We start from the raw sequence: 121896 nt of genomic DNA, 5'->3' as shown, positions 1-121896 counted from the left end.
TCATTTTCATTTCCATCAAATGATGTGGCATCCTTTAATTTCTAACACATTACCCAGTCCATATCAGTATAGATATCCAACATGATACTATCCAACATGATACTTTTCCCCATTGAGATCTTGAGATCTTATGTGTTTTCAAAGTGTTCCTTTAATTTTTTGAGCTATATATATATATATATATATATATAAATAAAATAAATAAATGATAATGTTGACACGCATTATGCAGGTATAGTCTATCCTTAAAAGATCTGGATCACTGATTATTGATTATTGAAAGCGTGTAGGCAGGTGCAGTTAGCCTTCCCACCTGTAAGTAACTCTCTGCCATTATCACATGTGAAGGGAAGTCTCATAAGGAAACTGAGCCCTTAGAGATTCCATACAGTGCCTCGACAAGAGAAGTCATCTGGTTGGACACTTTGAATAAGGAAGCCTATGTTACTTTGGCATGCTTCTGGCGAGTGAATGGTTGGGACAGGTTACTTTGTTATTGCTAAAGTGAGGCACACACTAGTAGAAAATCTACCGAAAATTCCCGTCCGAGGTAAAAAAGTAAGATTTTCGGCTAGTGTGTACACAACTTTCAGCAGCCAATGCCGACATTTTCAACGAAAAAAAAAACGGAGGGACAAACACCAAAAATTTTTATCGTCCGTCCCCAGACGACCAATTTTTGTGTAATGTGTATGCAGTACGTCCGTGAAAAATCGTATACGAAAGACCATCTGAAGTTGCTGACAACGCGGAAGTCTAGGAACAAATGTCCCAAAAAAAAAAAAAATCGTACAAGAAATTTCGTGAACATGTATGCACTGTCAACTAAAAACGGTTATGAACGCTGAGCAAGAGAGAGAAAAATCGGAGGATATTTTGTCCGATTTCCGTCAAGTGTGTACGGGCCTTAAGCCTCCAGGGATGGGAACAGAGCTGTGGAGCCAGTGAGAGGTGATACTTCCTCCTAGAATCATCTTCTTAAGGAATTCTACCCCCACTAGTTGAAGATTCCCTCTGTTAACACAGTTGGTAAATGCAATACTATACAATCCTGCACCATTCTGCAAATACGGAATATATCCATTCATCTGTGCTAAAGATTGTCTACCTGTTTGTGCTGTGCTATGATAGGGGCATATATATAAAGGAATTGTGTTTTTCCCAAGTGTGTGGCTGATTACTGTACTCCAAACTTCAGGTACCCAGTTTAGGCCTGTCCTACAAGCAATCTTCCCGCTGATGTGCCTGGCAACTGACATTATCCTTCCTAACAAAATATGAACATACTCAATGAGGCATGTGTGCTGTTTTTTTGTTAGAGGTGCATGACCATTTAGATCACCCCAGTGTATACATGAGCAGCCAGGATGTAGGGATGTAGAAGTATAACGGTCCCCACTAATGCTTGAACTTTACTGAGAATAAAGTCTAATCTGTCTGCCAGAAGTGCTGTGGCATTAACCACTTTACCACCGGAGGATTTTGCTGTCTTACGTCTGGGCCACTTTTTGCGATTCGGCACTGTGCGACTTTAACTGACAATTGCGCGGTCATGCAACGCCGTACCCAAACTAAATTTACGTCCTTTTTTCCCACAAACAGAGCTTTCTTTTGGTGGTATTTGATCACCTGTGCGATTTTTTCTTTTAGCGCTATAAACAAAAAAAGAGCATAAATTTTGAAAAAATAACAATATTTTCACATTTTTTTATATGAAATTCCCCCCCAAAAAAATGTAAAAATCAAAATTTTTTTAAAATTTTTGGCCAATTTGTTTTCTGCTACCTATGTTTGGTAAAAAAAATCACAATAAGCGTATTTTGATTGGTTTGCGCAAAAGTTATTGCGTTTACTAACTAAGGGAAAGATTTCTGTCATTTTTGGTGTTTTTTGGTGAGTAATGGCGGCGATCTGCGATTTTTTTTGCGGGACTGCGACATTGCAGCGGACAGATCAGACCCCTGACTGACATTTTTTACACTATTGGGGGTACCAGTGACATTTCTACAGTAATCAGTGCTATACATATGCACTGTTACTGTAAAAATGACAATGGCAGGGAAGGGGTTAATTTTATTGGAGAGGGAGGGGTTAATGTATGCCTGAACCCTGCAATCTGACCCTGCCTGTCACTTAGGAGATCTGCCCGCTCTGTTTACACAAGCGGGCGGATCTCCAGACTTGATTCCCCGGCGATCGGGGAAGAGCAGCGACGATCGCCGCTGCTCCTCCCCTGGCCCGACTCCCGCTGTGACTGAATACAGCGGGAGCGAGCGAGAAAGGGGAGTGTCTGGTGACGTAGGTCTACGTCGCTAGACGATAACGAACCACTTTGCCGCAGTAGAGCTCTAGTGAGCAGTGGCAAAGTGGTTAAATACTGCTTAATATTATTGTTGACTAATTGGTAATCTGGTCCAGAGCAATTTTGTGCAGATGAAAAAAAAAGGTGAAAACTGTATTTTATTTAAAATGAAAAAAAAAAAACGTGTTTATGTATACACAGAGATTAGAAAAGAAAATGCCATCCGGTTAGGATTTACATCTATTTTAAAGAGTGAAAACAGTGATGATGCAGGGTGTAATAACCCATTGACTCATAGTACTGGCATGCAACTGGAATTACACAAAAGCCAAAAGCTATCAGCATTTGTTCCAGGAAAGTGGTTTTAAAATGGATGTTGGTTATCAATTGTTCAGCGAGAACACTTTTCACACACATTTCTATTAAGCTTTTATATTAGCATTCAAGGCTTAACAAAAAGGCAGAAATTCCTGTTGCTGTTGTGGGGATCAAATTAAGAAGAAATGTTCTAGTCCCTCTCCCTCTCTGTATATGTATTTATACACAGACACAGTTTATGCACAGATACGATTATTATGTCTTGTCCTGTAGATATTTAGATTTAACTTCCTTTGCCATTTTTTTGGTGACTCCCTCCTTACATGTGGGTTGTCTACGAGCAGCGAGGAAAAATTCCTTTATTGCACGAGGAGGCGTGACTTATGAAATGTTACTTTCGGAACATTGCTGAAAGAGGATAGTATCAGTACTAAAGCAAAAATACACACAATGAGAGAAAAAGGAAGTATAGGGAAGGGGACAGAAAAAGTTAGGTGAAATGAAACTGCATGCTGGCAGGTCATGTGAAAAGTAATCTGTGCTCAAAAACTTAAAGGAATACTTTTTATTTAGTTTCCAGTATTATAGCTGTATTTTAGTCTTTGACTTGTAGCTGAGACGGAAACTTCCTCTTTGAGCACAGAGGCTGCTGCTGCCTGTTGGTTACAAAGGCAGGAGTCCCCATGAGTTGGTGTACAGAGAACGCAGCCTTGTTACCATGTATACTGGTGGTCTGGTCCTCTGCAGCGTTCATCGCCTCTTATATTTTCGCTGTACTAGAGGGACATGTGGTGCCTTTTGTACCTTACATAAGGTAAGTCCTTCCTGTGGTGGGTGGGAGAAGTCATACTGGGGTGTGTGGGTGAAATGTGTAAGCATCGCTTATTCATATCTGTACTTACAGTGATTATTGTGTACCTATTTCATTTTTCATCAGTGTTGTGTGACTTGTATGAAGATTGTTATCTCTTTCTGTGTGAAAGCGTAAATCACTTTTTGTTGACGGTTTTGTAGTTGCATCACAAGCAGGATTTGCCAACACAGTTTCCTTTATTGTTCTGTATTTACGTTGACATTTTAGATATGACCATTGATGTAAATCATTAGATAGTAAATGAACCTGTAGGATGTCCTGAATGAAAACCATGTGAAATATTTTTTAAAAAGTAAAAAACTGGCTAGATACAAGGGCTTCTATTCTGAGTAATCACATCCTTTGATACTCAAATTAGGGCTCATGCACGAAGCTGTAAATAAAATTGTGTTTTCATCAGCACTGCTTTTATTTATTTTTTTACAGATCTGAACACAGTTCTAGTTTTTGTCTGTGGGTCCATATATACAGTGCGTAAAGATCAATAAAACTGCGCCGTGTTCAAATTCGTAACATCCAAATAAAAACATCTGCAGTCAGTAAGGCCCCGTTCACACTGGGGCGATGCTACTTCCCGGGGCGATCTCTTAGGTCGCGGCGCGCTGCTCGCACCACGACCTCGGAGCGGCCGGCACGGACTTCATAACATTGAAGTCTATGCAGGTCGCTCTGGGTCGCCCCAAAGAAGCTCCGGACCCTTTTTCTAAGTCGGAGCGACTTGTGTCGCTCCTATTAGAATGGGTCCATAGCTTCTCTATGGAAGGCGACCTGTCAGGCGACCAGGTCGCCTGACAGGTCGCCCCAGTGTGAACGGGGGCTAATTTACTCCACTATACTGTATGTGTGTAAACACGTATGCTCATCATTTAAATCTTAGCTTGCAAAAAAAGGAAGGCAAATACTTACAAATTAATTTTCGTCTGTACATATGTAAACGCAGGCACTTTATGGACCATACTTGCATTTTTTACGCAGATACAGTATTTCTACCCTTCTATCATAATAGGTCATTTTTTTATGGTCCTATGCATGAAGCTTTAGAGAAGCATGAATTATCTCTATACAACAAGCAGAAAAAATTGGGTAATGGTTCTAATTTTACATCATGCTGGATCTCTGACATATGCAGTATCAGATTGTTTGTAGCCAAAGCATAATAAGGCTGCATGCACACAGGCAAATTAAAATACTCCCATCTACGCTGCATCTTTCTACCAGGAGACCATTTTGGCCTAAAGACAGTCCAAGATGCAAGAGACAGAGTATTCCCTGGGGGTCAGCGGTCTGTTCTTGCACCAGGTATAATAAGCCTTCCATATGCAATTCAAAATCTTGCAGGAATTGAATTTTCTTGCACAAAGCAGGAATAAAAAGTCACAAATACCCCTATCCTTCAGGACCCTGGTTTCAACAGCCATGCTGTTAAAGCTGACTAGGAAGCAGGATGGAACAGTGTTAGGCCAAAAATAGAAGTCTGTTTGTAAGACGCCAAAACTTGTCCGCCAGAGGTCTGACTATGTCTTTGTACCATGTCCTTCTGGACCAATTTGGTGCAATGAGAATTACTGGAACCCTATCCTCCTCTATTTTGCTCAGTAGTCAAGGGAGGATCTTCATCATAGGGGAGGCATAAGTCAGTCTGAATTGAGAACAAGGAACCTCCAGGGCATCTACTATTCTATTTGTAACCAGAACCAGGGAATCACTGGCTCTGGCTACAAATCTCTTCAGTTTGTTGGTGAACCTGCAGGCCAAATGTGGTGTCCCCCACTGCTGACAAAGATTTCAGAAGCTCTCAGGGTCACCATTTCTCAAGGTCTATGCATTGGTGACATATGAAGTCTGTCTGTCAAGTGTCCTCCTGAGGGACGTAGATGGTTAAAATGTGAATTTCTGCCTAGAAAAGTATCAGACTTGTTTCTTTTAAGGTAGCTGGATTTCTGGTGCCCCCTGTTGGTTTATGTAGGCCACTTCTGTGGCAAAACCAACTCTACCCTGACAGAATAGGAATAGGAGTTCCATGATGCAAGGGAGCGCTTTGTCTGGCTGGATCGAAGCATTTGACAACTCAGCGATTCGATTTGCTTGTTTCATGTTGTAAGAAAGTTGGAATGAAAAGGTCTGCAGTGAAACTGGATAACGATCACTGCCTCAATGGGTTCTACAGTAAGGCCTAGAACCTTCATGCAGAAGCTAACTGAGGGGTGCCTTATGGATCTGAGGGTCTGCGAAGGGGACCTTAAGGAAGGAAGGAAAATTCTGGCTTGAGCCATGTCTATGATTACTAAAAATGATATAAACCAAGGCTTATATAAAATATTAAAATCATAAGGTGCAAATATTCATTTATAATATACTATCAGAAAAATATGTTAGTGCAAACCGAACCTCCAAACATATAGTTAATCGGATGAAAATATCTGTGAAAGACTGCACAAAAGTAAAATGTAAAGTCTGTATTATTAAGTCCAACAATGTATCCACCTCCATGTTCTATATTCTTTGGATAGTTAGAAGGCTTACCAGATTAGTAGTCACTTCTTATACATACAGTAAGTGAATCATATAATGCTTTTTATCATGGATTAATGTATATGTGGGAGGACATCCAGGGTCTCTACTTTCCACCAGGACTTTTACATAGGGCATAGATGGGACAGTGTAACGTACTCCAATTCCTTTCCCTGAGCATGTACTGAATATTCTATTAAATTTTAGCCCATCGGTACATAATTCATGGAAGTGTTTTAAATACTTAGCCAGAGGGCTTTTCTCCTTTTCTCCATATGTGCTCCTCAATCCTGACTCACAGTTTGCTTTTTGTCTTGACCATATATATTTTGCAACATGAACACATAAACTCCATAAGATGTGGCATAATTTATTAGATACAATACAATATTAGATAAAGATCTTACCTTTAGTACCTTTTAAGATGTGGTATAATTTATTAGATACAATACAATATTAGATAAAGATCTTACCTTTAGTACCTTTAGTACAATTACCTTTAGTCAAAATGTATAATAAAAAAATGGCCCAAAAGGCATAAAAACATTATCTAGAATACTTTTCATTACAAATAGTGCATTTAAGGGACCATACAACACCAAAACTACATCAATATAAAATAAGTGCCAAAGTCTATGCATTTTGTGGGAAATATGTGCTTCCTCAGGACTCTTCTAGTCTGAAATGTATACTGTAATCCTTATAGTTTCTCTCAAAAAATCACTGTGATGAATACATGAAAACCCAAAAACAAAATCTAAATGACAAATTACACACAGTAGTATTTTAATAAACCATATAGCATAGCAACACGGGAAAAAAACGAACTATTATTATTAAATAAATCATACCTTGCTAGTCCACCTCATAGATATCAAGCCAGAGCAGCGAAAAAGAAAAGGGCCAGTAAAAGACAAGCCCACCCTGCCCGTGGGGGGCCACAACACACAAAGGGCTGTCAAGCCAAAGGTAAGTTTATTCAGAAGTGTTGTTGTCTGAAAACCGCTGTAAAAAACACTGTTTATTGACTACTGTTTTTACAGTGATGTTCATTGCAACCAGGGCTTGATCAGAACTTGGCACTAAGAACACTTAAAGGGCATGTTTCAGCCTTGTCCATCCTGTTCAAAGGCCTCTGGCTTCATATTCCTTTGTAAAAAAAAACCTTTATTCAATGTGTTTCCCATTGCAGCCCCCTTTGCAGTACCCTTGTTCTACCCTAGGACCTTAATTTGGCTCTTTTTGCCTTGCATATACCAGCATTTGAACACTTTAGAGATAGAGGTTCTTGTCAGCAAAGTAGTCTTTATGGTACCTATCACGTCTGTCTACTATGTTCCTGAACTGGTGGCCCTTTCCTGTAAAGACCCTTTCCTCATACTTCACAACAATAAGGATGTCTTACACCCATGACCATCCTTTCTTTCAAAAGGTGGGCTAAGCATTCCACCACAATGAGAACATTGTACTGCCATCCTTGTGTCCTGCTCCTAAGCATCCAAAGGAATTGTCTCTACATTGATTGGATGTAGTCAGAGCCATTGGAGTATACCTCAAAGCTACAGCTTCCATCAGACAAATGGTCTCCCTGTTTATTTTCTCCATAGAACCTCATAAGGGGCACCCTGCCCACAATCCATCATTTCATGGTAAATGAAGAACTTGATTGCAAGAGCTTACAATCTTAAGCAAAAACTCTTCTGCACTGCATTTCACCAGATCAGTGGGAGTCTCCTGGGCATTTCCGCACCAAGCCTCCGTAATCCAACTGTGTAAGGCCACCACCTAGTCTTCTATTCATACTTTCTAAAAGTTTTACCATGTGGATATCCAGTCGTCTGCGGATGAAGAGTTTGATCACAAGGCTCTCGCTGTGGCACTTTTAATTAGGGTCTTTTGAACAATGTTTTTGGGCTGGTTGGCACAGTTCTGTTTGCCTAGTTTTAGTCCACCCTTCATATTAATTGCTTTGGGGATGTCCCATGGTATTTAGTTTGTTATGTTGCCTGTGTCAAGTACTGTACCATAAAGATAAAATAACTTTTGACTTAGCTGTAAATTCTATATCTTAGAGTACAGTGGAGGACAAAGATCATCTCCTTCTTTTCCTTGGTTTACTCAACATACTTGCTACAATGCATTGGACTGAGGGTAGGGTTCATGGAGTGAGGGTAGGGCTATTGAGGGAGCTCCCCAGGGTGATGTGTCCTCAAAAGCTTGCCAGTTTCCAATCACCTTAAGGTACGAGCCTATAACTTATGGTGTATAAATATGTTGCCTGTGCCCTGTACTGTATTCCAAGATATGGAATTTACAAAATTCCTTTTTTTGACAAACCATTAAAGGATTACTTGAAAAAAATTCCTTTCACACTGTGGGTGCTGCCTGTCTGCTGCCCATCTCTTTCCACAATTTATCAGAATCCCTACATGCTTTGCAGCTTCTCCTCTGCTGTTTAAATTTAATTTCTAAGGACTATATATCCCATGGTACCTTGCTGCCTGCAAGCAGTGATTCCTGTACTGACTCTGCCTCCTGAAACTCCTCCACTCAGTAGTTCAGAAGTCAAGCCCTGTGAATTCTGTGACAGAGCTACAAGGCATAGTGAATATGTGTGTAAGGATCTTCACAAAGTAAGTTACAAACTTCAAGATCATTCAGACTAATAAGAGTAGGCTGGAAATAAGTGAAATACACTATGAAAATGAATATGTGATTTTACATTTTGATCATAGATAGGGTAGAAATCTAGACCTGCACCATATCTAGTGTCACTCAGTCAGAGTAAAGTCTCCTTGCTGCTTTTGTATTTGGTCCTATGGAAAACCCAGTACCCCTGGCAATCTGAACTCTGACATTGCATCTCCATGTCACCCAGCACCCCTAAAACTGCACCCACCTACACACCTGAATCTGAACCTCCCTGCCTCCCAGCACCTCTGACACTGAGCTTCCCAGCAACCCTGACTCTGAACTTCCCTTCCTCTCAGCACCCCTGACACCGAAACTCAACACCCCAGACACTGGATCTTTCTGGCAGCTAGCAAGTGTGTCACTGCATATTTACCACTGCTCTGTTCCTGCTCCCCTTTATCACCTTTGCCATGGTACACAGAAGAAGAAGAAGAGGGGCAGAGTTTTGCATTTCTGTCTCTCTGCCCACTTCCTCCTCCTTCTGGTCACATCACCTATGCCCCAGTGCAGCCCTTAGTGGCCAGTCATTCCTTCATTCCCTGGAGGTATTGTGCACATTGTGTGTGATTCCAGTGAAGAAGGAGGGGGTGCTCACTTGTTGTTGAGGAGAAGGGAAGCCAAACACTGAGATGCCCACAACTACCATTACTATGAAACTTTTCCCCTGCATAAGCTATTTTCTAGAAGTCCAACATCCAAATTTATTCTTGTATTTTATATAAACTCAAAAGAAAAATAAATAAATTCCACTATTTATCATTTTCTCCTAAACTACTGAACCTATATTATTATTTTAAACATCCCGTCTCTGTATTAGGAGAAATATTAAAACTCCACATTTGAATTCTGAATTCTTGTTTTACCATAAGTATAGGATAGTAGGAATAGTATTTATTATTATTATACAGTATTTATATAGCGCCGACAGTTTACGCAGCACTTTACAACTTGAGGGTAGACACTGACAGTACAAATACAATACACTTTAATACAGTAGGAATCAGAGGACCCTGCTCATTAGAGCTTTCACACGAGCGATCCGATCAGATCCGCCTGTCAGTTTTTAGGCGGATCTGATCGGATCCCCCATGCATCCCTATGGGGCAGCGGATGTCATCGGTAACATGTCCGCTGACACCTGCTGCCATCCGCATCCGATCCTGTCCGTGAAATCCGGACGAATGGAAACCCTATTTTCCATCCATCCAGGGGATCGGATCGGATGAGAGTGGACAGGCGGTCTGCTCCCATCCGATTCCCCCATAGAGATGCATGGGGCTCTGACATCTCCCTCTCCGCACACAGAGCAGAGAGGGAGATGTCACCTGCCTGCTCAGCGGGGATCTGTGTTTACGGAGGCGGACCGTGTGAAAGAGCCCTAAGGGTGTATTGAGCTACGGTAGATGGCTCAATATGTTCAAGTGGCTAGTGAAGTGTTTTTTTGCTGCATGCTCTGAGAGGTATGGTGCCTGCAATCTCTGGCAAGCACTGTCACTGTGGCATCCATATCTGCCAATGGTTTTCCTACGTGGGCCCCCTGGAAGAGTAAAATCAAGCTGAGCCAGTATTAAAGACCTGAATGAGGAGCGCTTGGTGCAGAGAGCCATTACTTCTCTCTCAGGTCTGTCAGTGTATTCTGACTGAATAAATGAATAAATATGTTTTTTATAAAGCTGATCTGTTTAGATTTTTTTATCCAGCAAAAGGGCTAATAGCACTTGTCTTGTACATAACTCCATTTGCTAGTTCATACTTTTTTTCCTTTTACAAATGTAACTTGGGGGACCATTAGCTCAGTGGCAGATGCGTTTTTCAGTGATTCGCTGTAGTCAGGACTGTGGTTTAAGGGCATGGCAGCCCATTTTTATTAAAACAGTAAGGAAAGTCCATAACATAGTTTCCCACGCAGGGGTTCTTCTCCAGTAAATATATATCAACTGAAAATGCCAGCCCACCCGGCTCTCTCGCTGTAGCACTATGTCTGCTGTTGGTGCTGGTCACACAGACCACAGATTCCTTTAGTGTGGACGACTCCACACTAATGCACACGGCTCCACACTGATGTATACTGCTCTTCTGGCCCCAGGCTGTTTACTGTCTCCTACAGACACTCAGGCTTTGGCTGCCACATGCAGCCTCTCCGACTACTGGAGACCACCTGTCTCCCTTGGGTGGAGCAGTCTCTAACTGGGAGCCCTGATGTCTTCCTAAACCTTCATTATAAGGGCTGTGTGCACCTGAGCACACACCCTGCTGGTCATCCCCAAAACATGGACACAGAGTTGGAGATTCCGTCCCTCCGAAGACACTATGAAATCTCCAAACTACAGAGCCCCTTTCAAGACTACCAAAACCTGGTGAAAGCTGCAACAGCAGTTTTATCCACTGCACATCTACACTCTGTAGTCCTGCACAGAGCCAATGTTCACACTCTGTGTCCTTTAAATCAGTGGTCCTCAACTCCGGTCCTAAGGGCCCACTAACAGGCCAGGTTTGCAAAATAACTAAATATTATCACAGGTGATCTCATTTGCTGCTCAGTGATTGCAGTATTCTAGTCTGCATCTCCCCAAGGTAATACTTAAAATCTGGCCTGTTAGTGGGCCCCGAGGACCGGAGTTGAGGACCACTGCTTTAACCACTTAAGCCCCGGAGGATTTGGCTGCTAAAGGACCAGGGTTTTTTTTGCGATTTTTTACTGCGTGACTTTAACGGACAATTGCGCGGTCGTGCGACGCTGTACCTAAACGAATTTGACGTCCTTTTTTTCCCACAAACAGAGCTTTCTTTTGGTGGTAATTGATCACCTGTGCGATTTTTTGATCACGCGCTATAAACAAAAAAAGAGCGTAAATTTTGCAAAAATAACAATATTTTTCACATTTTTTTATATGAAATTCCCCAAAAAAAATGTAAAAATCAAAATTTTTTAACATTTTTCGGCCAATTTGTTTTATGCTACCTATGTTTGGTAAAAAAAAAATTGCAAAAAGCGTATTTTGATTGGTTTGCGCAAAAGTTATCACGTTTACTAACAAAGGGAAAGATTTTTGTCATTTTTGGTGTTTTTTTTTTTAACGCGTAATGGCGGCGATCTGCGATTTTTTTTTTCGGTACTGCGACATTGCAGCGGACAGATCGGACCCTTGACTGACATTTTTTACACTTTTGGGGGTACCAGTGACATTACTGCAGTAATCAGTGCTATACATATGCACTGTTACTGCAAAAATGACACTGGCAGGGAAGGGGTTAACTTTATTGGACAGGGAGGGGTTAAGTGTGTCCTAGGGGCGTGATTCTAACTGTGCAGGGACATTCCTATTGGTGTAAAAGCAAAGATCAACCGTTCTACATAGTAGAACGGACAGATCTTCACTTTTACACAGGGAGAACTGACAGGCAGCTTGTTTACACAAGCCGCTCTGTCTTTCTCCCTTCACAGGAGCGATCGCAGTGTGACTGGCGGACATCGAGTCCGCCGGTCACACGCACTGACTTGTCTGTGAACGAGCCGCGGCGGGCGCGCGCCTCGGCGGGCGCGCACCCGCCCGCAATAGGCTCGCAAGTCAGTGACAGGCGAGTGACGTACCGATACGTCACTCTGCCTGGCCGGGGCTGACCGCCGCAGTATATAGTCGTGCGGCGGTCGGCAACCGGTTAAATGACCCTTTTCACCATGACGGGGTCTCCACCTGTCACACAGAATTCCTATAAGCCAATGTAATCTGTAAAATGGGATTGTCTACATTTGGACTTCACCTTTTATTTGGAACTTATACAGTACCTTGGCAGTTACATTCAGTTAAGAGTTTTATGTACAGTAAATCTTTACTAAAGCCACACACTGATAGATTTTTTTAGGTTAGCCTGCAGCTAACAGCTTGGATGGGCGAAGCCCCCTTGCCGGCTTCTGACAGCCACTATTCAGCCAACAGTTTTGTGGGTGGGTGTAAGCTATCAGGGCTGCCCACTAAGTGAATTTTGGGAACCAGATGAAATTAGAACACTGTATAGCCAGCTTTGGGGTCTTTACCAATTCTGACTGCTAATTTTGCAAGTTTGGCACCCTCCTAGTTAGGTGCTAGGCTGTCAGGTAAATTTAAACAAAAGAAGCAGCACTACAAATTATAATTGCATATAATTATCGAAACCGGCAAATGTGCAAATAATAAATCGGAAAATTGCAAAGGTGTTGCTTATAAATAATAATTTATCAAATAATAAAGTGCAAAAAGAAAGCAGGGGGACACAAAAACATCAAAAGGTGGAAAAAAGTGCATACTGTATATAAATACATATATCAGAAATTCATCAATCATTTAATAAATACATATAGGTTATAGATGAAAGGAGTCCCATCACAAGACAACCGCAGTGTAAGACCCTCCAGGAAATAACATCTATGGAAAGTAGGGGAAAAAAAATCCCACCACTGGATAGAAGAAGTTACCAGAGCCTCTTACCAGAAAAGTTGGGCCAAACGTTATAATGGCCAAAAGCAAATGAAATGTGAATCTCAAGCTCCACTCGGCTTCCACTGAGAAGAGATGATCGCCACTCAGCAGTCAATGATATTAGAAGCCCGGAAAACAAAAGCGTAGACTAACATTGTGAAGTCCATTTAAAAAAGATGTCTTTAATAACCTCCCTATTGGTATTCCCGAGTGTGGCTCATGGTTAATATAGTGTACCAAAAGTGGTAACCCCGAGCCACACTCGGGATTACACCAGAATGAAACTCACCTTCCCCTGCGATCCCCCACCATCCTCCTCAGCTGTCCTCCAGGCATCCTCACTCTGTCTCCCCGCTGTGTGCTCGGCCGATGCCGGCACTTGTCTTCCGGTTCCCTTCCCTGCAAGCTCTGCGACCCAGGGGGGGTGGAACCGGCGGCAAATTCAAAAAGTAAATAAAATGAATGATATGATACACAGTTGTTATCCTAACGGATTACACTGTATCAAGTCATTTACCTCAGAATTTCACCTGCTGACTTTTCCAGTGCCCTGCCTGTGCTTTTCCAGTTCTTTGTGCCTGGAAAATTGAGAACGACCATGGGGTCCAAAAAGCATTCTTTTTATGCAAAAGCACTTTTAGGTGAACTGGAAAACAGCGACAGTGAAACTGAGTTACTTGAAGAGCGAAAAGCGACGACGACAGCGACAATTCTGCGACTGAGCTTAGCGATCTGCGGACTTGGTGCTCTATTGACTGTGGTACAGATTAGGCAGCGCCCACAACATTCCCATTTACAGGAGCACCTGGTATAAAAGTTGATGTTGACCATGACAACCCTTTGGTACACCTCCAATTTTTTTTTGACCGATGAGGTTATTGAAAAAATTGTTACCGAGGGCCAACCGGTACAAAGACCAACAATGTGCTACGCATCGGAGGTTTGCAAGATGCAGAAAGTATTGAACATTCCAAAGGAAGCAAATAAAGGATGATCATTGTTAGGATTTACATACCCTTTAGTGATATTAAAAAACATACCTTAAAAATTGGCTAACTGCAAGATAACACCAGAGGGCTGTTGGGTGAATTGTCAGCTAAGCACACTTTAACAGTTCACCCATCTCTAATAATTAACAGCAGCTTACCTAGATGCAAACTTTCAGTCATTCTATTAACTATTAACTAGGAATCATAAATCGGAAGTGGTTTCTGTGTATATAGTATCAACATTACAGTTGTGCTCAAAAGTTTGCATACCCATGGAGAATTGGTAAAATACAGTATGTACCATTTTTAAAGAAGGCATGAGTAAGTAGGAAAAACATATTTCTTTTATATCACTGTTGTGCTGGAAAGTCCAAGAGAGTCCTGTGCGCAGCTTTTGTGCAGAAGAATGCAAATTATCTGCCAGTATTTTCTGATATCATACTGCATTCATCTTGCCATCAATTTTCACAGGATTTCCCGTGTCTTTAGTGCTTACACACTCCCAAAACATCAGTGAGCCACCACCATGCTTCACAGTGGGGATAGTGTTCTTGTCGCTATAAGCCTTGTTGATCCCTATCCACACATAGCGCTTATAGTTGTGACCATAAAGCTCTATTTTGGTCTTCTCACTCCAGATTACAGTGTGCCACAAGTTGTGAGGCATGTCAAGGTGTTGTCGGGCATATTGTAATCTGGCTTTTTTGTGGCATTGATGCAGTAAAGGCTTCTTTCTGGTAACTTGACCATGTGGCTTATTTTTGTTTAACCACTTGCCGCCGCCCGCCGGACACCCCCCGTCACCGGCAGGGGGGAAACAGCCAATGGGCGTGGCTGTTTCCCACGTGATCGGCTGTGTTCCAATGACACAGCCGATCACAATGGAGGCGCCCGGGAGATGACCGCGCATGCGCGATCGGGAGCGCGCAGCGCGGTCATGTCGGTGGCACTGTGTTCCGTAGGAACACAGCTGTCACCGGCTGTAGTAAACAGTCACTGACAGTGACTGTTTACTAAGTGATCGGCTGTGAATCCATTCACAGCCGATCACAAAATGTAAACAAAGAGCAGTAACTCACTGTTACTGGCTCTGCTCCCCTCATACAGTTTCCAGTATGAGGGGAGTAGAGCTAGAAACAGTGAGTTACTGCTCTGTACACCTGTAAAAAAGTAAAAATCACAAAAATAAAATGTCCCCACACAGTCCTTAGCCCCCCCCCCCCATGTCACCTGTCACCCAACAGTCACCTCATCAGTGCCCAGAAATTGACACCCATAAGGCTACGTTCACATGTGAGCGCAGCGATCGCGGGCAGAATCACAGCGATTCTGCCCGCAATCCGGAAATCATTGCAAATTGCGGGACGCCTGTGCGTTGCCCGTGATTTGCAATAGCACCCCAAACGCTGTGCGATGTTGCTGCGATTTCTGCCTGCCGAATCGCGGTAACATCGCGCACAAACATTGCATGATGCCCAAAAAAGGTACAAGAGCTTCTTTGGGGCGTCATGCGTTGTTTGCGTGATGTTACCGCGATTCAGCAGGTGGAAATCCCAGCAACATCGCACAGCGTTTGGGGTGCTATTGCAAATCACAGGCGCCCCGCGATTTGCAATGATTTCTGGATCACGGGCAGAATCGCAGTGATTCTGCCTGCGATCGCTACGCTCACATGTGAACGTAGCCTAAAGTTCACCGGTCACCAGAGACTGCCATCAGTACCGCCGTGCACCATCGCCCGTCACCTGTCACCCATCAGTGACCATCGCCCGTCACCTGTCACCCATCAGTGACCATCGCCCTTCACCTGTCACCCCATCAATCATCGTCACCTGTCACCCCATCAGTCATCGTCATCTGTCACCCTATCAGTCATCGTCACTTGACACCCCATCAGTGATCGTCACTTGTCACCCCGTCAGTGATCGTCACTTGTCACCCCATCAATCATCGTCACATGTCACCCCGTCAGTGATTGTCATCTGTCACCCCATCAATCATCGTCCCTTGTCACCTCATCAATCATCATCACCTGTCACCTCATCAATCATCGTCACCTGTCACCCCATCAGTCATCGTTACCTGTCACCCCATCAGTCATTGTCACCTGTCACCCCATCAGTCATCGTCACCTGTCACCCCATCAGTCATCGTCACCTGTTTGCCATATACAGTACATGCAATCACTTACTGACCGCCTAACGACTATATGCGTCGGCCATTAAAAGCTAAATACTGGGGTTATGGCAGCAGATAGCCCCCATAACCCCGGTATTTTTTGAAACGGCGGGCGGTCGGCTTTCAGATAAGGGTGGTCCCAGTGGCGGATTCGCCGTAGAATTACCCTTACGGTGCAGGGGAAGAGGTGCCCCCCCCCTCCTGTCGCGTTTTCCCAGCTTACCGGACCCGCCGGCAGCGGGGAAAACTATCCGGTCCCGGATCCTCAGAGACAGGAAGTCGAGTGAGGGCAAGATGGCCCTCACTTGACTCTATGGTCTTGGAGGACCGGAGCTACGTCAAAAGACGTTGCCTAGCAACCGGTTTAAAGGGCCGCTTTTTTTTTTCTTTTTTTTTTTTCCCTCTTTCAACTATTTTTTTTTTTTTTTCTTTTTTAGTGTAGTTGTGAGGTGTGAGGTCTTTTTGACCCCAGATCTCACAATAAAGAGGACCTGTCATGCCTATTTCTATTACAAGGGATGTTTACATTCCTTGTAATGGGAATAAAAATGATCAAAACATTTTTTTTTTTAAACTGTGTAAAAATAAAAAAATTATAAATAAAATATATAGGAAAAAAAAAAAAAAAATGAAAGCGCCTTGTCCCCGTTAGCTCGCGCGCAGAAGCAAACGCATACGCAAGTCCCGCCCACATATGTAAACGGTGTTCAAACCATACATGTGAGATATCTCTGCGATCGTTAGAGCGAGAGCAATAATTTGAGCCCTAGACCTCCTCTGTAACTCTAAGCTAGTAACCTGCAGAAATTTTTAAAATGTTGCCTATGGGGATTTTTAAGTACCAATGTTTGGCGCCATTCTGTGAGCATGCGCAATTTTGAAGCATGACATGTTGGGTATCTAATTACTCGGCGTAACATTATCTTTCACATTATGGAAAAAAATTGGGCTAAATTTACTGTTTTCTTATTTTTTAGTTCAAAAAAGTGAATTTTTTTCAAAAAAATCGCATTTGGAAGACTGCTGCGCAAATATGGTGTGATAAAAAATATTGCAACGATCTCCATTTTATTCTCTAGGGTCTCTGCTAAAAAAAAATATATAATGTTTGGGGGTTCCAAGTAGTTTTCTAGCAAAAAAAAAATGATTTTAGCTTGTAAACACCAAGTGTCAAAAATAGGCCCAGTCTTAAAGTGGATAAATGGACAACTTTGTGTAAAGCGCTACTTGGATGTTAGGCATATGTATGTGGCCAGGCTGTGAAAAAGTGTTACACATGTGGTATCGCCATACTCAGGAGGAATAGCAGAATGTATTTTGGGGTGCAATTTTTGCTATGTACATGCTATGTGTTAGAAATATTGCATAAATGGACAGCTTTGTGTAAAAAAAAATGTGTTTTCATTTTCTTTCCACATTTTCCAAAAACTTGTGGAAAAAAATGACATATTCAAAAGACTCATTATGCCTCAAAAATTATAGGTTGGGCTGTTTGCTTTCCAAAATGGGGTCATTTTATGGGGGTTTCCATTGTCCTGGTGCTCCAGGGCCTTCAAAAGTGCGATAGGTTGTCAGGAAATTATATGTGTAATTTATGCTCCTAGAATGCCGGAAGCTGCTACTTGGATGTTAGGCCTCTGTATGTGGCCAGGCTGTGAAAAAGTCTCACACATGTGGTATCGCCATACTCAGGAGGAGTAGTAGAATGTGTTTTGGGGTGTAGTTGCAAGTATACATGTGCTGTGTGAGAGAAATAACCTGTTAATACGGCAATTTGTAAAAAAAAAAAAAAAATAATAAATCTTCATTTTGCAAAGCATTGTGGGAAAAAATTACAACTTCAAAAAACTCACCATGCCCCTTATTAAATACATTGGAATGTCTACTTTCCAAAAAGGGGTCATTTGGGGGGTATTTGTACTTTCCTGACTTTTTAGTGTCTCAAGAAATGAGATAGGCCTTCGGTACATCAGGTGTGATCAAGTGTGATCAATTTTCAATGATTCGCACCATAGCTTGTGGACTCTGTAACTTTCACAAAGACAAAATAATATACACTTATTTGGGTTATTTTTACCAAAGATAAGTAGCAGTATAAATTTTGGCCAAAATTTGTGAAGAAAAATGACTAATTTTCAAAATTTTATGACAGAAACAAAGAAAAATGCGTTTTTTCACAATATTTTCAGTCTTTTTTTATTTATAGCACAAAAAATAAAAAACCCAGTATTGATCAAATACCATCAAAAGAAAGCTCTATTTGTGTGAAAAAAAGGACACAATTTTTGTATGGGTACAGTGTTGCATGACTGAGTAATTCTCAGTCAAAGTGTGAGAGCGCTGAAAGCTGAAAATCGGTCTGGGCAGGAAGGGGGTGAAAGTGCACTGTAGGCAAGTGGTTAAGACTCGTCTTATTGTGCTCATTGAAACAACCACACTATCTTTTCACAGAGCAGTCTGCATTTCTCCTGAGGTTACTTGTTATTTGTATCCTGAACAATTTATCTGGTAGTTGTGGTTGCAATCCTTCTTGGTCTACCTGATCTTGGCTTGATATCAAGAGATCCCCAAAATTTACACTTCATAATAAGTGATTGAACAGTACTGACTGGCATATTCAAGGTTTTGGATATCTTTTTATATCTTTTTTCAACTTTATAAAGTTTTATCACATTGTTGCATCCACGTTAGAACTAACATTGACTATTTATACACAGACACTAATTGCAATTTAAAAAGCCACATATGTGGGAAATTAACCTTTAATTGCCATTGAACCTGTGTGTGTCACCTTGTGTGTCTGTAACAAGGCCAAATATTCCAGGGTATGTAAACTTTTGATCAAGGCCATTTGGGTGATTTTCTGCTATCATTATGATTTAAAAAAGAGCCAAACAACTATGTAAAAGTAAATGGCTCCATATGATCATGAAAGACAATTTTTCAGTCATATTTTCCATATCGTATAAAGTAACACACAGTGCAGCGCAATAAAATAAATCTAAATAACTTTCCGTAAAATATACTGTAAATCACATGGACCCTTTTTAAACCCCATAAACAGTAAAACCCAAAAGTCCCTTGATAAACAGGTGCAGTTCCAAGTAACAAGTGAGGAAAGAAGGTGTGAGAAAAATCCACTTCAAGTGATGCTCCCTTCACCCACATTAAATAAAATGCGCTCACCTCACTCCAAGACCCCTGTATTAGCAGTAGGTCATATGCGATTTTGTTCCACCAAAGGGAAACATGTGAGGCGTGGAAGTAGAAGAAACTCTCCAACACTCAACTCGCTCTCAACCTCTGTGTACAGGACTCCCCTGTGTGCTCGGACCAACAATGCCTCCCGTCCTCCCAGCAAGGTGTTGGAAATGGTTTTCCACTCAATCAGTATGCCCCCCCCCCCCCCCCGGACTCGGCAGTATTTCTTTCAGTGTTCCGCTCAGTTTCCAGTCCCGCTGCTCCTCCCCTTTATCAAGGGACTTTTGGGCTTTACTGTATATGGTGTTTGAAACAGTCCATGTGATTTACAGAATAATTTACTGAAAGTTATGTATATTTATTTTATTGTGCTGCATTCTGTGTTATTTTATATAGTTTGTTTGGTTTAGTGATATACCCTTTTTAGTGTTCAGCTTGCAATGCGATTCGTTCTAGTGTAAAATTGTTTGCGCCGTTTGCCATTTTTGTTGTAAATATTTTCTATATCAATGCCCAAATTGTCACGATTTCTGCCAGAGTATGCAAACCTTTGAGCACAACTGTATGTTGTTTAAAAGAAAAACCTAGCAAATGCTAGTTTTCTGGCTGTCATGCTTTCCCTCTGGTTTCAAAACCTAGAGTCACTAACTCAGAACAAATATACAAGTAAGGACTTGCATTTAAGTACTGGATCTGCAAAATCAATGAGGCCAGAGGATAAGCATAACTGCCAGGCACCTAGCATTTTTTAAAGGTAGGTTAATCATGGCAGCCTCATGGAGTTTACTTTAAAGTGAGTCCCCAATTTTGGTTAAAAAAAAAAGCATCCCTCCCCTCTGTGTTTACCTTTTTTGATTTGCTTCTATTCTGGATTTTTTAAAAATACCGTTTTCCTAAGGCGTATGTGAGCTGTATTGGTAAAAATTAGGCATGTTCAATTTTCTGCGCATTTTCATGCGCTTTGATGCGCATTAGGGTAATGAAAACATGTGTAAAATACACTACAGTGCCCACCAAAAAACACAGAAAAAAGCACAGATGTGAACCCAGGCCCAACGATCACTCATCTGCCCAGAGAAGACAGAAAACATCTCATGTGAGAAGCCTTGGAATTACGTAAATTAGTTTCCAATGCTGTAATAAGCATATTTTAATGCTACTATTCAGCGGGCAGAAATGTTCATTTTAATAAGCAAATCATCTCTGAAAAAATGGTAAATAAATGTCTTGTTATATACCAATGTACAAATAGTGATTATATGCTATTGTCTTTTTTTTTCTTTACACTTTGAGCCCCCTTTCACACTAGCACGACATAGCTGTAGAAAGGCATAAGGCATATGCATGTTTGATGTGCGTTGGGCCTTCCATTCATTTCAGGAGTCCTTCCTAAATGTCACAATTGTGACAAAGAAGACCTCTTTGAGCTTCAAGCTTTGAATGTTTTTCTGCAATTGTTGCGTGTTCTTGCACAGACAACAAAGCACATTTTACTTGGCACTTCAGGGGTGCTGTAATGGCACCACAAGTGTGACATGTTTTTCTTTTTTGCATGTTGTGAAAATACATGGAAAATTTGCGTAATTGTGCACGTGTTCACAAGTTGCATGAATGTGAGTGCGGACTAGGGTCTGTCAAGCCATTTTTCTGGATCTACATGTGTACATGAAACAGTGCATGCCAGTAGTTCAAATATAGAGAGAAAAACACTGTTGCACCGAACTAGATACAATGTAAACACTTTGCCAGGATCTGATCAGCAGCTGTATTGTGCACACATTGGGTAAACGCATTTCCTATATGACTGAATAAATTGTACCTCAAGGGAGTTGCAAAGATGATTGCAAATAGGATGACTAGACTCTCATAGTGGTTTTCCTTAAAACTTAGGTTGTCAGATGAATCTGTGATGTGTGACAAGTCCAGTGGTCAAGGAGAAGCAGAAAACCTGGATCTCCTGTTGGCTGCTCAGGACGCTGCTACCTCATGGCTATCGAGTCAGCAGAGTGCCCAAAAAGCTGTCCATGCGATTGTGTCCAAGTTGTCTGTCAGTGATCAACTGTTTTTCAAAGATGTACAGTCCCTTTCCTCAAGATTCATCTTGATCGCTAAAAACCTGACATGCATGCACCCTGCGTACCTCCATGATTTATTTGTTTTTTGTATTATCATGGCGGCGTTGTCAGGTTAGCCTGAAGTTGGACTTGTCAGGATCAACTGTTTTCAGCAATCTCAGGACATCACTATAAGTGACACTATACTCTTCTATAACCTAATTTATAGATGTATACAGAGGAGAGCATTGTAACAGGAAGTGAGATACAGGATATAGGATATTCATGGTCATGTGATGCATCAGGTCCTGGGGCTTCTATATCTTTTACTGCAGAGGAGGAGGGTGTCCATGTCTGCTGGGTGACAAGCACTTCCTATTGGTTATCCAGCAGTGGTGTATAGAGAGAAATAGCCACACTCCAACTTGAAGGTGAAAAATATAAAATCTGTTTTATTTGTATCCAAAAGATAAAATCAATTCACAGTGTATCCATAATATAGTCAGAGACAAGAGATGAACGCATAGTAGTTGACGCGTTTCACGGATAAACGTCCGCTTAGTCGTAACCATGCACATACATGAAGAGATATTGCTTAAATAGTGGCTAACACTTCCTGAGTCATGGTCATGTGATGCATCAGGTCCTGGGGCTTCTATATCTTTTACTGCAGAGGAGGAGGGTGTCCATGTCACTGCTGGGTGACAAGCACTTCCTATTGGTTATCCAGCAGTGGGGTCCTCTCAGGCTCAGGTTTAGTGCGATGACCTTATAAAAAGTTGACCATTTGGATCACCAGTCATCCCTTCTGGAGTTGGTGGCTGTAAGGGATATAGACAGCGGAGATAGTGGAATCCCTTTTTTAGTCTGTCTTGTGCTGCAAAAGAGGACATCAGTAAAAAGACTGAAATTAGCATACACTGCAATAAAGATATTGCTTATAACATTTCTTATACAAGTGTAGTCTCCAACCCTAATCACAGTTCCTTGAGAAAAAATATTTCTAAATTTGAGCAATTTGTACAGTACAGATCTAAATGATAACCAGACTTGTATAAAGTACTCGAAATTTCTACTTGAGTAAAAGTACAAGTGCTCGATCAAAAAATTACTTGAGTAGAAGTGGAAGTGCTCGCAGAAAAAGTTACTTAAGTAGAAGTACTAAAGTATTCAACATTTTTTTTACTTAAGTATTGCAAGTAGTTTTTTCAAAAAATTTGCTACTTAAGTACTAAAAGTAAAAAGTACCAGTAGTTTTGAAAAAAAAATTCTACTCAAGTACTGAAAGTAGAAGTACAAGTACTGTGTTATGTAGTTATTAAAGAAATAAGTCAAAAGTTTGAACATCATATTGTTTTTATTATTTCAAATGATTTATTCAAATGATTAACCTATGTTTGTTAGTAGTTTCTTGATGCACTTTAAGCGCTGTAGCACCATTTATTTGTTTGTTTCATATTTTCTTTTTATTGGAAAGATTTGGTATAGCAGCTTTTATTATACACAGCCTTTATTTTCCTATGCGCTGATTTACAAATTACATTATACACATTTTTTTGAGCTTTATGCAACCTGCCATCTACTGTTCTGGCAGTCGTAATTTTTTTAAAAGTAACGAGTAACTATGCAGCACAAAAAAAAAATACTTGAGTAGAAGTATCGAAATCATCGAAAAAATGTAGTGAAGTAAAAGTAGAAGTAGGAGAAAAAAATTCTACTCTAGGAAAGTACAGATACCGCATTTCGGTACTTAAGTACAGTACTTAAGTAGTTCTACTTCGTTACTATACATCTCTGATGATAACTCACTTACAGCCAGTGCATTACCACAGTGAAGAACCAAAAGATGAGGCAATATGTTGAAATTCAAGATCATGTTGAAAGAACTCCATGGAGGCAAACAATCAAAAGACAGTAAGAAAAAACAATATTACACAATACACAGAGTAAGGAAGTAATCACATGAATTAGGATAGGTCAGCAAACGTTGAAGAAAAAAAATGTGATAAGCTCAGTACTAGGCCGCACTAGTGGCGTGAACCGAGAAGAGGAGGATCCGGACTGCTCTGTGTAAAACCACTGCACAGAGCAGGTAAGTATAACATGTTTTTTATTTATTTATTTTTTTAATAAAACATTTTCCTTAACAATCACTTGTCTGGATAGCCAAATTATCTTTTTTTTTTTTTCAAGTGAGTGTATAGGTGAAACAAATCTTTTTATGACTGGAGCCATTGGATTTATTGAATGTAAAACTCCAGTCTGAACTGCTTGTGAATGCTTTTACCTTCCAAAGGATTTGAAATTTTTATCTTGTGATTTACATGCCTCTGCCATACTAAGTAGCCAGGATGTTGACAGCAAGTGAAACAGACAGTTGTAACACTATTCAAGAAACAGAACTGTGATTCTGATAACTTTGCTGTTTAGCAGACATGTGAGTTAATCACAAGAGTGGCTGACAAGAACTAACAATGCTTTAGAATAGGAAATGGTTAATAAAGAAGTTTCACTTCTATTTATGTTGTCTGTTCCCCAGAGAATGAAGTACATGTAGTACTTTGCCCCATCTCCCTATGTGCTGTCTAAAACTAGCTGTGAAGTCCTACTGTGCACCCCTCCTCCCTTCATGGCCATCCAACAAACAGCTAGCAAGGAGACATGTGCTTTGTCTGAAACATTTTAGCTAAGAACTCTCTCCTCCTGCATTGCTCGCGAGTCTCTTGTCTCAGGCGAGCCTTTTTCATTTTCTTCCTTTCATTTAGGGCTTAGTCACAATGTGGTTTTCATGTGGTTGTGAAGTGTTTCTGACTCCTGCCAGCAGGGCCGGGAAAAGGAATGGGCAGGAGGGAAAGCTGCCCTGGGTATTATGATATCATGTGAGGTTCTTAGAAGCATAGAGAAGCCGATAAATAGTTGTGGATAACAAATCAGACCTACCAGGTTCGTCATCTCACTGAAGTTTCCTTTGGCTTTATTTACACACTGGAATCTATAATTAGCTAAAATGGGAGTCTATTCTCTAGAAGTATAACCAATGATGAGGTAGAAATGATGCAGCTTTTTGAGAGAATATGTCCGCAAAGACTGCATAGCAGGGTGGTAGGTCTGCAAGGGTTAAATTGATGATGAGGTAGGTGCAGTAAAACATTTACAGAGGCAATCATGGGACCAGGTGTTTATCTTGCCTTTAAACCAGTCAGTATGAGGATTGTGTTACTGAAAGCAATGCTATCCCTAAATAAGAGAGTATGCAGGTGAAGTAGTGACATACAAAATCATTTGCAGTGCATCAATGGTCAAGGTCAGGTGGGCTGGGGCGCAGGGTAACTTTTCCTAAGGAGAGTGGTAAGTTGTACACAGAACAAGAGGAAAATGGGTTCGTCAGGGAGCTCAGAGAAATCTAAAAGGGGGCCATGCCCCCTGCTCCCTCGTTATAGGGTTGGACTGACAGCAGCGAAGCCAATGGCTCCCACTCCTTTAGCAAGGCCTGTGAGAGCAGGAAGAGCAGCTACAGATGGGCACAGCTCTGGATCGAGTGAAGACTATAGGTAAGTATAAGAGGGTAAGGGGGCAATCTTACTGCCTAAACATTTTGAGCATTTATTGCATTTCCTGCATTAAGGTAAAAATGTTTAGGCTTTAGAATCACTTCAATACTGTCACTGGCACCAGCTATGGGACTTTGCCGAATTCTACTTCCTCTTCCATGTGTACCTAATACAGTTTAAATACATAAATTGCATTCACATACTTTTGTGGTATAAGTATAAACCAAGGGTCTCCAAACTTTCTAAACAAAGGGCTAGTTTACAGTCCTTACATAGTTACATAGCAAGTCCATCTAGCTCAACCAATAAAAAAATCAAAAAAGAAAACACAACCATGCAATCCCATATACACAATCCTATACCAGGAGTGGATCCAGAGGAAGGTGAAAAACCCCAGCAAAGCATGATTCAATTTGCTACAGCATTGGAAAAAATTCCATCCTGATCCCCCGGGAAGTAATCAGATATTCTCTTGATCAACTTTACCTATAAAATATTAGTACCCAGTTATATTCTGTACACCTAGGAAAGACTCCAGGTCTTTTTTAAAGCAATCTGCTGATCTGGCCAGAACCACCTCTGGAGGGAGTCTATTCCACATTTTCACAGCTCTTACAGTAAAAAAAAAAACCTTTCCGTATTTGGAGACTAAATCTATTTTCCTCTAGATGTAAAGAGTGCCCCTTTGTCCTCTGTGATAACCTTAAAGTGAATAACTCAACACCAAGTTCACTATATGGATCCCTTATATATTTATACATGTTGATCATGTCCCCCTCAATCTCCTCTTCTCATAAGAGAATATATTAAGTTCCTTTAATCTTTCCTCCTAGCTGAGCTGCCTCTTATCAGTTTGGTTGCCCTTCTCTGCACTTTCTCCAGTTCCCCAATATCCTTTTTGAGAACTGGTGCCTGAAACTGAACTGCATATTCAATAGGAGGTCTTACTAATGATTTGTACAGGGGGAAAATAAATCACTCATGCCTCTTTTAATACAAGAAAGGACTTTGCTTGCTTTGGTAACCGCAGCTTGGCATTGCATGCTATTATTAAGCTTATTATCTACCAGAACACCCGGATCCTTCTCCACTATGAATTCCCCCAGTTGTACTCCCCCTAGTATGTATGATGCATGCATATTATTAGCCACCAAAGTGCATAACTTTACATATCAACATTAAAGCTCTTTTTCCACATAGTTGCCCAATGAAACAGTGCATTGAGGTCGGCATGTAAGTTGGAGCTTGGTGTTATCTGCAAAGACTGAAATAGTACTTTTTATCCCAGACCCTATATCATTTATAAAGATATTAAAAAGTAAGCAACACTGAACCTTGGGGTACACCACTGACAATTCAGAGTGAGAATCATTAACCACTACTCTCTGAATTCTATCTTTTAGCCACTTTTCTATCCATTTACAAACTGATCTTTCCAAGCCTGTAGACTTTACCTTAAACATTAGCCATGTGTGGGGAACTGTGTCAAATGCTTCTGCAAAATCCAAGTATACTACATCCACCCCCCTGTCCAAGGTTTTACTTACCTCCTCATAAATAGAAATCAGGTTTGTTTGACAACTTCTTTCTTTCTCAAATCCATGCTGTCTGTTGCTTAACATATCTTTTTCCAGCAAGAACTCATCTATGTGGTCTTTTATTAAACTCTGCAGTATCTTCCTGACTATATAAGTTAAACTAACAGGTCTGTAATTACTTGGCAAAGACTTTGATCCTTTTTTAAATATAGGCACCACATTTGCCCTACGCCAATCCAGCGGTACTATTCCAGTCCTTAATGAGTCCCTAAAAATTAGAAACAGTCCTTCAGACTTTGGGGGGGGGGGGGGGGGACTGTGACCATTCGGAGTAAATATAGTCTTGGGGACAGTGGGAGTAAACAATTACCCCCCTGGTATCAGTGAGAAGAATAAATCCCCATCATTGGTGTCAGTGGGCGTAATCTGCCCATCATTGATATCAGTGGAAGTATATGCCCCATCATTATTATCAGTGGGAGGAATAGTGCCAAATTGTTGGTGTCAGTGGGAGGAATAGTGCCCATGATTGATATCAGTAAGAGAAATTGTGCCCCATCATTGGTATCAGTGGGAGGAATAGTGCCCCATCGTTGGTGTCAGTGGGAGAAATAGTGCTCCACTGTTAATGTCAGTAGCGGGAATTTTGCCCACCAACAATGGGTGTCATTGGGAGGAAAAGTGCTCCAAGGGCCAGGTAAAGACAAACAAAGGGCAGCATTCGGCCCCCGGGCCACAGTTTGGAGACCATTGGTATAAAGTTTTGTTACTGTTGGAGCTTAGTAGGTTTTGGAAGAATTGACTGGGCACTGGTCTTAGTAAGGTTGAGAAGCACTAATCTAGGACTACCTACAACATTACGATTACTTTCATAAAATGCTTGCTGTTTCCACTGCCTTTCAAAGTTAGAAAACTGTTTAATTTGGTCAGTTGGTCTACAAGTACAATGCAACCTCCAGGTAGTGAAAGCACAATGAAAATACCAGGGACAAAAAAAAAAAAAAATAATAGTGGTTGGTGACAACTTAAAATCAGATACAGTACCAGATAGGGCAAGCCTAAGCTCAGCACAAGATAAACAGAGCAGCCAAAGATAGAATGAGCCTGATCAATGAAAGAAAGAAGATTTTAAGATGCACGGGGAAGTGCATGCCAGAATCTCGAAACATTTTAATATGCAAACACACCGAGTGCATGTGCTTGCACCCACGCACTCACTTGACCCTTATGCAAAGTACCAAGACCACTTGCTATGCACAAAGAAGCTTAAATAAATTGATGAATCTATACAAGGAGGGAAGGTGGCATCAAAGACGCAATACATTTGTGACAGATTTTAAACTTGAACTCACTAGGACAGCATTTTTCTTCTCAGCTCTTGTTCCCTCCTCCTCCCCAAGTACCAGGGAGGAGAAAAAGGCTATCTATTAATAAGTAGTTGCACAAGACAGACATGCGATTGAATTGTGTAGAAATCTTGGCGGGAATGGATTTGTGCTTCCTTGGCCTTTCATTGCAAGCATTGCACTTGTTTTGTATGTAAAGCTTATGTACAATTTTCAATAAAAGTACTTTTTGGAAGGACTTTTACATTTTTGAAGGTTTTCTCATGCTAAAAAAATGCTACTGCAGATCTCATGTATGAAGTGCGTACTGCTGAGATCCACAAAACTGATTTCAAAGAATAGGGAAATAGTTCTGTGGCTAAGTTCAAAGAAGATAACAATGTGGTTTTGCTGCCATCAAGATATAACCTTTGTTTACTATAATCTGCTTTTAATGCATATTAACCATTCAGTAGGAATGCCTGTTGATGAGCATGAAAGAATACAGAATATAGATTATTATGGTCAAATTGAGTAAGATGCTAGTAATCATCTTGCTTGAATTTTTTGACCAACTGCTGCTATTTTCCCCCGAGATTAAGGCAGCATAGCTCCTAACCTTCTGAGATGAGAAAGAGGTATATTCCTAATTAAGACTAAACAACCCAAGGCAGGTTAAAAGCTCTGAGCTTACCTACCAAGCCAATTCAATATACAGTATGTATCCTACTGAGATATTACCATAATTTGAGAAGAAAAAACATTATGGTGAATTAGTCCTTAGTTTAAAAAGGATCTTTTAACTTTCTTTCTAATACCTGGCTACTATATAATGTCTATGTGTCCCTTTATTGCTAGAGAACACAATATACAAACTTGAAGTACTAGGCTAAACGTTTGGCTTGTTTAGCCTTACTGCAATGCTGCAAAGAGGACATTTTAAAGGGTAATACAGTATACGCATTATAATTTTTCCCTACATGCCGTATATATTTTTCCCTCCTGCTATATAGGATCACAGGTCTCTATGATCATTTCACAAGCCCAATCCCCATACAGTTAGTAAACAACTAACTGTATGGGGGTTTACCCCTTCCCTGCCAATGTCATTATTACAGTAACAGTGCATATTTTTAGCACTGATTACTGTAGTAATGTCAATGGTCCCCCCAAAAGTGTCAAAAATGTCAGTTAGGGGTCCGATCTGTCTGCCGCAATGTCGCAGTCCCGCTAAAAAAAACAGATCTCCGCTATTACTAGTAAAAAAAATAAATAAATAAATATGACATTAATCTTTCCCCTAGTTTGTAGATGCAATAACTTTTGTGCAAACCATTAAAAATACGCGTATTGCGATTTTTTTATACCAAAAATATGTAGCAGAATACAAATTGGCCTAAAATGATGAAAATTTTTGATTTTTAAATTTGTTTTTTGGGAATGTTATTTAGCAGAATGTGAAAAATATTGTTTTTTTTTTCAGAAATTTCGCTATTTTTTTGTTTATTGCGCAAAAAATAAAAATCGCACAGGTGATCAAATACAACCAAAAGAAAGCTCTATTTGTGGGGAAAAAAGGACATCAATTTTATTTAGGTACATCGTCGCACGACCATGCAATCGTCCGTTAAATAAAGCAGTGCCGAATCGTAAGTAATGGCCTGGTCATTAAGGAGGCAAATTCTTCAGTTCTAGAAGTGGTTAAAGTGGTTCTAAAGGGTATTACCTTCAGGCATTGCCTGAAGGTAAAAACCCTTCTCTGTGCAGCGAGCCCCCCCCCAATACTTACCAGACACCAATGTTCCTCCAGTGGTGTGCACGAGAGCCTCGGCTCTCCATTGACTCTTTTTCCTTATTGGCTGAGACAGCAAAAGGCGCCATTGGCTCCTGCTGCTGTCAATCACAGCAAGCGAGCCAATAAGGAGAGAGAGGGCAGGGCTAAGTCATGACTCAGTGTGTAAATTGACACGCAGAGCCACAGCTCAAGAACAAGCCTGCTTGAATGCACCCACCGCAATCTGGAAGGGAGGGGCCAAGCTGGAAGGAGGGAGGGGCCAAGAGCGCCGGCAAGGCACCCAAATGAAGGAGGATTGGGGTTGCTCTGTGCAAAACCACTGCACAGGGCAGGCAAGTATAACATATAAAATATACTATAATAATGTAAGCAGATGTTTAATAGGTTATGCTATGTGAATGAGAACATGTAACAATTATAAAGTAGTCATTATCCCAGTTTGGCAGTAAAAATAGAAACAAACTTTAAAGTTAGATGTTGTGCTATGGAATAGTACGTTTGTTCTGGACAGACTCAGCAATAGCTTAGAGGTATAAAACAGTAAGACTCCAATAAAAAAGTGAAACTAAATCAGAGAGTTTCATACAAGAGGCTTTCTTGCTAAAATAGGTCACAGCAGGTATCTTTTGGTGTCCGCTTTTAGGCAGGTCTTTTTTTTTACTAAACGTTGATAAAAAAAATAAATATATAAATAAAAAAAAGAGTGCAGGTTTCCTTTACGCTAAAAAGGACAGGATATTGTTAGGTTTAGGTTAGACAGCAAAATCAAATATTACCCTTAAAGTGTTAGTTCTCTGCTGTACTTACCTCCTGTGGGTGATGCTCTGTTATTGCCCATGCAGCCAGTTTAGCGGTATGGGGATTTAAAATTCCTGCTCTTCTCCCCCTTCATTCTCTAGGATTTCTGGGATGGATCAGAGAACTTCTGATTGGTCAACACTGGCAACGAGCTTGGGAAGATGAGATTTTAGGAGCAATATGAAAAAGTAATTGCTGTTTCAGGCAGATAGAGAGACATGTCATAATAATTTGTACTTTTGATTTATCAATATTAAGTATGAGGAAGTGAAAGGAGAAATAACAGATAAAGAGTTGTGAACCCAAGACATTAGGGAAGTGAGATCAGAAGCTGGGTTATGGGTCTGCACAGGAAGGATATGAAAGTATCTCAGTACATATAAAGAATGCAAAGCATCTGACCTACTAAGAGTAACACTAATAGAAGGAGTATTAATCTAAAATAATAAATTAGATTTTACAATAAGAAAACTGAAAATACATATTTTTCCCTTAATCTGCTGTACTATGCTGGATGGTATCTAGTTTGGGAGGCACAAATTAGCTTGGTTTTATGAAGCTAAGATGTCATTTAAAATGCAGCCAAAAGTTTAGATTGTGCAATATGTGACTTTTTCCGAATGTGATTTGAGTTACCCAGAATCTTCTAAAGGTGTATGATCTTTTCAGCTGCCTTCTACTACTAAGCTTTTCATATAGGGCAGGGGTAGGGAATCTATGGCCCGGGGGACGTATGCGGCCCTCAAAGTCATTTGGTCCGGCCCCCTGTGCAGCTGAGTCTGTCAGAACGGAGCCGATGCTTCCTGTATAGTTCCGGCTCCGTTCTGACAGTCTGAGTGAGTCAAAGGCGGAGTGATAGCAAATGCACTCCGCCTGTGACCAATACAGGAAACATTGCCTCTTCCTCCAGTGCAGAGCCGCTGCTAGCCAGCATTTTCTGCCAGCAGCACACACAGCAGTACCAGCCAGAGCCAGCAGTACCAGCCAGAGCCAGCAGTACTCACAGCAGTACCAGCCAGAACCAGCAGTACCCACAGCAGTACCAGCCAGAACCAGCCAGATCCAGCAGTACTCACAGCAGTACTCACAGCAGTACCAGCCAGAGCCAGCAGTACCAGCCAGAGCCAGCAGTACCAGCCAGAGCAAGCAGTACCTACAGCAGTACCAGCCAGAACCAGCAGTACCCACAGCGGTACCATCCAGTGCCAGCAGTTCTCACAACAGTACCAGCCAGAACCAGCAGTACTCACAGCAGTACCAGTTAGAGCCAGCAGTACCCACAGCAGAGCCAGCAGTACCCACCACAGCAGTACCAACTAGAGCCAGCAGTACCCACAGCAGTACCAGCCAGAGTCAGCAGTACCCACAGCAGTACCAGCCAGCAGTATCAGCCTGAGCCAGCAGTACCCACAGCAATACCAGCCAGCAGTACCCACAGCAGTACCAGCCAGCAGTACCAGCCTGAGCCAGCAGTACTAGCCAGTAGTACCAGCCTTAGCCAGCAGTACCAGCCAGCAGTACCCACAGCACAGTACCAGCCAGCAGTACCAACCTGAGCCAGCAGTACCCACAGCATTACCAGCCAGCAGTACCTACAGCACAGTACCAGCCTGAGTCAGCAGTACCAGCCTGAGCCAGCAGTACCCACAGCAGTATCAGCCAGCAGTACTCACAGCACAGTACAATCCAGGAGTACCAGCCTGAGCCAGCAGTACCTACAGAAGTACCAGCCAGCTGTACCCACCAGCAGTACCAGCCAGCTGTACCCACCAGCAGTACCAGCCAGCTATACCCACCAGCTGTACCCACCAGCAGTTCTTTTCAAAACTTACCACCGCAAAGAGTCGACTGTGCTCCAGACTGACCGACGCAAACCTAGAAAACCAGTTGCGAGTAGCAACATCATCAATACCAGCTAACATCACACACCTCACCAAAGAGAATCAGGTGCACCCATCACATTAGGGGTGAGTTAAATGTTTGACCAAATATAACAGGCACATTTTTAAGTTGATAATTTTGTACGGCCCCTGAATGATTTTATAAATACCCAAATGGCCCTTGGCAGAAAAAAGGTTCCCCACTCCTGATATAGGGAAATCTTTAACTACATTGATAAAGCCACTCCTGTGTGTGTTTATGTATAGGTATATATATTATATATATATAGCACTGCCACCTTGGCAGCTGCTGAGTGTGGATTCCCCTGGGTTACCCATAGCAACAGTCTGTGAAACTTATCACTTTAAGACTTGGTTCAGACAATGAACAGTCCAGGGGATTTGGTTTTTTGTGTTTTATTTTAGAACTTGGATTGAAGAAGGGATGAGTGGGATACTCCAACTTTGAACTGTGCACAATATAGAGGACAACTAGCTGCAGTGTATGCGCAAGGCCGCTGCTTCACCTTTGCCACAGAAGTGAAGATAGCTGAATATGCTCCTATTAAAGTTACTCTTCAGGGTCTCAACTTGGCACAGCCTTTCTCACTTACCTTGTGTGCTAGCCCCTGTCCACTGACTCTCCTCTGGAGCAGTCCCCTTCCTGGGCAGACCCCTGGCAAGCTTCCCATTACTCACGGACACTGTTTTTCTCTGGGACACTCTGCCTTCAGCTCCACTGGTCAGCATCCACCGGACTTCCTGGATCAGTACCACACTCCTGGTCCACTAGGCCGACTGCCTGTGACCACTTTCCACACTGACAGGAGGAGAGACAGCCGTCACCCTCCTCCTGGGACCTGGCTTCCCGCCCAAAGACCCCTGCCTCATGTGCTCTCGGCTTTTATATCCTATCCCATGATGCACCTCTCCGGGTGCCAACCCACTGGGATGGTTACAAAAGCCTGTGTATCATTGAACAGGTTTCCTCCACTGTCCAACATGCCTCCCTATTGGATACAGTGGGGACACTCCCTCAGACCAGATAAATACACACTATGCACAATGTGCAGGCTTAACTACTGATCAGGCTCCCCTAATAAGCAGATGGAGCAAATCTATAATTTACCTAGCACCTACTCAGGAGGGTGCTACATATAAATATATATATATATATATACACAGTACAGACCAAACGTTTGGACCCACCTTCTCATTCAAAGAGTTTTCTTTATTTTCATGACTATGAAAATTGTAGAGTCACACTTCAAGAGGTAGTCACCTGAAATGGTTTTCACTTCACAGGTGTGCCCTGTCAGGTTTAATAAGTGTGATTTCTTGCCTTATAAATGGGGTTGGGACCATCAGTTGTGTTGTGCAGAAGTCAGGTGGATACACAGCTGATAGTCCTACTGAATAGACTGTTAGAATCAGGGCTGTCTTTAACACAGGGTCTAGTCATTTTTGTGGGGCCCAAAGCAGCTGCCCCTTGAGCCCCCAAATAGTTGATAAGTGGATTCAAGAGGGCCCAAGAAAATTTTTGCCCAGGGTCCAATCAAGAATAAAGACGGCCCTGGTAAGAATTTGTATTATAGCAAGAAAAAAGCAGCTAAGTACAGGAAAACGAGTGGCAGAAGAGACTTGTTTGGGCTAAAGAACACAAGGAATGGACATTAGACCAGTGGAAATCTGTGCTTTGGTCTGATGAGTCCAAATTTGAGATCTTTGGTTCCAACCACTGTGTCTTTGTATGACGCAGAAAAGATGAACAGATGGACTCTACATGCCTGGTTCCCACCGTGAAGCATGGGGGAGAAGGTGTGATGGTGTGGGGGTGCTTTGCTGGTGACACTGTTGGGGATTTATTCAAAATTGAAGGCATACTGAACCAGCATGGCTACCACAGCATCTTGCAGCGGCATGCTATTCCATCCGGTTTGAGTTTAGTTGGACCATCATTTATTTTTCAACAGGACAATGACCCCAAACACACCTCCAGGCTGTGTAAGGGCTATTTGACCAAGAAGGAGAGTGATGGGGTGCTGAGCCAGATAACCTGGCCTCCACAGTCACCGGACCTGAACCCAATCGAGATGGTTTGGGGTGAGCTGGACCGCAGAGTGAAGGCAAAAGGGCCAACAAGTGCTAAGCATCTCTGGGAACTCCTTCAAGACTGTTGGAAGACCATTTCAGGTAACTACCTCTTGAAGCTCATCAAGAGAATGCCAAGAGTAAGCAAAGCAGTAATCAAAGCAAAAGGTGGCTACTTTGAAGAACCTAGAATATGACATATTTTCAGTTGTTTCACACTTTTTTGTCATGTATATAATTCCAAATGTGTTAATTCATAGTTTTTACTGCCTTCAGTGTGAATTTACAATTTTCATAGTCATGAAAATAAAGAAAACTCTTTGAATGAGAAGGTGGGTCCAAACTTTTGGTCTGTACTGTATATATATATATATATATATATATATATATATACTGTATATAAAATCTATCTATCTATCTATCTAGAGAGTGGGATACACACACACACACAATTTGTTTCTTATATTATTATGTTCAGGACGTATATCAGAAAGAAGAGTACAATTTTCATCCATGTTGTGATCTATGCTACGATAAGGCTTTCATTGATAAGAGAGACCATTATTTTTAAGAGTTAAACATTGCTGAACACCTGGCATTCAACATTAAACCAACACTGTGGACTTTGGTAACTCTGTAAGATTCTGTGGGAAGGGGAAGAGGCGGAAGGCAGTGCCATGGTGGGTTCGCAAGTGGGCAACAGAGAGTAAATCATTATAATACATTGGAAACAAACGGGCAATTACAGCAATAAATAGGCAAAATACAAGGAAAATAACAGGAGCCCAGTAGTCTAATCTGACAGTACTACTGGTGTGAGCCCACAGGCGAGCAGGTGACACGGGTTCCCCCAGGGTGTGAAAGCTAAGGGCCAGTCGATGTTCTGCTAGGAACCCCCTCACCAGAGCTGCGTGCTGACCACCAGATCTCAGCCCACAGGTTCACCCTGCTCACGGGGAGAGTACTCAAGAACACAGTGCAGGCACGGACGGATGGATGGATGAATGAATGGATGGAGCAAAAGGAGAGCCGGATAACGAGCCAAGGTCAAGCGGGAAGCAGACAAATGTAATCAGGAGAACTAGCCGAGTCGGGACATAAAAGATCAGTCCACAAGAAGTCAGATTAGGAATGATTGCACGGAAGGGGCTCAAGAACAAGTGTTGCTCAAGCAACCAGAACTGGTCTGAGTGGGATTTAAATAGGGAAACACATGGAAGACTGGACATGAAGTAGCAGGAAGGAAGGAAGGTATATAAACCATCAGGTGAAGCGGGTGACACCCATAGCTGCTAAGTCAGTGCAGCAAGAGCAGAGCACAAGCTTGTGGTACCACAGGTGCCTGCAGACCTACAGCAGCAAAAGGTAAAAAACGTATGTAAAAACAATAAGACACAGATCAGCTCCGCAGCAGATCTGTGACATCTAAGCCAAGTGCTTTCCACCCCAAGATCCATTTGCTCTGACCTATCTGCAGAAAATTCAAATCCTATGGCCACAAAATCCCCCCCAAAAAACAGATGCTCTGTGTAATGAGAACTATTTGATTGCCTCCATGTGCAGTTACTGATATACGTTGGAAAGGGTTTTTTACATTAGACTTCACTGTCACATGAATATCTGGAAACCCTGAAGAGTCTGTGAAAACCATTTAATCAATTTTATTTATATTTCTTGTTAAACACTAATTCTAATCACTTTTAATTTTGAGGGTAGGCTAGGGACAGAAACTTCAACTACCAATTATAATATTTTTTTTCTAAATGTATTTCCGATTCTTCTGTTGTCTAGTGATACAGGCACATGTATTCCAGAGAGTGGACTTTTTGGATTTATGATTAGTGTGACGGCTATGTTAGGTAAGTCTTAAACACTTTTCTGATTATAAAATAAATAAAGTTTCCAATTGCACGTGTTCCTTATACTGATCTGCTTTCTTTAGTTTTTGCCATTGCTGTGATTTTGGCTATTTTTTTTATTTCTAGTATATTTTTTGCCTGTCAGTTTTGTGCTGGTTTGTGTTTTGCTGCAGCTTTCTCACATGGTACCCTGTTGTTTCCTTGTTGCATAACACAAGTCATTTTGCCTGTTTGCCTCTGCCATGCTTCTCTGCTTTCTGTTTGTCTTTCCATATTTGCCCTCTATAGTTTTTCATTAGCATTCAGCTGTTCAAACTTCTGCTGCCTCTCGCTATTCTAAACCCCTGAATGCCTTGATTTTTGCTTTTTCCTTCTCTTGTACTTGTACCTTGTTTCACTTCTGATTTTTTTTTTGGTGCCCTCACTTAAAGTGGTTAAAAAGGCTAAGGGTTTTTGTTTTTTTTTTTACCTTATTGCATTCTCAGCATTAAATTAAAAAGCTTCTATTGTTATTACCCCCCCCCCCATACTTACCTGAGCCTGATCTCGATCCAGCGATGTGTCTGAGAACAGCAGCGCTGCTCTCTGTCCTCACTGGATATTGGCTCCTGCTGCTGTCAATCAAATCCAGTGACGAGGGAGTGGGACTGAGCCACACGTGCGCCACCATAAGAAGTGGCTTCCTATGGTGGCACATGGAGAAGAGAAGGAGCCCACATCATCGGCAAGGGACCGCAGAAGAGGAGGATTGGGGCCACTCTGTGCAAAACCACTGCATAGAGTAGGTAAAAATTGTTAACTTTGCAATCACTTTAAGCAGACCTTCACCCAGGAAAAACAATGCATTTGCATCTGGCTCAATCATTCTATTGCTCCCACAATTATATTAAAAAAAAAAAGTGCTTCTAACTCCTAGGTGAGAATGAGGTTGCACTGCCTTAATCAAGGTATGGTGCATGTGCGCTGTGGGGATTTGGGAACAGGCACGTGTTAGGACAAAGAAAAGTAAAGGCTTCAGATCCAAGCATGTCCACATACTGTATATGAGCAACCCTCTGCTGTTGGGTCCCAAAGGCCAGGCAGAGCTTTTGGCACATCCTGCCACACACATATTTTAAAGTTGGCAGTGCTGAGAGAGGGGGCAGGACCAACTGTAAGGCGAACTGGAGTTCCTTTTTAACTAGATGTAGTCCATCACACTGTTAGAATGCAACTGCATTCTAGAAGCTGTGCCTAAAAAAGACAGGCAGAGGGCAAAGGACTAGTCACCAGTATTGCCTGTTTTCTCCCTACAGCTGATTTTCCCCATGACTGATTACTGCCTTGTTCTGCCCTGTGTCTCTGCATGGAGACCACCATCTTGCTGTAGGCTGGGCTTTTGCTTTCTCATGCCATATCCTCCAGCAAGGTAAACAGCACAGTTGTGACATCACCAAATGTCCCTCCATATCCCATGAGATTAGCAATTTGAGGCAGAAGTGCCTTAGATCTCACACAGCTGATATACAGCTGTAAGGATGTGGGCACAGGAATGCCTAGGTACCCTCACCTAGCAGGTAGTGCACTGTTACTTTTCAGAAGAAATTCAAGACAAAGGTGTATCTTTTTTAGAACACTACTTCGGTGCAATAACATTTTAAATGTTTTCTATAAGATAGCAAATCTTCACTTTTCGAGCTCAGGTCCAATTTAAGTCCTAGGAACATCTAAATAGACTAAATGCATCCAGGAAACCAATGAAGGCAATACTACAAGGCCACAAAAGCACTGTGTTCAGGTGCCAGTACCTTCACTATTGCCATCTAGTCTAGCATATCTGCAAGACATGTCCATGTCTGAGATCTGAGCTATTTGAGTTGAACAATGTCTATCTTGTGATGCCATATTTTAGATCTCGTATTATTTACTTATGTGCTTTAATTTTCCTAGCCTTAGGATTTTTCAGATCTCTCTGAAATTGATAGGCAGCCCTCTGCTGGCCATTACTACATACAGTATACTCTAACGTCGTGACTACTGGAGCTAATAAAAATAGTCATTAAAAACAAATGAATGAAAATGTATTATAAAGACATACTAATAAATAGCTGACAGATACTAATTAGATGAATTTAGAGCACATATGAACTCCTCATTATTTATCGTCATTTTTTACTAGCCTTCAAAGAGCTCCACAAAAGTATCATTTTTCCACCAGTGTACAGTAAAGTCAGTGGACTATAAGCACAAACTTTTTTTTCTAATAAATTAGCTAAAGCACTGAAGCCTGCTAGACCCCTTACACTCTCTGCTGAGGATCACCCCAGCAAAGGATCATCTGTATGCAGCTTCTTCATCTTTTAATCCTTGCTTATGCTCCAGTTTAAGTTGGCACAATGACTGCTGCACCAGGTTTCCTGTTTCAGGATGGCTCCTTTCTCTTCCAGCAAGTGAAGGAAGACAGGATGTTGGCAGGAGTGCATGGGGTCCCAAGAACAGGATACAGGCTGGAGAACACAAAAATCACAGGAGTCACAGGCACACAATGTATAGTCCAGGATTAACTAGGATCACACAGCTGGATGCAAGCTAGAGTACATCAGGAGAACAAGGCTGGAAGCAGTCTGGGATACACTGGGAACACAAAGCTGGAAGCAGGCTGGGATACACTTGGAACTCAAGGCTGGAATTAGCTGGAATCCAACTGATGACACTGGGGGAATTTCGGGATCACTGGAGGCACACTGGATACAGGCTGGATGGGCACTGTGAACACTAGAGGTTAAAAAGACACTAGGAGGCACTAGGAAACACTTGACAAGTCATTAGGGGTCTAGCTGCTAGCGTTTGGACGTGTTGCTTGAACACGGAGCATCCAATATACTAGCTCTTTAAGCACCCTCTCTGTGACTGGCTGCTGGTCCAGTGGAAGCAGGAAGCCAGAATTTTCACATAGCAGTAAAGATACAAGGCTGAAGCATGGAACAGGTGAACATGACAGCTATTCTCTCATGGGTACTAGATGTTTCTTAAAACATGGACAATTTTCCTTGATCATATATTTTGCATGTTTTGAAAACTTTGGTAAAAATTATTTTATTTTGTATTGGATTTTGGATTGTTATTGTGTTTCCTTTCATCAGGTGCAGCAACAATGTATGTACGATATAAGATTGTCAAGGTACAAAATTCTAGATCGGCATTTCTGTGTAAATATTTCAACATATTGTCTTTGCTAATTGGAATAATTGGCTGCATTGGAATGGGCATTGTGGCTTCTTTTCAGGTAAGTTTCATAGAAATTATATACAGAAAATCAAGTTTTGACTACTTTACGAATATTTAACAAGATACTTGTGTAATATATTTCTCTTACATAGTTTATGTCATCTATGCTAACTAAAACCTTGGGGAAAAGACATTTGAAGATGTAATTGTTACCAGTCAGTAAAACAAAGATGTACAGCATGGTATATTATTTGAAGTTAAAGTTTGTAGAATGATGCTCTGCCAGGACCTTTGAAAATAATAATGGACCGAAAGCAAGTATCCCATGGGTTGTGTGCACCCCTCCACCACCAGCACACACAGACAAACACTTTATTTCAAGGGCTACTACCATTGTGCAAAAGCTTTCCTATTTTTTATTGCATCAAAAAAGCATTGTCGCCCTTCCTTAATGAAACCAGCCTAGACTGAGTAGCAGGGGGTTCCTTAGCATATATGGCATTGAGTTAGTTCAGGCATGTAGGATCGAGAAATGTTGGCAGAAGACTCCCTACTGCCTTTCAGCTTTGACCCCACCCCAACCGCAAACCATTATAAAAGAGTTAGAGCAAAAAAACAATTATAATAATAATGAACTCTGACAGCTCTGACAACATCTAGACAATGAAGAACAATGTTTAGCAACAGGGCACAAAAAAGGAATAAAGGACAATGTCTTAATTTAAGTAAAAGTTAGATTCCACCTGTCAGGGCCCAAACTTGAACCTTGGACCTCCACGGTGTCTGGCAATGACTCTACTCACTGAGCTACTTAGAATGCTGGACAGTTCTCTGGACAAATCCTTTGATGATCCTGCGGTGAATCCTAATTGCCTTGAACCCTTTGCTCCTCCCATGAACTTCCTGATTTAAGCCATGTCTGTGCACTCCCTGGTTGCCACAATATTGTGCCTTCACTAGCCAATATCTCGCTTGTCTCTCCTGCTGCATTCCGTATCTTCGCTATCATCCGTTATCGACACTTGGCTTGTTCCTTGACTACGCTTCTGCTTAATCCCAACCTGCAACTACCCATTACTGACCTTTGGCTAATCCTTGACTACGCTTCTGCTTGATCCCTATCTGCTACTGGACCCTGGCTTGCTTACCTGGTGGGGCGATCCTGAGGACCGCGACTTGGTGCTAACAAGCAGCAAAATCCATCTCCACCATCAGGAGCGCTGGTGAAGCCCGGTTAGTACTTAGATTCCGCACCTCAGGTGAGCCTGCGTTATCTGCCTTGGTGACCTGCCTGTGTTCCTATCCTTCTGGTTCCTGTGTGAGCTTCTGCTGCTATAGCTACTGGTCTTCGAGCCATACCCCGGATCGTGACACTGCCATAGACAGAAAGGTAGGTCTTGTTGTAAGACTACTTTTTCTATTTGAAGGACCAGGAATGCTTCCTTACAAGAGACAGCCTGTCAGGGGTGCCAGGAAACCAGACCACATGGGAATGCAGGTAAAATAAAGCAGTTTATTGGAGAAAACAATAATAAACGCACAGCAAGAGTGGGAAGGGAGATGAGGAACAAGCCAAGGTCAAGTCCAGAAGTGGGTAGTCTGCCGATGCCGTGTCTTCTGCCAATGCGGGGTCGAGAGCCAGGAGAGTCATCAGTCAAGCTAGGTCATACACAGAGGAACATGGAGAACAGAAGACTGCTAGCAGAGATGCACCTTGGAGCACAAACGCAAAGGCGAGGACTACAACCCATCAGGCGATTGATATAGTCAGGTGTGCAGTATCACCACTGTGCGACACCCAGGCAGCAGGCAAGTGATGACGCAATCAGAGTTTATAAGAGGCAGCAGTCTGCACATGTCCAAGATGGCTGTCAACAGAAGGGCAAGGTGAGACCTTGACACAGCCACTGGTTCAGAGACATGTCTGAGATGTGATACTACTAAGGAGGCCACTTTGCAGGAAGGATTATAAAGAGTTCCCTGATAAGTTCAAGAGTTGGTTTCCGCAGGGCAAGAAAAACCAAATTAAGATCCTAAAGGAAGCACCCAGTGCTGTAAGGATGATCTAGTCTGGAAAAAACCTAGAATAAAAGTCTTCACGAGGAAAAAAAAAAGACAGGTATTTGGAACAAAATAAACAAGGCCAAAAACTGTCCCTTAAGAGTACTTAGACCAAAGTCTAGTCCTGATTATAGCAAGGCCAGAATGCAAGGCACAGATAATTATTTGGAGTTAAAATACCTGTGTATAAGTGTATAGGTTTGCAGGTAAGATTGCCTTTTTCTGAATATGGCTTTTCTGGCTTTGAGCAATATGGGAATGAAAGAATGAATTGTCCTTATTCCTTGTTCCTCAAGACCTGGTTTTGAACAGCCATGCCATTAAAGCCGGTGACTGAGAAGCAGGATGGAGCCGGGGGCCCTGAGGCAGGAGGTCTGGCCTGTTTGGAAAAAGCAGGGATTGTCTCCTAGAAGTTTAAGTATATGTGTGTGCTAGGTCCTCCTGGGTCAGTTTGGTGCAATGGTAATCATCAGTTTCTTCTCTCGCTCTCTTATGCAGAGCAGACAAGGCAGGACTGGCACTGAACGAAAGAGGTATATGAACTGGGGCAGGGTCCAGGGAATTATCAAAGCATCTGATACCAGTGCTAGAGGATCATTGGTCCTGGCTACAAACAGGGATAACTTGTTGTACCTGGAAGCCAGAATGTCCACATGTTTGGGATAAAGGGCCCGTTCCTCTTAGTCCATGCAGTGCCGACTGAAGTTGCCTGCCTTCCAATGGTCACTCCTAGAATGTGAACGGTAAGGAGCCCTGAACAGTGTTTCTCTGTCCATAAGATAATCAAACTTACTTCTATTAAGGCTCCTTGACTCCTCGTACCTCCTTGGTAGTTGATATTGGCTACAGTCATTGTGTTGTCTGATTGTACCCTGATCAGTTGCAGTGTTGCCAACCTTCAGTATTTTTACTGGCAGACAGTAAAAAATTGGCTCTTTTTTCCTGCCAGTAAAAGCAAGTGACAGGAAAAGGTTGCCAGTAAAAAAATATGGCTGTGATGCTCAGCTCAGAATTGCGCATGCACAGTTTTGGTCCGGAACAGGCCAAGACCATTTGAGTACACAACGATAGACCATTTGAGCACACAACGACTGAAGTTTCCTGCCTTACAATCACTCCCAGGATGTGAATAGTAGGGAGGAAAGGATAGTGTTAGGTCAGCTTGGCTTCCTTGGGTGACCATGTTCCCTGAACTGTGAGGGATTGAAACACTCCTTCCCAGCCTGAGAGGCTGGCATCTGTTATCATCCTATGTGGGTGTGGTAGAAATGACTTCCCCATTGTTAAGGCTGGATTGAAAATCCAACAAGCTAAGGAGTTCCTTGCTTTGCTGGAGAGGTGCATAGGGAGGTCAAGAAAGGAAGTGTGCTTGTTCCAGGCCAACAAGATGTTGCCCTAAATGCACCTAAGTGAAGGGTACAGCCTAGAATGATGCTATCAGGCAAATATTCCTATTCATAAGCCTACCATAAGTATACCTTTGAACAGGCACGGTGTCCAAGGCGGAACACCCCGAGGAAGCCACTGCTCTCCGAAAAACACATTTGCTGCATGTCTTAGGTTTGCCAAAGAGCACCTTGGCCAACCACAAAACTACTGGGAAAATGTTTTGGGTACTAATGAAACAAAAGTTAAATTTTTCGGGAAGAAAACTCAGCAATCTGGTGCATTTTGGTGCAAAAAGGGCACAGCTTACCAAGATCTAAAAATCATTCCAATGTGGAAATATGGTTGAGGGAAAATCATGATTTGGGCTTTGCTGCCTCAGGGCCTGCCATTGAGGGGGAAATTAATTTTCAAGGACAATGACCCTACGCATCAAAGTAAATCCACCACAGACTGCCTTCAGAAAAAAAATGTGCCTTTTGGAATGGCCCAGTCAGAGCCCAAATCTTAACCCCATAGAGATACTGTGCAATGACTTCAAGAGAGCAAATCACCCCAGACTTCCTACAAATGTGTCTAGGCTGAAGCAGTTATGTAAAAAGTGGGTGTAATCAATAAAGACGCTAGAAATTTGAATTGTTTGTGTGTTATAAGCTTAAGCACATGGGTGTCCGTTTATGAAACGCAGCTTATCTCGGATCATTATCAGCTTATGAAACAGAGATGATCGGAGGAGAACATGTTCTCGGCTGATCATCTCCACACACAAAGAATCTGTCATTGAGTGTCACAGAAATGGCCAGTTTTAGGAAGCTGTGATCTCCGCACTTCGCTGGTGATCTGTACCAGAATTCACACTTCCAGATTCACCAGCCCAGAGGTGGAGAATTGGTGAGAGATGACAGATTTCCAGGAGAACTGAGGGGGAAGAAGGAAGAATGCTGATTTTCTTCTTCCTGCCAAGACAGTAAACACGTCCCCCTACAATATTTATGTGTATATATATATATATATATATATATATATATATATATATATATATATAATGTGTGTGTCTATATATAAAATGTGTGTGTGTATGTAAATATATATTGTTAAGGGGACTAATTATTTTATTAACATATGGAGGGGAGGAGTCCTCTGAGAATGAATGCCCGTGTACTCAGCAGTGGTAATTTACCGCTTCTTATTAAATGGGCACCAGAGTGTTTCAGTGATTTTCTCGTACTGTTTTTCTTGCTATCCCGTCTCACGAGATTACAGGCCCACCTAGCTTTACATGGATCTCGGCCGTTTTCAGAGGAAAAACGTCTCTTCTGTTCTCCTTGTGAGAACTGAAGTTCTTTGCTTCATAAACAGGGTGCCAGAGGAGATCATTTTCCTCTGAGAACTGCCGAGACATGAACTGAGAAAAAAATTCTCAGTTTCATAAACGTACATCTTTGTGTTTGTCCACTGTTGTGATTTAGATGAGGATCAGATCTCATTTTATGGCAAATTGCTACAGAAACCCAGTTCATTCCAAGGGCTTCACATACTTTTCTTACCAATCTATTTGTTCCAGGTCAAGGATACACTGTGTAGTCAACTCAATAGAGGATGAGTATGACAGATTTTCAAACCAATCTGGCTATGGCAGCTTCCATAAACCTGACATTTCCCTTATAATCCTACTCTAGGTCTTGATGTTGCAGTTATTCTAGTTAAGCACTTAACATTTTATGGCTTACTGATTTGCTATAATTTAGAAGCAGAACACTCTACCAGCCCTAAATGAGGATTCACAGTATTTCTCACTTTTCCCAAAATATTTCTAATATATTAACTCATTAGGAATTATTTTACTATACATTTAGTTGACTACACTGTAATATGTCAGTAAGCACACTACAAACACCATATAACTATGTACATTTCCATTTCTTTCAGGAGACTTCTGTTACAAGAGTTCATGAGGCAGGAGCCCTTGCAACATTTGTCTGTGGTGTCATCTACATTTTGCTTCAGTCTATTATCTCCTACAAGTCATGTCCAGCATGGAACAGAAGATTGATATGCCACATACGAATGTCTATTTCTGTACTATCATGCCTTGCCGTATTTCCCAGTATCCTTTCCATTATATTTAAATATCAATCATTATATCTTAATATACTATATAAAAATGACTTGAAGATGACATGTTTTCTATCAACCAACTTTGTTCTATAGTAATGTACTTGGATGGATAGATACTATTATATAACTAATATAATACTAAAAAGCGGAACTTCACTCTCTCATTTAACATGAACTATTTTTAATCCTTAAAGTGATAATAAAGTCTGTTTCTCTGTCGCTCATTGACAGACGCAGGACTCATATCTTGATATCAGTAGGGTATTGCTGCCCCCCTACAGGAGTAGGGCACTAGGTAGAAAAAAGTTCTGGCTACATCTATGGGCAGTCCCATGGGGTATACACTCTCTCTTCCTGCTGTAGGATGTCAGTTTTTTTTCTGCCTAGACAGGAGTAAGGACCTAAGTTCCTTGCTGGGATCTCTGGTCCTGGCAAGCTTTTTAGATAATTCTTTTTTTTTTAGCTAGTTGTTTTCTCCGAATTGTTCCTGTGAGATCTACAAGCAAATATGCCGGATCTGGGCGACGGGCTGGATGTTGAGATCCAGTGGTCACGACTCACCCCAGCTGGCCAAAGAGCGCGTGCAGGCCCTAGCTCGGCGCTGGGTCGGCCGCGACATAGTTCCACTGGACGGGGACTGGACCCAAGTTAAATGTCTCGCCAGGTCGCATACGGCCGAGTCGCTGCATTCCTATTTGGTCGACAGCCCCCCTTCGACGGCGAGGGGTCCTGTCAGGAGTTTGGCGCCCGCCTGTTCCGGTATGGTGAGTAACTGTTCCCCCTTTCCTCCTGTTGGGTTTTGGGGTGGACGCGGACCCCTCCCTGGGATGGTCAGACCCTCACTTCCCGGGTTCCCCTCTGTCCCATTTGGCACCCCCACCTATTTGCCCCCCCCTCCCCCCCATTACTACTGGGGATGTTGGGATGTGTTCTGTCTACAGGGGGCTGTATCTGGATAACAGGCCTCAAATGGGGATGGGGGATGGGGTGTGTGTCACCGGCGACGGATGGACGTTTGTGCGGGGGGGTTTCTACCTGCCTTCCCAGGGCCATCTGCCGTTCGCTCGTCTGTCAGCTTGGGGGGGGCCCTGGGGGTCCCTTTTACCATCGCGGGCCGCGCGGGACCGCCATTTTCTTGTAACCTCCATGTGCTCTGCATGGCAGCAGCCATCTTGGTACACCCGACTCGCATTTCAGTGCATAGTATCCCTGTGTGGGAGTCCTGGAGGCGCGTATGTGGGTGGAGCCCCTCCCTAGACCCGGGCACATCGCTCTGCAGGCTTTCTTTTGAGAGGAAGATCGTTGCTGACAAGTGCTGCTGAGACACTCTGGGCCTTCTGGTGCATCTTGCTGTGGGTTGGTGAGCCTTGGGGGGTCTCTCTCTCTCTGCTAGGGGTCTCTAGGCACGCTGCCTGACCACGTGGGGGCGCTGTTGCAGGCGGGACATTTAAAAAAAAAAACATATTTTTTAAATTTTGCTAAAGGGTTCCCCTGGTGGAACATGGACCCTGCTGAACATGTGTCCCCACCTGATCCCCTCGGGGTGGCCGCAGGGCCCTCAGGTTTCCAGCTGACTATAGATGCACTTTCGGCGGTCCTGTATTCGTTTGTGTCCCAGTTGAAGGTGGTCTTTCAGGGGCGAGGTGCTAGGAAACGCCCTCTGCCTACCCCTGCCTCATCTGAAGCCTCAGACTCTGAGTCTGAATCGGTCACTGCTGACACAGGTCTCCCTTCCGGGTCTACTGCCTCGCGCCCTGTCTCCTCCGATAGTGAGGATGACCTTTCTGCCTCCGCTGCTGCGCAAGACAAGGCGCTGTTGGACACACTGATTGTGTCTGTACGTGATACCCTGAAGATGGAGGACGCAGCTGTGACTGATGCGCAGGTTGCTTTTGGTACTCACAAACCCTCCAGGGTGACAAAGGTTTTTCCTTTTTCCGCATGCTTTGGTGATATACAGTACTTAACCACATAACGACCGCCCACCGCAGTTTCGCTGCGGCAGGCAGCCGCTCCTGGGCAAATATAATGTCGCTCACTCAGGAGACTCTAGGGGGCGAGCGCGCGCCGCCGACGCTCGTCAGCTGGGCCACTCGTGATCTCCGGCAGCTGAGAGAGAAAGACAGACGGCTGATGTAAACACAGCCGTCTGTCATTCTCCCTTAGAAGATCACAGAGGCTATGTGATCCTGCTATATAGGATCGCATGTCTCTGTGATGATCTAACAAGCCATGCCCCCTGACAGTTAGAATCACGCCCCTAGGATCACATTTAACCCCTTGATCACCAATACAGTTAACCCCTTCCCTGCCAGTGTCATTTTTTACAGTAACAGTGCATATTTATAGCACTGATTACTGTAGTGATGTCACTGGTACCCTTAAAAGTGTTAAAAATGGGGTTAGGGGTCTGATCTGTCTGCCACAATGTCACAGTCAGGCAAAAAAATGGCAGATCGCCACCATTACTAAAAATGACATAAATCTTTCCCGTAGTTAGTAAAAGCAAAAACTTTTTCGCAAACCAATCGAAATACGCTTATTGCGATTTTTTTTATACCAAAAATATGTAGCAGAAAACAAATTGGCCTAAAATGTTAAAACATTTTGATTTTTACATTTTTTTTTTTGAGAGCATTTCATATAAAATAATGTGAAAAATTTTTTCCTTTATAGCGCAAAAAATAAAAATTGCACAGGTGATCAAATACCACCAAAAGAAAGCTCTATTTGTGGGAAAAAAAGGACATCAATTTCGTTTGGGTACAGCGTCGCACGACTGCGCAAATAACCGTTAAAATAACGCAGTGCCGAATCGCAAAATAGGGCCTGGTCTTTGAGCAGCCAAATCCTCCGGGGCTAAAGTGGTTTAGAAAGAATGGGACCGTCCGAAACGCTCCCCTGGGATGCCTAAGCGGATTGCTAGGCGCTACCCTTTTGAAGAGTCCCTCATTAAAAAGTGGACGGTGCCGCCTATGGTGGATCTGCCGATCTCCAGACTGAATAAAGCTACTGTGATCCCGGTAGAGGATTCCCCATCCTTTAGGGATCCGATGGATCATTGGGCTAAGTCTGTGTCCCGCACTATGTTCTCCCTAGTGGGGTCTGCCTTAAGACTGGTGTTTACCATTGCCCTGGTTTCGCAAACATTAATAGAATGGGTTAGGTTGCTACGCCGTGACCTGGAGGGGAGACACCTTCCCCCTGCCGTTTCGGAACTGCTGGACCAAATGGTGCAAGGGCTGCAATTTGTTTGCGATGCCGCACTGGATACTGCTCCCATGCTGGGGCATTTGTCGTTTTTGGTGGTGGTCCTCCTGCGCATTCTGTGGCTGAAGTGCTGGTCTGCGGAGCCGGCTTCAAAGAAAGCCTTAACTGATCTCCCCTTTCAGGGGGATCACCTGTTTGGGGCTACCTTGGATGATATTATCAAAGGTCTTACTGGGGGCAAGAGCACCTTTCTCCCGCAAGCTACCAAGGGTAAGGACCCCCATCGCAGACAGGGACCCTCCTTTTCAGCACACAAGAAGTTTTTTCGTCCCTCTGGATCAGTCAACAAGGCGAAGCCCTTCAAGGCCCCCTCGGGGGTTCCAAGCGACCCTGGTCTGAAAAACAAAAATCAAGTTCCTCCAGACCTGAGGACAAGGCTACTTCGGCCTGAAGGTGCGCCCCCACCCATATCAGGGGTGGCGGGACGTCTTTGCCGGTTCCCAGACCCATGGCTCTCCCAGATTCAAGACAAATGGGTTCACAAGGTCATACGGTCTGGGTACAAGATCGAGTTTCAGTTCCACCGGTAAGGTTCTTCCCTTCCAATGTGAGACTGTCCCCGGATCACTTACGGGCTCTGTTGGGGGCAGTACAGGACTTGGTACAACAGGGAGAATAGTTCCGGTTCCGTGTGCGTAACGTTTTCGGGGCTTTTACTCAAATCTGTTAACAGTGCCCAGGAAGGAGGGCAAGGCGCGTCCAATCCTGGACTTGAAAGCGCTGAATTGTTTCGTACGGGTGCAAAAATTCAAGATGGAATCCATTCGCACGGTGGTGGCCTCCCTGCATCAGGGGGATTTTCTGGCCTCCATAGACATTAAAGATGCCTACCTTCACATTCCCATCTATGCAGGACACCAACGTTTTCTGCGCTTTGCAGTGGGAGAGGATCATTATCAGTTTGTGGCTTTACCCTTTGGTCTCACCTCTGCTCCCTGGGACTTCACAAAGGTTTTGGCTCCGGTTCTGGCACTGTTGTGACAACGGGGGATATCGGTCCTGGGCTACCTGGACAACCTCCTTCTCTGTGCGGAGTCGCCACAGGCTCTCCTGACAAATTTGGCGATCACCATGAAATCTCTGGAAGAGTTCGGATGGATTGTGAACCTGCAGAAGTCGTCCCTGGTTCCCTCCAGGAAACTGGACTATCTGGGCCTGACTTTGGATTCGTCCTTAGCCAAGGTGTTTCTCCCATCGGAAATACTCCACAAACTCCAGACAGCGACTCAGCTGTTGCTGTCCAGCCAATGGTCGTCCCTTCGGACCTGTATGAGAGTTCTGGGACTGATGGTGGCGTCCTTCGAGGCAGTACCTTTCGCTCAGTTTCATACGAGGACCCTCCAGAAGGAGATTCTTCTCAAATAGAACAGGAATCTCGATTCCCTGGATAATCAGATCCAGCTGAGCGAACGAACCAGGGAGTCCCTGATATGGTGGCTTCGGTCTCCGATGCTCATTCAAGGAAAATCCTTTCTTCCGATCCATTGGACGATTGTCACCACGGATGCCAGTTTATCCGGGTGGGGAGGGGTTCTCGGCAGGTTTTCTAATCAGGGAATCTGGTCTCTGGAAGAATCCAGGTTACCGATAAATGTATTGGAACTGAGAGCGATCAGGCTTTGCCTGGTTCACTGGACCGAGCATCTTCGGGGTTGTCCAGTGCGCATTCAATCGGACAATGCCACGGCCGTGGCTTATGTCAATCATCAAGAGGACACCAAAAGTGTCCTTGTGGCCTTGGAAGTGGCCGGCATCCTCCGATGGGCGGAATGCTTAGTTCCAGCTCTCTCCGCTGTTTACATTCCAGGCGTGGAAAATTGGCAGGTGGATTTCCTCAGCTGACAGACCTTGGATCAAGGGGAATGGTCTCTCAAACCGGAGTTGTTTTACCAGTTGTGCCTTTGTTGGGGCACTCCAGATGTGGATCTGTTGGTGTCCCGGATCAACAGGGAAGTGCAGAGGTTTGTAGCCCACTTCCGGGATCCTCTGGCAGACGCCACAGACACGCTGGTGGCCCCATGGGGGCAGTATCAGCTGCTGTATGCCTTTCCTCCTCTCAAGTTGCTACCGAGGCTTCATCTCAGGATAGAGGCGGAAGGAATTATTCATGGCTCCGGACTGGCCTCGTCGGGCCTGGTACACCGACTTGGTCAGGCTAGTCGCAGACGCCCCATGGCGACTTCCTCTCAGGGAGGATCTACTGTCTCAGGAGCCAATCTTCCATCCTGCTTTACGGTTGCTGGCTTTGAAGGCTTGGCTGTTGAAAGCAAGGTGCTGAAGGACAGGGGATTGTCTGCTTCAGTTATTCCTTTCCTGCTTAAAGCGAGGAAAGCAACTTCTAGGAAGATCTATCATCGTACGTGGAAGTCGTATATTGCATGGTGTGAGTCTCTTGGGTTCCCTCCACGCTCTTACTCGGTGGCTCGGATCTTGGCCTTCCTTCAACCGGGAGTTGAGCAGAAGCTGGCTTTGAGTACTATCAAGGATCAGGTCTCGGCCTTGGCGATTTTCTTCCAGTGGCCACTGGCCACTCATTCCCTGGTGCAAAATTTCATCCAGGGGGTGCGGCACCTGGTACCTCCGGTGTGCCCTCCGTTGCAACCCTGGGACCTTAATTTGGTGCTGTTGGTTCTCCAGAAATCTCCCTTTGAAAATATTAGGGAAATCCCCCTGCTTACCTTATCCCAGAAGGTGGACTTCTTGGTGGCTATTACTTCTGCGCGCAGGGTGTCAGAACTGGCCGCGTTGTCCAGGTGTTCCCCCTATCTGGTGGTTCATAGGGATAAAGTGGTTCTTCGTCCAGATCCGTCCTTCCTTCTGAAGGTGGTTTCCAGTTTTCACTTAAATGAAGATATCATGTTGCCTTCCTTGTGTCCTAAGCCAATCCATCCTAAGGAATTTGCACTGCACACTTTGGATGTGGTTCGGGCAATCAGGGTGTGCCTGGCAACTACTGACTCTTTTCGTAAGTCAGATTCGCTCTTTGTGATCACGGATGGCCCTAGAAAAGGGTTGCCTGCGTCAGCTGTGACTATTTCCAGATGGATCAGGCAGACGGTGGTGCAGGCTTATTCGATTAAGGGTCAGGTTCCTCCTTTCCCTGTTAAGGCGCACTCTACTCGGGCACTTAGTGCTTCCTGGGCTTTTTGCCATCAGGTATCTGTACTTCAGGTTTGCAAGGCGGCTACCTGGTCGTCGGTTCATACCTTTACAAAGTTTTATAAGGTTGATGTGCTGGCATCTGCGGATGCCTCTTTTGGCCGCAAGGTTTTGCAGGCTGCTGTTTGAGGGGACCCTTGGTCTACCTTGGGGGCTCTGTTTGTTTTCAGGTGGGTCTCATCTTCTTGTTTCGATGAATCCTATGTTTCCTGGTTGGCTAAGTTTTAGTCTTGTGGACTGTTTTTTCTGTTGTCCCACCCCTCGGTTATGGCACAGCTTTGGGACGTCCCTATTGATATCAAGATATGAGTCCTGCATCTGTCAATGAGCTTAAGAGAAAACTGGATTTTTGACTTACCGTAAAATCCTTTTCTCTTAAGCTCATTGACAGACGCAGTACCCGCCCCTCTATTTTTAAGTTGGGTTGGTGTGGTTTCTCTGACTCTGCTTTGTTACATAACTGACATCCTATAGCAAGAAGAGAGAGGGTATACCCCCTGGGACTGCCCATAGGTGTAGCCAGAATTTTTTTTCTGCCTAGTGTTCTACTCCTGTAGGGGGCAGCAATACCCTACTGATATCAAGATATGAGTCCTGCATCTGTCAATGAGCTTAAGAGAAAAGGATTTTACGGTAAGTCAAAAATCCATTTTTTTTGTATAAAAATAATAAACATGCTATACTTACTTGCTCCGTGCAGTGGTTTTGCACAGAGCAGCTCAGATCCTTCTCTTGTCAGGTCCCTCGCCAGTGTTCCTCCCTCCTGCCGAGTGCCCCCACAGCAAGCAGCTGAACCAATGAGGAGGGAGAGTCCCAGACAGCCGAGACTCTTGTGCAACATCGCTGGATCGAGAAGGGGCTGAGGGGGGCTGCTGCACACAAAAAGTTTTTTTTCTATCTTAATGCATAGAATGCATTAAGATAAAAAAAACCCTCTGCCTTTAGAACCACTTTAAAGTAATTATTTCATTTTTTTTATGTTATACTTACCAGCTCTGTGCAGTTGGTTTTGCACAAAGTTGTCCAGATCCTCCTCTCCTCGGGTCCCTCTTTTGTGCTCCTGGCCCCTCCCTCCTGTTGAGTGCCCCTAAGCAAGCAGCTTGCTATGGGAGCACCCGAACCGAGCCACAGCTCCGTGTGTCCATATAGACACAGAGCCATGGCCCGGCCCACCCCCTATTTCTCCTGATTGGCTGACTGACTTTGATTGACAGCAGCAGGAGCCAATCGCACCGCACTACTGTCTCAGCCAATGGGCAGCTGAGACACTCCTGCAACATCGCTGGCTAAAGATGGGCTCAGGTAAGTATTAGGGGGGCTGTGGGGGGCTGCTGTACACAGAAGGCTTTTTATCGTAACGCATAGAACCTTTTGCCTTCACAATCCCTTTAAGCTGCTAGCATTAGTAAATAGATTGGAAAGTATATCTTTTTTAGTTGTTTTATTTTTACATTTCTTTAGTTGCTCCCTGGTTTCCAGACCTAAGCAAATTATGTCATACATTCCAGGGGTCCTTAGGAGGGGAGGAGGGGGTTTCTCAGCTAAGCACAGCCTTCTGCCTGCATGCCTGAGCTAAGGGCTGACCAGGGCCTATTTTGCGATTCGGCACTGCGTGAGTTTAACGGACAATTGCGCGGTCGTGCGAAGCTGTACCTAAACGAATTTGGCGTTCTTTTTTTTCCACAAACAGAGCTTTCTTTTGGTGGTATTTGATCACCTGTGCGATTTTTTGATCATGCGCTATAAACAAAAAAAGAGCGTCAATTTTGCAAAAATAACAATATTTTTCACATTTTTTTATATGAAATTCCCCCAAAAAAATGTAAAAATCTACATTTTTTAACATTTTAGGCCAATTTTTTTTTTACCATACGTTTGGTAAAAAAAAATCGCAAAAAGCGTATTTTGATTGGTTTGCGCAAAATTTATTGCGTTTACTAACAAAGGGAAAGATTTTTGTCATTTTTGTTGTTGTTTTTTTTTAACGCATAATGGCAGCGATCTGCGATTTTTTTTGCGGGACTGCGACATTGGGGCTGACAGATCGGACCCTTGACTGACATTTTTGACACTTTTTTGGTTACCAGTGACATTACTACAGTAATCAGTGCTATACATATGCACTGTTACTGTAAAAATGACACTGACAGTGAAGGGGTTAACTTTTTTTGAGAGGGAGGGGTTAAGTGTGTCCCTAGGGGGCGTGTTTCTAACTGTGATTGGCTGTGGCTTGATGTGTAAGAACAGTGATCAACGGTCCTACATAGCAGAACCGTATGATCACCATTCTTACACAGGGGAGAATGACAGGCGGCTTTGTTTACACTAGCTGCCTGCCTTTCTCCCAGTGTAACGGACATCGGGTCCGCCGGGCACACGCGGGGGGGGGGGTCCGTGACCGAGCGGGAGCGCGCATCCGGCGGCACACGCTCGCTCCCCAGAGCCTCACAGGCTAGCGACGTAGACCTACGTCGCTTTGCATATGAGGGGCTGACTGCCGACGTAAATCGTCGGTAAGTGGTTAACAACAACCTATGGGGTCAGCTAACCCCAGAAGACGAAAATCCATCTATGCCTGATTTTCACCAATGATTTTGTCTAAGGGAAAATCTGGTCAAATGTTACATGGATGCCTCTGGCTGTCTTTTATCAAAAAGCTGAATGAGATTGGTATCCTTGGTTGTTAATTACAATCCTCTAAGGGCCCAGTCACACTTGCCCTAATATGTAATAATACTGTTTAAATAGAGGATAGGTCTCATATATTATAGAGAACAAATGCAATGTTGTTTTGTATAAAAAAGGCTTTTACTGTGGGTATTGTTTTTTCTTTTTAACATATTATATCTAAATACATGTGTTGTAAAACATTTTACCAAAGAAATATATGTTATAGAAAATGATTGAGATACATGTACTCTAAATATATTTTGAGGACTTAAAAGTGCCATTCCATATTTAAAGCAATGTGGTTTTGACTTTTGAATAAGGACATGCTATCATAGATAACACCTATGCACATTAGGGTTATATCTATCAATAAGGTATAAAGTTAGCATAATTATAGTCCTAGCCAAACATTTAACTTCATAAAACCCCAAACCTCATTACACCAAAGCTTCTATAAACCACTTTGTATTGTACAGAATAATGCCTCTTCTCCAGAAAAAAGTGATTTAGCTGCTTACTTGCTCAAGATAGTTGGATATGGCTATGTAGGCCCCATGGCCCCAAGGTAATAGGGAGGACTCAATTACAATTACGTCTGCCACCCCTGTTACTATGCCGCTGGGTATACCCTTAACCTTTGTATGACATTTTCAGCTAATTCAAAAACCCTAATAGTTATGGGAAACCTCATATGTCTATGTCCAAATTTTGCCGGAGCTCCTACACCGTTTAAAGAATAAGTTCACATTTGGGAACATGTTACATGTTCCACCTGATTTCCCACTGCTGCAGCCCCTGACCCCCCCCCGGCAGCAGTATGGGGAGAAGTTCCTTGTCATTCAGGCACGCAGCTCTGTGCGTCTGAATGAACTAGAAGCCCCGACATCCTTAGAGGCTGTCGGCTTGTAGTTCTCAATGAACTACCACGGCATTGTGGAGCGCCGTGGTACAGTAAGGGAAAAAAGTATTTGATCCCCTGCTGATTTTGTACATTTGCCCACTGATAAAGAAATGATCAGTCTATAATTTTATTGGTAGGTTTATTTTAACAGCGAGAGACAGAATAGTAAAACTATCCAGAAAAACGCATCTCAAAAAAAGTTCTACATTTATTTGCATTTTAATGAGTGAAAGAAGTATTTGAACCCTTCGCAAAACATGACTTAGTACTTGGTGGCGAATCTCTTAGTGGTAATCACAGAGGTCAGACATTTCTTGTAGTTGGCCACCAGGTTTGCACATATCTCAGGAGGCATTTTGCCCCAATCAGCACAGTACAGACTTGTCCAGACAGAGAATCAAGGGTCCTGAAGCCTTATAGGACAATCATAGGAGAAATGAAAACTTCTCCTACAAGCTATCAGCACTCACTGATACAAGTCACAAGATTGCTCTTACTGCTATATACAGCTGATGAAAAAAGGTATTTATCAGTTTATATTTTCTAAAATATTTGCATTTATATGTTCTGTGCACTGTGGGAGATCAGATATAGTGAATGCAGGATCTGGGTTTAGTAACACTTTAAGGTTTCGAGGCTGACGTTTGGTAACTCAAATCTTCTGCTCCCTCTACATATTTTCTATGGGATTAAGGTCTGGAGACTGGCTAGGCCCCTCCAGGACCTTACTGTGCTTCTTCTTGAGCCAGTTCTTTGTTGCCTTGGCTGTGTGTTTTGGGTTATTGTCATGCTGAAATACCCATTCACTACACATTTTCAATGCCATGGCTGAGGGAAGGAGGTTCTCACCCAAGATTTGATGGTACATGGTCCAGTCTATCATCCCTTTGATGTGGTGAAGTTGTCTTGCCCCCTTACCAGAAACCCCCAAAGCATAATGTTTCCACCTCCATGTTTGACGGTGGGGATGGGGTTCTTGGGGTCATAGGCAGCCTTCCCCCTCCTCCAAATATGGCGTTGAGTTAAAGCCAAACAGCTTGGTTTTGGTTTTATCTGACCACAACACTTTCACCCAGTTCTTCTCTAAATCATTCAGATGTTCATTAGCAAACGTCAGATGGGCCTGTACATGTGCTTTCTTGAGCAGGGGGACCTTGCGGGCACCAAATGATTTCAGTCCTTCACGGCGTAGTAGGTTTCCTGGTGACTTTGGCCCCAGCTGCCTTGATGTCATTGACAAGATTCTCCCGTGTAGTGCTGGGCTGATTCCTCACCGTTCACATGGACATTGAAACTCCATGAGCTGAGATCTTGCATGGAGCCCCAGACCGAGGGAGATTGACAGTTATCTTGTGTTTCTTACATTTGCGAATAATCGCACCAACTGTTGTCACCTTCCCACCAAGCTGCTTGGCAATGGTCTTTTAGCTCATTCCAGCCTTGTGTAGGTCTACAATCTTCTCCCTGACATCCTTGGACAGCTCTTTGGTCTTGGTCATGGGGGAGAGAGGGTGGAAGCCGTCCACTCACGATCTCCCACAGCAGAAGGAGAAAGACAGACGGCTGATGTAAACACAGCCGTCTGTCATTCTCACTGAAGTAGTCACAGAGGCTATGTGATCCTGCTGTATAAGATCGCATGTCTCTGTGATTACTTCACAAGCCACGACCCCTGACATTTAGAATTACACCCCTAGGGACACACTTAACCCCTTGATCACCAGTAATGTTAACCCCTTCCCTACCAGTGTAATTTTTACAGTAACAGTGCATATTTTTAGCACTGATTACTGTAGTAAGGTCACTGGTACCCCAAAAAGTGTCAAAAATGTCAGTCAGGGGTCCGATCTGTCCGCCGCAATGTCGCAGTCCCGCAAAAAAAAAAAATTGCAGATCGCCGCCATTACTAGTTAAAAAAAAAAACAATAAAAATGACATAAATCTTTCCCGTAGTTAGTAAACGCAATAACTTTTGCGCAAACCAATCAAAACACGCACATTTTTATACCAAAAATATGTGGCAGAAAACAAATTGGCCTAAAATGTTAAAAAATTTTGATTTTTAAATTTTTTTTTGAGAATTTCATATAAAAAACATGTGAAAAATATTGTTATTTTTTCAAAATTGTCGCTCTTTTTTTGTTTATAGTGCAAAAAATAAAAATCGCACAGGTGATCAAATACCACTAAAAGAAAGCTCTGTTTGAGGGAAAAAAGGACGTCAATTTCGTTTGGGTACAGCGTTGCAATTGTCAGTTCAAGTCACGCAGTGCCGATTCGCAAAATAGGGCCTGGACTTTGAGCAGCCAAACTCCTGGTCTGAAAGTGGTTAAAAGAGTGCTCCTAATCTCAGCTCATTACCTGTATAGAAGACACCTTGGAGCCAGAAATCTTGCTGATTGATAGGGGATTAAATACTTATTTCACTAATTAAAATGCAAATCAGTTTATAACTTTTATGAAATGCGTTTTTCTGGATATTTTTGTTGTTATTCTGTTTCTCACTGTTAAAATAAACCTACCAATAAAATTATAGACTGATAATTTCTTTATCAGTGGGCAAATGTACAATATCAGCAGGGGATCAAATACTTATTTCCCTCACTGTAATTTCTTGGGTCTTCCTGTCAGGGAGTATCAGCTCACCCGTACGGAATGTATGGGTGAGCCTATACACTGACAGTGTGCAGGAGACCTAAATGGCATCAGCGATCTGCTGATTGCTGATCGCTTGTGCAATGCTTTCCAGGCTCCTGCAACAAAAAAATAAAAAATAAATGCACATTTTTTTTTACCTGTAAAAAAAAATGTGCATTTATTTTTTTATTTTTTTTAAAGTGAACCTATGATGATAGAAATATGGGAGATGCTATCACTGACTTGTTTTTAAGAAGCAATTACTAGGGCTGCGATTGAAAACCTAGATTCACTGGATAGTGAACCACTGACCAAGAACAAGCATACAGCAAAAGAAGTCTGAAACTCTGATGTTTGATCATTGTCAGGGATCTTTAGTAAATCCAGGAATTAGATGGCAAGTCCTGAGCTTACAGCTTCAGAAATAAGACATAAATGGTATCATTAATATTCTATCTAGACAGATTTTCTTTTCATTTTTATGGGTAGACTTTTTTCCGTATACTTAAAAGAAACACTCATTCTCCTGTATTGTTCCTTAGTGGATACATCTAACAGTGATTGTATGTGCATCATTAGTAGGCATTGGGACATTTAAATGTGAGCCTGGAGAAGAGGTGTGTATCTATATTTAGTGAGCATTAACATTGAAGTGTTTGTTACCCCAGCATTTCATATTCTTAAAGTGTATGTTGTACTGTGTACTTGTGTTAAAAATCTATGTATCCTGTTCACTTTGTATTTCTTCCTTTGTGCGAAATACCTAATGATCCTATCAGTCCCCCTGCTTTCCTATTTAAAATATAGAAGTGCAACCATCTCAGCATGGTCCATTTTCTGGCTGTGCTGGGAGAACAGCCTGCCTGTCTTCCAATGGCCAAGACTTCTGCTGACACACCGCCTTGCACAGCTCTTCCCAGGGAAGATCAATTTATTGCTCTTTTTCTGCCTCTTGTTGACACCCCTCCCTACCTGCAGTCTCTACCCCACTTCTCTAAGTCCCTTATGCTGCTAAGAACAGAGGATATGTCATCACTTATAAAAAAAAGATAAACAGCATTAAAAGTTCTTGGCTCAGTCAATGATCAGTCAAGGGGATTTGGTTTTTGTGTTTTATTTAGAACTAGGATGGGAGAAGGGATGAGTGGGATACTCCAACTAGTATGCACAATTCTGAGGACAACTGACTGTAGAATGCGACAAGGCCGCTGCTTCACCCTGCCACTGAAGTGAAGATAAATTGACTGTTCCCGCTTGAATATTCTCTTCAGAGTTAACAATTTGGCACCCCCTTTACTCTTATTGCCTGTGTGCTGACACCCTTCCGCTGACTCTAGCCACTGGAGTGGTCCCCTTCCTGGGCAGACCCTTTGACAAGCTCCTCTATACTCACGGACACTGTTTTTCCAGAGTTGCTCTGCTTTTACCTCCACAGTCAGCTGATCAGTTGACTGCCTGTGACCACCATCCACAGCAAACAGGAGAAGAGACAGCCGTCATTCTCCTCCTGGGACCTGGCTTCCCACCCAAAGACCCCCTGTCACATGTGCCCTTGGCTTTTATAGCATATCCCTGGATGCACCACTGTTTGTGCCAACCCACTGAGATAGTTACAAATGCCTGTGTGTCACTGGCTGGGTTTCCTCCACTGTCCAACAGGCTCCCCTATTGGATACAGTGGGGATACTCCCTCAGCCCAGATGAATCACACCCTGGACACATGCACCAGGCCTAACTACTAATTAGGCTCCACTGATAAGCAGACAGAGCAACTATATTTTCCCTGCCTAGCACCTACCTAGGAGGGTGCTACATCATATACTTTACACTTTACTTTACTATAACGAAAGGCAACATTTATATATATATATATATATATATATATATATATATATATATATAAATATAAAAATGTTGCCTTTGTATTTCTTCCTATATATATATATTTGGATAGAGCGGAGAGGGATTAGAAAAATAGTCAGGTTGTTATTGCTGTCTGTACTCCCATTGGGAAGATTCACCCTCTCTGCTTACTGTTATCAGTGTGAAAGGAAATCCTACATTTTGGGTTGCCACAAGAACAGAACAGTAATGGTTGGGAAATCTTCCCATGGGGACTAGTCCAGGTGACCATGCTGACAACCAGCATTGGTAAAAAAACTATTCAGTCTCATGGAGTGTATGAGGACACGGGGCCACACAGTGAGATTGGAGAAGAAGCCTTTTAACCTTAAGCTGCAGAGGGGGTTTTCACTGTCAGGGCAGTAAAGATGTGGAACTCTCTTCCACAATTGGTGGGGTCAGCTGGAAATATTGATATTTTTAAAAGACTTTTGGACATGCATCTTAGTGAACACAATATACAGGGATATGGAAAATAATTATCGACACTGACAAACACACACCTACACAGGTTGAACTGGATGGATTATTGTCTTTATTCAACCTTAACCACTATGTAAATATGTAACCAGGGATTTCCTCACTTTGGAGGGATTTCCCCTCACTTTCTGTTTTGGCTATGGGAGAGCTCCCAACTGTCCCTGATTTTGAGGGACTGTCCCTGATTTGGAACAAAGTCCATCTGTCCCTCTTTCCTCCTCATTTGTTCCTCATTTTTGTATGATTTATATAGTTATATATAAAATGCAATTTTTATCTTTCAAAAAGTGTTTCCCATCCAATTTCTAAATTGCTGCGTTTGTAAATTTCAAAAGCCAGTATAAATAAATAATAGTGGCAAAAATAAGCACTAATCATTACCTAATCATTTTTGTTGTATAATTTTCCTTTAAGGGGGCATGACAGGGGGTGTGTCCTATGCCTACATACTTTTTTGCTAATAAGTGACCCTCTTTCCCATCTCAAAAAGTTGGAAGGTATGGGACAGAAAGTAAAGTAAAATCTCCCCAATGGGACACAGATAGCAAAAAAGGACAGGGTTTAAACCCTCCCTTACAAAAATGTTTGCCTTTAGTTCTACCTAAAGGCTTTTTTATTAAGAAGGATTTAAAGTGGATATAGTAATATTGCCTCTGTTGTCTTAAACTAGCAGTTCAGCATTCCAATTCCTCAGACACGTACATCTGATAAGTTTAATGTTTGTTGTGTGTAAATGTACTTACTACTTGCGTATTTTATTTTAACTGACGGTTGCGCGGTTGTGCGACACTTTACACAAATAAAATGTCCTTTCCCCCCCCCCCCCCCCCCCACAAATAGAGCTTTCTTTTGGTGGTTTTTGATCACCTCTGCAGTTTTTATTTTTTGCGCTATAAACAAAAAACAACCAACAATTTTGAAAAAAATATATATATTTTTTTACTTTCTGCTAAAACATACACAATAAAAAAATGTAAAAAATCTAATTTCTTTATCAATTTAGGCCAATATGTTTTTTGCTACATATTTTTGGTAAACAAAAAATCACAATAAGCATATATTGATTGGTTTGCGCAAAAGTTATAGCAGCTACAAACTATGCAATATTTTTATTGAATTATTTTTTTTTACTAGTAATGGCAGGGATCAGCGACTTATAACAGGACTGCGACATTGCGGCGGACAAATTAGACACTAAGCGACACTTTTGACACTTTTTTAGGGACCAGTGACACTTATACAGTGATCAGTGATAAAAATATGCACTGTCACTGTGCTAATGACCCCAGCTGGGAAGGGGTAAACATCAGGGGTGATCAAATGTATTCCTAGGGAGTGCTTGCTAACTGTGTGGGAGGTGCTTGTACTGTGAGAAGGCAGAGATCCGTGTTCCTGCTTGGCACAAACACAGGATCACTACCTTCCATTCTTACAGAGCGATCTGCCTTGTTTACATAGGCAGACCGCCATTCTGCTTCTCTCAGGAATGGTCGGCGGGTCCCACTGATTGGCCCGCTGATTGGCTGCCACTGTGTCCGATCACAGCAGGAGCAGGTCTCCAGCGGCGTGCATGCACGCCCCAGACCCAGAAGTGCAGAATCATGTACAGGTATGGGATTCTGCCCAGGGGAGCTGCCTTGCCACCGTATATATACATAAATACAGTAGACAAGCGGTTAAATTAAAGCCTTGTAGCAATAGACTAAGATAAATAGCAACAGTATTGTCTTCTTGCTCTATAGTTTTTTTATGGATGTAGCAGCCTCCTAGGTAGGTGCTAGAGAGTGCATAGTTTTTGGGTTTCTCTGCTTACCAGGGAAACTTTCAGCCAAATTTAGGTACTCTCTGCCTAACAGGGAGCAGTGATCTATTGGTAGGGTTTGCTCAGCGTGATCAGATGCTGCTCATGTTGTCTGCCAGTTTCACACTAGTCCAATAGGACGGGGCGTATTGGACAGTGAGAGGAAACCTGACAAATGGGGAGCATGGGTGTAGATACAGCCCTGGCCATTGGCAGAGGAAAGTGCCTCAAGGTATGCTGGGTGACTGTATTTATACCAAGAGAGCACATGTGCAAAGGTCTTCGGCTGGAGAGCGGGGTCCCGAAAGGAAGGGAGATGCTGCCCCTCTGTACAGGCTGCCATGTGGCCTCAGATGGTCGACCTGACGGCCTGAGTTACAGAAGCTGCAACCCTGATGTCCAGCAGAACTGACTGAGAAGGGGGATATACCTGGAAGGATCTGTTTCTGGTTGCTGTGAGTACAGATCTATGTCTAGGAGCCTGTTCGGTGAGGGCCATCTCTTCCTGCTAGTGAAGTCAGTGGATGGAGTGTTCATTGCATCTGTTGCCAGAGTGTGCAAAGGACTTTTCTTCCATACAAATCCTGTATGGTTAAGCAGAGGGTCTGCTATCCAGTTCAATTAGGTGAGGCCAAGTGAGAGTTGTCTTCTTTTATGCATAGTTCAAGTTGGAGTATCCCACTAATCCCTTCTCCTATCCAAGTTCTAACAATAAACACAAAAAACAAATCCCCTGGACTGATCATTGGATAATGAGTGGATGAGTTTGCATCTGAATATGTAAAAATACTCAACCATCTGGTGACCCAGAGACCTTCATACTTTATACAGCAGCCCGGGCCCTACGAGGGCAGTGCAACATGAAGTTTTCATGAATCATGTTTTTCATGTTCATGAATTCAACATTTCTGAGGAATGACAGACCTCTGGATGTGCCACCCACACAGCTGCGCTTCCCCAGTTCTGTACAACTATGTCACCAAGTTCTGAGCACAACTTCCCTGTTAGGTGGAGTACAGGAGTGTGCCTACAGACCAGTCAGCAGTCTATCTCTACAGTGGTACTGACAGTATGTGATGTAGCAGCACAGGACAGGGTAATACCAGCTATAGATAACCAGTAGCATGAGATGAGAAAAATCTTTGGACAACAATACAGTGTTGCCAACCCACCAGATTGATATTTATGCCCCGTACACACGTGCAGATTATCTGCAGACTTTTGTCTGCAGACTTACCTTTTTTATGTAGTGCAAGGGCCTGCCGGATTGCATACAAATTGAAAGTGTTTAGGTTTGACCTCATATTATATGGTTTTGGTAAGTCTGCAGACAAAAGTCTGCAGATAATCTGCACGTGTGTATGGGGCATTACTGACCCAAAATTTACTTGCACAGCCAAGTTTTTACTGTCATTTCCAAAAGTTACAAAATTACAGTTTTAAGTGCAAATTTCAGTATTTAGGCTACAAACAAGTACAATAAGCAATTAGCAATGCGATGTAAAGCAGATATTAAGACAAAAAACATATTTCTTATTTTATTTTTGATGTAGTAAGTAAGTAGCTCAGGGACAGGACTCAGGAGGGCAAGAAATTAGAATGGGCAGGAACACACACATGAAAATGACTCTGACAGTGACACTGACAGCAGTGTGCAGCAGCACAGATGATGATAACACCACACTGACATGACACATCCCTTCCTGAGTCACAGTGACAGTCTCTCTCCATGGCAGGTGGTCACTTCAGTCCACTCCAGTCTATACAGCACTGACAGTCCCTCTCCCAGCTTGCCTTGCTCCTGCCCCGCAGACCCAGCTGCTTCGCTCGGCTCCCTTGCACCATGGCATCACGGAACACACTCAGGCATCACCTCCACCCGACTTCCACCGCCCAAAAACACTGTAGCAGGCACTTGGATGGTCTTGGCCAGCTCTGGACCGGCACTGTGCATGTGCAGTTCCGAGCCATGCGTCACAGTCAAGTTTTTTACTGGCAACATTTTCCTGTTACTGGCAGGAGAAAAGTGACCTTTTTTACTGGCTGCCAGTAAAAATACTGATGGTTGGCAACACTGCTGCAATGTCACCTGTAAACTGGGTAACACAGCCACTTGAACAATGAGTTGCTGGTGGTGTTGGCCCTTACTAGCAGTGCATACCTCTTCCAAAATAATTTGGGGTACTTATTTAAGGAAGAGAATGGAGGTGATGGCGCTGCTTATATTATAAAGTGCAATTAGGTAGATATAAATATGTAAACATGTATCATCAGGTAAATTGTATATAGAAAAGACTATGGCAAATGGCCACAAGGTGGCGAAGTGCAATGTGCAAAAAGGTGCTGAGATAAATAAATATGTGTATATATGCAATAGTGAAAAAAAATATAAATATAAATAATCAGCAAGATAAATATAGCATAAACAGCATTAAATAGATCAATAAATGAATAAATCAATGGATAATATAAAATGACTCAAAAAATCGCAATGATAAAAAATATTAAAATAGTGCGGGAAAACATTAACCAATCCGGGTAAATGTGCAAATATACAGGGGAGTGTTATACAAAGTGCACCATAAAGTGATATTAATGATTAATATATAAAATAAGTCCGTGGACAAAAATTGTGCAAAAACAATGAATGTGCGGGAAACTTTTTTCAAAGTGCAACAATAAGTGATGATCAGTCAATATATATACTGGAATGAATCCTTAAATAGGTGAGTATACCCAGTGAGATAGGTGGGCAGTGACTTACCTTGGGGGGTCACCGTAAGTCACTGCCCACCTATCTCACTGGGTATACTCACCTATTTAAGGATTCATTCCAGTATATATATTGACTGATCATCACTTATTGTTGCACTTTGAAAAAAGTTTCCCGCACATTCATTGTTTTTGCACAATTTTTGTCCACGGACTTATTTTATATATTAATCATTAATATCACTTTATGGTGCACTTTGTATAACACTCCCCTGTATATTAGCACATTTACCCGGATTGGTTAATGTTTTCCCGCACTATTTTAATATTTTTTATCATTGCGATTTTTTGAGTCATTTTATATTATCCATTGATTTATTCATTTATTGATCTATTTAATGCTGTTTATGCTATATTTATCTTGCTGATTATTTATATTTATATTTTTTTTCACTATTGCATATATACACATATTTATTTAGCTCAGCACCTTTTTGCACATTGCACTTCGCCACCTTGTGGCCATTTGCCATAGTCTTTTCTATATACAATTTACCTGATGATACATGTTTACATATTTATATCTACCTAATTGCACTTTATAATATAAGCAGCGCCATCACCTCCATTCTCATCTATTTATATAGCCTTTTGGCTATAGTTTAAGTGAGGCTGCAGCTTATTAGTATACATCTATATCCTTTGATTCCTTAGCGCGGATTCTATTATCGTTTTACTTATTTAAGGAATATAACGTTTTTAAGGAATCTGTTTTTTTTTTTTTAAATTAATGAAAGGAGTTCTCTTTATTACTTTTTATTTCTTCTTCTGAGTTTTCTTTTTACTTATTCATAATTTTTTTCCCCCTGATTATTTATCTGTTAACCTGAAACAATACGAACTGAAGTATGAAGAAAAGGTTGTTGAAATATACAGTTATCACATGCATTTTTCTTGTAAAATCTGCAGATAAAACTGTTGTAAAATATTATCTAAAGCCCCGTACACACGTACCGATTGTCGGCCGTAAATATTCGGCCGCCGACCGATTGGCCGATTGTAGGCTTGTTAGTATGATGCTTCCGACAGCCGACAGCGCATTTTCGGCCGAACAGAATCTCTCGTGCAGACTTTAAAATATTTGTTGGCCGTCACCAGAACGGCCGATTGTTCGCCAGTCAGTACAGAATTCCGCCGACAAACAGCAGATTAGCAAGACTGGGCATGCTCAGAAAAGAAAAAACACACGGAAAGTTAACCATCACATGACATCACTTCTGCAGTCGGCTGTTGTTGGCCGACAAAATTCGTGTGCAGTCTTTAGCACTTTTCAGCCGACAGGACAGCACCGGACAAAAGACGGCCGATCGTTCGGCCGACATTCGGTGCATGTGTACGGGGCTTTACTCTCCTACGGTTCCCTGAACGGGAGGACATGTTTTACCATGGTTGTTATTATAGACCATAATTTTCATTAGTTTAAAGTACAGAAAAAGCTGCAAGCTTTATCTTCAGAATTAAATTGCTGATTTATAAATGAAAAAATAGTAACATTTTGTAAAAAAAAAAAAAAACCATTTAAAAACAAAAGTGTGCAAAATATTGCTGTAAAAAAGGTTTTCTAAAAGGCTCAAAAGTCAAAAAGTGCTAAATCCAGGAAAAGAAAAGCAAAACATATTTTCAGATTGTATAAATAAAGTGTGAGAACAGGTGCGCTGCTGTGATGGCTACTATCCACACCTATAAATGAACTGCAGCACTCACCAACACAAGTACTCAAGAGCTTGCAAAGAAAAATATAAAAGCAAAGGGTAGTGCGCTTTTCAGATGTGTGATGAAGCTAAAATAATAATATGATAAACCAAGAATTGTAATAGATAAAAAAACGATAAGATAATCCTTCAAAATATATAAATAAATAACAAGCAAGTTAAAATCAAATGCTGAATAAATATAAAGCACAAATATATTATATATATCAATATTTGTATATTTTTGCTTTATATTTATTCAGCACTTGATTTTTACTTGCTTGTTATTTATATATATATATAATAGATTTTGAAGGTTTACCTTATCGTTTTTTATCTATTACACTTCTTGGTTTATCATATTATTATTTTAGCTTCATCACACATCTGAAAAGCGCACTACCCTTTGCTTTTATATTTTCAGATTGATCAAGCTTATAAACAGTGCTGCGCTACAACTATAAAAATAATAAATAAACCATATTTTTATAGTTGTGGCGCAGCACTGTTTAAGTTTGATATATTTATTTATTGAGTGTAGTGAAATCACTGTGCCAGTGACAGCAGCCATTTAAAGTTTATGCACATTTTTATTCATCTTTTTACACTGTGATTGCGCTGATTGATTTTGGCACTGATAATATTTTCAGATTGGCCTTCTGGTGTTATGAGACAAGGCTGTACTGGAAATGCAAATAACTGTTCAGTTTCACAAAAACTGGAAAAGTTTTTCATTTTCATGAACATTGTGGACATACTGTATATTCCTTGATGCATATTCCCCCATATAATCGTCTCTCACTCTCCTTTCCTTCTCTAGCCGTCCCCATATCACCAAGCAAGTGCTGTTTGTGAATGGATAGTAGCTTTTGGCTTTGTTACATTTTTCCTAACATTCATCAGAGATTTTCAGGTTGGTACTATAGACTGAATGCAATGATGTTTGAAGTGAGGAACAAGCTATTTATAAAGAAATTGTTAAAGTATATTTATAGCCAAAACATTTTTCTTTTTTGGATAGTAGGGAAAAGTTAGGACCTTAGGGTCCTTTCACACGGGCGGTTCGTTTGTCCGTTTTTCCTCCCATCCGTTTGTGGATGAAAAACAGACAATGTATGTCTATGGGATTGCGGACGTTAGCGGATGACCATCCGCTGACATCCGTTTTGCGTCCATTCCGTTCAGTTCCGTTTTTTGGAACGGAACAGAACCCTATTTTTCTTCCATTTATAAAACGGAACGGACGCAAAAACGGATGTCAGCGGTGTCATCCGCTGACATCCGCAATCCCATAGACATACATTATGTCCGTTTTTCATCCGCAAACGGATGGATGAAAAACGGACATACGGAACGGACCCTACAAAAGTGTCATCCTTGTCCGTTTAAAAAAAAAAGCGCCTGAGCGGAAAAAAAAAAAACGGACCGTGCCGCGTGAAAGGACCCTTAGTGAGTTTTTGTTCTGTGTGCCACTGGGAAGACCTCTCTATATGTCCAGGTGGCCAATATCACCCAGACAGAAAGGGATATGAAATCCAAAACATTATAGCTGTCAGAGAAACCGAAATAAAGATGAAATGGGGACACCTGTTCTGGTAAGAGCTGTCCAAGAAGGGAATTCCTCTCGTCTTGAAGAATCTTCCTCTCACTTCTTTTGGTGCCTCAAGAAAACCAACCTATGAAACACTAAGTGCCGGATCCCACTATAGCGATGTGAGACATCGAATGTCATTTGCACCGCACTGCTATGCAAATCACAAGCGATGTCTGTGCGATGCGAATTCAGCCATACAGATTGTATGGCTGAATTCTCATCACATTCTGACCAAAGTCGTGCAGGACCCTTTTTTTGGTCTGCACCAGAATCGAATCCCATGGGTGTTTACACACATATGCGATCTGATTTCTGTCCGAATTGACAGTTCGCACTGCGATATGCGAACTAATGTGGGGGTGTCATTACCTTTGTATTGACACTCCCAGCAGTTCGCATATGGCAGTGTGAACTGCCTGCAAGTCGGGTGCGATGCGGGAACCCGCAGTGGATTCACAGGGTTCCCGCATCGCACCAATGTGAACCGGCACTAACAGGACTTCATCGTTACCACAAAAATGTGTGAATAAATAGAAACTAGGCTTTTTCTGGCACTTTTTGTTTATTTTATTTATTTCAGGTTCTTATATAGCGCTGTCAATTTAGGCAGCACTTTACATATACATTGCACATTCACATCAGTCCCTGCCCTCAAAGAGCTTACAACCTAAGGTCCCCTAAACTCACATTCATACATACATAGTAGAGCCAATTATTTTTTTATACAGGATCCAATTAACCTACCAGCATGTCTTTGGAGTGTGGGAGGAAACCGGAGTACCCGGAGGAAACCCACGCAGGCACTGGGAGAACATGCAAACTCCAGGCAGGTAGTGTCATGGTTGGGATTCAAACCAGCGACCCTCTTTCTGCTAGTGCTAACCACTACACCACTGTGCCACCCAGTTTAAATCAGTATTTTTTGCAAGGCAATTACTTACAACCCCCAAACATTGTACATTTTTTTTTTGCAGAGACCCTAGGGAATAAAATGGGGATAGTTGCAATTTTTTATGTCACACAGTATTTGTGAAGTGGTTTTGCAAACGCAATTTAAAAAAAACAAAACACACTTTAATGAATAAAAAAACACAATAGCTGCCCCAATTTTTTTGTATAATGTGAAAGACGATGTTTCTACGAGAAAATAGCTAACATGTCACGCTTTAAAATTGTGCACGCTCGTTGAATGGCGACAAACAACGGTACTAAAATTCTCCATAGTTGATGCTTTAAAAGCCTTTACATGTTACCTGTTTAGAGTTACAGAGGAGGTCTTGCACTAGAATTATTGCTTTCGTGATACCTCACATGTGTGGTTTGAATATCGTTTACATATATGTGCGCCACTTAGGTATACGTTTGCTTCTACGTGCAAGCTTGGAGGGATGGGGCGCTTCAAATTTTTGTATTATTATTATTTATTTTACTTTTTATTTTTACACTGTCCTCTTAACTTTTTTTTTTTTTTTTAATTCGTTTATTGAAACAAATAAAACAGTTTACAAGCCACCAGATAAACACAGTAAGCAATAACAATTTAAAGGTAGAAAACAGAGCTTTCGGCTCATTCAAACAGCATGGAATAACAGGACAATAACACAGTGGAACAAGGGGGGCGTATAGCCCCTAATACTCAAACAAAAGCACTCCGACCCCCTAGAACCCCGTACATAGGAAAACATGGTACCAAGTGGAAAGTCAGGAGCTCAAGGGTCATCGCGGGGCACACCCCCGACACCACCGGCATCCAACACATGGCCGGTATCAGGCGCACGGGGGGCCGCCCCCCAACGGACTCCCAAGAACCTCGCAGGGGCAGGGGGGGATCGACACCAGTATGTCCGTCTGGGAGCAAGACGTGTATCTTGATAGATAAGCAGATAAATACGCCTAAAAGAGTAATCCAGGCAGAATAATAAAACAAAGGAGTATATGAAAACAAACAGCAAGGAAAAAAGAAAAATGGGAAGAAGAAAAAAAAAAAAAGTGGTAAGGGAGAAAGAGAAGGGGGGAGGGGGGGGTGGGGGACTGCTCGGCACACCAGTACCCACATTTCGAGCATTTAAAAGAAGATATCCCGGTATTCCGCCGAGAATGTAAACTCGTGCCAGTAGAACCAGCGTTTCGTAAATTTCTCTCTGGTTCCCCTCTCCGTCGCCATCAGATCTTCCATTTCATTAATGCATTTGACTTTTTTAAGCCACATGGCCACGGTCGGGGGCTGGGTCTGCTTCCAAAGGGGGGGGATGCAACTCTTCGCTGCCGTGAACAATATCGGCAAGATGGACTTCCGATATGACGCCCTCGGGAACTCGTGATGGTGGAGCAGGAAAAGCGCAGGGTCAAGCGTCAGAGGGTGGTCTGTGAATTTTTGGGCAATGAGGCGTACCGATGTCCAGAATGGCTGCACCTGTTCACATGACCAGAAAATATGGAGGTACGTCCCTTGCTCCTTCCCGCACCTCCAACAAGTGTCGACACTGGTCGGGAACATCCGACTCAACCGCGCCGGGGTATAGTGCCACCTGGTCAGGCACTTATATCCTACTTCTTGGTAGCGAGAGCAAATCGAGGTTTTATAAGTGAAGAATAACTTTTTTTTTTTTAATCACTTTTATTTTGATTACTAGGACTGTAAACAACCATTGTAATAGAAATAAGCATGATAGGCCCTGATAGAGATCTGGGGTCAAAAAGATCCCAAATATCTTCTTTACCTTTAAAGCAAAATTGTTTCTTACAGCTTGGACCAGAAGGTCCTCCAAGGCTAACTCTTTGATCGCCTATGGCAGCAGCTGGCCACACCATCAGATCGTTTTGAGAAAAAACGGCGAGCGGAGGGAGGGGGGGAACATCCCCTTCCTCTGCTTTGGAAACCGTTCAAGCGGCTCATAAGCCACTTGAACTGGTTTCATGAAAAACAAAATGAGGTTGAGGGATTGTAAGAGGTGCATGAAAGTCAGCCAGCCCCCAGTCTGATGTACTCACCCTCTAGTCTGTCACCAACCAAATAAAACCTGTCTCTTGGTACAAAGAACAGGGGTTTAGTTGACACACATTTGCAAACGCATGTGAAAGCTGCAGAGCCACTTCACGGCACCCTGTTTAAATCTGCAGTCCTACACTCTTAATTTAGTGTCCTCACACTGGAGGCACATGGCCGCTAATGGGTGGATGGGGAACAGGTGAGAGGGAGACAGCCCAACCTCCCCCAACCCATCCCCATGCACGACTGGCTGTTGTCTCAAAAAAGCTCAAATAAATAGGTTATAATATAACCATGGTGCAAACTGGAAAAGACCAGCTGAAAAGCATTACACCTCCATCCCCTTGGTGGATGCAGTATATGGAGACAACAGCCAGTCGTGCATGGGGATGGGTTGGGGGAGGTTGGGCTGTCTCCCTCTCACCTGTTCCCCATCCACCCATTAGCGGCCATGTGCCTCCAGTGTGAGGACACTAAATTAAGAGTGTAGGACTGCAGATTTAAACAGGGTGCCGTGAAGTGGCTCTGCAGCTTTCACATGCGTTTGCAAATGTGTGTCAACTAAACCCCTGTTCTTTGTACCAAGAGACAGGTTTTATTTGGTTGGTGACAGACTGGAGGGTGAGTACATCAGACTGGGGGCTGGCTGACTTTCATGCACCTCTTACAATCCCTCAACCTCATTTTGTTTCTCGTTATAGGGATGGAGACGCCGGGCAACACCAGCCTGGGTCTCATCTAAAGTCCCACCTAGTCCAATATGTTTAATTTTTGGTTTCATGAGAAAGCCAGCCGCCTGCAGAAAAAAAACAATATCTTCAGCCATAATCCCAGTAAACCACTTGGAAACCGCAACGTATACAGTATATACGTATTGCGGTCGGCATGTGGTTAAAATACATGTAAACCTCATAACCTAATATAGATACATCTGCCATTTAGTGCAAACATTGCATGATGTTTTCACCATTCTCAATAAACATAAGTGGGGTAACTTGCTTGTTATCTCTTCAACACATTTCATGGGTCGTAGGCACACTTCATCAGGAAGGCAAGCAAAAAACCAAGACTCTGAAATTATAGAAGAATATATCAAATCATATAGTTCAAAACGTATGGAAGAAAAACCCAAACAATTCTATATCCTACTTCTTGCACATAATTGGGTTATTCATAAAAACAAAAGAATAAAAGGGCCAACATTTGAAACATCATAGGGAGAACAGATCCAAGAAACTGATACCAATTCAGTCCAATCAGGAGAAAGAGGTGTACCCGGTGGAAAATTATAACCCACAGAGAGTACTGGAAAGAAAGGAGATTTATATAATAATATAGTACATGTAGGGGGTAAAACAGAGAAGGGTATATATGTATAAAAATACTTATCTATCCTAGGGATCCCAGTATTCCCAACTGTACCCCTACTCCTCAAAAAAAAAGAAAACTGTGGTTAAAGTAGACCTAAAAACCCTAATCCAAAGGTCTGCCCCCTTGCTAAAATTGAATCTATCACCACTAAAATACTCTACCTGAGCAGACAATCGGTGACTGTGTCAGACACAAAGCTGCTGCAAAGATGAAAGTGGAAGGGAGGACAGTGATTGGCCAGACCTGGAAGACCGGGAGTCCACTGCAGCTGACAAGTAAATATCACTGGGGCAAAGGGGGTTTTAGAACTGGGGCAGATGCATGGACGAGCTCTAGTCATTATATTATATTCTGATTTCAGATTCACTTTAGCAGAACTCCAGGCAAGTAGATAAATACACATTTCAAATGCATAGTGAGAAACTGGTTCATGTTTCACAGGATTTGTAATTTGCTCTGCCAGTCTTGGAATTCAGCCAGGTCTTTGAGCTCCATTGCAGCCTAGTTAAAAAAACACAACTGAGCTTGTTAAGCGAGCAGAAGCACACTTGTGAGTCAAGCCCCCCTCCGTTCATGTTTAACATACACTCATTGACCACATTATTAGGTACACCTTGCTAGTACTGGGTCTCACCCCCTTTTGTCTTCAGAACTGCCTTAACCACTTAAGCCCCGGAAGATTTTACCCCTTCCTGATCAGGGCCTATTTTGCGATTCGGCACTGCGTGACTTTAACGGACAATTGCGCGGTCGTGCGACGCTGTACCTAAACGAATTTGACGTCCTTTTTTTCCCACAAACAGAGCTTTCTTTTGGTGGTATTTGATCACCTGTACGATTTTTACTTTTTGCGCTATAAACAAAAAAACAGCGTCAATTTTGCAAAAATAACAATATTTTTCACATTTTTTTATATGAAATTCCCCAAAAAAAAAGTAAAAATCAAATTTTTTTAACATTTTGGGCCAATTATTTTTTTTTACCATATGTTTGGTAAAAAAAAAATCGCAAAAAGCATATTTTGACTGGTTTGCGCAAAAGTTATTGGGTTTACCAACAAAGGGAAAGATTTCTGTCATTTTTGTTGTTTTTTTTTAACGCGTAATGGCGGCGATCTGCGATTTTCTTTGCGGGACTGCGACATTGCGGCGGACAGATCGGACCCTTGACTGACATTTTTGACACTTTTGGGGTTACCAGTGACAGTTCTACAGTAATCAGTGCTATACATATGCACTGTTACTGTAAAATTACACTGGCAGTGAAGGGGTTAACTTTTTTGAGAGGGAGGGGTTATGTGTGTCCCTAGGGGCGTGATTCTAACTGTGATTGGCTGTGGCTTGAGGTGTAGGAACAATGATCAACGGTCCTACATAGTAGAACCGTATGATCACCATTCCTACACAGGGGTGAATGACAGACGGCTTGTTTACATTAGCTGCCTGCCTTTCTCCCTCTCCACCCGACGATCGCGAGTGACCCGATGTCCGCCGGGCACACGCGCGGGGGGGTCCGTGACCACGTGGGAACGCGCCTCGGGGGGTGCGCGCTCGCTCCCTAAACCCTCACAGGCTAGCGACGTAGCCCTACGTCGATCTGTCTGTGAGGGGCTGACCGACGTAAATAGTCGTGCGGCGGTCGGCAAGTGGTTTAAGTGATTGTAAAGTCTCTGTTAAAAAAAAAATAAAAAATGACAAACATTTTATACTTCCCTGCTCTTTGCAGTGGTTTTGCACAGAGTGGCCCAGATCCTCCTCTTCTCGGGTCCCTCGTTGCTGCTCCTAGCCCCTCCCTCCTGTTGAGTGCCCCCACAGCAAGCAGCTTGCTATAAGGGCACCCAAGCCTAGCCACAGCTCCCTGTGTCCATTCAGACAAAGAGCCGAGACCCGCCCCCTTTCTCTCCTGATTGACTGACTTATTTTGATTAATGACTTTGATTGTCTCAGCCAATGAGGAGGGAAGTCCTGGGCAGCTGAGAAACTCCTGCAACATCGCTTGATAAAAATGGGTTCAGGTAAGTATTAGGGGGGCTGCTGCACAGGGAAGATATTTTATCTTAATGCATAGAATGCATTAAGATAAAAAAAAAACTTTTGTCTTTACAATCCCTTTAATTCTTGGTGGCAAAGATTCAGTAAGGTTTTGGAAACATTCCTCAGAGATTTTGGTCCATATTGACATGATGGCATCACGCAGTTGCTGCAGATTTGTCGCCTGCACATCCATGATGCGAAACTCCCATTTCACCACATCCCAAAAGTGCTGTATTGGATTGAGATCTGGTGACTGTGGAGGCCATTAGAGTACAGTGACCTCACTGTCATGTTCAAGAAACCAGTGGTGAGATGATTGGAGCTTTGTGACATGGTGAATTATCCTGCTGGAAGGAGCCAGGAGAAGATGGGTGCGCTGTAGTCATAAAGGGATGGACATGGTCAGCAACAATACTCAGGTTGGCTGTGGCGTTTAAACGATGCTAAGTTGGTACGAAGGGGCTCAAAGTGTGCCAAGAAAATATTCCCCACACCATTACACCATCACCACCAGCCTGAACCATTGATACATTCACACAGCCTCTGCTCACTGGGTATTTTCTCTTTTTTGGACCGTTCTCTTTAAACCCTAGAGATGGTTGTGCGTGAAAATCCCAGTAGATCAGCAGTTTTTGAAATACTCAGACCAGCCCGTCTGGCACCAACAACCATGCCATGTTCAAAGCCACTTAAATCCCCTTTCTTACCCATTCTGACCCTTGGTTTGAACTTCAGCACGTCGTCTTCATCACATCTAGATTCCTAAATGTATTGAGTTGCTGCCATGTGATTGGCTGATTAGCAATTTGTGTTACCAAGCAATTAAACAGGTGTACCTAAAAAGTGGCCAGTGAGTGTATGTTATGGGTGCTCAACCTGTGGCCCTCCAGTAGAATTAAGACTGCCAAAGGCAGAGCCATGATGGGACTTGCAGTTCCCCAACAGCTGGAGGGCCACAGGTTAAGAAACCATGATATATGTGCATGCAGCAGAGGCTAATTGGCAAATAGTACTGCTCCTCCCTCTCTTGTGTGCTGCTGTATAGGGAATTACAGGAGGCTGATTCAGGTACTTACACTAGTTTCATTAAAATGCATTCAATGACCTTTAATAAATACATAACTGTAAAATTCAGCAGTGTAAGTACCTGGATCCAGGGTTGCAACCTGTCTGGGATTTACCCAGACAGTCCAGGTTTTGAATCGCGTGTACAGGTTTCAGACCGCCTGAAACCTGGACACAATACAGTATTCAGAATGGACTGTGGCTTCCCAAGTAACTGGGTACCACAACTGCCGAGTGCATAGGTATGTGCATGGCCCCATTCCCATACACAAACAGAAGTGGAGAGAGGGCTTGATCTGCTCCTCCTCCTGCTCCTACCCCTCTGTCTGTCCACCCACACTCCAATCCCCGGTTTTCTGTGCCTCAGGAAAAGGACATGTGGGCTAGAAATTTGAAGCTCAGCAACCAACAGATACATGGTGGCTGAAAAGTGTTGATGCCTGAGCCTCCATCCTCAGTGAGTACACTAAGGTAAGGGGGGACTCAGATGTAAGGGGAGCCCTGTGGACTCTGATATAAGGGGGGCTTTGGGAACCCTAAATTTAAAGGGGAATGCTGAGAACTCTGATGTAAGTGTGAGGTTTAATGAGCAGGAACCCCCTTACATCAGAGTTTCCCTTTACATCAGAGTCCACAGCATTACCCCTTAAACAATAATTTTGCCGTGCACTGCTAAAGTGTTTGGGTTTGACTTGAAGAAAAGGTGGCAACCCTACCTGGATCTGACCTGGAAAAAGCCTCCTACAGTCCCCTGTAAAACAGCGCTTATACTTGGGGAGAAAGAAGCAGTACAATGAGCCAATCAGTTGTTCCGAAGTGCAAGCAGCATGCTGATAGGAGGAGAGAGCAGAGTGCCAGAGCGCTGAGACTATCAGTTCAATGCTTCAACTTTCACTGCCCAGTCATAGGGTGGAGGACTTGTAAGTTTTATGGAACTGCAAAGGAATGGTATTTTATGTGCTTGTCTACTTCATATGTATTAGTGCAACTTTTACCTCTATTACACATTTTTCGCTTTTTTTGCATATATGTTTTCAGAACTCTTTAACAGTGAATTGTAGGTAACGAATCATTTTCTGACACGTGTACACTTTTTTTTTTTTTCTTTGCAGGCTGTAACGTTGACGGTTTCAACAGAACTTCATGATGATTTTTGACTACAGCCCTATAACAGTGTTATAGATTGACTAAATCTTTTTAATAGATGTTAACCAGTCCAACTAACAAGGGTATTGTCGCTGGTTTACAATTTGCACTGCTCTGTACTGGATGCGGAGACATGATAGTTTAAGTATTACACTGCACCTTTTCAACAATTTGTTTGTGTTTTATATATATTTTCATACCAATAAAAAGTTACAATCAATGATTTCTGATTAATTGATTAAAAAAATGGAAAACATCCACAGTGATGCAAGCTTTTGAGTACATCTTCACATATTGTAAGTTTTTCTTCCTGACAGTCTCCATGGCAGCCTACGTGTGGGTTAACCCCGCCTCCACTCCAAGGGTATAGGACCCCCCTCCCATAAATTTCAGCTCTCAAGTACAGCAGGTGTTCCTTTTTTGTCCTCCTCCAAGGACCTATGTTTTTGATGTCTTACTTACGTCCGGCTTACCTCAGGATACTTTGGATGGTGTCTGCATGTCCAGGGCCCAGCCACGGGCGGGTGAGTGACATTTAAAATTCCCCAGCTCTCTGCAGTTGACTGAAGACTGCCGGCATACTCTGACAGGGTCTGAAAGATTGTCATCACAGCTCTTCATGGCAGCGATATTTGTTATTTATGTTTGCCTTTTGTGTGTGCTTTCTCTGTTACTAGCAGCGTTTGTTTCGGCCCCAATGGCTATGGAACGCTTCCTGCGTTCCAGCACACCTTCCTCTTCCTGTCTGCGGCCAATCGGTGGCCGCCTCTAGGTCCCGCACATGCGCAGTGTGTCACGAACGAAGCCGAGGCTTGGTTCGCGCATGCGCACTCGCGATCGTGGCCGCATCACCGCTGACGTCATTCCGGCGGGTGATTTAAACAGCTGTCAGTTCCCCTGTGCTTTGGGAAGTACTGTGGGCGTTGCGGCAGCTTCCCTGTGTCTCTGGATTCCTTGCTACAGGTATGTGCAATGGATGTTTGACTTGCAGAGGGGAGGATGGAGTGTGGTTATCTTACACTATACCACTGTATTGTCTTTGTGTCTGATGTATATTACCTTTCTTTATCAGTCTGGTTGTTTGGCCTGAAGTATGGATCCTGCGTCACCGCCCACCTGTGGCCAGCCCTCTCATAACAGGTGGGTGCTGGCATTTTCAGGGGGGGTGGGGGAGGGCTAGCTGGTCCCTCGTTCATGGCTAAATCCAGTGTCTCCCCGTCTTTTCTCTTTTTTCCATCAGCTCTTACAGGCCTAGATTATCTCAGGATAGAGACCCTGTCAGACCACGTGGGAGTTTATCCTCCAGATCAAGACGCCAGGAATCTCCATCAGGGAGTAGGCATCAGAGGAGACGCTCTAATTCCTCCTCCAGACACCATACACAACATCAGGGTCACCGCACACACCAGAGAGCTTGTTGGGGTTGTGGGGCACATGTCCCGGAGGACAAGTCCCTATGTGAGCCATGTTTTGCTCAGGCAGCAGGTGAGAGGGAGCCCGAGGACCATAGATTGGAATACCTGGTGAAGAGGGTAGTGAAACAGTCCCTGAAGGAGTGGGGTACGGTCCCAGCACCTGGTCCCACCACATCCAGTTCTCCAGCTGAAGCTCCGGAAGATCAGGGCCCCTCTCAACCGAGCATTACTTAAGCGAAATCATCTGACAGTGATTCGGAAGAAGACGGGGCAGTATGCGGCTTTGAATTTGCCTTGGTTCCACCCCTGATCAGAGCCATTAAGGAAGCTCTAAAGTGGGAAGATCCGGTATCTCCTCAGAAAAAACAGCGGAAGTTTTTCAAGCACCTTGGTAAGGAGCGCATTAACTTCCCTTCCCTCTCTGAATTGCAAGAGGTGATCACTAAAGAGTGGAGTAAAGGGGATGGCAAGTCTTCCCTATCCTCCAAGCTAGGGAAGCTGTATCCCTTCAAACCTGAAGATGTAGCTCGCCTGGAGTCTGCTCCCCTTGTAGATGCTGCAGTCACAAGATTGGCAAAGCATGTTACTCTGCCCCTGGATGATGCAGTTTCCTTTAAGGATCCCTTGGACAGGAAAATAGACCTAGATCTGAAAAGAGTCTATGTTACGGCTGGAGCAGCCTGCAAACCTGTTATGGCACTAGCTATGATGTCCAAAGCCATGGAGGTCTGGGTGTCTGATATTGAGACTGTGGAGAGCTCTCCCATTCATGAACTAAAATTGGCTTCTGTTTTCCTTGGGGAAGCATCCATTGATGTTCTACGCCTCTTGTCCAGATCAATGTTGTCTTCAGTGACGGCGAAGAGGGCCTTGTGGCTCTGCCCCTGGCTGGCTGATCCGGCCTCCAAGCAGGCGTGGTGTAAGATCCCCTTCGAGGGTACATCTCTTTTTGACAACAAATTGGACAGCGCCATTGCGAAGGCCACTGGTGGGAAATCAGGTTTTCTTCCACAAGATAGACGCCTGTTTGGCCAGAAGAAGCCTCAACCTAGGAGGCAATACTCTGAGAGGTCAAGGGATGCCCGCTCTTACAAACCTGCTAGGGATTTTCGAAGAAATTGGAGAGTAAGCCAATCTTCTGCTCGGAGATCATCCAAGAACCCAGCTCCTGCTGGGCAAGAATCCACTAAGTCTTTTTGAGATTGGGCCCGTTCAGACATGCCAGGTGGGGGCACGTCTACTCCACGTCCAGGGTGTCTGGGCGGCCTCAATCTCGGACTTCTGGACCGTCAGGACGGTCTCTACAGGCCACAAGTGGTCTTTTCTGGTGGATCCGGTTCCCCGGTTTATTTCAACTCACTTACCTTATCAGGAAGAGAGAAGAGAAGTCTTGCTCGCTTATGTAGACGCTTTAGTGGCTCAAGGAGCAGTGGTTCCGGTACCAGACCAAGAAAAGTTTCAAGGCGTGTACTCACCCCTCTTCCTGGTACAGAAGAAGAATGGGGCTTGGAGGCCCGTTATAGACCTCACATACCTAAACAAGTCCATAAAGAACGAAAAATTCAAAATGGAAACTCTCTCCACCATTTGGAAGGCGGTGCTGCCAGGGGACTGGCTCGCTTCAATAGATCTCAAAGATGAGTACTTTCATGTACCTGTGGCAGTGGACTTTCACAAATATCTCCGCTTCTGTGTCCTAAACTGGCATCTTCAATTCATCTGTCAACCTTTCGGCCTCTCTACCTCGGCCAGAGTGTTCTACAAAGTTCTTCTGGCCGTTGTGGCTCTCATAAGGTTAAAAGGTATACGTCTACACCATTACCTAGACGATCTTCTGTTGTTGTCTAAAGACAAAGATCAGTTACTGGCACACAGAGATCAGGTCATAACGACCCTCAAGGAGTTTGGCTGGCTGTTGAACTTGCAAAAGAGCCAACTGGAGCCCACTCAACGCCTAGTCTATCTCGGGGCGCAATTCAACACCATAGAGAATTCGATCTCTCTCCCGTTAGAGAAAATACCGGTGGTGCAGGAGAGAATCCTCCCAGGCCTTTCTTCCTCTCGGCTGAAAGCCTCCCAATGCCTCAAAATCATTGGCACCATGGTGTCCACGGCTCCCATGGTCAGATGGGCCCTTTGGCGTATGCTGCCTTTTCAGAAGGGGTTCCTACAGCAGTGGAACCCGGAAGAGCGAGAGCAATACATCCACATCTCTTCCAGCATGAGAACCAGTCTTCTTTGGTGGCTCCAGCGCAAGAATCTGCTCAACTGCCATTCTCTGGTTCCAGTCTAATGGACCATAATCACAACAGACGCCAGCAACTCAGGTTGGGGGGCTCATTGTCTGTCGGAAATGGCCCAAGGAAGGTGGTCTTCTCAGAGACACACTCCAGTCTCCAATATACTGGAACTCCGAGCAGCATATCAGGCTCTTCGATCTTTTCCACACCTCGTGGAAGGGAAACCGGTCATGATCCGCATGGACAACACCACGGCAGTGTCTTTTGTGAAGAGACAAGGTGGGACACGGAGCCTTTCCCTGCTTCGAGAATTGGACCCAATTATGACTTGGGCTCAGGCTCATCTAGTCGATATCTCAGCAGTTTACATTCCAGGTCCTCAGAATGTTCAAGCAGATTTCCTGTCCAGGGTCCAGTTGAACCACAACGAATGGTCTCTCCATGTGGAGTCGTTTAACTGGATTCTGTCGTTGGGAGTGTCTCCCGAAGTTGACCTGTTCGCCTCTCCTTGCAACCACAAGTTGGAGAAGTATGTCACGAGAGGCAGATGCCATCAAGCCTACGGGACAGATGCGCTAACCGACAGCTGGGAGTTCAGCAGGGCATATGCCTTCCCTCCAGTACCCATCATTCTCAAGTTTCTGCAGAGACTGCAAGCGGAAGATGTTGAGATAGTGATGGTGGCGCTCTTCTGGCCGAACAGGCCATGGTTTCCGCTACTCCTACAGCTCAGTTATCGGGACCCGGTCCCTCTTCCCCTCAGACCAGACCTGCTTCAACAGGGAACATCAGTACACCCCTGTCCTGCAATACTCTTGTTGACAGTCTGGTTCTTGAGAGGGAAAGGTTGGAATCGCTTGGCTGTCCACCAACAGCCATTCCCACCTTAATGAACGCTAGACGACCAAGCACAAATATGGTGTACTGCAGAATCTGGTCGAGGTTTGTGAAGTCTGCATATCCGGAAGGAATGCCTTCCTCAGTTCCTGGGATTCAAGAAGTACTGAGATTTCTTCAGGCCGCCTTAGATATGCCCCTTTCAGTAGGCACTTTAAAAGTCAAAATATCGGCTTTATCTGCCTTCTCTGGAGTCTTGTGGGCTCAAAACCCACTTATTCAACAGTTCTTTAAAGGAGCAGCCAGGCTCAGACCTCAAAGAAAACCCAGGTTTCCGAAGTGGGACCTTCCTCTTGTCCTGAATGCCTTCTCAAAGACTCACATAGAGTCTTCTTCTTCCATCAAAGACCTGACCATCCGGACAGTCTTCCTGGTAGCCATCACTTCGGCTAAAAGGGTCTCTGAAATACGTTCCCTGGGCTATAGAGAACCATTTCTGACTTTCTTACCAGATTGGGTAGTACTGATACCCATGCTAAATTCAAATCCAAAAGTCACCTTGGTGTTTCACCAAAACCAGGAGATCGTCCTTCCTACTTTTCGATCTTCGGATGAGTCTAGTCCTCCTCCGTTGGATGTGGGAGAATCCTTAAAAATTTATCTTCAGGCAACTGCTCCGACAGTCAGACAACCTCTTTATCTTATTTTGGGGTAAGAACAGAGGTAAACGTGCTTCATCCAGAACCATTGCATCGTGGATAGTGGCAGCTATCCAACAGGCCTATAGAGCAGAGGGTTTGGCTCCTCCAGGGGCGGTGACGGCGCACTCTACAGGGAGTATTTCTACGTCCTGGGCGGCCTCGCGACACGTGGCTCCAGAAGTGATCTGCAGAGCGGCTTCCTGGTCTTCGGTCAATACCTTTATGACCCACTATTGTGTGGAGCCTGCTTCATTGTCTTCAGTTAATTTTGGTTTGATTGTTTTGTCTGCGAATAGCATGAATTAAAGTTTCTTTGCTAAAGCATTCCCACCCGTGTGGCGTGAGCTAGTTATTTCCCACACGTAGGCTGCCATGGAGACTGTCAGGAAAACGGAAAATTCCTATCAGATACTTACCGTAATTTCCCTTTCCTGATGGTCTCCATGGCAGCCAGAGTTTCCACCCTCTCGTCTTGGATTTGGCTAAGATATGGAACACCTGCTGTACCTGAGAGCTGAAATTTATGGGAGGGGGGTCCTACACCCTTGGAGTGGAGGCAGGGTTAACCCACACGTAGGCTGCCATGGAGACCATCAGGAAAAGAAAATTACGGTAAGTATCTGATAGGAATTTTTTCGTTTTTTTTCTGCATCATCAGTTCAGGCAAGAGATTTTAATAAAACACGAAAATGTTCAAACGGTATTAACCCATAACCCCTTGAATGCTTGAAGGGTGTGATTCATCAGGACAATCAAAAGGTTCACGCAAGAAAAACCTGCTATGGTCTTGTTTTCATTTAAAATCTGATTTGCACCAGCGGCTAAAGTGTTTAGGCAGCTACAAAGCACAAACTTTAAAACAGAGATACCTCCCCGCCATTACCATACCTGCTTCCGAATCTGTGCTTTGTGTTGTCAATCTCCCTCTGGTTGTCAGATACAGATAGCAATATAAATCTGATAAAAGTTCTATCCCACCTCTCCACATCCAAAACTAAAAAGTTGCCTGTAGGCCTTTATTTAACCGCTTCCAAACTGAGCGAATTCCAGCATTCCTCTCCTACATGTAAAAATTATCATTTTTTTGCTAGAAAATTACTCAGAACCCTAGGGAAAAAATTGAAATTTTTTATGTCACAGGGTATTTGCACAGCAATTTTTCAAATACAATTTTTTTCGAAAAAAAAAAAACACTTTAATGAATTAAAAAAAAAAAACAAAACAGTAAAGTTAGCCCAATTTTATGGTATAATGTGAAAGATGATGTTACGCCACGGAAATTGATACCTAACATGTCACGCTTTAAAATTGTGCACGTGGAATAGCGCCAAACTTCGGTACATAAAAATCTCCATAGGCTACGCTTTAAACGTTTTTACAGGCTACCATTTTAGAGTTACAGAGGAGGTCTTGTGGTAGAATTATTGCTCTCACTCTACGATTGCGGCAATACCTCACATGTGTGGTTTGAAGGTCGTTTGCATATGCTTGTGGGACCTACGTATGCGTTTGCTTCTGCGAGCACGAGGGGACAGGGGCGCTTTAATTTTTTTTATTTATTGTTTATTTTATTTTTTATTTTTTTACACTTTCCCTTTAAATTTAAATTTAATTTTTTTTTTTTCACTTTTCTTCCTATTACAAGGAATGTAAACATCCCTTGTAATAGGAATAGGGCATGATAAGTACTCTTTATGGAGAAATGTGGGGTCTATAAGACCCCACATTTCTTCTCTAGGCTGGAAAGCTTGAGATAAAAATACAAAAAATACAATCTCAGGCTTTCAAGCTAAACACACGGCAGTGTTTACAACTGCCGGGGCTGGGCGTGACGTTATAACGTCGCACCCGGCCTCCGAGAGTCAGAGAGATGACTGGGGAACATCTGGTCCTCGGTCAGCTCTATAGTAAACTATTCCTTCTCTGGGCAAGCAGGGAGAAGCACCGAAGAGAGGTGAGAGGGGGTGGGGCTTCTCTCCTGATTTAGAATGAAAACCTCCCCCTATTCTCATCTAAATTACATAGGAGGGGTGTTTGTAGTTCACAGAAGATTCTCTAGCTGGGCAGGCAGATAACATTGTTTGAGATTTCAATTCAGTACACAGGTAAAAGGACACCTGATATCTGGCAAGAACAACAGGAATTTTCTGTACTTGCAGAAAATGTGCTTAGGCTGAAAAAAGAAAACAAATTCAGCCACATCTAAGAAATGGTATGCTGCAATATAATGCATTTATGCTCTTGGCTTTTGATAGACTTTGAAGCAAGTGCAAAAAACGCAGCCGACACTCTTGTCTCACCCATTATTATGGAAAAAAGCAGCTATTATTATTGAGGTTTGTACAGGTATAAAGTAATTTAATCAAAGTAATAAATTTAGATCCTAGCATGAACTCCCCCATCCATTATTTCCCATGGAACCCCCGCTCTCTCTAATCAGACACTTTTTCAGCATGTATATGTAGTGCACCCCATGTAGGAGCCACAAGTAGAAATGTGATCCCCCACCCTGCACAGCCAGGCACACTGAATTTCCACAGTTTCCCAGAGTCAGAAAACAGTCCACTACTTTGTATTTGTATTTTATTGAGGTGATAAAAATTTGAATGAGGGGTAAGGGTATTGTGGGATGCCCACTTGACTTTAAAGCAACTTCAGGGACAACTCCTAGTATATACAGCTCTATATACAGCTCCTTCCCTTCCGCCAGCATTTGCACTTTTGCTTGCAGAATCACCAGTGGTGTCACTATGTAAAAATCTGTAGCACTGGCCCATTACAGGTAGGGACTGCGTGCCCTTATACTTGTAGCATGGCACCCAACTGTCCCTGATTTCGAGGGACTGTCCCTGATTGGGAACAAAGTCCCTCTATCTGTCTTTCCTCCTCATTTGTCCCTTATTTTGGTCTGATCTATATAGTTGGATATAAAATGCACTATTTTTCTATCAAAAAGTGTTTCCCTGTGCTAAACCTTTTATCAAATTTTTAAATTGCTGCATTTGTGAATTTCAAAAGACAGTATAAAAATAGTAGTGGTATAAAAAAAAGCACTTGTGGGTTTAACCAATCAGTTTTTCTTTTGTACAATTGTATTTTAAGGGGGTGTGGTGGGGGTGTGTACTATGCCTACATCATTTTGCTAATAGGTGTCCCTCATTCCCAGCTCAAAAAGTTAGGACGTATGCTTGTAGCATGTAGAGTGACACCACTAGCACACTTACTGCACTTCCTCCTGTGGTCATTGATCCCAGAACCACCTCTTCAGGCACTGCCAGCCCTCCTGGCTGCCGGAGGTTTTTTCACTAGCCCCCCTGGCTACAGCACCACAGTCCTCCTGACTGATGCTCCCAGTCCTCCAGACCCACCAGTCCTCCCAGATTGACTCTCAGGAGATCTCCCCAGATGTGCTAACTCTCTTTCCTGCTATCCTCACATCTGCTCCCATGCATCCAGGCAAGGATTCCTCTGTGTTTTGTATAGGGTCACCTGAGCCCCAAGCCCAAGGTCACCCCCCCTGAGACTAGGGGGCACCCTCAAGGGCCACCGGCAGCCTCATTAGCACTCCATCTCAATCTTCCACCCATCTGCCCTTGCTGGCATTACTCTAGAGTGTTTAACCACTTTACCACTAGAGCATTTTGCTGTCTTACGTCTGGGCCACTTTTTGCGATTCGGCGCTGTGCGACTTTAACTGACAATTGCGCGGTCATGCGACGCCGTACCCAAACGAAATTGACGTCCTTTTTTTCCCACAAACAGAGCTTTCTTTTGGTGGTATTTGATCACCTGTGCGATTTTTACTTTTTGCGCTATAAACAAAAAAAGAGCGTTTATTTTGAAAAAATAACAATATTTTTAACATTTTTTTATATGAAATTCCCCCCAAAAAAGATGTAAAAACCAATTTTTTTAAAATTTTTGGCCAATTTGTTTTCTGCTACCCATGTTTAGTAAAAAAAAAATCGCAATAAACGTATTTTGATTGGTTTGCGCAAAAGTTATTGCGTTTACTAACAAAGTGAAAGATTTATGTCATTTTTGGTGGGTTTTTTTTAACGAGTAATGGTGGCGATCTGCGATTTTTTTTGCCAGACTGCGACATTGCGGCGGACAGATCGGACCCTTGACTGACATTTTTGACACTTTTGGGGGTACCAGTGACATTACTGCAGTAATCAGTGCTATATATATGCACTGTTACTGTAAAAATGACACTGGCAGGGAAGGGGTTAGTTTTATTGGAGAGGGAGGGGTTAATGTATGCCTGGTGCTTACTGACATGTGGGGGGGGAGGTGACTGTGTGAGACAGGAACAGATCGGATGTCCAGCTATGCTGAACCCTCCGATCTGTCACTCCCTGTCACTGAGGAGATCCGCCCGCTTGTGTTTACACAGGCGGGCGGATCTCCACACTAGATCCCCGACGATCGGGGCAGAGCAGCGGCGATCGCCGCTGCTCCTCCCCTGGCCCGACTCCCGCTGTGAATGAAAACAGCGGGATCGCGCCTCCGGCGGCGCGAGCGCCGCCTACAGGGGAGGAGTCTGGCGTCTAGGTCTACGTCGTCAGACGGGATCGTGCCACTTTGCCGCAGTACTATTCCAGTACTCAGTGGTAAAGTGGTTAAGAGGTGCCCCCCCCCCTGCTAGCCCACCTGCTGGAGGTTGGCTGAGGCCCTCATTAATACTCTAAGCAGCTCCTCCCAGATTCCCTCCTCCACTTCTGGAAGCATCTCCAAGGTCCTAGAGAGCAGAGGGAGTTACTTGGGGTGCTGCTTGATGAGTCTTCCAGCTTCCCTGAATCACTCATCCCTGGCCCAGATTCAAACCAGGCTTGGCTGCCGGTCAAGCCAAATGTACCTACTCTAACAACTACACAGAACAAAAGTACGAACGCAACACTTTTGTTTTGCCCCCATTTTTCATGAGCTGAATTCAAAGATCTAAGACTTTTTCTATGTACACAAAAGGCCTATTTCTCTCAAATATTGTTTACAAATCTGTCTAAATCTGTGTTAGTGAGCACTTCACCTTTGCTGAGATAATCCATGTACCTCACAGGTGGGCATATCAAGATGCTGATTAGACAGCATAATTATTGCACAGGTGTGCCTTAGGCTGGCCACAATAAAAGGCCACTCTAAACTGTGCAGTTTTATCACACAGCACAATGCCACAGATGTCGCAAGTTTTGAGGGAGCGCGCAATTGGCATGCTGACTGTAGGAATGTCCACCAGAGCTGTTGCCCGTGAATTAAATGTTCATTTCTCCACTATAAACCATCTCCAAAGGCGTTTCAGAGTTTTTAGCAGTACATCCAACTGGCCTCACAACCACAGACCATGTGTAACCACACCAGCCCAGGACCTCCACATCCAGCATCTTCACCTCCAAGATCGTCTGAGACCAGCCACCCGGACAGCTGCTGCAACAATCAGTTTGCATAACCAAAAATTTTCTGCACAAACTGTCTCAGGGAAGCTCATCTGCATGCTCGCCGTCCTCATTTGGGTCTCGACCTGACTGCAGTTCATCAACGTAACCAGCTTGAGTGGGCAAATGCTCACATTCGATGGCGTCTGGCACTTTGAAGAGGTGTTCTCTTCCCGGATGAATCCCAGTTTTCACTGTACAGGGAAGATGGCAGACACCGTGTATGGCGTTGTGTGGATGAACGGTTTGCTGATGTCAACGTTTGTGGATCGAGTGGCTCATGGTGGCGGTGGGGTTAAAGTATTGGCAGGCATTTGTTATGGACAACCAACACAGGTGCATTTTATTGATGGCATTTTGAATGCACAGAGATACTGTAACGAGATCCTGAGGCCCATTGTTGTGCCATTCATCCACGACCATCATCTCATGTTGCAGCATGATAATGCATGGCCCCATGATGCAAGGATCTGTACACAATTCCCAGAAGCTGAAAACATCCCAGTTCTTGCACTGCCAGCCTACTCACCGGACATGTCATCCACTGAGCATGTTTGGGATGCTCTGGATCGGCATATATGACAGCGTGTTCCAGGTCCTGCCAATATCCAGCAACTTCCCACAGCCATTGAAGAGGAGTGGACCAACATTCCACAGGCCCCAATCAATAACCTGATCAACTCAATGCGAAGGAGATGTGTTCACTGTGTGAGGCAAATGGTGGTCACACCAGATACTGACTGGTTTTCGAAACCCCCCCCAAATACAGTAAAACTGCACATTTTAGAGAGTCCTTTATTGTGGCCAGTCTAAGGCACACCTGTGCAATAATCATGCTGTCTAATCAGCATCTTGATATGCCTACCTGTGAGGTGGATGGATTATCTCAGCAAAGGAGAAGTGCTCACTAACACAGATTTAGACAGATTTGTGAACAATATTTGTGAGAAATAGGACTTTTGTGTACATAGAAAAAGTCTTAGATCTTTGAGTTCAGCTCATGAAAAATGGGGGCAAAAACAAAAGTGTTGTGTTTATAATTTTGTTCAGTGTATGTACACCCTACCTAGCACACTAGAGGGTGCTACATATATAAAGTGAGCTTTGGTTCTCCTTGATGATGCCATGGCTTCAAGGTTGATAGTAGGATTCGTTGCATTTGTGTGAACCTACATGCATGTGACATGTATTATGCATTTGTGAATACTAGGTTTTTAAAAGACCTAATTGGATGTATTATTTGTATGGTAAAATCAAGATCAGCAGTGCACAGTTAAAATACAGCATACCAGACTTTTTTCAATGCACTGCAATGTATGAGACTAGGTTCTCATAAAACCACTAGATGTCACTATTAGCATTTCATGTGAAGCACTTTTTTTTTTTTTTTTTTTGAAGCGGAAAAGTCACAATTGAGTTTATGCAATAATCTGATCATTTAGTTTTAAATGATATAATTCTGCAGGCTGACTTACAAAAGATTTATATTTACCCGCTTATTTAGCATTATTGTCAAAATTTAGGTGATCTTTCACCTGTAATTCCCAGGGTTCAGAGTCAGCCCCAGACAAAGCTGCTTGTGCTACAGGCCAATCAAGCTATTTCCATTACTAAGAAATGTGGCTGCTGTCAGGCCTGTATAAACTATATGTAGCATCAGCTACATTCAGTATACAGCACTGTGTTCCAGCAGTGGTATGGGGAGTTCCTGTTCTGGTACAAAATTGAGTTGGGCGTAGCACTGCTTAACCATTCACAGGAAGCTTTGTATTGTTATCAATGTATAAGACTTCATATGAATGAGGCGGAAATTGTGACATCCTCTGCTTGCCTCTCCACCTCCACCAATAAAAGGAAACCTTGTATTTATTGATAAAAATACAAAGCCTCCTGTGAACGGCTGAGCAGCACTGAGCAAAACTCGATTTTTTTCTGAGGACAGGACAGGAAGCTCCCATACCGCTGCTGGAACACAGTGCTGTGTACTGTATAAAGCTTATGCTACATACAGTTTATATAGCACTGACAGCAACCAAAATAACTGGCCCAAACAAACTATTTAAAGTAACATAAAACCTGGAGATAAACAAAAGGGAGGGGGCTATAAATCTTTCATAGGTAAGCCTACATATATGGCAACATAAAAAATGCAAGCTTTTATCATTAGTGAGCCCTGTTCCCTGTGTTAAGCATTCATTCTGCAAAACTTGTAGAATTTGGTGCAGCTGCTCCCAGAACAGGATGGGGGGAGTATACAGAACAAGCTTAGCTGAGGGGTTTAGTTAGATAATCAGAGTCAGAGATACAGTTTAAAGGTAAAGTAAGGTTTTGGGGGGAGTTTAAGAATCAATGGTTCACTTTAGGGTTAAACTGAAAGCGAAAGTGGCTCTAAAGCTTTAAAGTGATTGTAAACCTCGGTCATGAAATCTGAACTGAGCACATATACAGTATTTGTAGTTTTTAGCTGTCTATCGCTAAAGATCTAAGTGTCATCTCTCTCTGGTGCTTCTTCTTCTGTTATCAGAATGAGTCACTTCTGAGAAGTTTTCCCGACACATGAGATACGTTTGTGACGGGGAAAGAGAGCTCAGCACACAGCTATTCTATTCAGGACACAGTTCTGTATTGGTATCCTTCCATTATTCCTGTGCCATGTCTGACGGGGATGTGTCCCTTTCCTCCAATCAGCTCTCACACACTGTAACTGCAGCTCTCCACCCCCTCCTTTGTGATACTAACAGATGAAGAAGAATTTTATCATAATTCTGCACTTTTGAATAGATGTAGAGAGGAGAAGACTGCAGACAAACATAAAATAAAATTTGTGCAGCGCTAGTGACTGATGTGTTTAGCGCTTTAACAGATAAAGTTCCAAACTAGAAAAACAAACCCTCAGATAAGGATCAAAAATGTAACACAATTTATTAAAAACATAAAGTCCAAATAGTGAGCCCAAATAGAGATTTACAGTCAGATGACAGCTGGGTTATCCACTGTGTTTGAAAAATTCCTCCAATGGTGAACATAGAGTGTCAGAGCAATCACAAGACAAAAGCCAAGAAATAGCAGTGAAAGCAAAGGTAATACACCCACGAGTGTTGCCAGATGCTTCTTCACAGTGATTTCCTCCACCAATCTATGCACTCACCAGAAGATGAAGTACGATGAGCCTTGTACTGCTGTTAAGCGGTATCGTGGAGATGTGGTTCGTTGTAACAGTTTTACAGGCACTTCCCATGCTCTATACACTGTGTAAAGAAGCTCACTAACAGGAGCCAAAGTATTACTCATATAGTGCAGTATTTATTAAACAAAATGAAGGCACATAAATAAAAATGGCTATAAAAACTCACATTTTTATTTATGTGTACATGTACCTTCATTTTATTCCAGCTCAACTGTCAACTGCTGATCCATTCATTTTTTCCCCATTCACAAGTAATTGATTTCCCTCCTTCTTCTGTTGTAAAGGGAATGGAAGGGATCAGCACTGTAAACATGACCAATCACAGCGATCATATGGTACCCAGCCCCTAAGACTGGATGGATACAGTGTATCTGTTAATCGAGCTCTCTAATGACAGCTCATTACATAACGATTAGTGGGTGAATGCAGTGGCGTAGCGTGGGGGGTGCTGGGGGGGCCAGCCGCACCGGGCGCAAAATCTGGGGGGGGCGCATCCTGCTGCCGCCCCTGCCATTTAGGAGCCCGCTCAGCCATCTGTTCAGCCATCCTGAATGGCGGGCGGAAGGAGGCTGATATCAGAGCCAGTACAGCTCCGGATGGAGGGCAGGACTTCAAGTTAACCCGCAGGTGATTGGAAAAGTTGTGCAGATCCCGCCCTCCTTCCAGAGCTGCCCTGCTTCTGATGTCAGCTTCATGCTTGCTGCCGTCCATGCGGAGCTGTCCAGCTGCTGTCTGCTCTGTGAGTATCGTGGAGGAAGCTGATGGTGCTGTGAAGGGGGAGCTGAGGACAGGGAGCTGAAGATGGGGGGAGGGCTGAGGACAAAGAATCTAAAGATAGGGGGGGGGCTGAGGACAGGAAGGAATCTGAAGATGGGGGGGGGGGGAGGCTGGGAACAGGAATCTGAAGATGGGGGGGGGGGGGTGAGAACAGGAATCTGAAGATGGGGGGGTGAGAACAGGAATCTGAAGATGGGGGGGCTGAGGATAGGAATCAAAAGATTGGGGGGGGGCTGAGGACAGGAATCAAAAGATGGGTGGGGGGAGGGCTGAGAACAGGAATCTGGAGATGAGGGGGGGAACAGGAATCTGAAGATGGGGGGGCTGAGGATAGGAATCTGAAGATGGGGGGGTGAGAACTAGAATCGGAAGATGGGGGGGCTGAGGACAGGAATCTGAAGATGGGGGGAGGGGGGCTGAGGACAGGAATATGAAGATGGGGAGGGGGGCGGAGGGCTAAGGACAGGAATCTGAAGATGGGGGAGGGGGGCGGAGGGCTGAGGACAGGAATCTGAAGATGGGGTAAAGCTGAGGACAGGAATGTAAAGGTACTGTGAGACAGGAATGTAAAGGGGTAGGGGGGACAGGAATGTAAAGGGGTACTGGGGGACAGGAATGTAAAGGGGTACTGTAGGACAGGAATGTAAAGGGGTAGGGGGGGACAGGAATGTAAAGGGGTACTGGTGGACAGGAATGTAAAGGGGTACTGGGGGACAGGAATGTAAAAGGGTAATGGGGGACAGGAATGTAAAAGGGTACTGGGGATCAGGACAGGAATGTAAAGGGGTACTGGGGATGAGGAGAGGAAGGTAAAGGGATTGTGGGGGACAGGAATGTAAAAGGGTAGTGAAGGGGTTGTGGGGGACAGGAATGTAAAGGGGTAGTGGGGGACAGGAATGTAAGGGGGTAGTGGAGATAAGGACAGGAATGTAAAGGGGTGAGGGGGGGTGAGGACAGGAATCGGAAGATAGAGTAAAGCTGAGGACAGGAATGTAAAGGGGTAGTGGGGGACAGCAATGTAGGGGTGGTTTTGGGACAGGAATGTAAAAGGGTACTGGGGGACAGGAATGTAAAGGTGTACTAGGGGACAGGAATGTAAAGGGGTAGCGAGGGACAGGAATGTAAAGGGGTACTGGGGCACAGGAATGTAAAGAGGTACTGGGGATGAGGACATGAATGTAAAGAGGTAGTGAGGGACAGGAATGTAAAGGGGTAGTGAGGGACAGGAATGTAAAGAGGTAGTGGGGATGAGGACATGAATGTAAAGGGGTAGTGGGGGACAGGAATGTAAAGGGGTAGTTGGGGACAGGAATGTAAAGGGGTACTGGGGGACAGGAATGTAAAGGGGTAGTGGGGGGGACAGGAATGTAAAGGGGTACTGGGGATGAGGACAGAAATGTAAAGGGGTACTGGGGATGAGGACAGGAATGTAAAGGGGTACTGGGGGACAGGAATGTAAAAGGGTACTGGGGATGAGGACAGGAATGTGAAGGGGTACTGGGGATGAGGACAGGAATTTAAAGGGGTAGTGGGGGACAGGAATGTAAAGGGGTAGTGAAGGGGTAGTGGGGGACAGGAATGTAATGGGGTAGTGGGGGACAGGAATGTAAAGGGGTAGTGGGGGACAGGAATGTAAAGAGGTAGTGGGGGAAAGGAATGTGAAGGGGTAGTGGGGGACAGGAATGTAAAGGGGTAGTGGGGATGAGGACAGGAATGTAAATGGGTACTGGGGATGAGGAGAGAAATGTAAAGGGGTAGTGCATGAGGACAGGAATGTAAAGGGGTAGGGGATGAGGACAGGAATGTAAAGGGGTACTGGGGATGAGGACAGGAATGTAAAGGGGTACTGGGGATGAGGACAGGAATGTAAAGGAGTAAAGGATCCGGACAGGAATGTAAAGGGGTACTGGGGATGCGGACAGGAATGTAAAGGGGTACTGGGGATGAGGACAGGAATGTAAAGGGGTAGTGGAAGAGGACAGGAATGTAAGGGGGTAGTGGAAGAGGACAGGAATGTAAAGGGGTACTGGGGATGAGGACAGGAATGTAAAGGGATAGTGGATGAGGACAGGAATGTAAAGGGGTACTGGGGATGAGGACAGGAATGTAAAGGGGTACTGGGGATGAGTACAGGAATGTAAAGGGGTACTGGGGATGAGGACAAGAATGTAAAGGGGTACTGGGGATGAGTACAGGAATTTAAAGGCAGAAGGGAGGTGATATAAAGGGGGCTAAGGACAGGAATGCAGAGGGGGGCTGAGGACAGAAATGTGAAGGTGGAGGGGCATGATATAAAGGGGCACAAGGATAGGAATGTAAAGGGGGGGTGATGACAAGGATGTGAGGGGAGGGGGGGATATGAAGGTGGGCTGAGGACAGTAATGTGAAGGGGGGGGTTGTGATGTGCAGGGGGGACTGAGAACCCTATTGTAATGACAGGATTGTAGTGTGAAGGATATAAGGCTAGCTTTATAACATTGCTACCTGTGTTCTGCATGTAGGCAGCCCATTCATTTAATTTTGTGTAATTGTCAGTATAGTAATTAGGTTGGCCAGTGTAGTGGTCAGGTAGGTCTGTGTAATGGTCAAGTAGGTCTGTGTAGTGGTGAAGTAAGTCAGTGTAGGTGTCAGTATAGTAATCAGGTAGGTTAGTGTAGGAATCAGGTAGGTCTCTGTAGGTGTCAGTATAGTGATCGGGTAGGTTAGTGCAGGAAACAGGTAGATCTGTGTAGTGGTCAGTGTATTTGTCAGGTAGGTCAGCATAGTGGTCAGGTGGGTCTGTTTAGTGGTCAGGAAGGTCTGTGTAGGTGTCAGTATAGAAATTAGGTAGGTCAGTGTAGTGATCAGGTTGGTTAGTGCAAGAATAAGGTAGGTTAGTGTAGGAATAAGATAGGTCAGTGTAGGTGTCTGTGTAGTGGTCAGGTAGGTCTGTGTAGGTGTCAGTATAGTAATCAGGTAGGTCAGTGTAGGAATAAGGTAGGTCTGTGTAGTGGTCAGCTAGGTCAGTGTTGGTGTCTGTGTAGGTGTCAGTGTAGTGGTCTAGTAGATTTGTGTAGGGGGCGCAAATTACTTACCTTGCCCTGGGCGCTGACAACCCACGCTACGCCACTGCTGTAACGCTCTGGTGAACTTCATGCCCAAGAGGGGCAACACAAAATATTGACACTTTGGGCCCAATTTGGATATTTTTCACTTAGGGGTGTACTCACTTTTGTTGCCAGTGGTTTAGACATTAATGGCTGTGTAAACAATAAGGAGTGATAAATATGTGAAGAACAATCTCATAAATACACTCACCCTGCGCTAAAACAAATAAGAAGGCACAAGAATAAAATCAATAATACAGACTTGACGTCAAAGCAGCTGCTATAAAAGAAATGATCAACTGCAAAAAGGTGTCTGATAATATTAAAGCAAAAGTAATATATTTAAACACTAGCAGCGCTATATAAACGAACTGAAGAATAAAATCCAAAGTCCTTTAAATTTCAAATGGGTATTTCCAGGTCATGTGGTAGGTTGGTTAAAAACAATCCTTTATCCCAGGAAGGGTGTGAGGGGTCCTGACCATAGCACCAGATTTCCACCACCACTTTGTGCACCCCCCCTATTCTTAAAACTCACCAGAAGATGGTGAATCAAGATCCTTCAAGGAACTCCACCACTAGGTTACAGCATTGGACACTGGACCCACTTTTCCTCTATTAACCGCACAATCTCCTCCGTTGCCAACAGACCATGTAAGTGAACAGAGTGGGGCAACAATAGTGTAATTCCGCCAATGACGTTTATTAAACACAAAAAACAGCACAATGTAGCCCCTTTCCCCTCAGGATGTCTACTTACAGGAAGTAGCATATAGTGAAGGCATTGAGTGGAAATATAAAATCCGCTGGATCACTCTGTACCAAAGCTTATGGAATCTGGAAAGAGCTCCGGTGTATGTGTAGATGTCCTTATGCGACCGCGCGGTCTTCTGGTGAGTTTTAAGAATAGGGGGGGTGCACAAAGTGGTGGTGGAAATCTGGTGCTACGGTCAGGACCCCTCACACCCTTCCTGGGATAAAGGATTGTGTTTAACCAACCTACCACATGACCTGGAAATACCCATTTGAAATTTAAAGGACTTTGGATTTTATTCTTCAGTTCATTTATATAGCGCTGCTAGTGATTAATGGCTGTGTGTTGAGTTATTTTGAGGGGAAAGTAAATTGACACTGTTATACAAGCTGTACACTCACTACTTTACATTGTAGCAAAGTTTAATTCCTTCAGTGTTGTCATATTAAAAGAAATAATACAAATATTTACAAAATTGTGAGGGGTGTACTCACTTTTGTGAGATACTGTATGTGACACAAGCTATATTGTAATATAACTTTATTAAAAATGACCTTTGCTTTTCAATCTGCAGTGCTATAATTTTCTTTTAAATGCAATGCAATGCAATATGGCAACCTGGAGCTGTTCTGTGCACAGATGCATAAGCCTGCACTAAGATACAAGTCAGATGTCATTTTGGTGAGAAACTCCCAAAGGGAAATACCTTCTAAAGGGATGCAGATCCGGCCACTTTCTTCATTGGAACCCTGCAAGTGCAGCAGCTAATTGATTATTATAAAGTCAGTCCTATTCACATTGACTTTGCACATGGACACAAACAGCTATTTCTTCAGAAGGCAGCAACAAAGTTTGTTAAAATCTCTGCAATGTACATAGATCCTACAGAGGGGAATGTTTTTTTCTCAAGCAAAGTAGAGTTACTCTTTAAGCCCATGTATCTAATGAAAGCCTTTGAATATTTTACAGTGAAGCAAATACTTTTACAACTTTTTGAACAAATCCTTATTATTCCCAGTTACACTTATTAGACAAACATGTGGAGCAAACAATGCAGCCTTTGTCTCTCCCAGATTGCTGTCAGTTTGTCATGCCAAAAGAAACATTAGGAACTGTGAAGATCTTTCTTTGTAGTCTGAATATGATGAATATGCCAGAATTAAACTAGTACAACATGCTATTGATAGATGTTACTGTTCAGTTTTGCTGTCATAAAAATGCTCTGCTATCCTGTCTGACCTCCCACACCTACTGTGGCAGGGATCCAACACTGAGGCCAAAACCCATTCCATAAGTGGGCAATTTTCCACTGACACCGGCAAGGAGGCAATTTTTAACGGGCCGCTCCTGGCTTCTAGTCTAAGGGTACACTACAATTTTTAGTTGGTGTTTCTTTTCTAGCTATTCTCCATACATTTTATTATTAATATTATTGAAGATAATTTTGGCATATAGTGCAAGGAGGTGTCATAAAGCGATCCTCTCTTAGTGTCAAGTTCTCTAGTTATATCGTATAATTTTGTTTATTCCTGTATCTACAATCTACTAATCACACTAATATACCATTAACTAGATATGGACCGATCAGCTGTAACTTTAAGACCAGTGACAGGTTACGTGAATAACATGGATTATTTAATTACAATGGCAGCTGAAAGTTGGTGATATATAGTAGACAGCAAGTAAATTTGTTGTTACTGAAAATGATGTGTTGAAAGTAGAAAAAATGGGCATTGCAGTTTGTTGTGTATGGGACTGTGTAGCCACAGACAGGTCAGAGTGCCTATGCTGACCCGTGTACACAAATCAAAAGCACCTACAATAAGCATGTGAGCATTAGATCTAGAACACAGAGAAATGGAAGAAGTTGGCCTGGTCTGATGGATCACATTTTCTTTTACATCATGTGGATGGCTGGGTGTCTGTGCATCGTTTACGTGGGAAGAGATGGCACCAGGATGCAGTATAGGAGGAAGGCAAGCTGACGGAGGCAGTGTGATGCTTTGGGCAATGTTCTGCTGGGAAACCTTGGGTCCTGCCAGTCATTTCAATGTTACTTGACATGTACCACCTTTAGCTAAATATTGTTGCTGACCAAGTACATCCCTTCATGGAAACATAATTTCCTGATGCCAGTGGCCTCTTTCAGCAGAATAATGCATCCTGCCACACTGTAAAAATGTTTGAAAGCCGTGTAAACATAGTAGAGATCGACCGATTATCAGTAACAACGATATATCGAGGGCCGATATGCACTTTCCCCGATATACCGGAATCGGTCTTTGGATTTACTGATATTGCCGATATTGCTGTGACGTCATCGCGTTTGTTGCGACGCGCACCGGGCAGCTTCTGCAGCCTTCTTGGGCCGCCTCCCTCAGCCTCGTTACAGTGTGTTTTACCCGCCGCTGCCACACCAGAGTCTGCTCTGCATTGCATGCTGTGCATACAGTCGGTCGGGACAGTGAGTGATCTTCTAGTAAAGTTCTATCAATCAGTCACAGACACAGTGCACGTGTAAAACAGCCACGGCAGCCACCCACCACCCACAGCTGCCCGGTACCAGCCAGCCAGCCAGCCACAGGCCCTGCCTGACTGTACCTGCCAGCACCCCACCGACCCTGGGCCTGTACCTGCCAGCCACTCACTACACAGGGTGTCAGCCAGCCAGCCACCAAAGGGTGCCAGCCACCCAGCCACCACAGGGTGCCAGCCAGCCACCAAAGGGTGCCACCCCACCCACCAAGGGGTGCCAGCCAGCCACTCATCAAAGGGTGCCAGCCACCCACCCATTACAGAGTGCCAACCAGACACCACAGGGTGCCACCCAGCCAGCCACCCACCACAGGGTGCCAGCCAGCCACCCACCACAGGGTGCCCGCCAGCCACCCACCACAGGGTGCCAGCCAGCCACCCACCCACCACAGGGTGCAAGCCAGCCAGTACAGGGTACCAGCCACCCAGCCACCCACCCACCACAGGGTGCCAGCCAGCCACTCATCACCACAGGGTGCCAGCCAGCCATTTTGTTTAAGCCTATATTAGTGTCTATTCAAGTTTCAATGGAGATGGATGGAGATAGAAAAATTAAAAGTGTGGTCTGGGACTATTTCTCTTCTCCATCTCCAGGAAAATCAGCAGCACTGTGCAACGCTTGCAAAATGTAAGCATGGGATCAATAACTGCAAAAACCAAAAATACGTCTAATCTTTGGGCCCATCTAAGAGTTCACCATGTTGAATTGTATAATGCAGGACAGAAAAAACAAAATGAATCACAAGGTGAAACATCACTATCCCAGGCAACAACAACAGATATGTATCAGAAAAAAAAACAGGTGACTACAATCTGATGGAAGATCCCAAATGCTGGACAGAGTAATCACAGAGATAATGGTCACTGATAACCAGCCATTTACATTAGTGTCTGACTCTGGATTTCAGCGGTTGGTGTCTATGCTTGAGCCAAGGTACACACTGAAGAATGACAAATTTTATTGAACTGAAATGCTGCAAAAGATTCACCAAAAGGTCATTGAGAAAGTAAAGGCTATGCTGAAACCAGAGAATGCTGGCAACTCACTCTCATTCATGACTGATTGCTGGTCAGGACAAACAGAATCACAAATGAGTCTTACATGCCACTTCATTGACAGCCGATGGACAAGAAGGCATTAGGTGTTGAATACAAAAGTGATGCAAGGATCCCACACTGGGGAGTACATTAGAGAAATGTTTCTAGGCATGCTAGAAGAATGAGGAATCACCAAAGAATGAGTGATGCTTGTGCTGTGAGACAGTGGCGCGAACATGGTAAAGGTATGAGTCTTGCTGAAGTGTCAGACCTCAGTTGCATGGCACACACCCTCCAACTGGTGGTAAATGATGGTCTGTCAAACCAGAAAGCATTGCTTGACATTATTAGCATGCTGAAGAAGTGCGCAGGCCATTTCCGCCATTCTATTCTTGCCAAGCAGCGACTGAGGTGCATTCAGGAAGACCTTGGCCTACCCAAAAACAACTTGATACAGGCTGTTCTAACAGGATGGAACTCAACGTTGCACATGTTACAAAGGATGCTGGAGCAGAAGCGAGCTCTCACTATATATTCTGGTGAATATGGACTTGGAGGACATTCTTGTCCTACTGCTGATCAGTGGTACATAGTAGCCAACATTATAGAGAAGCTCCTACCCATTGAGAAAGTGACACTAGAGGTGAGTCATTATGACTCATCTGTGTCCTCTGTCATCCCATGTGTGAGAGTGCTGAAGATGCTTCTTCAACGGGAAAGACCCAACACACGTGCCATTAAAGCATGTAGGCAGGCCATGAGGGACAGCCTCGCCAAACGGTTTGAGAAGCATGAGGAGAATAAAAATGTTGTGCTTGCATGTCTTTTGGATCCTCGATACAAGAACCATCCTTTCTTTTCTGATGATGAATTGACCAAGGCAAAACAATGGTTGACAGAAGCGATTCAAGTTCAACAGAAGGTGCAGGAGTTTCCTCCTGACGAAAAGAAAAGTCAAGAAGAGAAGGTTTCTGATGTGGAAGAGCAGGATGCAGGAGAAAAATGTCCAAAAAGACAATGGACAGCAGAAGAGAAACTTCATTGTGGTGAAATAGATGACATGTTCAGTGTTTTATTGGGGCCTCATGCGGAGGATTCTTCTCAATCTGCAATTATGATCCTGGATGATGAACTTCATCTCTATTTGAAGGAACCAGTAATTGACAGAAAAAGTGATCCTCTTCAGTGGTGCAAAGAAAATGAGGCACGCTACAAAAGACTTGCTTCTCATGCTAGAAGATACCTTTTTGCTCCTCCTTCCTCGGTACCAAGTGAGCGTATTTTTAGTCAAGTGGCAGCAATTTATGAAAAGAAAAGAAGCCATTTAACTGGCGAATATGCTGAAATGTTATGCTTTCTGCACTATAATATTGTTCTACTTAACTGGGAGTATTGATCTGAAAGTGTAGTAGTAGTAGTGTCTGTCCACCAGTCCACTGAGTCCACTCCAATCCACTGTCTAGCTTTTGTCTAGCTATTTTTTTCTAGCAGTTTTGCACTGACTGCGCTGCGCAGTGGATTGGAGTCAGTGGACTACTGCTGCAGTAGTACGCCACTCACTGCTGCAGTAGTGATTTAAAATTATTGCAGTGAGTGCCCTACTGCAGCGGTAGTCCACTCACTCCACTCCAGTCCAATCCACTGTGTAGCTGTTGTGTTGCCTAGCTTTGTTTCTAGCAGTTTTGCACTGACTGCAGTAGTTGCAGTGAGTGCCATACTGCAGACGGCAGAGGTAGTCCACTGACTCCAGTCCAATCTCCACTGTGTAGCTGTTGTGTTGCATATCTTTTTTTCTAGCAGTTTTGCACTGACTGCAGTAGTTGAAGTGAGTGCCATACTGCAGAGGTAGTCCACTGACTCCAGTCCAATCCACTGTGTAGCTGTTGCGTTGCCTAGCTTTTTTTCTAGCAGTTTTGCAGTGACTGCAGTAGTTGCAGTGAGTGCCCTACTGCAGAGGTAGTCCACTGATTCCAATCCAATCCACTGTCTAGCTGTTGTCTAGATTTTTTTCTAGCAGTTTTGCACTGACTTTACTGCAGTAGTGAATTTAAATTATTGCAGTGAGTGATTGCACTACAGTAGTTTATTATGCATTAATGCACAATCAGAATGATGTGAAACTAAATGTCCCTGCAATTGAAGTTTTCCTATCAGTTCTCATGCAGTTAAGGTGTGAAGAACGAGCCCTTAATGTTAAAATTGTTAATAAATAAAGTTTTACATGTTCAGTAACAGATTTGTGTCGAAATTTGTGTTTATTTTGCAAAATTTTAAATGTGCAAAAATATCGGCCAATACCGATATGCGATGGCCAAAATATCGGTATCGGCAACGGCAGCGAAAAACCGTTATCGGTCGATCACTAAAACATAGTTGATGGGTGCAGGGTGTGTGTGCTAATGAGGTCAGCTGGGTTAACTGCTTCCTGTGTCTTACTGGTTTTATGTCCTAAATCTACATTCCAGGAAGTCATGAACTTTCTATGGAACACAGCAGGGGCTAAGGTAAGGCCTTGTTCCAAAAACCAAAGAAAGCTTTTATTTTTCTGCAACAGAGGTACATTAATGCTATATTGGTATGTAAGGGAGCTGAAATTTAGAAAAAAAAAAAAAAGTGAACGTAGCATGTGTGCAAAAAAAGAAATGCAAAAACAGCTTTGTCAGGGAAAGGGTTAAAGGATCTTCTGCTGATGGCTTGGGGGCAGACACCACAGCATACCTTTAGAGGTCTAGTGGCAACCATGCATGAGTCAGGGCTGTTTTGGCGGCAAAAGGGGAATCTACTCAATATTAGTTGGGTGATAATATGTCTGATGGCAGTAATTTCTAGAAGGGTCCCCAAGGGCCTGAAAATTATTTCAAGAGTAAAAGGGATGGGAAAGGCTGATCCATGCATTATACTGTATGTGCAGCATTGACCCCTTAGGGCTTGCTGTGTGATGACTTCTTGGGCCTCCTCTGATTACCTGCAGACAGTCACTTAGGGACATTTCACACATCCATTCTTACTCCCATTTGCTCGTTACTCAATAAACAGTCCAGGGATTTTGGTTTTATATTTATTGTGGAACTTGGATGGGAGAAGGGACTAGTGGGATACTCCCACTTGAACTATTTACAGTTGATAAGGACAACTCTCACTTGGCCTCACCAGGTTATTTGTGGAAGCAGACACACTGCTTTAACCATACTGCCACTTGTATGGAAGAATTAGGTCTTCTTGCTCTCTCTAGCAGCAGACTTGTTGCAAATACTTTCTCTTCAGGACACTCTCTAGCATCCCCTTGACTGACACTCTTCCACAGAAGGGATGGCCCTCTCAGGACAAGCCCCATGACACAGATCTGTACTCACTGTAGGCAGAATCAGATCCTCTCCAGTGTCTCCCTTCCAGTTAGCTCTGCAGGACACCTGGGTTCAGTTCCTCTCTGACTCTCTGGCCCTCAGGTCGTCCACCTGAGCCTGCATGGTAGCTTCTACAGAGGAGGGGCAGCCGCCCCCTCCCTCTGGGACCCTGCTCTCCAGCTGAAAGACCCCGAGCACATGTGCCCTTGGCATTTATACAGTATCCCAGCATGCAACGACACACTTTCCTCTGCCAATCGCCAGGGCTGTACTAAAAGCCTGTGCACTCATTTGTCAGGTTTCCTCCCACTGTCCAATATGCCTCCCTATTGGACCAGTGTGAAACATTTCAGACAAACTGAGCTGCACCTGAGCAGACCTCACTAGCAGATCCTGCTTTCTGGTAGGCAAAGAGCAATATAGATTTACCTGGAAATTTCTCTGATAAGCAGAAAACATCCAAAACTTATATTCTCTCTTCTAGCACCTACATAGGAGGGTGCTACATATGTAATAAGATGGCACAAGAAAAAAACTTTTTTTTTTCTTTTATAATTTTGTATTCATTCGTTTTTTTTCCAAAAAAAAAAAAGAGGACATGGGTTACAATATTACAGATGTAAAAGAGAATCATAACAATGTGATAACATCCTCAGAAAACAGTTGAAACAGAGGATAACGATATCAAAAGAAATTAACAAATAAAATCAGGCCACATACAACAATAATATTAAGACAATAATGGTAAATTATACTCAGCAATATGAGAGAATAGTAATAGTAAGACTGCCAGTGATGTAATGGAGCAGGTCAGGAGGGAGAGGGAGTACAAGTATACAGGGCCATCTTTACTACTGATTGGGGCCAGGGCAAACATTTTCTTGGGCCCTCTCAAATTCATTAATCAACTATTTGCAGGTAGTGAGGGCTCAAGGGGCAGCTGTTTGGGGCCACACAACAATGAATGGGCCGGGGGCAGCTGCCCCTTTTGCCCTGTGTTAAAGACGGCCCTGCAAGTATAACATCAGGGTGTGGACGGAGAAGTCCCATATTCAGAATAGTCCCACAATTCCCAAATTCTATTAAGTGTTGGTAAAGTGTTATTGGCAGAGGTAGTGAGATACTCCATTCTGCAGATTTCAGTTACAGTATTCAAGAATAGGGAAGATGAGGGTGGATCCTCTGATAACCAACACATAGGGATGACTCTCTGAGCAGCCAGAGCAGCTGTTTAACTGGCATTTTAAGGCCTAAAAAAATAAGGGCTAACATATAATGTAATGGGCCTAGCTGTAGAGATACATTGAACAGAGCTTGAAGGAGGGACATCACATTAGCCCAAAAAGGTTGTATCAGGGGACATTGCCAAAAAATATGGAAATGTGAACCAATATCTGAACCACAACGCCAACAAATATGGAAAATGAATGGGTCATCAACATTAAGATCTTGACAGCAGTCTCTCTCTGCACAACACATCTAGATGACTTATAAACCGATGTCCATATCTTTTCCCAACAAGGGAGGGGAATGGGCCTCTGTAAGATATGAGACCATTTCTGCATAGAAGTGGAGGGCCGCAGTGAGTAGGGGAGCATTCATTAAGTAATTTATAAATTGTGGAAATTAAATTGAGCTGATAAAAGTCCCTGGGTGCAAGTATATCCACATTTAGTAGGTCTATCTAGGGTAAGGGATGGGGATAAAAATGAGTAATAGTGTTTAATTTGGAGATATTAATAGTGTAATTGTTTAGAAATATGATGCTTAGCTTGCAGAACCTCAAAAGAGTGTAGCTTTTGAGATATAGGATTAACAAAATGACGTAACTGAAACAAGGTGGCTTTGGCCCAAGTAGGAAATGCTATTCGGAACAAGGGGATTCAAGAGAACATTTGGGGGGGGGGGGGGCATAGTGAGGAGAGAGAGTACTTCTTGTAAGTGATTTGCCATACTTGCATATTAAACAACATAGGGGCCAGACAGAGATGTTTTAAAACCCTATCAGTATGAAAGGATGGAGACCATACCAGGGAGCAGGGATACACAGAATAGAGGGAGCCTATTTCAATTTCTGACCACCTATTGGGAGCATATTGGCTTGACCAGAAGGCAATAGTGTGCAGCGTAATAATACTTAATTATATCAGGGGCCCCCAGACCACCTCGGGTACAAGGGGAAAACACTACAGAGCTGTGCCAGATAAAGTTAAGGAACCAAGGTTGGAGAGTTTTAACCTGCGACAAGGGTATAGTAACAGGCTAGGTCTCAAAAAGATACGGTAATTTAGGTAAAATAGACATTTTTAAGACATTTATCTTTCCCAACAATGAGATAGGGTATATATCCCATTGTTTTAACACATGCTGGACGTCTTTGAAAAGAGGGGGATAGTGAACGGCAAATAAAGAAAAGTATATGGATGTCAGGTTCACTCCTAGATATTTGAGGGATTAATAGCACCATCTGTGACGATATGTTTGCTGCAGGGTGGATAAAAGGTCAGGATGAAGGAAGAGAGGAAGGGCCTCAGTCTTAGATGAATTGACTTTGTATCCTGAAAGAGAACCAAAAAGGGACAAGAAGTAGTGTAACGGTAGGGGAGATATTAGGGGGGGGAGGAGTTATGGTCAAAAGGATGTCATCCGCAAAAAGTGTTTGTATTCCCTCCACCTCATCAAAACCCCCCCATACATCCGGATAAGAGTGAAAGGCCGCAGCCAAACACAGAATAAAAAGAAGAGGTGAAAAGGGGCACCCTGTCTGGTGCCATTAGACATTGGGAAGGAGTGCGACTGGAAAGCAGATAGTTGAACTTGGGAGGTAGGGTGGAAATACAAAGCCTTCAGAGCTTCTAAAAAAAGGTCCTTTAAATCTATAATGGGATAGGGTTTAAAATATGTATGGCCAGGACAGGCTATCAAAGGCTTTATGTGCATTGAGGCTGACATGAGTGCTGGGGACAAAATTTGTTCAAAAGGTGGATAAGGTCTATGATGCGTCTGGTGTTGTCTCCAGTGTGCCTAGCAGGGAGAAACCAAACATGGTCCTTGTCAATTAATTTAGGGAGTAATTGAGTCAGTCAATTGGCTAGAATTTTTGTGAAGATCTTATAGTCAGAGTTTAAAAAGTGCAATAGGTCAATAATTGTCAGGGATAGATGGGTCCTTACCTGGTTTTGGTATGACTGTCTAGGGCAGTGATGGCGAACCTTGGCACCCCAGATGTTTTGGAACTACATTTCCCATGTTGCTCATGCACTCTGCAGTTTAGTTGAGCATCATGGGAAATGTAGTTCCAAAGAATCTGGGGTACCAAGGTTTACCATCACTGGTCTAGGACAATCATTTAAATGGTTTAAAACTCTCACATATACCCAGTGAAGTGGCTGGCCTTGGGTGATGCACAAGATTAAACAAATCCTCCTACATACATTGTACCTGTTTATCTGCAGCCATTTCATCTGTAGATCTTTCTAAAAACACACAGACCAAAGGATTTTTCTCAGCACTAGCAGCAAGGGGCAAGGATATGAAGTCTCACAGCACTCTTAGTGAGAGGAGCTCTGACTGGATGGCAGGGACACACCCTCCTTCACACAGTATACAGGAAGGATGTGGAGCTGTGGCTGTGAATCACATGCTGTTTGCTGAAGCTCCCTTGCATCACCTTTTTTATCTCTTAGTTTTGGAAAAAACCTACCAGAAGTACCCATGCAGATAACAGAGGAATGAGGCAGCTGAGAGAAATCACAATCACTGCTTTGGATAGAGACAGTGGCGGGGCAGCATGTGCAGGCACAATCACTTACATGTGCATCTTGTGCCTGCTGCAGGTTTAGGAGCGAGCAATGTTCCCTTCCCCGTTATGTGATCACATTGTCAACAAAGCTGCTATGAATGAATTTGTTCAAAAAAACTTTGTTGCCTATGCTGTGATTGGCCCACAGCTACCACATGATACCTGGGCCAATCACAGCACTCTGTATCATGTGATTATCTGTAGTCAATCACAGATCACAGCTGACATGAATGACTAATTGAAGTGAAGGCACATGCGCCAAACTAAGTATAGTATGTATGGACATTTATTCTAAAATGGTAGACTAGTACTCACAACGATAAAACATAATAGGCATAAGCACTGAGGTGTATCATCATCAGCAGAGCGGGGCATGAGGCTTGCAGCTGTGGTTGGTGTACTCTGAGGGATGGCGCCGGTGGCTTCCAACGCTTCCTGGAGCCGTGGAACGCACAGAAAGCCGGTGATTACGTCACTTCCCGGATGTGATGTGATTCCTTGGGCGACCCATTTGTGGGGAGTTTTTTTTGCAGGTAACAGGCACAGCGATGGAGCTAAATTTTACCCCCTAGCTATGCAAACCTCACTATGGGGGTCTGGGAAGCCAATTACATCTGGCACAAAAATCCCCACATCTCCCATATTATTTTTTATGGGAGATATATAGATGGCATCACTGTCATTTGGGATGGCCTAGAGCCCCAGTTCTTGGAGTTTGTGAGCCATAGTAATGCCAACACATATGGCCTCTCGTTCACCTCAGAACACAACCCCACTCAATTAGTCTTTTTGGATTTGACACTTTACCATTATGAAGGCCTAATACAAGCCAAAAATTATACAAAACCCACAGCCGGAAACTTGTTCTTGCACAACAGCTGCACCCATCCTAGGTGGATTGACAACATTCCCAAAAGCCAGTTTTTCCTTTTAGAGAATTGTACCAGAGAAATAGGCTATGTAGTACAAGGAGCTCTCCTAAAACAAAAATTTGCAGAGAAAGATTTCCAAGCACCAATTATAGAACAAGCATTTAATTTCATCTGTCTGATTGTCCTACAGCTTCTAGAGAAACACAAAACCCTAATAGGCAACCAGTTCGGTTTGTCCACACCAAATTTAGGAACATTGGTCAATTTTATTGGAGGACCCACCTCTTAAGTCTACCCTCCTGATCAAACCCAAAGCCTCCTATAAGAAGGCCAGACATGTAAAAAATCTAGTGGCCCCCAGTAAACTTAAAACTAGACCTATATCCCCTACGTCAGCTTTATGTCTCATTCCTATAGTGGGAATGTATCAGTGCTGTAAAGCATTATGCCTAATGTTATGCGTTATACATTTGAGAATAATTTCCCGAATGATAATTATAAATCAAATTTATTTTTAAAAGCATACACCCACATATGACCAGGGTAATTGACTGGTGTAGACATGCCCCCCCCCCCCCAATGAATTTATGGGTATCTTTGGAACAAGAAGCAGTGGCGGCTCCTCTGGTGGGCCTCCCCTGGGCCGGAACCTCACATACCCGGTGGGTACCCCCCCATTCTTTAGTTGCTGCCACCTCAGCGGAACTTAACAGATACTTCAGGTTAGCGGCGACGACCACATTCCCCTCCCCAATGACCCCGATCATTGGCCATCCAGATTTTGCCCCGGGACTCTTTGATAAGACTTTTCGTCTTCATACTGACGCAAGTATCATCAGGGCATCACATTTTCTCAGCCCATCTGGCTGGCGAAAACCTTTTGAGATAATTCCATCTCTCAACTCTTTGACACTGGGACACTGGAAATCATTCCAGCTCTCCTGCTTTCTCAGATCCCTTCCCGATCTTTCCAAATTTCATAGACAGCTAACACCGTTTAAAGACCTCTGCTTAAGTGAGGGAACGATCCAGAAATCACTTTCAATCTCCTACTGCATACTTCTCTCAATGACCACCCAACATGACCCTTCGTTCCTCCTTAAATGGGAAAGAGATCTAAACACTAAGTTCCCAACGGATCAAAAAAACAAGATACTTTTCTTTGCCCATAAATCCTCTCTTCTTACACTAGATTGTAATCCATACTGTGTAAGCAGACTTTCTGTCGCTATCTTACAACTAATTTGTATTATTGTTGTCACTTATTTTTTCATGGCATACCTTTAAATAAAGAATTAAAAAAAAAAAAGCATACACCAAGTGATATGAATACATAAAAATCTTACATAAAATACAAAATTATTTTCAACATTCGCTAAAGGGTTCTGCTCAGCAATATTAATGAAATGAAAGGATTAATTTCCCCCCAGTCTAAGTAAAAACCTTATAATATAGAATTATCAGACAAAAAGGTCTTCGATTTGCGTAGCCAACAGTTACTCCTCTGCAGTTGGAGTCAAACTACGTAAAACTGATTCGCTAATATAGCACAAAACAAAGATAGTAAAATTTTGAAAAAAATAAATAAAATTAAAGAAAAATCTAAGATGGTTGTTACATCTGGGGAATCATAGTCTAAATATTATGAGCACTCAATATTCAGTATTCAAATAATCAACAAAATCAATAAAACATATTTACCCTTCCAAAATGACTGCTGGCTCACAATGGTCATTACCAGAGTCCAGAGGCATAACTAGAACCTTCAGGGCTCCGGTGCAAAAAAACATGAAGGGCACCCCTGAAGTCCCCCTTCCCTTTTCTATCCAAGCTCTGCGCTTCCAGTTCTGGGAGGGCGCCCATGGACATTCCCCCAGAATCCTGCCTCCCACGTGCGCCCCTCAAATAATCAACAAAATCTATAAAACATATTTCCCCTTCCAAAATGGCTTGTAGGTCACAATGGTTGTTACCCGAGTCCCCTAAGATGGCTGCCTTCCCCAAAATGGTGGCTGGTTAGGGAGGAGCTTGCGTCTTGTGTCAAAGTTTCAGAGTATGAGGCGTGATGATGAGGATATGAAGCATGTATGAAGTATGATGGATGAAGTGCATCAAGTGTATGTAGTGAAGTAGTGTGTGTATGTGATGATGACCCCTATTCCTATATACTGTTCCGGACAATAAGCTAAAAAAATTATAATAAGTCTAGCCCAGAAGGTAGAACTTTTTCCATTGGTTGAGGCGGATAAAAATTAAGTTCCTTGTGTGATTGGGCACTTTTAGCAACCAAGTGTATCCTAGAGCAGAAAATTTGTTCTGAATTATTTGTAGCACCCTCCTAGTTAGGTAGGTGCTAGGTAAAAGCACCTTCATGAGGAAGGTGAGGGATCAGCCCAGAACTACACGGCAGGACCTGGTCAATGACCTGAAGAGAGCTGGGACCACAGTCTCAAAGAAAACCATTAGTAACACACTACGCCATCGAGGATTAAAATCCTGCAGCACACGCAAGGTCCCCCTGCTCAAGCCAGCGCATGTCCAGGCCCATCCGAAGTTTGCCAATGACCATCTGGATGATCCAGAGGAGGAATAGGAGGAGGTAATGTGGTCTGATGAGACAAAAATAGAGCTTTTTGGTCTAAACTTCACTCGCCGTGTTTGGAGGCAGAAAAAGGATGAGTACAACTCCAAGAACACCATCCCAACCGTGAAGCATGGAGGTGGAAACATCATTCTTTGAGGATGCTTTTCTGCAAAGGGGACAGGACGACTGCACTGTATTGAGCGGAGGATGGATGGGGCCACGTATCGCGATATCTTGGCCAACAACCTCCTTCCCTCAGTAAGAGCATTGAAGATGGGTCATGGCTGGGTCTTCCAGCATGACAACGACCCGAAACACACAGCCAGGGCAACTAAGGAGTGGCTCTGTAAGAAGTATCTCAAGGTCCTGGAGTGGCCTAGCCAGTCTCCAGACCTGAACCCAATAGAAAATCTTTGGAGGGGGCTGAAAGTCCAAATTGCCCAGCGACAGCCCCAAAAGCTGAAGGATCTGGAGAAGCTCTGTATGGAGGAGTGGGCCAAAATCCCTGCTGCAGTGTGTGCAAACCTGGTCAAAAACTACAGGAAACGTATGATCTCTGTAATTGCAAACAAAGGTTTCTGTACCAAATATTAAGTTATGCTTTTCTGATGTATCAAATACTAATGCAAATTGATTATTTAAAAATCATACAATGTGATTTTTCTGGATTTTTGTTTTAGATTCCGTTTCTCTCAGTTGAAGAGTACCTATGATAAAAAATGACAGGCCTCTACATGCTTTGTAAATAGGAAAACCTGCAAAGTCGGCAGTGTATCAAATACTTGTTCTCCCTACTTTATGTAAAAAAAGAATTATTCAATTTCTTAATTTTAATAAAAAATTGTGACAAAAAATTACAGCTTCAAAAAACTCACCATGCCTATTACTAAATGCTTTAAACTGTCCTACATTCCAAAAAAGGGTCATTTGATGGCCTCAAGAAATGAGACAGGCTGTCAGTACATCAGAATTGATCACTTTTTTAAAAATATATATACCATAGTTTGTAGACTCCATAACTTTTATGAAAACGAATATACACTCTTTGGAAATTTGTAGCAGAATATATTTTGGCCTAAATTTGACGAAATTTGATTTTATTGGATGTTATATGACAGAAAGTAGAAAATATAGTTTATTTTAAGATTTTTGTTTCCTATTGCAAAAGATAAAAAAAAACCCCAGTTGTGATCAAATACCACCAAAAGAAAGCTCTATTTGTGTGAAAAAAATTATACAAATTTAATTTGGGTACAGTATTGCATGACTGCGAAATTTTCAGTTAAAGCAGCACAGTGTTGAATAGCACACAATGGCCTGGTCTTGAAGGGGGTAAAACCTTTCGGAGCTCAAGTAGTTAATAATATATTGAAAAGAGGAGAACCGTACACTACCATGGGGTGGTACCACGACTGCATATGACATGGTAGTCTGTGCAACATCCCATAATAAAGGTTAAATGGAAACTAGAACATCATGGACTTTTTAGGCACGAATAGTAAAATCACAAATTTGAATTATTAATTATACAAAAAACATAATATATACAATAAACCATAACATCACAGTTATAAAATCAAACAAGATAAAAGGTACCCTCAACCAAACTGCATGTATATATCTCTGAAGGGCCTCAGACAGATTAAGGTCCCCTAAAGGCAGACACTGCAGATAGGGTTGCACAGAAGGTTGGAGCAAGGTCCAAGCTCAACATGTTTGCAGCGTAGCGCTTCTTCAGAAGCTCCTCAGACCATTCCCAAACTTGTTCATGGAATGAATAGCAGGGGGAGGGAAGGGAAGACTCAGTTTCCTTAATTTAAACGTGGGTGTCAGTGATAATGGTTTGGGTGTCAGTGAGCCTTAACGGCTCAAGAGCCAATCATCTCATGATTTGCAAGTGTCTGGCGGGTTCCAACATTAAAAGGGTATATTAAAAAAAAAGATGGCAAACTGTCGCATTAGATAAAAAGGACCGATGTAGACGTATGGGTAACCCTGCAGTAATAGAACAATAATAGAGTAGTGACCAAAAAAAAACAGTGGCCTGTAAGATGGTATACAGAGCCAATGCGTCCTTTAAGATAGGTGTCCAGTTATATGCAGGTATCCCGAATCGTCATCTGCGGTAAACCCGGGCAGACGAATCCTGGCTTCCTACTCAGGACTCTTACCTTCTTGGGTCTCTCTCTTGTCATCTGCTTCTTCTTCTCACTTATCTTTCACTTTTACAGGCACCGCAGGAGCTTCATGGGAGTGTGGCTCGGAGGAGATGATCTTTCTTCATTTTGGCTGCAGTGGTTCCCAGTTGGGTACGTCTGGTGGAAGGTAGGTCTCTACTCAGTGACTGCTCTCTCTGATCCATGGCCCCACTTAACGGAAACTTCTCACCCATTCAGAGTAATTTCCCATAATGTCCAGGGACTGAATTCTCCACTGAACCGCCAAAAATACTTACAACACACACACACACACACCCAACGGATGGATGTGCTACTCTTACAAGAAACCCATTTCCCCCAAACAATATAACTCCAAATTTACCCACTCTTAATACCCTCAGTTTTACGTTGCGAATACGGAGGATGACTAAAGGGGTGGTGATATTCTTCTCCAAAAACACCACCTTCTCTCCAACGGAGGAGATCAGAGATCCAGAGTGCAGATATATCCTCATATCGGGATCATTAGATGGCGCCCTGTACACATTTATATCGTATTAAGCCCCAAATCGTGGACAGGCCTTCTTTTTTAACTCCATGCTGGCTGCCCTTTCACCTCGTTTTGTGAGAATGGCAATTATGGGTGGAGATTCTAATGTTGCCTTAGATTAGATGCTAGATAAATCAGGAAACCGTAGTTCCAGACTGCTCCGCCCCCCTAAACAAAGCTTGAGGATAGCCAAACTCCTCCACACTCACGGATTAGTTGATATATGTACATGCCTTGTAATAGAAATAAGCAGGACAGGTCCGCTTTAATATGAGATCTGAGGTCAAAAAGACCACAAATCTCACATTTACACTAAAAAGCAAAAAAAAAAAAAAGTAATTTTTTTTCATGATGAAAAAAAATGGGCCCTTTAAGGCCGTTGGGAGGAAGCGACGTACTCACTTGACTTCCTGCCTAGGAGAAGAAAGTCTCAGATTATTTTCCTCGCTACTGACGGCTCCGGTAATCAGGGAAAACGATCGGGAAGCGGCAGGAATCTGCCGTTGGGACCACTTTTATGAGAAAGAAGACTGCCCACACAGTAAAAAAAAAAAAAATACCGGGGTTATAGCAACTATCTGCTGCCATAACCCCGCTATTTAACGTCAAAGTAGCGACGTATAAACTGCGGAGGGCGGTCGGAAGTGGTTAAGTAATTTTTAATATTCAAAGCAAACTTCCTCATACATCCATGTTTTATTTTGTGAGAAATCTCTTTGAAAAACACCCCCCTAGCATTTCTGGCCGTGGCCATCTTGAGTAATGGCAAATGATTTGTCTGCCCTGGGTTAACAAACTGTGACATTTGCGTTTCACATTTATAATCACTGTATTGGAGTTATTTATATATGACCCACTTAAATTTATCAAGGACACTAAGGAAGATTTTAGACTGCTTGCACTTTATAATTAAACACAATTTTTTTACTGACACTACTGAAGGGCAGTAGGCACAGCAACACACGCTCCGTTCTTGTTAATATCACGGTTGTGCCATATTTTCTCCACTTGATGATGTGTTCCATGGTATATCTAATGCCTTGGAAAAAGTTCTGAAATGATTTAACTTTGTCTCAATTTTATACATCACAGAAACTGGACATTTTAACAACAGAGGTGTGTAGACTTAAATATATATATGAAAGTCATATATATATGATATATATATGAAAAGTTAAAGCCAAAAACACTTTCATTTTACTTTAAAAGGGTCTACACATGGGAGCAATAAAAAGGGAAAATAAATGAGCTTCTATTCTGCTTACGGAAGCTGATCCCCAGGCACACAATAAGAGAACATACAGTATAAAAAATCAGTTTATGATGTGGTCACCACATGACAAACATACCACCACATTTATATATAGTTTGGGCTGCAGTAACTATCTCTACAGTGTATCATGACAGAAAAAAGTAGTGACTGCTAACTGCAGTCATAGTTCCCTATAAACCTGAGAATCCCACGATTCTGTCATTTCAGCTTCGGCCTGAAGTAGGTCTCTCACAATTCCTGAAAACCATTTAACACCAATGTTTTCTACTGACATGAATATTGAAGGCAACCTGCTAAGTGTTTTCAGACCTCTGCTCTCTCATTTATAATTACAGATTTTGGTAGAACTCAAAGTTGTTTTTAATGTGGATTGGATAACTGAGTGTTTTTATTAGACAAAATATTTCAATTGCTATCGAACTGCAAAATTAAAAAAAAAACTGCTAAAACCTTATGTTCCTTATGTCAGAAAGTCCTCAAGTGTGGTTTAATTCTTTGCAGTCGGATTTATCAAGCTTCACTCATGAGCCTCTTTGTGAACTACAGCCTCATGAGCCTCTTTGTGAACTACAGCCTCCCTTCATACGACTCCCTAATAAGAAACCTCCCTCTAGGGAGGAGGTAGAGCAGGAATTTTTAGCACTTTTGGGTAAAGTGGCAAAGCTAGGATCAGTCATCATATTGGGGGACTTCAATTATCCCGAAATTGACTGGGAAGAGGGGACTACACACTCACAGAAGGCCCGGCTATTCACGGAAACCTTACAGGATAATTACATGTCACAGCTGGTGGACTCTCCTACTAGAGAAAACGCAATCCTGGATCTATTGATCACTAATGACTCAGACCTAATCTCGGAGGTAGGGGTCCAGGACAACCTGGGCTCTAGCGATCACAGGATGATCACATTTAGTGTAAATAACAATATAGCAAGGCAAGTGGGGAACATAAGAACCCTAAACTTCACAAGGGCAGACTTTCCAAAATTGTACTCATTGATGGAAAGGGTAAACTGGGACCAAACCCTGGGATCACTGACCACAGAGGAAAAATGGGAATGCTTTAGGAATACATTAAGCAAAGGCATCTTGCATTGCATTCCTATGGGAAATAAATTTAGAAGAGACAAAGCCAAACCTGGCTGGCTAAACAATAGCGTTAAAAATCTTATTAGGGGAAAAAAAATTGGCCTTCAGGAAATATAAATCAGAAGGCACAGTATTGGCTTTCGACCAATACAAGGAGACAAATAAGAAGTGTAAACACGAAATCAAGAAGGCTAAAATAGACTTTGAGAGACAAATAGCGGAGGATAGTAAAAAAAACCCAAAGAAATTCTTTAAGTATATCAACAGCAAAAAAACTAGGGCAGAGCATATTGCACACATAATTAACGATGATGGGAGGATGGTTACAGAAGACACTGAAAAAGCAACCATGCTGAATGCTTTTTTCTCGTCAGTCTTTACACAGGAAAAGGAGGGGTACACTGACCATGACTGTATGGTTAGTAGTAATACACAGGACTTGCCACTATGGCTAACAGAGGGTGAAATCAGGGAAAGGCTGGATAAACTTAACACAAACAAATCACCAGGCCCGGATGGCGTACATCCGAGAGTACTCAAGGAACTCAGTAAGGTTATATCCAGACCACTGTTCCTGATCTTTGCGGACAGTATTAGGACAGGAGATGTACCAGGGGAGTGGAGGAAAGCTAACGTGATTCCGATATTCAAAAAGGGTCAGAGGCATATCCCGGGAAATTATAGGCCTGTCAGTCTGACATCAGTAGTATGTAAACTTCTGGAGGGGATGATAAGGGACTATATCGTAGAGTTTGCTAAGGACAACAGCATCATTAGTAGTAACCAGCACGGGTTTACAAATGGGCGTTCTTGTCAAACCAATCTCTTAACATTCTACGAGGAGGTGAGCTGTGAGCTAGATAGGGGCAGACCAGTGGATGTGGTGTACTTGGATTTCGCTAAGGCGTTCGATACAGTTCCCCATAAGCGCTTAATTTATAAAATAAGGTCTGCAGGTATAGACGGCAGGGTTTACTCTTGGATACGGAACTGGCTAAAAGGGCGTGTCCAAAGGGTGGTAATAAACAGCGCACACTCAGACTGGTCTGAGGTAGTAAGCGGGGTCCCCCAAGGCTCAGTCCTAGGACCAACCTTGTTCAATTTATTCATAAACAGCATTGAGGACGGGATCTGTAGTTCAATATCAGTTTTTGCAGATGACACAAAATTAGGCAGGGCAATAACAGCACAGCATGAAGCAGATATCCTACAGAATGACCTGGACAAAATAACGGAGTGGGCAATGACTTGGCAAATGAGGTTTAACGTGGAGAAGTGTAAGGTTTTGCACTTGGGGACTAGCAACATAAAAGCACAATACACGTTAGGAGGGGAACCCCTGGGAGAATCAAAAATGGAGAAGGATCTGGGAGTATTGGTGGATGATAGACTAGGCAACAGCATGCAATGTCAAGCGGCAGCTGCCAAAGCCAGCAGAATATTAGCATGCATAAAGAAAGGGATGTATTCCAGAGATAAGACTATAATCCTTCCACTTTATAAAACTCTGGTCCGACCGCATCTGGAGTATGCTGTCCAGTTCTGGTCACCAGTCCTCAGGAGGGATGTGTTGGAGCTGGAGAGGGTCCAGAGAAGGGCAACTAAACTAATTAGGGGATTGGAGGACCTTGATTATGAGGAGCGTCTGCAATCGCTTGATTTATTCTCCCTGGAGAAGAGACGCCTGAGGGGGGACATGATAGCAATTTTTAAATATCTCAATGGGGATCTAGGCTTAGAAGAAAAGCTGTTCAGTCGCAGGGATTGCATGAGGACTCGGGGGCATACAATGCGATTAGAGGAGAAGCGTTTTAACCTCAGGCAACGTGGGGGGTTCTTTACTGTTAGGGCTACAAGATTGTGGAATTCTCTACCACAAGAGATGGTTTCTGCAGGTAATATGGTGGCTTTCAAAAGACTTCTAGACGTACATCTCAAGGATCAGAACATTCAGGGGTATGCGAGATGATTACAGCCACACACACCTACACAGGTTGAACTGGATGGACTATTGTCTTTATTCAACCTCACCTACTATATATATATATATATATACTAGTGATCGACCGATATAATTTTTTTATTGGCGATACAGATATTTTGGTCATCGCATATCGGTATCGGCCGATATTTTCGTACATTAAAAAAAAAAATGTTTATTTTTTTTTTTTTGGCAGGTACGCTTGTGGAGGGATCAATACAAGACAGCCGACTGTCGGCTATGGACACCGGTACCGGGGTGATGCCTCTAGCTGCAGGTATCACTCCGGTACATGCACTTTCCTGAAATATCGTCAATATCGGTAACCTCAGGGGCCGATTCCGATATATCGAGGAAAGTGCATACCGGGCCCCGATATATCGGCCTTGCCGATAATCGGTCGATCCCTAATATATACTCATCACATAATGCTTCCCGCCAATCCTCTTAAATCAATGATTATTTCTATCTTATTGAAAACTGTACACTTTGTCACCTCCAATGAATACAAATATCAACAATGCACCTAGTAGCCAGAGACCTTGTCATCATTGCCAGGATTGTAAGTGACATGAAGGAGCACAGAACATCAAATTGTATTCACGATAAAGGAAAAGATACTTTGTCCCCCCCCCAAAAAATATAACGTTTTTTTGATAATATTGACATGTGCCCTATGGATTCACATAAAAGTGTAATTTTTTAATAAGTGCCCTTTAAAAGAAAGTTGTGAATGCACAAATATACAATGAAATATACAGTAGGTCATTGCTAACTTGTATTAAGATGTGAAGGTTCCAGGAGTGGTGTATTTATTTTTTGTTCTTCACATCTTGGCGTCAGGTCTCCCAAACACAAGTCTTCAATCATAATTTTTATTAAATAAAATATTAAATTGATGATGGTAAATGGATTATTATCCATCAGAGACCAAATGTGTTATACAACTGGTTGAACTTTGATTCATTGTTAAACTAACATTTTCAGCTATATTCAAAAAGAGTATTATCAGATATTTTATATATTGACACATTTGAAAGAAAATAACTGCCCTTTCCCGAACCAGGTTACACCAAACAGCTCCTATAAGTTTGCTGAATATATATCAGGGTTTTCCTCCCTCAATGCATTTTCAAACACTTGTGCTTGGAAACTGCTACTCTATGACAATATTATGTCTTTAAGAAATACTTCTGAGAAAATAGTTGTAAACCTTTGTAGATTTCAACAGTCAATCCTCCTACAAACAATATTTCCATCATGGGTGCAATCACTAGCTTGTTTCCTACAGTTCATGGGGATTATTCAGTATCTGGTAAACATTCCCTTGCTGGAGATCTAGGAGCTACAATTTACCAAAGATGCCTTCACACTGTAGTGAATATCACTGGCGTGGCCAAACAGGGCTCATACAGAAGCTCATATAGTCCAAAAGCTTTAGCATCCTTAGTCACTAAAGGAAGATTCACTGTCAGAGCTGTCGTCTTCTTTAAGTTCTCCATCAGGAACTGGGGCATTGGGAGTCCTAGGGAAGTAGAAAAAAAAAAAATTAGTCACAAGTACCCTTTCAGGAAAAAATCCACAAACACCCACCTGAATTTCACAAAACATTATTGATGACATATTGTTTTCCAGTTCACCAAGCAGGGAGAATAAAAGCCAAAGTAAAAAGAAACAAATCTTATCCACAGCAACACACACCCCAATAGGATCCTCCCACATTCCCACTGCCTTGTGCTCATGGACTACATTTAATATAACACGATACTATTTACTAGCATTTTTTTCCCTATACTTACATTTATATATATATATACACACACACATACACACACACATACACACACACACACACACACACACACACTCGGCCAAGTTCTACCTTTGGGATTTAAACATAACTTACTCTAAAAGATCTGGATTAAGTCCTTCTGAAATCATTTTGTTTCTGATGGCCATTACAGGTACCCCCTATAACAGAAAAGGTAATATTTAATAGAATTACAGTAGGTGTACAGTGTATAGATCAGGAGTCTAATGCAAAGGAGAACTGAAGGAAACCAAAGCATTTGTTATGCCACTTATGCTGAAAATAGTTACTGCCCATCATCTTTTTATTAAATGCAAATTGATTGTTTAGTATAGACAACAGACAACAACCCCCAAAAGTCTACTTTAAAAGCTTAACTGCAGTAAACCTAAAAATTCTGCCTTGCAGTGGGGCTATGCCTGCACTGCAAGGGTTACCTGCTTATTTAGTCTAGGGGGCATATAGGCGCTCCCTCATGCACTAGGGGTGGACTGTGTGTCCCAGTTCCAGTTCAAAGCTTTGGAATCTGTATCGATCTTGATGACATCACAGGACTTTAGACGCCTACAGGATTGGAGGATCAGGTATGTAAATCTGCTTTTCCATGTACCCTAGACAGAAATGATCAGTTAATGCTTGCAATGGGGCAGGAGAGTTTTTAGGTTTTCTGGAGTTCAGTTTTTAACCCTAATGTCCCATTTCCATTTGTGTGTTGTAGCAATACACGCTAAAATGTGTGTTACCACAATGCATGATCTACAGTATGCGCGGTGCCATTGATTGTAAATAGCGCCCCAATGCATAGTACAGTAAAGCCCACCACAAACTGTGCATTGCATTAATAAAAAGATCATGTACATTATTTTGAAAGCTGCGGTGCATCATCGATCCATTCATTCTAAACAGGCTTGTTTTAACGCAAAGCATTTTAACGCACTCTATAATGTTCATTAGCAAAAATGCCTAAAGGTGAATTGGCCCCAACTGATAGGAACATCATCCTCCCGAGTTTGCTGTATGTGGTTCCTGAAGCACCAAAGTGACTGGACATGATTAAAAAGTTTTTTTGGCATAAAGGATAGTTCAGGCATGTGCATTTAAACTGTAATTAGCTTTTTGCATAGAGGCAGTCATCTGAAGTCTGTGGAAAAACGTCAGCACCTCCAGCTCCTAGCTTTCTTAGCAATTACTATGGTTACATTTGCTGCAGTTCTCCTTGAAATACTGCTTTATAAGTGTATACCCACGATCGGAATGTTTTACTTACCACTTGGACCATCTTCAGATATCTGGCATATCTAGGATCTTTAGCCACGGTTGCAATACTGTTTGTGTGTACTTCTTCCTTCTGTGATATGTTATCATTTATGGAATTCTGCTGCACCACCTGCCAATAACAGTAAAAATCTGAGTAGATAAAAATTTGTGTTCTGTTATGTGTAAAGCCAGCAAGCATTTTGTTGTGTACGCCAAAAAACTGTTCCTATTTCACCACACAAAACAAAGAAAAATCTCAATGAACGTATCTAACCTAGTAATTGCTTGTTAAACTCACAAGTCAATCCCAACATAGCACAAAATGCTGACAATGCTGCTTTAATATAGATGCATATATTTCATACATACAGACAGTATTATCAGTCTGTAATAGGGCTGCCTACACCAAATGTAACTTGCTCAGTAACAATCCGCTCAGCAAAGTGGGTCATGTATACACAATCCAATGCTCAAAAGAGCTTAAAAACGTCCACAGCCATGATTCAGTGCCATGTCTGATCCTCTATTTTCTGCCTATAAGACATAACGGTATGGTGCCAGGTTATCTGGAGGACATCTGCTCAGCTTGTCTGTATAAAATGAGGAGGACAGAGAATCTCAGAACCATTTCCAATCTGCAGAAACCCATTAAACTCTTGACAACGGTCACCAGGAGGCTATCAATACTATTGACCCAATTGCTCTCACAGATCCCTGCCTGCCCTGCACTAACGGCAGGGACAAATGAGATGCAAGTACGTGGGATTGGACATCATGTGGTAGGCTGCACTGTGACTCCCATCTGTGCCCAGGTGCATAGATGCTGACCAATGATCTCCGCGAGAGCGAGAGCGAGAGAGCGAGCGAGAGAGAGAGCCACCTATACTGCAGGGAGGTACTAGGAGCTGGGTCAGGTTTTTTGGTGAGATGCAAGGAAGCTTTGGGGGGAGGGGAGATGAGGGCTGTGGAGGGAGTTGTGCATAGAGCACTCTTGAACCCTGCACTCTGTAGTTAACGCACCACTGCGCTCCGTTCACGGCGAACCCCTGAACCCTGCACGCCGTACATGGCACACCCCTGAACCCTGCACTCCGTACATGGCTCACCCCTGAACCCTGCACTCCGTACATGGCTCACCCCTGAACCCTGCACTCCGTACATGGCTCACCCCTGAACCCTGCACTCCGTACATGGCACACCCCTGAACCCTGCACTCCGTACATGGCACACCCCTGAACCCTGCACTCCGTACATGGCACACCCCTGGTGGGGGAAAAAAAAGACCCGATACATTTATATAGTCTTACAGATATAACCAGCAACCCTAATGCTGATGCAGACCGTGATGAAATTGAGTTTGACACCCCTGGTCTAACAGTATTCTCTTCTCTGCGACTTTACATAGACATGCAGCATTATAAACTTAACAGATACTGTGTATATGATACTCCTAAATATATATGATCTGTATTTATATATAGTCCATAAAAATGAGAAGCAGTCAAGCTAGTGGGCCATAGGTTAATTTACATGTTCAATGTTTTACCACTGCGAAAATGGGCATGATATCTTTTGATGTCTGGAAGTGACAGTTGAAGAATGCTGAGAAGGAATGTAATGAGGCCAACTTACTAAATGATTTGAGAATTCCCTGCATTAGGTAAAAAATTGTCCCACTAGTTATATAGCCCTCTCACATCCCTTTATACTTCCTCTAGTTCAATCTCAATCCAGCACTGTGCCCATCTGCAGCAGCACTGGTCTCTTTTTCTCTCCCCACAAGGTCATGGATGCCAGCAGGAGCAATTGGCTCCCGGTGCTATCATACAATTCCTGTGAAGAGGGAACCAAAGGGGAGGGGGCTGCGCCACACAGTAGGTTTCAATGAATGCACGCAGCCCAGCTCAGGCATGCCACCACAGGAAGCAGTTGGCACATAGAAGAGGAGGAGCCAAGAGCGCCAGCAAAGGAACCCCAGAAAAGGATGTTTTAGGCTGCTCTGTGCAATACCACTGCACAGAACAGGTAAGTATACCACGTTTATTAGTTTAATAAGGGAAGAAAAAAAAAATTTGATTTTTGACTTACCGTAAAATCAATTTCTCTGATGTTCATTGACGGACACCGCTCCTGATCTTCTTAACCATTGGGTTATATTGCCCCCTACAGGAGTAGGACACTAGGTGGAAAAAAAAGTCTGGCTACGCCTATAGGCAGTCTCAGGGGGTATACTCCCTCTCTCTGCTACTCAGTTTTGTTACAAGCATTGTCAGAAGAATTACAACTCCACAGAAGGGTGGGTGCTGTGTCCGTCAATGAACATCAGAGAAATGGATTTTACGGTAAGTCAAAAATTCCATTTTCTCTTTCGTTCATTGACGGACACAGCTCCTGATCTTCTTAACCATTGGGACATCCCAAAGCAGTGTTAAACATGAGGGGTGGGAACAGCAAAAAATACAATTCCCAAGGCTAACTATAACCAACCAGGTAAACAAGAGC

General features: G+C 43.1%; 2 protein-coding genes across 2 annotated transcripts in view; one reads left to right on the top strand and one right to left on the bottom strand.

Annotated features, from left to right (window-relative positions):
* Window positions 1–2974: 2974 nt before the first annotated feature.
* DRAM1 (DNA damage regulated autophagy modulator 1) lies at window positions 2975–76888 on the top strand. Its single transcript, XM_082255996.1, has 7 exons — window positions 2975–3434; window positions 36348–36415; window positions 39538–39680; window positions 44999–45176; window positions 58383–58441; window positions 67291–67383; window positions 76635–76888. The coding sequence occupies exons 1-7, from the start codon at window positions 3304–3306 to the stop codon at window positions 76677–76679; spliced, it is 717 nt and encodes a 238-aa protein (XP_082112122.1). The 5' UTR covers window positions 2975–3303; the 3' UTR covers window positions 76680–76888.
* A 40533-nt stretch (window positions 76889–117421) lies between these two features.
* Window positions 117422–121896, bottom strand: part of WASHC3 (WASH complex subunit 3) — a 21696-nt gene continuing 17221 nt past the window's right edge. Inside the window, exons 5-7 of the mRNA XM_082256951.1 lie at window positions 119405–119524; window positions 118234–118298; window positions 117422–117852 (exon numbers count right to left, since the gene is read on the bottom strand). Of these exons, the coding sequence (XP_082113077.1) occupies window positions 117774–117852; window positions 118234–118298; window positions 119405–119524 (264 nt within the window). The 3' untranslated portion in view covers window positions 117422–117773. The remainder of the gene's footprint in view (window positions 117853–118233; window positions 118299–119404; window positions 119525–121896) is intronic.

Source organism: Pelophylax lessonae (genome assembly GCF_965119305.1).
Source record: "Pelophylax lessonae genome assembly, chromosome: 4".
In the NCBI taxonomy this organism is placed as follows: domain Eukaryota; kingdom Metazoa; phylum Chordata; class Amphibia; order Anura; family Ranidae; genus Pelophylax; species Pelophylax lessonae.
Note: the sequence above shows the minus strand (reverse complement) of the source record. Positions and strands in the feature narration are given on the sequence as shown.

Bases quoted from the DNA above. Each gene is read 5' to 3' on its own strand.
- DRAM1 (XM_082255996.1), top strand. From the start codon at position 3,304: ATGAGTTGGTGTACAGAGAACGCAGCCTTGTTACCATGTATACTGGTG. The intron at 39,681-44,998 runs GTAAGTTTCATA...CATTTCTTTCAG, and splicing joins GCATTGTGGCTTCTTTTCAG to GAGACTTCTGTTACAAGAGT. The intron at 58,442-67,290 runs GTGTGTATCTAT...TTCCTTCTCTAG, and splicing joins AATGTGAGCCTGGAGAAGAG to CCGTCCCCATATCACCAAGC.